The following is a 144,179-nucleotide window of genomic DNA, read 5'->3' as shown; positions in this document are numbered from 1 at the left end:
CATGGCTTGTATTCAGAATGAGTTCATTTTGGTGTGAGTACTTCAAAGGTTCCTCAGTTGTTGTTGGGGCGTTGGCGGTTAAGGCAACAGTGCTAATAGGGGTGTAAAACTAAACTTACTGACCCGTTAGTTGTTTGAGTCTCCAATTCCCCTTGCTTATATTCAGGGGTCTCGCGTATACAGTACCAGACCTTGAAAAGTCACTCGTAGCACTAAAAGTGTTATCCAGTGATTGGTATGACGCCTTTCATCTTCTAAGGGGGCGGTAGGGTAGCCTAATGGTTAGAGCGTCCGCTCGTCACACCTAAGTACTAAAGTTTGAAGTAAGGTACACACACATGTTCCTGTACACTCTCCTTCAAGAGATTATTTACAGACTCCTACCACACACCTGGAATACTGCATTACACGACCAACATACCAATCACTGAGCCTCATTAACCAATACACCTCTTACAAATATCGTTTGATTTTTCAGAGCAAGGGCCAGAGCGACTGATCATAATGTCCTGGGAAAACGCCTTACCTTCTTAAACTCGGAGACTTTGTTCAGTACAAAGTTTGAAAGTACGAAGGAATGTATACACACTTGTTCCTTTACTCTGTCGTCCTGTATTTGTATATCCATTATTTAACAGCGGAGACATAGTTGCTGACTGACTTACAGAAGTATCTGTAGAGAGTAAATTTGTTTTGACTTCGTTAAAAGTCCTATTTCTGTATTTGCTGATCCGCTCGGGGGTCTCAGGAACCTCCGCCACTAACAGTTTCTTGAGGAAAAGCTAATGACAATAAATCGACAAACATAGCCTTCAGTCCAAGCCAACGAATACAACACAACCTCGAATGACAGCGTTTGCTTTGTATGAATGGCTTTCCCCACCATGCTGCCGTCTAATATGATTAAAGTAGGTGGAAGCTATATCCCTGTGTAGTGAAGTTGGAGAAATATCATGTTTTCAGGACACTTGTCTTTAACTGTTATAGAGTTGCCGATGGTGAAGTTGTAAGGTGGCAAAGCGCCCGTCCACATGGCCGTTGGTACACATCAATTACGAACTGTTACGCACCCGCAACCGCAACCGCAAATGCAAACGCAAATGCAAACGCAACCGCAACCGCAACCGCAACCGCAACCGCACTGTATGATTCTTTGGAATGAATCTACACTTCCAAGATATGTTATTCTCGCTGCCATTGTTATTAGCGATGGTTTGTTTGGATATTGTGGAGTGTTTTGTGTCTTTAAGAGGCCTATCAAAGGTTTGTTCACATTCTGTTCTTAACTAACATTCATTGTAAGTATTTATCAACGGCGATATAACTCAGATCCAGCTGAGGGATAAGTCATATCAATGACCATGAAATCTTTAGTGCCTCAATGGCGATGGAGTAGCCTACTGGTTAAAGCGTTCGCTCATCACTCCCAGGTTCGATTCCCCACACGGATACAATGTGTGAAACCAATTTCAGCGATGTTACCGGAATATTGCTAAAAGCGGCGTAAAACCATACTCACACACTCACTCTAGCATCTCACACGCACCATGGATTATCTGGGATAATGAAGTCCATTATGTTATATGCACTCAAAGCATGTCTGTGGTCTTATCAATATCATCTACCCATCTGCAAAAAGCAAAACCTACAAAATTGCACCTACATGTGCATTCTTAGAGATCATGAGTGCACGATTACCAAACATCCCTTAAATATGTTTGTGAACTGACGTGTATTGAGACAGGTTCTACACAGGACAAGGCCTTGAGACGAGAGAGTGACTTAAAACTTGTTTTTGTTACATTATAGGATATTTATATAGCGCACATATCCATGCAACTAGTGCTTACTCAAGGCGCTGGTATTTGTTTCGCTACAAAATACGTACATCGTATCATCAATCTCAACTCCCTGGGGAGTATACAGCTCTTGCTGCCTGTAGGCGCACCAAGTTTATCGTGGCTCAGTCATCCTAATGAGGTGCCCAATTCACAGCTTGGTGGACTGGAACACACAGACACAGTACATTGTCCAAGTTTACTGCATCTTGGTGTATTCACATATTCATGTCGCCACCATCTGGTCATATGCCAACGGATTCGTGGGCTGTTTTAACCCTTATAACACCAAGTGGGACATTCGAGGCCCGGAGTGCACTTTGATGGTATATCAAAACGTTATTTCTTCATATAAATGTTCCATATTAATTGTATTCCTGAACATTGTAATACTGGTTGCTGTGAAAAAGTTTCAAGTTAATCATTTTGAAATAATTATCATTAAATTAAGAAAGCAAATATTTGTTCAGTGACTGCTATACCGGGCCTCTCAGGCCCGGTCAAACCCATCAGATTTCAGTCAACGCCACTTAATAAAGCTTCCTTATGAATACATTGCTGAGTAACTGCCAGTCAGAGGTGAATCATATAGCAAGTTTGAGAAGCAAGTTTTTGCTACAACCTTCTGCTGCACGATGATGATGATGAGGAGGAGGAGGAGGAGGAAGAGGAGGAGGAGGATGGTGCTGATGATGAAAGTGTTAGCGACGTTAGGGACTGTTCAGATAGTAAAGATGGAACAGTCTGGCATTCAATAACGCCACCCCAATAATGCATGTAAACACGTAGGAATAAGTCCTCTCAGGTTATGTTATGTTTGACAATGAATTTTGTATCACAATGGATGCAAAACGGAGGATATTAAAGTTTACGTTTCATATTTTATTCATGTAAATATCTGTTGTGACAACCTCGCGTGACGGGCGATCTACAGCTCGTGTTCTATAATGTATTGTCTGCTTTAATCACTAGAAAAAATGACCTTTCCATGCTAGTTTTATATCCATATCTGTGTTACCCTAGTACTTTTACTGTCCATCGTAGCAGGTTATATTCTTCAAATTGTTTTCATTTTCTCGCATAAATTGTTTTCGTCACGTTTTGTTTTCAGATACTGCCGATTTGACGTTAAATATGAACTCACTCACTCACTCACTCAATGAATCACTCACTCAATGAATCCCTCACTCAATGAATCACTCACTCAGTGAATCACTCACGCGCATGACCTCTTCAAAAGTGGGCTTGCAACCTAAGAAGGTAACCAATGGTTGGTTTAATGTCATGTAACCGTTCCATATTTTGCACTGAAGCACATATGTAGGGTCTATTGACAGGCGTATAAGAAATACTATCATGGCTGGGTAATCAATAGAGTACGATATTGTATTGGTCAGTAACAAGATCATTATTTAATTGTCTGTTAATCTATTTCAGCGGGCAAGGTCTAATGAAGGGTTAATAATCAGTATCTGGTATCAGAAGTGGTGTCGCCAATTTGTTGAAGACTGCCTTTGTTTCAGCATTAGCCATTGTGTTACTAGAAATTCCAAAATGACTGGGTCACCAACAGAAGACGATATCGAATTGCCAGGTATCATATACTTCTATTATTTCGAGTGAACGTGTATGTTTACATGACAATTTCTTAATATCTTCTTATTGCACGCTGAGCCGGGAGTTTTCACTGAACAACCTGTCACAAATCAGTTGTCCGTCTAATATGTTACATCGGATAATGACATTTTTATCTTTCATGCAGCATGATTAGTGGTTTGATCAAAAGTTGACCGCCGCCATATAGCTAGACTATTGCTGAGTGCGGCTTTAAACTAAACTTACTCACTCACTCAAAAGCTGATAAAGAACAGGAAACATCAGTAAGCCCATTGTTGAATAAAGTAGAAGTGACGAAATGCGTACAAGGTACGAGGTGTGACGTTCGTTTGAATTTCAAGCCATCTCTCCCTCGTATCAGTAATGCAAAGTTGACAATGAATCTCCAGTCCTTTAAACAATCTCATTCCGGAATTCTATGATTCAACAAACAGCTTCTACAAACTGGCAATGTAGGTGTTACAAATGATATTATAAACTATCCCGCTGGGCAAGAATGGTGTCTGGCAGGCATGACCGTGGCGACAAATGCAGACTCAGTAGGACATTTCCTTGATCCGATCATCGCTTGGAGAACATAACCACAGTAACGATCTACTTCTCAAGAAATTGCAAACCCTCTGAGGTGATGCTACAACTAAATGATACTTTCCACACTGATACACGTATATTACAAGCGGACAAATCAAAGTAGGAACATTGCCACGATCAATCCGGGGAATAAGGAATGTGGACTGGAGGCGTCCCTCTTTGACCTGATTGGAACGACTCGGGTTTCCCTATTACGGTAATCAAATACATAGAAGTTAGAGTTGTCTTTCACACAGACCTTCAAGCAAATTTATCCTAGAAAGCCCGGGCAACTCTGCAAAATGTTGCAAGTCTAGATTTCCACAGCTTCTGAAAATGAAGAAAGTCTCTTGTCTCCGTTTTATTGTCTATATAATTTGAATTTAAAAACTTATGTTTTGTTCAGACTAGCTGATAGTCATAAGTTAGATCGACACCTTTTCATGCAGCGTCTGGTGATGGTTACTGGGCTGTGACAGTTACATGCACTGTTATTTGCAGAGCTACATCCTGCAGGCGTGTCTTAGTCTGGTCATCATTTGTAAGCTAGTGATTGAGCTATCAGGGTAATAGTGTCCATGATGTTGTAAGCATGTAGAGCCGGTCCCTGCGGAGTGGAGTTCAGCGTTATATCAGTAGCCAGTTATTATTAATTTTTATTATTATTGACAAAATAGCGTTATTTTGCATGTGTAGCGGAAATGTTCGGCCCTTCGTATTCAGGGCCAGTCCATGCGGTGTGGAGTTCAGTGTTGTATCAGTAGCCAGTTATTATTAATTATTCTCTTTGACAAAATATCGTTATTTTGTATGTGGAACGGGAAATTTTCGGCCCTTCGTATTCAGGACATTTTTCTGCATTTGTCTATGTCTTTCCAAACACAAAAAGTCTGTCAGGGAGATGCAGAAACAACCGGCGCTGGGCCTCAGGGACGGTGGTTGTTTCGAACGCTGGTTTAAAGCTGTAAAACAGTATGTCCTCAAACCAGGTAAACAGTTGACTTGCCTCTGCATGTGTTTGTTACCTGTGCGGATGTCTCTTTTGAAGATGCTACCGCTATTTTTTTACATTTTTTTCCTGAACTGGTATGTAAGCTACATGCACATTATATAGCGGTACACAACGCTACTGAAGACAGGCTCTACTTTCAAAGGCGTTTTCAAGGGATAATGGATCTCTTCACCATCCCATTTATTCCCTTGTGTCTCACTTCTCAATAAAAACAGCACGAAATCGAGATAGATCGTATGAAATTGAATGTGTTATTGGTGTAATCAGGCTTTGAACAATATGTCGGTTACGCCATGATGTGAAAGCAAGCTGTTAAATTAAAATATTGCAAACACTGCTTTAAACCTCTTATCCCAGAACGTGCCGTTTTATTGACGCACGCTTGCTCTTCGAGTGAGTGTCTGAGTGAGTGAGTGAGAGAATATGACGTAACAATATTTAGCAATATTTCTGTATTATTATTGTGGGGGAAACCAGATGTGGGCTTCGCACATTGTACCCACATGGGGAATCGAACCAGGGTCTTCGGACGGGCGCTCTACGAGGCTACCCCACAGTCCATATTTACCTGGAAGTTATAATGGGGAATTCCATCTGATATAATTTCTGTCACTGATTTAGATTGTCCTCGATCCAAACAGTTTCTTGGAATAATAATCGAATATTAGCTACTTCTGTTTTGTGAGTGCAGCGGTTCTTGTTTTGTTGTCAAGCAGAAATGTAAACTTCTAAAACACCGCTCAAAGAAGTTCTCCGCTTTGAATTTTGTGACATAGAAATCAAACAGGTCTGTTTATGTTTTTGTTATCCTTGTAGAAGCAGAATGCTTCCTTTTTTGTCAAATGTTCAGAAACTAGACACCAAAGACAGTAATATTGTTCGATATAAATTTGACTGTTGGTAACTTGAAGCCATCCTACCTGTCATTCAGCTCCGGACTTGTATGACAAGACCTAAATGAAAACATGATACTGTGGGCAGTAACGCTTGGACTGTTCAGTTAACGGAACACATCAGAGAGCATTCCTTTTGTATACGGTTCAGTGCCAGTGCAAGGTGATGGTAAGTGTGCCGTGCCCCTTCCCAGGTTTGAGGACGAATTTGTTCCTTTCTTTGAAAATGGTAATGAGCGTCATTAAATAAGCGTTAACACAGCTATCATGACCTATCATGGCCTGTCATGCATCCATGTGTCTTGTCTCTTTGTGTGTGTGTCTGTTTGTGTGTGTGTGTGTGTCCGTCTGTCTGTCTGTCTGGCTGGTTGGTTCTCTCTCTCTCCCTCTCTCTCTCCCCCCCTCTCTCTCTCTCTCTGTGTGTGTGTGTGTGTGTGTGTGTGTGTGTGTGTGTGTGTGTGTGTGTGTGTGTGTGTGTGCCTGCCCTCCAAATAGTTGGGGAGTCACAATTCCAAAGTCCTGTAAGGAATTTGCTTCGTTCTGAAGGGCAACTGCGTCTGGTCTACTGAGCTGTTTGACTTTATGTGAAATATTACAAAACGGCCTTACTGCATGCGTGACTTGAAAGGTTCAACAGCCCTTTTACGCCGTTTAGGCTGAACAAATAACCAAATAATATGTATGCATGCAAGTCTCTGTCTCAAGTACAAGCAGGATAACTATTTGGCTGCATGCAACCTTCACGTGTTCCAGAAAACAGTCTCGCTGCATGCAACGTTTTCAAAGTGTTCCAGAGACTCATTTTGCTTTATTCAAGACTAGGGAGAGATAAAAATTAAGTTGTCCCAAGCTCCTCAAGCATTGACTGTTATTGTCGAGCATTCAAAAGTTGCATGAATTTTTAAACGTATTCGTGTCAGTCAAACGACAATTTTGGCTCTCCCATGTCATAAAGATGCACAATTATGCGTCTTACCGTAATGTAGTAGGACGATTCTGCCATAACTTTTTGAAAACTTGCTAAAGCGTTTTTGTTCAGAATTGTAAATTCATTTATGATACTATCCGGGGACTTATGAAACTTTTGAATTTCGTTCATTACCTTCACATGGCGGTCATGTTGATCTAGACGCCACAAATATCGCCTTGCGGATCGCATACAAACTTTGTTTTTTGCTTGTTTCTTTCTTCCTTTCTTTGATTATTTAACATCGCAGTCAGCAATACTAAAACTGTGAACGTTCGGTCTGCAAATAATCGGGTCAGAACCATACAATCGGGTGATCTACATTGTGAACATCAATCTACACATAGTCGCATTTGCACAGTCGACTACGCGTTAATAAAGTTGTGAGTTATCTTAGTTTTATGCTATATGACGGTCTGTAATTAATAGAATCCGGACCAGACAATCCTGTGACCAACAGCATGAAAATCGATCTACACAATATCTACACATTCGATGACATGTGTCAACCAAGTCATTGAGTCTGACCACCCAATCCCGTTAGTTGCCTCTTGCGACAAGCATGGGTTGATGAAGACCAATTGTAATGGCTGGTCAAAGGAGATTAGAATCCTGGTTAGCCCAACTGTATATCTAGACACACCGGAATAATCCTGGTGGTCGCTGATGTCACCGAACTGATTAACAAAGAAGGTCTGGATGAGTTTCTTCTGATACTATAAACTGACACGCAATGACATAAATAGAATACTGTTCACGGTGGTATTGAAGCAAACTCACCAATCGCTTCATAAATGCATGCATGACACACGTATACTAAAATGTATTGGTAGGTATGTAAGTATTTGACCTGTTTTGTCTGTTTCGTTCGAGTGTTCAAGGTGACGAATCATATGTTCAAGCTTGAATGGTTTTAGTTTATACGTATTAAGAAATGATATGTGTCTGAATTTCACACAGCAGCGCAAATCTAGCAGGTCACAAGTGTAGGAGTGCGAGACACATTCCATACATAAATTTCGAAATGGAACAATATCTTGTTCTGGGAAAAATACATATTGGTCACTTGTGCAAAAACAAAGACGAGTGAAAAAGCAATATCTGGCAGGTGTAACGGTTGATGTTTTGTTTTTTTTAGGATTCCGTGACAGCTGGTTCGAATCCCAGAGTCGACCTGAGTGTGATCATGGTTTGTCAGCACCAGCCTCATGATCGTGGGCATCAGTCTGCATCAACTGGTTTCTAACCTCGATATTTCTAAAATGCTCTTTGGGACAAAACCTCTCATTCACTCACACATCAAATGGGTTGAAAGATAATTCAACACCTGGCGGAAACTATATGCTAACACATGGCACTGAATCTCAATAATTTATTCCAACAAAATATAAATGTTTACACATTTTGCATAGTAAGCATGCTCTTGCTACAAGAGCTAATAACTGAACACTGCGTCATCATACAGTGTTATCACAGAGGATCTGATTACTTTACGTATTTCACTGATCGCCTGGGGCAGTGGGGTAGCCTAGTGGTCAAAGCGTTCGGTCGTGACGCCGAAGACACGGGTTCGATTCCCCACATGGGTACAAGCCCATTTTCTCGTGTCCCTCCGCCGTGACATTGCTGGAATATTGCTAAAAGCGGCATAAAACTAAACTCACTCACTCACTGATCGTCTGTACAGTGCATCTGCTTAAAGCAATTCGTGATTCAGTGACACACGTACCAAAATCTTGGACTAACGATATATTTTACGGAAGCTTCAACAACCCATTCTGTCGTACACGAGAACACCACCTCGCAATTCAACAAGACGCAAAACAACTTTCAATAACACAAGGCATGCATGTCTTCCGGTTTTCGACATGAAAACGGAACAATAGTGATAATCATGATCCATAATCATGCATGATCCTATGTGTTTGTGGATAACAATCAATGATTTATGGCACGAGGTGTTCGCTGAAAAAGGTGAGTTAATGATGCTACAAAACTGTCACACATGCAAAGGCAAGGCAAGTTTTCACTTGAACATACATGGAAACATATGACATTGGTTTGATCACTAATGGGTCAAATTGAGACTTGACTTTCGCGTGTCAACCTTAAAGGTGATTAGCCTTACAAGCAACTGACTCTTTAAAAAGCGGTATTAGCGGGCCGTGTGCAAACAGTCTGAGCCGGGTAATCCAATGATTGACAGCATGAGCATCGGAGGGACGTGAATACATGCCACGTTTTAATGGATAACAATTTGTTTTTTATTTGCTAGATGAAGGAGCAAGAATTAGTTCTGAAACGTTGGTTCAAGAATAACAAGTTGTTATCCAGGTGCTATGTGTTCATGGACATTTGCTGGTGAGTTTCGGTTGAAATATAAACATCTGCAAGTTACTATTATACTTATTACTAAAACGATGAAGCAACCCTATATTCTACTCCAATCAAAGATGAAGCTTTAGTACATAAAGATGTACTTTATAAGTACATTCATAAAAGAATGTTTGTAACGAGCCCGGAACGTAATTTCTGAATGGCCGCGAATATTATCACCTCCACAAACATTTCTACACGTGGAAGTATGGAATTGTCTTTTTCTGTTTCGTTGCTCTGGACTACGTCGGAATGTTTTGGCTGATAAACACACTACAGTCTCACGATGGTTGATCTAATACTAGTGATTTTAATTACTTTTAATTAATTACTTATATTTGATGATACTAATTTCCATGTTGTATTTGAGAAAAGTTTCCGAATAATAGCTTTTAGAATGATGAAATACATATCTATCTTCTATTTTATTTATGCACCATACAGAGCATATTAACAATTGAATGTTTGTTCTGTTGATACACAGAGTATATTTGTTTAAGGAGTTGACGCCCATAAGCTTTGGGCTCGAATCCCAAACTTGAAACATCAGCAGAAAAGTATGTCATTTAGGGAAAAACTGAATTTAGATTTGGCGATCATGAATCTGCCATCAACTCGGCTGTCGCAGGGCTCTTTCCGTCATCGTCATTAATGGGATCATGGGTCGCCCATCTGTGCTTTGGCTGGAAGGCGTGACATAATTTCTGGAAGAAAACAGAAAATTTACACTTTAAAGACTTAGCGGATTTCCCACGTCCAAAACCAACTACCTAGGAAGATAATGTAAATATGTAAGTGTAACATGTAAAAAGGAATTGCGATTCGTGATGCATTCGATGTACAGGGTGAATGGCTGTAAAAAGTATACGAAAAGGCCACTGGCGAATCAGTGTTGACACCCGGTGTTGGTCAAAGGATTAAACATGTCATGTATTGCCGGTCGCCCCCGCATGTGACGGATAGACCAGCAAATTCGTTTGTTAATTAACAAGGGAATTTTCGACGCCTCAATATTTTGTTCCTGACCACCCCCAGTCATTCATTATCAACGGTCCCTTACTGCAATGGAAGTTCACACCAACATTACTCTCAACAAATTACATCCACACCGCTGGAAACCAAGGGAGTCACATAACAATACAAGGATAGCACGTTGCCTAACACGCACACAATGGATGGAATTCGCTATTTGTGCACGGCATAAACTGAGTGAGTTTAGTTTTACGCCGAACTCAGCAATATTCCAGTATATGGCGGCGATCTGTAAAACGGCATAAATAGTTGTTTATGATTAATAATGCAGGGTTCTGATTGTGTCATGGGCATATTTATGAATCGCCTCTAAAGAATTATTAAGATTAGCTGAGACCCTGTCAATATAAACGGCGCGTTGTGGGGAAAAAAAGCTTTAAAGTCTCTATTTCAGACCACACGTCTCTAAAAGTAAAAAAGGCATTCATCTAACTATCACTATCAGCCCACAGGGAAACTTCCACATATATATCTTTAAAAACAAACACCCATTTAGATTACAATATTTCATTGGCAAGTTGTAATTAATTGACGAAACATTACATTAAATATACTTTCGCGCCCTCTACCGACCGAACATTTCAAGCGAACCCCACAGAGCGCTCATGCACATCCTGTTACTAACTTGTGGTTGAAACCAGTTCGGCGAATACACACAACACCGCGGACGACAATTGTCGATGTACGAGGCAACTGTTGCCATTCCATACATTTCAAGTATTCTCTGTTTGTAAGCTGTTCGCCTAAAAGTTTCAATTAACGAGTTCAAATGTAAGGGATACTAGATCTTTTAGTAGAATATATGTACTGGACAAAAATAGTTAGGAATTTGTAAATTTGGAAATCAAGAATAATGTATTTATTCAATGACATACTGATAAAATATCAGTCATAAAAATACCAACTTATTCCGTCCAGTATATATTATAGGTTAAAATATAAATATATATAAAATTTGTGACATTGTTCCTTAAAGGAGCGCATAATAGCGCACTGGGTTTAAGAGAAGGCAGTCAGTACGTACTTCGCGGAATGAATCTCCCGGGCTGGAGTGCAGGGACTGGATGAGAAGGAGGGGTGTCGGGAGGATGGTGGCGATGGAAATGATCCATCCAAACCATTTGGCCCATGGGGGAAAGTTGTAGTCTTCAAACTGGGGCGGTCGATAGGAGTACAGCGAGAAAACGAACATTGCCTGCAATACATACACACTGGGAATAACGAAGAGTAAATCAGTTGTTTGGTAAGAATACAGTATGTCATACAGACCCTGAGACAGACATACCCAATACAGCCCACGCATGATTCGAATATGTGGCAATCCTAAATAACTATGTGTTCAATGTTGTCGTCATGATATGGCTGAATTACTGCCGATGTGACGTTAAATATTAACCTACTCACTCACTCAACCCCCTTTGACGGTACAGGCATAATTGCATATTCATTCGAACAAAGCAACATTCGTTGTATATACTTAAACGATAGGATACAGCCAGGAAAATAAAACCTGAAATGTACCTTTATTTACACAGAGTGGGTGGGTTTTTGAATTTCGCCGCATTTAGAAAAAAATCCAACAATATTCCGGCTAGGGACACCAGAAAGGGATTAGGGCCTTGGCATATTGTACCCATATGGGCAATTAAACCCGGTTAGTCAGCATGACAAGCAAACGCTGTAACCACTAGGCTACCCGCTGATCGAAGATGAGATATCAGCTTAGAACAATGCCTTTATATTGAAGGAATTATGGATTTGTGGTAGTAGATGACAAACAACAAGGACATAAGACTGAACCCAGGCATACCCCTGTAACAAAGGGATAGTAGACTTCGGCTTGCGTTGACGTGTTGGAGTGAGTGAGTTTAGTTTTACGCCGAACTCAGCAATATCCCAGCCATATGATGGCGGTCAGTAAATAATCGTGTCCGGACCAGACAATCCTGTGATCAACAACATGAGCATCGATCTGCGCAATTAGGAACCGATGATATATGTCAATGTGTATCGCCTTCCAAAGGCACACGTAAGAAAATAATAACCTCGGGTACGTACTGCTAAGAGAAGCGGACAGGCAAATCTCCACTGAAATGAGATGATAGGGGAAAGATGTCTGCCCCAGAGTAACACCATCGCCTTGTCTATCCTCTTCACTCCTGAAATGTCGAAACAATCAGTAGACGACGTGATAATGATATTAATAGTTGGGAAATGTTATGTTGGTTTAAACTTTCAAACGTTACTGTGATTTCACAAATGTTTGTTTGCAGTTAGCATGTCTTCAGTTCCTCGGTGGTTCGTACTGACATCATGAACATCGAACGTATACGATGATATGTATTTCAAATAATGAGACCTGTTAGTCACCCGATGTAGCAAGTCTGGGTTCTTACATTTGGTGAGAACTTCAAGCCATAAAACCTAGGTTTTAAATAACACATCAAACGTGCCATCATGTAATGGGGCCTCAGCTGTTTCAGCTAATGATTATCGCTTCTATGTTTAAAGTTACCCGGCCGAAAAATGAATTTATTTATTTTTATTTTTTTTATTTCATGTATATCAATTTGTTGTTGTTGGTTCTTTTCCGGGGTTGTTTGTTGTTGTTGGTTTTTTTTGTTATTTTATTAAATCTTATTATTGTTTATTGTTTAAAGCAGCATTGGTCAGCTATATGACGACCGTCTACCAGTAACTGAGTCGGACAAACCAGTGATTGACATCAAGATTGACAGGCAAATGAGGTTCGATGACATGTCTGACCACCCGGTCCCTGCCATGGGTTGCTCAGTCGAATTCTAACCCGGATCTTCACGGGATGTTTTTTTATGTCATCATGTATGACTGGTGATGGGTGGTTACTGACTGGGCATTACTGATGGGAACTCACTATTGTATTCTTGTATACTCACCGTACACCCAGGCGACAACGACGCATTCCAACATGGCGAAAAGAATTATAGCAGGGAAGAAAGCGTACCACTCTACAAGAGTAAGAAAATATACACCACCCTGAAAAAGAAAACAAATAAGCCTTATTTCTTTGACGCTTTAGTTTTCATTACCATCTGTCATTTATTTTCTCGCGAACCAAGGCTCAGTGTGATTCTGAAATGCACTGGTCGGGTCCAAGGAACGCCCAAAGTAAATACAACGAACCTGTGTCATGTAAGGTAGTGCCAGCAGGAAGGAAGGGAACAATACGCATGCGTTGAGAAGCCATCGTCTTTTACCGAAATTCGGGAACCACTCACTGAACATGGCTGTCACAACTTCATAAGAAGGAACCTGGAACAGTACAGTATCATGATTTTGGTTGACGGTGCTGTTTATTTCTAGCATGTGCTGGTGTATTCTCCGTATCTTTGACTCTCCATCTTGACTGGTTGAACAAGCATAATCTTGACTGACCGATTTGTGTGTTTAATATGTGTAAAATGTTCCTGTGCAGTGCTGTACCAAATCTTTGACTCCGCACAATCACTGGCTCATGAACACATTAACCCTTTCAGGTGTTCAAAACCACTGACTCACAAAACACTTGAATACGCTGATGTTCCGAAATACTCACCAAACACTCTAAACCGTTTATGTTTAAAAACACTGACTTAAATCTCAACAGTCTAATCCTTTCAGATAGACCATAACGCTGACTCACAAATCACCCCAATCATTTTAGGTGTTCAAGCACATTGACTCACCAAACATTCGATTATGTTAGTGTTCTGAAATACTGGTTCACAAACACACTAATCCTTCTGGGTGTTCTGACACACTGACTCACCAAACACTCGATTATGATAGTGTTCCGAAATACTGGTTCACAAACACACTAATCCTTCTGGGTGTTCTGACACACCCACTCACCAAAATGCATATGTTGGTGTTCTGAAATACAAATACTTGTGGGTGTTCAGAGACACTGACTCACCCAACACTCGCATATATTGGTGTTCAGAAATGCCTACTCACTAAAATATCTAGTCCTACTTCAAATATACTGACTCACTAAACTATCTAATCGTTTCAGGTATGCCAATACTGACTCACCAAACTGTCTATTCCTAATGTATAGAGCATCACAAACAAAAACACAGACCACAGCTGCGGAAAGGGGAGATATGAGGCCGCCTCGGGATATGTAATAAAACCCAGTTTGAAACCTGCAAAGAGGAACAAATTCTTCATAAGAAAACATCATTGCAAATCATGGCCTTGATTTGATCAAGCTGGATGTTCGTGTTAACATTACAGAAGGGGTGGTGTGGTAACCTTGATCTTCCAAATCTTTAAGGGCTAAAGAAACTCTTGAAAATATTAGTTTTACCGAGAAGGGGAACCGTATAGTTTTGAGGTTTTGCACCGTACTTGGCCCTTCCAGCGAACGGTATATTGTGTTCATAATATAATAAAAGCAACCAAGTAAGATCAGATCAATAACACACAATCTGAGAGCGAATTTAAACGAATTGTTAACCACTTCAGTTTAATAACAAGTGCAGACTTAATAACTTAGTAAATTGATTGGACATTGTCATCACATCATGCTGTTTTCGCGGCTATTTCCCCTTCACGCTAAACGGAGTTCGGGTATTCATTCCCACAGATAATCTATATTTAAGAGGGTTAGATTCCCCACATGGCCCATAGCTGGTCTCCCCAGACGTGATATTTCTGGAATATTGCTAAAAGCGGTGTAAAAACATATTCACTCACTCACTTGCCATGACTGTAGATGCACGTTTAAAACAACTTCTACTGGTTGATCACCAGTAACAGAGGCAAGAGTCAAAGAACGGCCCTATATATAGAAGCACAATACAGGACAGGTTTATGTACGGTATGAATATTACGTATTCACACAATTATGACGGTTTGGGGGATATGCCTCTGTTCAAAACACAAGTCCGTCTTTGGGTCCACACGGTTTATTCTTTTGCTTGTTACAAGGTGGGTGGGTGGGTAGGTAGGTAGGTAGGTAGGTTCCATCAAGTAACAAAGATGACATTCCTGGCCCGTATCCGGCTTTCTGCTCATTCCTTATTTGGTGATTTGGTGATTCCATAATTAGTGCCTTATGTCTTCCCCCATCGGCCGCTTGACCGATGAGTATGGGAGGGGAGTCCCCAACTTGTTCTCTAATATAGGAAGACCGTTCTTTGACTCTTGCCTACGGTGTATGATTCAGCATCGAGCCTAGTCTGAGCGTCATAATTGTATGAATACATAATAGTCATATCATGTATAAACCTGTTCTCTAGTGTGCTTCTACATATTCGGCCGTTCTCTGACTCTTGTATCTGATACCAGCGCAAAAGAAGTTATTAAATTTACAAAATTGTAATATAAGTTTGCTACATAAAGTTACTTTCATTCGTAACGCGAAAAGCAGATTCGATTGCACCCGCAACTGCGGCATAAAACCAGACTCATTCCTCACTCACCTGATGTCTGAAAGTGCTCAATGGGGACGTCACGTTTATACGCCACGTGGCCGGTGATGCAGAACACCGCGAAGCCAAAGAAAATCTGGGACAGCAACGTAAGCATTGTGATGAACGTAGCATCTCTGGAAATGATTATGAAATATCATGAACTTCGTAGTGATTTCAAAAGATTTCAAGATTGCAAGTCTCGTGCATTTGAAAAGAACGAATGTTGTTTTACGCCTACAGATGAAATACGGCAGTAAACAATATTGTTGGAAAATATATAAATGTTTGTTAGACCAATTTTCAGTGAGTGTGCTTGGTTTTACGCCACTTTTTGCACTATTCCACTCGCAGCAAAATATCGCACCAGAATGGATTTTACACTTTGTAACCATCTAGGGAATCGTATCCGGGTCTTCACCGTTACCGTCGCAAACGCTTTAACTACCAGACTTCTACCAGGATCTGTTTCGTCAATTCTTTTTCCGTCGGTAAATTTGTCTATATCTAGTTAACATGTGTGTTCCTAACTATGCTTAAAAGAAATAAAATTAGTTGTCCCTTTGAGATTGACAAAACCGTAGTTGGCCGCAATTCCTTTACTCCAGTATAATGCCACACACACTGTGCTACAGTACGTCTAATAATCCCGAATAATCCCTATATGATTTTAGAGATATCTATGATGTGGGGAGAGTGCCTTCTCGTTTCTTATCTAAATGGACGAAAGGGACTCACTTTAAACAGTTGTTCGTGACTGGGTTGTGGGCTGCCATAGTTATTAAGAATCCATAGCTGATTCCCATCTGGTACAGACTCAAGCCAAGCGCCTCCATCCACACCTGAAGGTTAAAGAAATAATTATCGTAGTGCTGTGTGAATGAAATCCGCACAAAACGCAGACCTATCAAAATGAAGACCTGTTAAAACAACACTTCTTATGGTTGGTTGCGTCCGTATCCTGCCTGTTTACGAATCCGGTTCCACTTTTGGAAACAGATATGTTTAAAGCAAATGGAATCCATCTCGGTTGATCCACAGGTGTTAGACAAGGATGTACACATAGTCCCTTGTTGTTCTCCATGTTTATTAAAGTGTGGACCAGGTCATTAATCAGGGGTAACCAGCATGGCCACGTAATTAGTGTGCTACTTTTATCTACATTTTGGGAGGTCTGCGTTATGGGAGTGAACCATAGAGTGATGTGTGAGAGTGTGCGAGTGCGTGTCTGAGTGAATGGAATGAATTCAGCATTTTTCATACATTTTACGACGAGACCCAGTTCATACATTTGCAAACATTCACCGAAAATAGAATTCATATGCAAAAACAAACTTGTCATACATATTCGAACAAAGCATTGTTTACAACTGATTACCCACCAGCAACCAAATCTAGGCCACATCGCTGGGGATCTGTAGTATCGCGGCTTCCAACCCGGCAGGATTTAGTTACCACTTTAACTACTAGTCGCTGTACGCAATACAGGAGAATATTGAAAATGAGTTGCCATAAACATTGCTTAATTTGGGGTATCAAGTTTGGTTTCACTCCCCTCAACTTTAAGTCCGGGGGCTAAAGCGTTCACTCGTCACGCCGAAGACCCGGGTTCGATTCCCCACATGGGTACAATGTGTGAAGCCCATTTTCTGGTGTAACCCGCCGTGATATTGCTGGAATATTGCTAAAAACTAAGCTCACTCATAGATGCTTGGAAGTGAGGTTTGTGAAAGAGTCAATTTGAACAATATTTTACGCATATCGTAGTCTGTTCTCTTTGTCCTGCTTATCCTGACCCAGAACGTAACCACTTTCGCATATGGAACAAAAGGTGAGAGAGTGAGTTTCTTTTAACACCGCTTTTAGTAATATTCCAGCAAAATCACGGCTGGGGACACCAGAAGCACTCTTTACACATTGTACCCATGTGGGGGATCAATCGTTGGTCTTGGGTGTGACAAGCGAACGCGTTAACCACCGGACTACTCCACGCCCCTCATGTCAGTAGCATGCATATGGAGATGGTTAAGCATAAATATTATTAGGGTAGACTCGTCCCTGCCTAAGACGGCTAAACTCACATGCAAAAGAAATAACAACGTTGGTGTGTACTTTCCTACGTACGTCAGTATCGTTCACCTTTCCCCCGTTCTGAGACCTGTATGTCTATACCTAGATAAAGCTTCCAGCATTTAATTCTACATTACCTTTGGATCAGCAAGTTTAATAAAGTCTGGCATTATGTAGAACATGACACCGTCAACAGATCCGGGGAGTGTGGAACTACGGACCAGGAACACCAGGATTAGGATGTAAGGACAGGACACGGTTACGTACACGATCTGAAACAGACAACACATAGAGAGTGAGTTAAAAGCCCAATATAATGCAGGTCTGAGAAACCTACAAGTAGGGAAAGGACCTGATAAAAGTAGAAATGTATTTACGGCATTCGAACTCACGGTCATTGGCTTCCGGTATGCCTCAAGGACAAGTGTTGATTCGTATTACTAATCCTCCTCCGGCTCCGCCTCTTCTCTTCAACCTCCCCATCCTCCTCCTCCTGCTACCACCACTACTACTACTACTACTACTACTACTACTACTACTGCTGCTGCTGCTGCTGCTGCTGCTACTGCTACTGTTTCTACTACTGCTGTTGCAGATGATGATGATGATGATGATGATGATGATGATGTAACAATTTTTTAATACGAATTATGCTCTGTAACAGTAAACCCACTCACTCACACAGTTGGTTAGGAAGGCAAAGGAGTTCTTACAACATGTTATGAATATACATATGGTGTACGAGAATCATGCATCAAATTGCCGAAAAGCATCTGCAAATATCGTGCATCTGAACAGCTGCATTTTGATGTAAAGTCCTGTTAAGAATTGCCAATTTCCACTGATGTTTATTTAAGAATTGCCAATTTCCACTGATGTTTACCACTTACGATGACACTAATCGATTCAACTTTACGAATTTGTTTTCATGTGTAAACAGTACATTTAGACAGAACGGAATATTTTGCAAAATCTAGTTCCCAGCAGTTGAATGAAGTAGGTAGTCATATGTACAGTAATGATGGGAAGTACATATCGGCTTACCTTGCCAGACAATTTGACTCCATTGATGATGCACAAATAAACAGACAGGAAGGTCAAGGCCAGACAACCGACCAGTGGCCATCTCATCGCTCCCATGTTCTCCAGACCATCTGTCATTTCTAGAACTCGGTTTCTGAGTAACACAAGTATACGATTCAGGATATCAGGTTAATCTAAAAGTATTTGCCCAAATTGATGTAGTAAAATTATTCACTACCTTCTTGCACAGGCACAAATTTGGCACTGACAAGCCAATGTTCAGAGCATAAAATGTCACCTGGAGCGGGCGCAAGAGGTAGACCATAAACGTAGTGTTATACATTAATGAAGAAGTTGCCATCCATATAATCGCCTTATATATGGATCTTCGCACCAAAAGGATCTGCTTGCAAGAATGACAAAGACAAAGGGACAAATTGTTATTTTGGGACAAAAACGCAAATATACAAGACCAGGTGGGTACTTCGTCCACTGTTTCACTCGGACTTGTCTGTCAGCGATCTAATTAAAATGGTACATGATTCTATCCTGTAATGAGAAATCACATTTATATTTTCCCATATATTATTTTTACACGGCATACCGAAAGAACTCCTCGGAGGCCGATACTTCTAGATGACTGTCTTCTCCAGCCGACAGGTTCGTCAGTATACTGAGTGTGGTGTTCATCCCGTAATTTGAGAAGTTGCTGATTGATGTTGTCAAGTTGTAGGCTGCCAACGTGCTATTGTGACGTGACGTTTCGTCTACACAGTACAGGGAGTTCCACTCCTGGTGACACTGAGTCCATGGAAGAGTAGGGAAGAAGGAGAAGTAGAGGTAGTACAGGATCCAGGAGAAGAAGACTGGGTAGTAGATGGCGAACAGCCAGGAGATCAAGACTGAACCAAGGCCTACCCCTGCAATAAGAGAATGTGAGATTAAAATAATGCTTTTGTATTGAAGGAAGTATGGTTTAATGGTTGTTGATGGCGAACAGTCAGGAGTTCAGGACTGAACCCAGACCAACCCCTGCAATATGAGGATGTGAGATTAAAATAATGCTTTTGTATTGAAGGAAGTATGGTTTAATGGTTGTTGATGGCGAACAGCCAGGAGATCAAGACTGAGCCCAGGCCTACCCCTGCAATAAGAGAATGTGAGATTAAAATAATGCTTTTGTATTGAAGGAAGTATGGTTGAATGGTTGTTGATGGCGAACAGTCAGGAGATCAGGACTGAACCCAGGCCTACCCCTGCAATCAGAGGATGTGAGATTGGAATAATGCTTTTGTATTTAAGGATGTATGGCTTGGTGGTTGTGGAGGTTAAACCGCTTTAGCAATATTCCAGCAATATCACAACGGGACCAGAAATGAGCTAAACAGATCGCACCCAAATGGGAATAGATCCCGGCTTGACGATCGAACGCTATAACTACTTGACTACCCTAGCGCCCCACAAGGATGTGACGTGAGTGTAGAATGATGCCCTCATATTGGAGGAAGTATGGTTTTGTGGTAGTGGGTTGCAAACATTTAGGACGCCCTACCCCTGTAATAGTGTGAGATGTGAAATTAGAATAATGTCTTTGTGCTGAAGAAAGCCTAGCTTGTTGGTTGTGGAGGCTAGCAACCTAAACCCAAGCTTTCCCCTGTAAAACTGGGGTATAGTGTGAGATGACTGTATTGTGTAAAACCTGAAGGAAATCAGAGTTGTACGAATGTATTTACTGTAAATTATGAAATTTATGCGTCACGAATTTAATGTGAGTGAGAGGGTCAAGTGTAAAATGCGCCACAAAATAAATGCGAACTCAGGAATCTGTATTGATGATAAAATGTGACACCCTGAATCTTCGATGTTGTTCTTTTTCTTTTCATGCTTGTTATTTACCAAACAGCCTGAATCGAGCTTGTTAGGCAATGAATGGAAATGAGCTGACGATGTGTTGATTGATGCCATGTTTGATCACGTGCTTGCTTGCTACTACTTGTCTGAAATCAAGGAAAAGATAACTGACTACTGCAACAAGGGTATGTATAATGCACATATAATCATTTGTGAACAAGGTATCTTAAATTATCACGGTTGGCTGATAAAAATAATTAAATGAAAGAGTTTAAGGACATGCTATATGCTTGCTCCACGGTTTTCTACTGAACTGCTGACGCTGCCAATGTCCAACCTACCTCTTAATGGCGGACATATTTTCCAGGCGCTGATTGGTCCACCTCGGGAATATTGGCCCACGAACATCTCCAGATACGTTAGTGGTACAGAACAAAGCAGAGTGAAGGTGATAAACGGGATTAAGAAACTACCTGGAACGGAGCAATACAACGTTATTCAGAATGTGTTCTGTCATCTACATGTTTGAAAAGAAAGACTGGATTCCGGATGTTCCCGTGAAAATCAGGGTTAGAATTTATCTATGAGAAGTATCCCACGTTTTAAGAGATGAGGCTGAAGGGATCGCGTGGTCAGGCTCGCTGAGCTAGTTGACACATGTCATCGTATCCCAACTGCATAAATCGATGTTCATGATCACCAGTGAGTGAGTGAGTGTAGTTCAACGCCTCAGCAATATTCCAGCTACATGGCGGCAGTCTGTAAATAATCGGGTCTGGACTAGACAATCAATTGCCTTTTGTGGCAAGAATGAGTTGCTGAAGGCCTATTCTACCCCGGACCTTCAACTGTCAGCGAGCCTGACCACCAGATCCCGTTCGTCGCCTCTTACCACAAACATGGGTTACTGGAGATCAATTCTGACGGGATGAAGTGGTAAGAAAGAAAGAACTAAAGCAGCCTCAGACATGTTTACCCCTGTTGAGAAACTTACGGGTATACGGGTATGGTTGTCACAACTGGAAAGGTAAACCTTGGGATTCACACTCAAACACGAAATTCATAATTCCAGGTACCCAACTGACGTAGGCATAGCATGAGTTGCTGAAGACCTATGCTACTCCGGATCGTCACGGGTATGAAGCGTATTAGATCATGATGCGACAACAGTGACAACACCTTACCTCCTCCATTCCTGGCACACATGTAAGGGAACTTCCATATACTGCCCACTCCGACAGTGTAGCCCATCAATGTGAGGTAGTAGTCCAGTTGGTGTGACCATATTTCTCCGCCCATTCTGGATCCAACAATTACATAAATTCACAAACAGACGAAATGTGAGGCACTGGACATTAAACAAAGAAGCATAGTGTTATACGTATATATCATACGGGCTGAGGTCTGAACTGATCCAGGACAGTGGGGTACCCTAGAGGTTAAAGCGTTCGCTTATCATGCTGAAGACCCGGGTTCGATTCCCCGCAGGTGTACAATAAGTGAAGCCTGTTTGTGGTGTTACCCTCCGTGATGTTGCTGATATTGCTAAAAGCGGAGTAAAAACACATTCCCTCACTCACTCATTGATCTGATCCCGATGTCATCGCTTATACATCGGGACGATACAAAATCGCCTGAAATAGCATAGGTATAGAACCTGTGAACCATTGCCAAACAGTATTGACCATTAAGTGGTCACTGTCAACATTCATTCGTTGTTTGTTTGTTGGGGGGTTTTTAGTTTGCTAGTTTGTTGTGATGTTTAAAGTGAGTGAGTGATTTTAGTTTTTCGCCGTACTCAGCAATATACCAGCTATGTGACGGCGGTCTGTAAATAATCGAGACTGGACCAGACAATCCAGTGATCAACTGCATGAGCACCGATCCGACAATATGGGAACCGATGACATGTGTCAACCAAGTCAACGAGTCTGACCACCCGATCCCGTTAGTCTTCTCTTACGACAAGCGTAGTCGCCTTTTATGGCAAGCATGGATTATTGAAGGCCTATTCTACCCCGGGACCTTCACAGATGTTATGATGCGTATTACATCTGTTAACGTAATCGTTGTGATCGCACTCTTTCCGTATCGTCATCGTAGAATCTGCAGTGCTTGCACCCAGCAATATTCCAGTTATATGGCGGCGGCCTGGACCAGACAATCCACTGAAGGATAGCATGAGCATCGCTTGTCAAAACATTGATTACACAACAGTCTCCTTTTCTTATGCAGAACGTCCTATTGCGCCACCAAAGTGCAAATACTAGTCCAGAATTTTTAGACTAATTCATTTAAGTGGATACATAAATATTGATCAGTATGATTTTATACATCTAAGTACTTGTATATTGCAACACTAAGCTCCTTCTAATCCTTGCAAACACATCACCGCTCTGTCCTACAGGGAGCTCTGACAAAAGGAAACCTGGAAATCCTGGAAATATCAAAACGAGGCTCTGCCACTAGAACGGTTGGGCGGTCTTGTACGGAACTGACATTATATCAGTCTCATTGTGCGTCACAGAACTGTACTGAATAGGTGCAAAGAAAAAAAACACATGACAGGTGTAAACTGCATTGTGAATCATTTTACGACCTCATCAAGCAGGGACAGTCTGAGGCGTCTTAGTTAAGGCCTTGCTGTATTCACCTCGCCATAAAATGTAGAAATACGGTGCTCTTAAGGTTAAAAATAAAACATTCATTTGTATATACCATTTTCTTATGAAACTAGGAATCAGCATTCAGTGTAACCTGAGTTGTTTGTGACATGGGCATGGTGGCCAGCTGGCTAAGGCGCCAGGCTAGTGATCCAGTGAGGTTGAGGTTTCAGGATCCAGCCCACCTGTGACCGGGCGTAAAAACCTTGGAGTCAGCGTTGCGTGCAGACTCTTTCAGTGTTGTCACAACCCCTAGTGTACAGTACTCAACCCTGTGCACTTAAAAGAACCCACGAATCCGTTGGTGTATGACCAGATGGTGGCCACATGATCACGTGCATACACCTAGTTGCGGGTACAGCAACGTGCAGTAAACTTGGACAAAGTGCTGTGACTATGTGTCCAAGTCCACCCAGCTGTCAATTGGGTATCTCGTTAAGACGAGAGAGCCACAATAAACTCGGTGCGCCTAGTGGCAGCAAGAGTTCTATACTCCCCAGGGAGTTGAGATTGAAATACGATGTGCTGTTGAGATTGACATCCAGTAATCGAGGGGAAAATACCAGCGCCTTGAGCATGCAATAGTACGTGGATATGTGCGTTATATAGATATCATAAATCTATATCTATTTCTGTTTTCACTTTCACAGGAGAAAATTTGGATCGGCTGAAAAGTAGGTCAATATCTGAACAGGTTAATGCGACTCATGTTTCGGTATGTTTACGTAATTGGGATACAACAAAGTCTGCCAATCTGACCACCAGATCCCATTTGTCACCCCTTACCACAAACATGGATTACTGGAGATCAATTCTGACGGGATGAAGTGGTAAGAAAGAAAGATCTAAAGTAGTCTCAGACATGTTTACCCCTGTTGAGAAACTTACGGGTATGGTTGTCACAACTGGAAAGGTTAACCTTGGGATTCACACTCAAACTCGAAACTCAAAATTCCAGGTACCCAACTGACGAAGGCTTTTTGACACATAAGGCGGCTGGACCTCATACCAGTTGTGGACAATCAGTTTATCCATTTTTAACCCGTTTCATTATTTTTAGAATTGTGTTTACTCCTGCTGTGTCTTTCGCTGACAAATTTCACCATGACGCTTATGTGCCCTCACGGAATCAAACTCATTAAGGCAATCTTGAATTTTGGCCTTTTCCAGGTACAATAGTGTCAATATATGCATGCACATGCATATATTCTAAACGTCTTTTTCTCAACGTGACTGACAACCTATTTCAATCATAAAGGAAATAAGTCTTAGCGTGCAGGCATTAAACGACATTATACATGAACAGTTTTCCCCAAATTTACAGCGAAGATGTTGTTCCCTAATAGTGATTATCGAATTTTAAAAATAGGCGGTATATTATGTAGTAAGGTAAGCACAACGGCAGTCAACTCTTGATAAACGATGCACCAAGAGAAAGTAATTTACACTGCCATAGGGCTCACGAAAATCAAGACTAGGATGGTGTGTTCTTTTCTGAAAGTTAGGTATGGCTTCTCCCGAACTTTGTGAAAAACTGGACAAACGATTCCATGAAACCTACCTATAGTCCGCTTGGCTCAAAAGCGAGCCAATGAATTGCAATGTAACGCGAAAACTAACGAGCAATACATACTCAATGAAACCCTGATCGCAATCAAAACTTCATGCCAACTCTGTGAGGCTTTCGCAGAATTTGTGTTCTATTAATAAAAAAAAGTTGTTTAACAAAAGATCATTATGATATTGACACAGTTCACTGTTTATTACGGGGAACGAGTGCAGAGAAAGACAGCCAGGTGCTCGAGAAGCATGCGCACTAGTGCCGAGAAAGTTGTATTCATTAACCTGTGCTGTCTCCATGCTTTCTCGCAAACCTGGCTGTCCCTTTCTCTGCACTCCTCCCTCGTACCAAATAGCGAACTGAGTCAATATTTTTATGACAGTTTGTAACAACATTTTTATTTTAAGGAAAAATATTCAGCAAAAACCTCAGAGTTGGTATGATGTTCTGATTACTATGATCAGCGTTTCACTGGGTATGTCACATTTATTATTTTTCGAGCTTGACTGCAATTCATCGGTCCGCTTTTGAACCAAACAGACTATACCAACGCCCAGCAAATTTCACATTTGGGGTAGGATATTTTCATGTGGAGTGACGCCGTTGTGTACTTTTATTGGACATTTGACGACGGATCGACATGTTGATATCTTAAACTGCTCGAACACTGTATGGAGATAACTGGATTTCCCAGCATAACTACCCAAAACCACACTGCGGGCTACACAAAACAGTGGTTGTAAGTTTTCGACTGACCCAGCTACTGCCCAGGGTCTAGAGTTTCGAATCTCTCCTAGTATCATAAACATGGAATTATGATTATTGTTATAATATTTAGATCTACGAATAATATCATTAATAACAGGTGATTAAGGTGTAGTGAGATAAGAATAACGACAGGATTTAATAATATATTTTAAATAGGAAATGAACTAAGGCCTGTGAGGTAGGACACATAAACAAGGTAAGAGAAGTAGGTATTCGGTTGGGAAGGAAATAAGCGAGTGAGTGAGTGAGTTTAGTTTTACGCCGCACTCAGCAATATTCCAGCCATATGGCGGCGGTTTGTAAATAATCGAGGCTGGACCACACAATCCAGTGACCAACAACATGAGCTTAGATTAGGTAAAAGGAAACTGACTGTACTATCAAGATGGAGCAACTTGTCCGGGGACCTCGGCAGCAGTTCGTAGTGTTCCACGGGACATATATGGTTAGGAGATAGAAACTTTGAGTTTCTTGGAATCCACCTCACAGCCTGACAAATATGGTATTGGGGGATACGAAGTAGAAGTGGGGAGTGAAAAAAAGTTAGGCAGGGTTACGGGTTGGTGACCAATGGGCAGAAGGAAGAGGGTGTTGGCTGTGACGTAGGGACCCAGCTTTAAGCGGTAGCAAAGCCCAGGGTCGGGAGTCTGATGCGCTCCCACTCTTAATGTTTGGTCACAAGGAATCGTATGAAAAACTATCTCAAAAAGTACCAGCATTTAGCTTAAGACGGAAGTTTTGCGGCTGAAGTCTTATAGAGTGACCATCGAGTGGGTTGACCAGCAACACAGTCTTAATAAACTATTACACGAAGATCATCGTCTTGTGGTTGCTGGACGAACAACGTTATAGCTCCAAGGGCCCGCGGGTACTGATATTTTACTTCTCGCGCATCCCCTATCGTCATGACCGGAGTGCGGGGTATACCGTAGTTCGGGTAAGGACACGCCATCCCAGGTGTGGGATCCTGTCAGGTAAACGTCTCCTACCTGGCAGGTAACGGTTCTGTTACCATACCTTGGAGACTAGCGCTAAGATACTCGTAAGTTAATATTAATGTATGTCACTTGCGACTGTCGTGGCGCTAAGAGAGCTTCGAAAATCTGGGGCCTGATGTTAACCCTATTGATAATGTATGGGTCCTAATGAAGGGCAGAATCAAGGACTGGGAGAATGTTGAGGTTTTTAGGAAAGATGTGGTCGAATATTGGGATACGCTGTCGCACGATTTCCTACAAACAAACCGACGGAAAATCATATCTCACCACATTCATTTAGGTAAAACGTTTATAGTTTATATACATGTATTTGATATTTGCCAGTTTAGTAAACTGATCTGACATTGTCTTCACGTCTTACTGTTTCGCTGCTATTTCCCCCTCACGTTAAACGGAATTTGGGTATTCTTTCCCGTACCCAGTATTTATTCAAGAAGGGCGGTAGGGACCAATGGTTAGAGCGTTAAAGTACATGGGCGACCTGGGTTCGATTCCCGATATGGTGTCTCGCCGTTACATTGTTGGGAAATAGCTAAATGGGAGTAAAGCTACACAGACTATATTTAAGGACTCTACATACTGGGTTACATAGCATGTCAATGATGTGATATATTATCATGAAATACCTGTGAATGTTATCCTTTTTTATAATAATTATAAATTATAATAATGGTGCATTTGTTAAGCGGGGTAAAAGCCTGTCTACAGCGCTAGCTAACCGACCTTTGCAATGTCTCAATTTCTACCTCAGCTGGGGGGCCTCAAAGATGAAAGATCTGTCTGGCTATGGAGAATATATGTTTAGACATACTAGCCTGGCTTCCTAATATATGATACAAAGTTCAAACGACAAATCTTGGCGTGTGTCTAGAAACAAACTTACACCAGTGTCACATATATACTGTCATGGATGACGTATCCTAGTGCACGCGCACTGCACCTTTCGAATAAACTTAAGTACAAGTAGTGGATCAACTAACAAAATCTTCTGACACAAAGATTCCTGAAACCAAATATGTGACAGTAAAGTCTTTTAGTACACCTTCGATCCTTCAGTCATGGCACATGCCTCGCACGCAGTTTATTTTCCATTTCGCCTTCATCTAGTGGACACATTATCGGATAGGGTTCCAACCTGTTCCTGTGATTTCTTGAACTGTTACGTGGGTAATTATGTTGCTAAAATCAGTAATCAAACTCGATGCATGAATGAAAGCAGTTTCATTTGACATGCATGAAGCACTGAAGCATTCGTGTGGCATATGTGTAAAATCGCCCTTCGCAACCTGTCGCGCGCGCGCTCGCACGCACGCACGCACGCACGCACACACACATACATACATACAGTTTCCCTTGGATATAATTCTGTAAACAAAAGGAAAAGATTCATCATTGCTTCGCATTTGTCAGCACCAGTGCCTGTAAAATGTAACGCTTCCCGCAAAACTCAAAGTCCATAAGGAACATAGTTGCAAACCTTGAAATGTTTCTTTCAGCATTTCCTTGAAATCCAACATTTTGAAGTCCCGTGGTAACATTACTAATCAATATATTGTAAAATGAGTTCCATGTATGGAGAGGGTGAGTGAGTTTAGTTTCACGCCGCACTCAGCAATATTCCAGCTATATGGCGACGGTCTGTAAATAATCGAGCCTGGACCAGACAACCCAGTGACCAACAACATGAGCATCGATCTGCGCAAATGGGAACCGATGATATGTCTCAACCAAGTAAGCGAGCCTGACTACCCGGTCCCGTTAGTCGCCTCTTACGACAAGCATAGTCATCTTTTATGGCAATCATTGGTTGCTGAAGGCCTATTCCACCCGGGACCTTCACGGGTCGTATGGACAGAGAATGATAGATAGAACACTTTTTTAAAATGAATTTTGTTCTTACAATCCTATGACCCTAAATTGTGATCTAATTAGGCATTGTTAAACTTAGTAAACAGATTCGTATTCAGCACGAAAAGCTACCCTGCAATATGTGGCTTGCTTTCACTCCAACATGCTTCATACATCCTTAAAATCCACGTTTCTGAAAAATTTGACTTCTCTATGAAAGACAAAATCGCAAGTCTTAAGGATAGGCGAGTATTCGAGATGAAACGGGTGAGTCTTTAATGCGGTCTTGGAAGATGAAAAATCAAAGCACGTTTTTAGTTCTGAGGGCAGTTTGTTCTTATCATTTTTCTTCGTCACAGAATGCTTTTTCTCCAAAACGTGTCATTCTTTCAGGGGAAACAATCAGCAGATGACTGTCTTTTTAGATTCGGGTGTCGTTATCGGAATGCATGGTTTCTCGAGTTCACGTAAATAATCTGGAGCGCTGTTAGTTACTGTCTGACTCTAAAGCGGATCGTTGGATTGCAGTCTCGAAAAATAATAAACATAAAATACTCAACGAAACGCTAATCATAATGAAAACACCAGAACGACTCTGTGAGGCTTTTGTAGAATTTAAGCCCTAAAACCCTGACACGGTTCACGATTTGTTACGAGGGAGGAATGCCAAAAAAGGGACAGTCATGTGTAAAGCAACTTAATTCGTGAACCATTCAACTCCGGTATCCCATTCATTGTTTGCGGGAGTGCTCTATAGGCAAGGCTGTCGTGAATATAGGTTAGTCAGGTCCAGATGTGTCCATTTCCCCCTCAATCTGAGGTCCATTGTCAACCACACATTTGCCTATGGTAATAGAAGGATGTTTGTTCATTGTTTGTTTATTATTTATTTTGTCGCTATATTAGAGCGGTCTAGTGTTGAGAATTGGTTGAAATCTCACAGTTGTTTATAGCTTCCTTGCCAACGAACAATCTTCGAAACCAATTGGTTAGTTTCATTTTCAGATTTTCCTATGCAGGCTGTTATTGCAGATATGTATGGTATGATTGATATTCCATTAGTGTGCCAATCAGAAAATATCGTCATTCAGAATTTACATATATTCCTAGCCATTTCTGTCCGGTATATACAATCAGCAGCTCCGCCATCATCCCCTCTAAGGCTTAAGTATATTTTTAGGTTATTAAGTACAAAATGCTGACACACACCCCCCTCCCCCCCACCCCCTCACACACACACACAGAGAGAGAGAGAGAGAGAGAGAGAGAGAGAGAGCGAGAGAGAGAGAGAGAGCAAACTGTGATAACACATTACGGAACCCCTTACGAAAGGACAAATTTGAGGTTGGAATTTCCAATCACCGAAGAGACGCAAATCTGCAACTTCCTTTACCTGGTATAAGCAATCAAACGTGAAGTGACCCTGGAATAAAATTTATACGACTAAGAACACGAAGAAGTCAAATCTGAGGATTCAGTCTCACCTTACCTTTTTTCTGTGGACAAGCAGGGCAGTAACGCCAGGAGCGAGAGTCAGGTGCCGAAAACCCGAATCAGAAAATTCCGCCCAGTTCCGGAAACATTCTGCTCAGAAAAAGAATGAACCTAACTGAACCGGTTGCGATACGATACAAATAGTGTGTTCTCATTGTCCTCATACAATTATCGTTGAATGAATGCCATCAAGTCAAAACTGTGTATCGCGATTTATGCAACATGTTGCTGGCTTACTCTAGCTTTTATGCCGCAAATTTCTAAGCTTCATTATCAGCTTTTAATTACGACTCGTCTGTGTCAGTTCTAATCAGAAATCTGCAACTACTACCATCTGTGAACAAGCACCGACGGATTTCCAAATGCTAAGATTTTCATACACATGATCTGTGACGTCAACCCACTGGAGTACGACACAAGACGCGTGTGTGCATTAATTACACATCAATTCGACATCGCCATTTGTCACCGTGCGAGATAAGTATTTTCCCCTATGTAGCGCCACGGTCAGGTCGTGTTTCAAGCAATACGCCGTGATTTGTCACACGAATGACCATCATGCCACAGACCACTCGGCCTGGTCGGTCGCCATTATAGGTCGATTTATCCATGCATTTCGATTATCGTTGTTTAGTCGGTAATGAGCGCCAGTGAGACAGTGAGTGCGCAATATCCTGCCATGTGCCGAACTGTAGACAACATATATTAGTTCTGAATTTCCTTGAGAGTGCGTTAAATCTTAAACATCGCCGAACTGTAGACAAAATACGTCAGATCTAATCGCCATGACATAATCGCCAGTGCATAAATTCTTACCCATTGCCGAAATGTAGACACATATTTCAATTCCCGTTCTTGTTGACAGTATGTGCGTAAAGTCCTCCCAACTGCCGAACTGTGGATAACATATCTAAGTTTTAACTAGGTAGGTGTTATCCTACCAGTTACCGAACTGTAGATGACATATCTCGGTTATAACGCTACGTGTCTGTTATTCGACCTTTTTCCTGGTTGACATGTCTGTATATTATGATACGTCCCCGGTGCCTAACCGTGATCGCCAACAAGAAATTCCTTGGAAACCATATCGAACCTCCCAGGAATGTATACAGAACTATGACAGAAACCATTATGAACTTCCACGAAAACCATTGTGAATTCCCGAAGAATGTGTAAAGACCTCTACGAAAACTATATAGAACTTCCACGAAAACCATTCAGAACTTCCACGGAAACCATTACTATTTTCCAGGGGATGTATAAAGAACATCCACGGAAACCATTAAGAACTTCCACGGACACCATAAAGAATTTCCAAGCGATCTATACAAAACTTCCTATGAAGCCACAGAACTCTCTCGAAAATCAAAAACATCGTCCACTGATTTATTGCATTCACAAATTCTTCGCAAATTTCTATGCTTTTTCGGTGTGAACGGCGGCAACGAAACTCTCATCCCTATGGCTAAAAGTTCTCCACCGCGCTATAAAAAGTATTTATATATATACATCGAATTTTGCCATGCTTTACGAAAACAGCACAATCAACACGCACGATTTCCATGTATTTCGATTTTCGAGTGAAATAAAAAAATGATGTTTCCTACCTGTTTTCGCAAAATTTCTGTTGCCTTTAAGAGGTGTCGACCGCACCGTTACCCATAGGTTTACTCAAGCTATGGAAATTTCCACTGGGGTTTGAAGTATAGTCCGTATCAGAAATTGTTCAGTTTGCAGTGCATGGCCCAGTGGAGACAGGTCGAGATGACTAAGTTGTGTTAACCTGATATCAAGCTGACTAGTTTATGAGAAAAATACACATCACAGCTTAAAAGAAGCTGGGAATAAAATACGACAGGAATTTGTCAATAGTTCAAGGATAAGGTTCTCTATGTTATGTTACCTCCTGCTTATTTTGTTGGGGGTGATGGAGTTGAGTAATGGTCACTTGGTCACGGTGTTTGATTCCCTTGTGTGAAGCGACGGTTTGGTATTCTCCGTGGTCGGGAAGTTTTGAAAAAGTGGCGTTCAAAATATCCAGTGTTCCGATAAGGCTAAATAAAAAAGTGAAATGTTTTTCGGGCGTCGGCGCGTCATTTTTGTTTGTGCGCTTAACAATTTTTTATTGCCATATAAAAAAAATTAATTGTGACTTTGCCGCGTCCCGATCATTCGTTTGCCCAGTATAAGAAGGAGTGTTTGTAAGAACGAGTGTGACTGAATCTACAACTCATTAACACGTGCTAAACTTTCCAAGCTGTATTTTTTAGAGAAAAATAAAAATGTGTTCCGTGGCAGTATCTGGAGATTGTCGGCTTGAATCCCACATGGTTTCTGATTATGATTCTTGGACTCTTGGCACAGAAAGTGAGATACAGATAGACACATCCCTCCCTACCTCCACACCCCACACCCACCCCATTTCGCATTTGAAACATACCCATACTCCTTTACTAAAATGTACGAGACCAACTAATTTCACTAAATGATATTTTAACGACCATTTCACAAAGAATAACATTTGGGCGTTCAAAAGTTATAGAAAAAGTCCTTTTTGGATTGCACCGTGAAAGATAACAGCTCATGAAAACAAAATCTCAGGCGCCACGGCCTATCTATCACGTGAAAGAGCACATGTTACCGCCTGACACAGCGATGTAAAACAGTAATGGGAGAACATGTCATGACGTCAGACGAAGAACTATTCGTGACACTGAGTATTTTTATTGAACACAAAGAGAAAACAGAAGATAATGATAGTAGTCTTAGTTAAACCTCTGCAGGTTGCTGAACCTGTGGACATAGAGACAAATCAAGGTATGGTGTCTCCCTTGTCATCAACCTTAACTTGTAAATTGATATTTAAATAAACGTTTATTGTAATCGAAAAGCAGTCGTTCTTAAGTCAGTGTGTCAGATTATCCATTAAAGTTTCACAATTTGATCAGTTTGGTTCATTTGTCATTTCTACTGTCTTCTCTGTTGAAAGCACGACTGCTGTCAGTTTGAGAGATCTGGACGTCACCAAATAGTCTGTGACTAAGATACTGTAAATCACGAAATTTTTGCGTCACGATTTTTTTGCGACTTGCCTAATTCTCAAAACATAGTTTAGTTTGACAGTTTCAAAGCTTACTTGCATCTGAAGGTTCCAACTGAAGTAAATTCAATCCCATATTAAAGTTTGCTGCTAATCTTGAACTCAGTTCAGTGGAGTACTCCCGCGTACTCTGCATAGGCCATATAAGCTTAAAACAGTTCAAAGGGATTAAATTAAATGGCATGACTCTATTAAACTGGTGGACTCAAAAGCAAAGTATGAATAATGTGTCAAATTGCAAACAGACATACACTACACATGCTGAAGTTTGTTACTGTTACCAAGCACCAGCCGTTAGCTTTACCTGACCCGTCCAAGACCTCCAAATCTGAGAAAGCTGTTTTCATCTACTCGTGAATCTGTCGAGGAGTGCAACCTTGCGAGAACAAAAACTTGACAACGATGTGTCTAAATCTACTCCATCCATGGAATTACCCGGCAGTAGATTGAATAAAGGGAATAAATAGCGTTTGGTCCATACACTAGATACGGAATACAGATGCTGCCTTAAAATTTTCGCAATAATTTCTCAATAAATTCATGGCTTTAATTAGAAGATATATAAAGATCCTCACATACGTTTTCATGAAGGAATAAGAGTTTTAGTTTAGGGTCTAGACATATAAGTTGTCTCGTCAAATTATTTTTCTTGAAATATGTCACATTTTGGGGTCAAAAGTCACTGAGTGCAAAATTCATTTTTTAAAAGTGTCTCATTTGTCATTCTCTCTCCATACATGGAACTCATTTTACAATATATACTAATTACAAAATTCTGCCACATAATTTCAAAATTGTGACGTAAAATCTGTATTTTTGTAAATATCCTGCTTATGGGGCGACTAATAGTTTTGCGGAAAGGGTTACATTTTACAGGCATTTGCGCTCAAAAATGCAAAGCAAGGCTAAAACGTTTCCTTTTGTTGACAGAATTATAATCCAGGCAAACTGTTCAGATTAGAAAATGTACTGTATAAGGTGCATAATTACTTCAAAGGTCAATCAGTGCGACAGGATGCGATGGGCTATTTTACACATATGCCACACGAATGCTTCAATGCTTCATGCATGTCAAATGAAACTGCTTTCATTCATGCAGTGAGTTTGATTACTGATTACAGCAATATAACTATCCACGGAACAGTTCAAGAAACCACAGGAACAGGTTGAAACCCTATCCGATTATGTGTCAACAGATGACGGCGAAAGAGGAAAATAAACTGCGTGCGAGGCATGTGCCATGACTGAAGGATCGAAGGTGTACTAAAAGACTTTGCTGTCACATGATTGGTTTCAGGAATCTTTGTGCCAGAGGTTTTACTGGTGCACGTAGCTGGTGCACTGCTTGTATTTTCTTGTTCAAAACGTGCACCTTGTGTGTACCAGGGGAGATCATCAGTGACTGTGTATATATGAGTGAGTGAGTGAGTTTAGTTTTACGTCGCACTTAGCAATATTCCAGCTATATGGCGACGGTCTGTAAATAATAGAGTCTGGACCAGACAATCCAGTGATCAACAACATGAGCATCGATCTGCGCAATGGGGAACCGATGACATGTGTCAACCAAGTCAGCTAGTCTGACCACCCGATCCCGTAAGTTGCCTCTTACGACAAGCATAGTCACCTTTTATGGCAAGCATGGGTTGCTGAAGGCCTATTCTACCCCGGGACCTTCACGGGTACTGTGTATATGTAGCTCTGGTGTAAATCTAGTCACACGTCAAGATTTGTCATTCGAGCTTTGTATCACATACCGGGAAGTCTATCTAGTGTGTCAGCTAGAAAGAACTGGATATCTCTTTCATCATTGAGACCACCCACCTCAGTGAGAAATTGAGACATTCCGAAGCGCTGTAGACAGGCTTTCACCCCTCTTTGACGAACCTCCTGACACCTACCCTAAACTGAAAAGGCACAAACTCTGTTATTCATAACATACGGATTTGGTAAAAATAAATATAAGGAACAGTCCAATGCCTCATAAGGAAATGCACGGACGGATGTTTCAGCTGAAGGATACATCTTTTTACGCTGTGGTTGTTCCATTGTGGACTGGACGTTGAGTATTTTCTGTCAGACGGGCAGGGTAGTGTAAAAATATTCAGACTGGACCCTATTATCTAGTAATGAATGAGTTAATATTTAACGTCACATCGGCAGTATTTCAGCCAAATCGTGACGGGAACAAAACACTAAAATGGAATACATGTGTATTATAAAAACATGTCACCAAAGGACAGTAAAACAACTAGAATATCACAGAAAATAATGTAAAACTAGTAACAATATACCGAAAACAATATATCTATAGAGGACAATACAATATAAAAATGGGCTACAGATTGCTAACAACTGAAGGTAGATCACCATACTAGAGACCACGTTGACTTACAGTACCTTTGCTACCTGCATGGACTCTAGCTGGATTTACATCATCCCCTCAGCCGTCAGATTTGGGAAATCTAGCCATGCAATAAAAAGACACTTATTCTACAATTAAAAACCTGGAAATTTAGAATTTACATGGAAGGTTTGTGGACTTACGTACCCTCTCAGAAGGACAATAGTTCAACCCCCTTTGAGGATACAGCCACTAACAATTCTAGTTACTACTCTAAACTACCAATTATTAAAAATACATATATTTACAGAATCAGTGCTCACAATTCTACCATGAAATCAATTTCTTTTAAAAAACCAATGATGATTAAATGAGAATTAACATTTGTAAAAAGATCCTTAATAGTTTTGACATTGAAATACTTATCCCTTGTGATGGAGAATTCAACACAGTCATGCAGAATATGCTTGACCGTAACTATCACAAGGGATACAAAACGGAGGATCCTCACCTTTTAACAGGTACGTATGGGTATATCTTGTATGGCCAATACGACATCGGCGCATGATAACCTCTTCAAATCTGGATTGACAACCCAAGTAGGTATAACCAGTATACGGTTTTATTTCATGTAGTTTATTGGATGTAAGTTCTAATGCTAGCTTTGTAATCAGATTATGGAATAAGAAGTGGTGTCACAGATTTGTTGAGTGCTGCCTTGGCAGCAAGATCGGCCATCATGTTACCAGAAATGCCTACGTGGCAGGGTAACCAACAAAAGACGATGTCGTACTGGCCAGTAGCAAGATCATTATACAAATCAATAATTATACAATTCAATAAAAGTGGATGTTTACATGATAATTTTTTAATAGCCTGAAGACTAGAAAGTGAGTCTGAATAGATGATGCACTGTTTATATTTAGGGTGTCTTTGAATATATTTAAGAGCCGTTAATATGGCGTTAGCTTCCGCTGTGAAAATAGAGCTGCTATCCGGTAGTCTAGAAGATATTGTTCTGGATCCAATGACCGTGGCACAAGATACTGCACCACCGTTCCTGGACCCGTCTGCGCATTTGGATTTGTAATTGTTATATTTTTTTTAACTGATGATATTCTTGTTTATATTGTTAGTCATTTGTTTCTGAGTTTTTAAATGATGTTAATGTTAGGTCAACTTGTGGCCTAACCAATTGCCAAGGAGGAGAAGAAAGAAGACGGGAAGGCGATATACTTTCCAGCTGAATGCCGGCCGAAGAAATAAATGGTTTAATTCTGTGCCCTAGAGGCGGAACAAGAGAAGACTGTTTCTGATACAAATCCTGATAAAGCGGATTGAACACACAGTTATATGCAGGATTAGAATATAATTTAGTAATGTATTGTAAAGACAATTTTATACGACGTTGTGTAAAAGATGGTTCATCGACCTCAACGTAGAGACTTTCAATGGGTGAAGTTCTGAAAGACCCATGACAAAGTCTTAAGCCTTGATGGTGGACAGAATCAAGAAGTTTAAGGTTGCTTTTGCAGGCTCCACCATATACGATTGAGCCATAGTCGAGTTTCGAATGGACCAGTGATCGATATAGATGTAAAAGGGTAGTTTGATCCCCTCCCCACTTTGAGTTGGAAACAACTTGAAACAAATCGAGTGCCTTCAGACATTTAGCTTTAAGGGATTTAATGTGCGGTAAGAATGTGCGGTAAGAAGGTTAAGTGGGAATCGAAAATTAAACCCAAGAACTTGTCCTCCTTGACAACTTTGATGGGAGAGCCATTTAATGATAGTTCAGGGTCCTTATGCGGCTTATATTTTCTACAAAAGTGTATACAATGTGTTTTGGACTTTTAAAGAAAATTTAAAGCCGTTTTCAAGACACCATTTAAACACAACTGTAGTTGCTGTTCAATAGTATGCATATTTTTACCGCGACAAGAAATATTAAAATCATCCACAAAAAGTGATCCGTCAATGGAATCGTTTAAAACCTTGGATAAACTGTTGATCTTAATACTAAATAATGTGACAGACAAAATGCTGCCTTGTGGAACACCCTGATCCTGATTATATTGATCAGACAGGGTTGAACCTACTCGGACTTGAAATTGCCTGTCTTGTAAAAACTCATATAAAAAGAGGTAGACGGCCTCTCAAGCCAAAGTCATGTAAATCCTTCAAAATACCATGCTTCTAGGTCGTATCATAAGCTTTTTCGAGATCAAAGAAAATCGATACTGCATGTGGTTTATTGACCATAGCATTTTTCACGAAGAATTCTAAACGTACCAAATGATCAATGGTACTTCGATTTTTTCTGAAACCACATTGAATATTTGTGATCAGGTTATTGGTTTCAAGATACCAAGTTAGTCTATTATTCACCATACGTTCCATGGTTTTACAGACACAGCTGGTTAGAGATATCGGTCCATAATTCGATGGATCTGTATGATCCCTGCCAGGTTTTGGGATTTGGACTACAATGGTATTACGCCAAGAAGGAGGAAATTCCCCCGACGTCCATATTTGATCAAATATATCTAAAAGTGTTATCAATCATGGTTCAGGTAAGTGTTTCAGAAGCTGGTAATGGATATTATCATCACCAGTTGCAGTGTCATGAGCTTGCTCAAGAGCAGTATGTAGCTCATGTAATGAAAACACTTCATTATAATCTTCACCGTTATTTGATTCGAAATTAAGTTTTGTCTTTTCCTGTTGTTTATGATATCTCTGAAACTGAGGAACATAATTTGTCGATGATGAATTCTTGGCACGAGTTTCACCGATTTTATTTGCGATTTTAGACCTATCAGTAATTAAATTATCACCATCTTTGAGATGGTGCACGGCAGATTTGGAACCTTTGCCTTTAATTCTTTGAACCATATTCCATAACTTGGACATTGGTGTGCGTGAAGTAAGTTTGGAGACATATTTTATCCAAGATTGTCGTTTGGTTTGCTTGAAGGTACGACGCGTCTTTGCATTAAGTATCTTAAATTTATTTAAATTGTGGACAGCTGGATGAACTGACATTATGAACAGTCCAATCAAATTCATTGAGGAGGTTAGAATCTGCAAGAGACAAATCTAGAGAGGAATAAGTGCCAGTTGTAGGATGCAGATATGTGTTTGAATCATCATTACATATGCACAGATCATTATTTGAAATGAAATCTTCAAGTATTTTGCCTTTAGTATTAGTGTTAGTACTGCCCCAGAGTGGGTTGTGACCGTTTAGGTCACCCATAATAACACATGGCTTCGGGAGTTGGTCATAGAGTGATTGGAGATCAGTCTGCTGAAGTGTTAAAGAAGGTGGAATATACAGAGAGCATAATGTAAATGCTACTCCCAGAGTCAGTCGCACTGCAACAGCTTGGTGACTATTTTTAAGTGTAATAGGGCTGTGAACAACATCCCGTCGTATAAGGATAGTAGAACCTCCAGTAGCCCTATCACCTGGAGGGGTAAAATAGTGATACGCTTCTAACTGACGTAAATTGAAATTATCTGTCTGTTTTAGATATGTTTCTTGCAGACAGAATGCCGATGGTGTTAAATCCTGGACCAATAGCTGTAATTCATTATAATTGGTTCTGAGACCTCTACCATTCCACTGCACGATATTACTAAAATGACCTGTCTTTAAGGTGGTTTGATAGGGGATCTGCCCCTCACTTTCTTCGAGGGCGACAAGCTATGTGTCCTGAGATTGATGTTTCCAGATACGTCCATATCCTCGAGTGAACCATATTTGTTAAATATCTGTATTTGATTTTCTGAACCCTTAGAGGCTCTGCCACCTTTTTTCACGTTCTCCGCCCTTGGTTTGGCTGTATTATTTGCTACTGTCTTTGAAACTGTTTCTGAACGAGTCTTCTGAGTGGACTGTGACAACAATTGCACTTCACCCTGAACTTTGGCTAACATCTGACAGTTTACACATGACTCTGAAGTCTGACTAGACTGTTCTTCTGGTATAAGAAGTTGAGGGGTATCGTTTGTAACCCATGTCAAATCTGTTTGACATTCAGTGGAACAACGGGATACTGGTAAATTTACTTTTGGCAAGCTTTCGGAGGGTGTCCTGATGACTGATGCATAGAAATCATTTCGTACTGTAGATTCAACAAGCTTTTTTAGCATCAGCGAAGCTAATATTTTGAGTAAATTTGATTTTGTTAATTTCCATTTGTTTTTTCCAAATTGTACGGTCTTTAGAAAAGGATGAATGAATACCTGAACAGTTTGTGCATTTGTAACGGTACTTTCACAACCCTCAGTTACATGTGAAGTCTCGCTACAGTGAGCACACGTTATTGGCTGTGTGCAGGTGTTGACACCGTGACCATATTTTTGGCATCTGAAACATCGCAAGGGATTTGGGATGTAAACATTGACTGAAATATTACAATAACCAACCTTGAGAGATTTAGGAAGAACTGGCGAAGAGAATGAAAAGAGGTAAGTGTTTGTGGAATGATGTCCTTATTTCTGCGGGTGGTAAATCTCTTTACATATGTGACACCCTGATCTTTCATTTCGGAAGCGATGTCCAGTTCTGACATTTCTCCCAACAAACGATCTCTATCCCTTATAATACCTTTGCTGTTGTTCAGTGTGCTTTAACTGAAACGTTGATACCAGCTAAACTTTCGGTATTCAACAGGTTGGTGGCTTGTTGCTTCCTACTGCATTCGATCAACAAAGATCCAGAACGCAAGCGTTTTATGTTCTTCACTTCGCCTGCGATGCCATATATACCCTTAGATATTACAAAAGGGTTGAGCTTCAGTGGTGTCTCATCTATGGTGTGTCGATAACTAGGAAACGTGGCCAATTGTCTGTTACTTTGGACGGTGTTTGTTCATTATCGTTGTCGAGCTGACGTTTGTTTGTGTTTTGATGGGAGTTTGGTAGTCCATATTGAGTTTGTTTTGATTCATCATCCAAGCTCCCCACCCACCACGGAGTATCACTTGTAGAAATATAGAAATAAATATGGTCTTACAATTCTCATTACGTATTTAGTACAGAACAAAGCGATCACACATGTTGTTGGAAAAACGAATGATCCCAGCATACAGGGGCGGTGGAGCAGCCTAGTGGTTAAACTGTTCGCCCGTCTTCTCGAAGACTCGGGTTCTATTCTCCAAATGTGTACAATGTGTGAAGCCCACTTCTGGTGTCCCTCGCCGCTGGAATATTACTAAAAGTGGTGTAAAACTAAACTCACTCCCAGCAAATAGACTACATATATATTCTGTAGGGCACATGAATGCTCCGGTTTAATAACCAATGAGCAAATTTGCCAATGGGTAAATAATTAATTCTTGCGCGTTTACTTAGGCTGTAGATGAGTTTATAATAAATGGGCAGATCCAGTAAGTATATTGTTATTAAATAGGTGGATGCAGTAAATGAGTTGTTATTAGATGGGCTGATTCAATGGACGGGGGCTCAACTTAAAGCCCATTAATTCTAAATAACACCATTCCTTTATACACAGACACACAATTAACACTACTTTCACATGTATTTCAATGGTTCTGTAACATAAGTGTCACATCGGGTTCGCGTCCAACTATTCTATAATGTACTGAGATCATTAGAAACACATGACGAACTGACACCTATGATTGATCACCACTATTAACGTGCGTGATTTCTTGACATATACATGATGGACGGTAGGTCCATCGAACGAATCCGAACGAATCCGAACGAACGCATCACTTGAACACGGTGGTTAGCCGTTCGAAACATGTGCATCATGCGGAAACGCCTGCATCAGTGTACACGGCCACTGAACAAGGTAAAGTTTAGTTAATGTTTTCATTAGGGCAGTCACGTTGTCGGTGACTGTCTCGCATATAGTGCCAAATCAGGGCACAGTTGTTACAAGTTAAATAATGACTTCCATTTAACACCACATGATGGTTCAGTGGTCACATAAGGACCAATTAGGACATCCTGGGTGGACATTGTGACTTTGAAATGTTTCGTTGATTCATACTTCTGTAGTATCACGATAAACAGTTTATCCAAGATTTTGAATGAATCAATCGATGGATCACTTTTTGTGGATGATTTTAATATTTCTTATATGCATACTATTAAACGGCAACTGCAACTGTGCTTAAACAAAATAAATGGTGTCTTGAAAACGGCTTTAAAGTTTCTAAGTGGAAAACCAATTGTATACATTTCTGTAGAAAATACAAACCGCATAAAGACCCGGAATTGTTTTTAAATGGCAAAGTTGTTAAGGAGGCCAAGTTCTTGGGTCTGATCTTCGAATCACATTTAACTTTTCTCCCCCATATTAAATCTCTGAAAACTAAGTGCCCGAAGGCGCTGAATTTCTTAAAAGTCGTTTATAATTCAAAGTGGAGAGGGGATCATGCTGCCCTCCACTTATATAGATCATTCGTGGTCTGGTCTTGCTGCCAAGGCAGCACTCAACAAATCTGTGACGCCACTTCTTATTCCATGCTCAGATTACAAAGCTAGCATTCGATCTTTTGCATAAGATCACGGATGTAAGAAGTGGGACACCCAAGTTGGTATCAATACAAGTTGAAACAAAACGCTATATTGATTACACCTACTTGGGTTTTCAGTCCAGATTTGAAGAGGATACTTTAAGACGATGTCGTATTGGCCATACAAGGTATACTCATGCATAAAAGGTGATAATCCACCGTTTTGTATCCCTGATGAGATAGTCACGGTGAAGCATATCCTGCTTCACTGTGCTGAATTCTTCATCACAAGATAAACATTTCAATGTCAACACTGTTAAGGATCTTTTTACCACTGTTAATACTCATTGAATTATTGGATGAATTTTGATTAATATGTTCTGTAGATAGATGTGTTTTCATAATTGGTGGTTTAGACTTTCGAAGTCAATGTAAAATTACCAGGATTTCTAAACGCAGTATTTTTGTTATTTAAATTTTGGCTAAAATTTCTTACAATCGCGGCGGCTGAGGGGATGGTGTAAATCCAGCTAGGGTCCATGCAGGTAGCAAAGGCCCTGTAAGTCCCTATGGTCCCTAGTATGGTGATCTACCTTCAGTTGTTGGCGATCTATAGCCTACTTTTACTTTGTGTTGTCCCTTATAGCTAAACTGTTTTAGATTTAATAGCTAGTTTAACATGTATATCTGTGATAATCTAGTTATTTTACTTTACTTTTATTTTCTAGTCATTTGTCGACAGATCTCTAAAATATGCATACATTCCATTTAAATGTTAAATGTTATAGCTGAGATATTGACAATGTGACGTTATATATGAACTCACTCACCTCATCACTCTTTATTTGTTAATGATGTATAGGGCAACTGAACAAAAGAGTACTCCCAATTGCTTCCCAAATCTTATTTTGGGTAGGGGAATGAGTTTGCCTATAGATCTCATGGTTGGTGATCCACCTGGTTCAGTAGTTCAGGAATGTCCTGTTGCGTATGTCAGTTGGTTGAAGAACACAATGCAGACGATAGTTCTGTTTGCCAATAAACAACTTGGGGCAGCAGCAGAACTACACAGACGCAGTTAAGAGCAAAAGCTAAAATGTAGGTTGTTTGGAGAAGGAAGTTAGTGTGGAGCTGATATCCCCCAAGGGACAGGCAGAAGCTAGGTCTAGGGTGGGACGGGCAATATTTGGTGAAAGGAAGGTTGTCAGACTGGACCTATCGGTTACAGAGACGGGAAGGTAGTCCAATCATCACTTGAAACCATATGCGGGCTCCTCTGCTTCAGTAAACTGGACTACCCAGTTTTCTTCGGATGGACAGGACTCTAGTTGTGATGAAGTGGATGGGGATGATCTTTCAGGCAGCACTCCACCTGTAGTAACAACGCGTACAGAGATGGTGGTCCGACCAAGACCTCATTACTCATCGTAGCATAATATTTGACTAGTTTTCATTTTGAATTTTGGTTTTATCTGTATATTTCGTGCATAAATCTCTCTTTTGGCTTATTTTTTCGCATTGTTTTTAGCTTATCGTCTTGGAAATCCACGCGGAAGAGCAGGAATTAGCGGAGTTTCTTGAAGGGGAACGGCCAGTAAGGCGTCCAGCTGGCTTTACCGGTTGTCCGGTTCAGGGATGTATGGGAAAGTTCCTGGATCATTGGATCCATGTTCACAAGGAGACAGATCGTTTATTTCAGTGTTCACGTTATGGAAAGACGTTTGACAAGAAGAATCAAGCTCTTGGATATGGGAGGACGCACCTCGAACCGGTCGACATACTGGAGGATATCCAACCTAATCGGCGTTACCGGGATCCTGGAACGGTGCTGTTGTGTCGACGAACCGTCGATGGGTTATTCGGATTGCCTTCTCATCGTCAGGCTGCCAGGGACGAGGCAGCACGACAGTGAGCCAGACAACCTGGAGACATAGCCGAGAGGAACACGAACGGGAGGACCAGGAGACTACGGACAATTCCTTTCAGATTAATTGTGACCTACAATAATAAAAGTTTGTATTATAATTCTTCCTCTTATCTAAGAAAGATTGGTTGCATGTTGAATATAAAATGAAGAAAAATTATTTGGGGAAATGATATTTTTTAGGGGGGAAGGAATGTGATAGAACATGCATAATGTAACAGTTAACAGAGGAGTAATTTGGGGAGGAGAGCTTGGGAAATTAACCGTAATAAATTTATCTGTACCTGATAGTCTTGTGCCCATTATTTCACTTGTGCGGGTGGGCTCTTGCAGCCGATTTGTTTGGAATTATAGAGTGTCTGACCTACTCCACGCGACGAGGGCTTGTGCGGCCATATTGGTGGTCAGGTATGTGACACGTCAGTGACTTGACGACTGCCTTGGCTGGTCCAGCTGCACGTGCCTTTCTTGATGTGTTTCATCGTTTCACGGTCAGAGGTCAATTCCCCACACAACTATATAAGTGACCTGACTTTCGGTGTCAGTTGTCTTGTTGCGGTCATCCGAACAGGTACCATTCTAGGGTCCCTCCTTGATGGTTATGTTTACTTGTAGCGAGTATGTTAGGGGAATATGTACAGTGTTTATGATGATTTCGTGTTAGGTTGGGAAGGGGGACAAGTAGTGTAGGACTAAATAGGATAGGTGTTAGGGATTAAATGGGGCTGATTAGGATTTTACAACACGATAATTTTAGCATAAAAAGAGCTAAACTAATTGTTGAAGTTACTTCCAATTGCATTTTTATGTTTTTAGTGTTGTTAGTTTTCCTCTTTGAAGACCTCAAAGTGAACATATTTTGCAATATCCTCTAGAAACCTACATTTTCTGATTTTCAGAGTGATAGAAAAGTGTGAGCAAAAGGTGACCCATCCCAATTTTTTCAACACATATGAAGCGAGTAAATTATAATGTACACCTAAAAAGTTGTGGTGGGTCACACTTTTGCTCACATCAAAATCTTTAAAAAAGTACATTTTTTCGGTTTATGAAATTGCCCCATACAACATCTCAAAAAATAAACACTGACATAAACTAACATCTTCAAACACAATCCATCACATTTACACATCTGTGCCATGATATATTATATTTTGAATGGTTTTGTGCTCAAAAATACACATATCAAACATCGTTATTAAAATTTTCAATATCATAATGCACTTGCTAGGCAGATTTATGAGAGGTAAACATTGGTGTTTGGTTGTTGGTCTCTGCTAGAAAAGTAAGAAGATGTCTGAAGATTTTCAAACTATGATCAAGCAGTACTGTAAAGGTGAAAATCTCTGTTATTATGTAAGAATTTGATCATAGTTTTTCTATCATCTGTGTATCAAACACCTTTGAGTCACCTGTCACTGTTAAAATAACGCTGTCATTCAACAGGATTGCCATGTATAAACATATGCATTTTCCAAGAACTTATGTACCTCGATGTTTTCCAATGACATTAGATTTCATTTAACCAAAATGACTACACTTAACTGTATGAAAAGGATGTTTTAGCTAGAATAAGAACATTTTATCAAGGTCTAGCAGGTGATGAACACAAGCAGACGTCAAGTTATACATAATTGTAAAGTGTAATATATAAGCTTAAATTCACACTGGGAGGCAAAGGAATATGTAGCCTAATGGTTGCAATAGTGGACTGGAAGTTTCTTTTGTTATCAGACATGCAGGTTCAAATCCATGTGACTTTTTTTTCTTTTTTTCAAAGTTTGTTTATCAAGTCTACAATGTTTAACTAAACTGTTTCACATCAAATAAAAATATTGTAACTTTTTCTTAAGTTTGGTAATCTATGTTACAACACTGAGCATTCACCTTTTCAAGTCGGTCTAGTTGCCTTTGTTCCCAATATTTTAAATTAATATTTTATACATTTTAATCTACTTTAGGTTTATACACTTTTGAATAATGCAGTTCTTGATAGTGAATCAGATACTGATATTGATGACCGTGTGAATGAAGAGTAATAGTGGATGTTTTATATCTTTAAAGTGGATAAGTTGTGAATAATTACTCTGTGAAGTCTTTTGAATACTGACTTTAGCATGTGCATGGTGTTAATATGAACCTGCACTGACAATGAAATTTCACCCGAAATGGGCCCCTTTGAGGTCAAGACCTGTGATTTTTTAGTGCAACATGGTTGGCTATTGTAATAACATATGATGATTGAGATGTTAACTGTATATTTGCTAAAACTGGTTGTAAATGCTGACTTGTAACACTTACTAGTTAGAATGAAGCTGTGCCCAAACTGAAGCTTCACCCAAAACAGGCCCCTGTGATTCTTAGTGCAACATGATTGTTATCATGCTTACATGTTGTACAATGGACCCATGGATTACATTTGCAAAGAATGCTGTGAATAATGACTGAGTTTTGGGGACACAATTGGCAAGTAATTGAATTAACAATGTTTTGCAACCCTAATTGGGCCCCTTGAAGTTAAAACATTATTACTGACATTGACATGTTTTTCAGCATGACTACCTGTCGTAAAACTGCTGTAATTTGTACGTAAATACAATAACAGTTGTAAATACGTCATTATGGCACGCTGATATTTCATACTTCTTGTTATTTTTCATGGGAACTGATAAAACCCATTTTGGGTCCCTCTGCAGAAAAATTACACCTCAGAACATATAAAATATAGCATTTTTATGCAAAGCTAAACTTGTCTCTAAACAAATAACATGTTTTCAGCCAATTCTGTAAGTGGGCCAAAAAAACACCCTTATCATACCTTGTCCTTTCGGTTACACAACGGTATACACTGTACACCTATTTTTGTTCCATTTCTTGGGTATATTATTGAAAATGTCAAGTATTTCTAGTGATTGCAAACAGTTCATTAACAGTTTCGATAATTCTTGAAAGTTTACTACATCACCATTTCTGATGATCTTGAGTTTTCATATCTACTTTAACTGCCTGAATTGTTATACATTATACAATTATGTTAACCATTTTGGCATCCCATTATCATGGAATACAATGTGTACCAGAGTATATAATATACATCAGAATACCGAAACGTGTTGTCTGTGTGCGTTGCTGATATTTGGTAAAACTGTTAACTGTACCTTCGTACAGAAATTCGTTGCTTGGCATTCCAGAAGTTGGGTAGATGAGGATGAGGACTATTATATGGATATACAACTTCTTTGTTTTGTATTGGCGAAGCTGCGACATAGATTCTAATGTCGTTGTTGATACTGACATTAGAACCTGTGTAGAAGGGTAAAGAACTTAATTTCAATTTTAAAAAAGATACACAGACTAACAACATCTATATCGGGTTTCAGCTGCAGGAATCATCTTCAATCACATTCCACAAACATCAGATAAAGATTTAAATGACAAGCATATTAACTGGTATCTCGCCAAGTTCTGTCCTCTCTCTAAACGCTGTGTAACCAAAATGCTGCCGTCACTACCAACTTCAGCCATCCCATTTCTTTACAGTATTTTCAAATAGGCATATACAGAAAATTGATTTTACGGGTGTGGAAAGAGTGGGGGAAAAACACGAGCCAAGTGTCTGGGATAGTTGTGGCTCATGGGCCAATCTGGTGAAATAATGAAAGTATTAATTTATCTGCTGGAGTATATTATCCGGATATCCTTGGTGCTGCAGGCTGGAAATCCATTTATTTCTAGCATTGCCCTTGTGATACTCCGTGGTGGGTGGGCAGCTCGGATGATGAAAAATTATTCATTCAACATGGCTTATGAGACTCCCTCCAAAAAACTAAACGTCCACTTGACAACGATGATGAACAACTACTTTCACAATCTATTGATTACTGGCCACGGTTTCTAGTGATTGAGACTATTGATACAACAGCTCTGAAATTAAGTCCATTTGAGGACTCTAAAGGCATTGCATATGTGGAAAACATTATAAACGCATGCTTTCAGGTGCTTTGCTAATCGTATGTAGCAAATGACAGTAAGCACCTCAACCTCCTTTCCATTGAATCATTTGTTGGTATACCCGTTTCCGTATTTTGTTTTGTTAGGGATCGGGATCGATTCTTCTCTGACATGACAAAACTCGATATAGTCTCAGAATTGAAAGACCAAGGGGTCACATTTGTCTCGCGATTTACCAAACGTAAAAACTCAGTAACCCATCAAACAAACACCTGCGTCTTTTCATTTTCCTTTCCAACTGCTCCTCAATCAATAAAGGCAGTTACTTCAATATCAGGGTTGAAACATACATTCCAACCCTCGAGATGTTTCAAAATGTCAGAAGTTTGGCCACGTTATGAACACCTGCACATTATCTATTTCATGCGCTCACTGAAGAAGACGGAAGATTGTGATAGCAACTTCAAAATGTAAGCCAACTCATCTTCACCAACTTCCTCCAAGGACTGCCAGATGTGGAAAAAGCAGATGGAGATTGAGCTTAATAGAATTAAATTTTATTAGAAACATCAGTTTTGCAGACGCTAAAAACTTGTACAATCTCCAGAAGTAACCGAAACGTATACATCAGTGACTAGACCGCAATCAGATACAGCCCCAAAACAGTCCAAAGTCATAACTTTGTCAATAACCTGTCAAACAGATTTGGCATGGGTGAAAGCTAATACTTCCGAGATGTTTTCCCCAGAACAATCCACTCAAACAAGAGCTTCAGCCCAAATCCAGTCTGAGTCTTTGAGTAATCGTGACCCATCTACATCACAGGAGATGGCGCCATCTCAGTCGGCTGCAAATGTCAAACACTGAGTTTTGTCTTTGACAGTGACTTGGGTGAAATAGGGGATTCGTTTCCACTCTGATTTTGCAGGGTTTTTTCGTCACGTTATTTTTCAACTTGAGTTGAATTTGCATTTTTGATAATTTGTTTGCAGATTCTGATACCTTTCAGTATGTAAAGTTGTATTTTGCGTTGCATTCAACCCTTAAAGAATTGTTACATTGTTGGTTTTCATGTATTTAATTTTAACAGAAACTCTAACAAGAAGAAGGTAGTATTCTCACTTTGACCCAGTACACCTCAGACATCTTTACTGCTGACTGTTTGCTATGAAATGGATAATAGTAATGTAAGACTATAAAGACTGATTGTTGCATTTATTTTTTGAAAAAAAGTATATGTGTTGCAAATTATCTGTGTATTGAGGTAGTCAAAGCACTTAACATTATTACAAAATGAGACTGCACGATTTACAAGCACTCGCAAGAGTGCAACTAGGCTTGCATTGTGAAATGTCACTGATTCTAAAACATAACATAAATACTTGACAATCACCTGATTTAAGTGCACCCCTTGACAATAATAGACCCAACCAGTTGTGACACTGTCACACAATGCATTAGTATTCACTTGATCAGGTCAAGCTGAAAAACCTGTACCTCGTTGTATTTGTTGGTGTGTTGATTCTTGCTGTGGTCATTTCTTAGTCAAACGACGTATTCTTGAAAATTTTGATTTTTTTTTCAATGTATTTCTGTTGCCCGATGTTTCTTCCGTCTTCTGAAGCTAAACTTCTATGTTGTGTCATCGAAGCTAAATATTATACAAATATTTGCTTAAAACAAAAATAACCTTAATTACTCATCTCTTAAACAAATGACCTATGGATTTTATCACAGCTAGTCACTTAGTTCTTATTTAAAATCACGTAGGAGTCTTGTGAGATAGATAGTGGTTCTCAAGATCACAGGATTTCTCTTATACATATTCATGTCTCAGAAAAGGGCAAAATCCAAATTATGAAAGGATATCTGTGATGGTCAAACCAGTCCTGAAATTGTGTCGTCAGTCTTTTAATGATGGTGCGATCTGACTACAACAAGTGAGTTTTTATATTTAACACAATAAAGCAATTCATGGACCAAGGCTATGAAATTCAGTACCCATTCAAAATCAGCAAGCAAGTATTGTGATACACTGAACATTTGAAGTGGTCCTTCCCTGTGAGGGTAGGTGAGTCCCAAAAAGTCACATTTAAACTTACCAATATCTTAAACGCTAATTTTTTTTGTCATTTTAAATTTCGGCTACATTTTCCTACAATCGCCAGCTGCTGAGGGGATGGTGTAAATCAATCTAGCGTCCATGCAGGTAGGAAAAGTAATGTAAGTCCCCTTGGTCCCTAGTATGGTGATCTACCTTCAGTTGTTGGTGATCTGTAGCCTCTTTGTATATTATGCATTGTCCAAATTGTGCTGTTACTTTTAATTTCATATGCTGCTTTGCTAAATGCTTCATATGCTAAATTCGAATTGTGATACTCTAGTTACTTTACCGTACATTGATTACGGTCTCATAATCTATACATATGCTTTATAACCATATTTGTTCTCGTCACGATAGGGCTGAAATATTGCCGATGTGACGTTACATTATAACTCACTCACTGAAGTAATCCTTCGGTTCTACCGCGTGGCAGGCACAAACGTACACTGGAAACAATAACCCCTTTGAAGTGGAATTGATGCTGAATGTCACAATATTGCAGGCATGTATATCAAAGCTCAGACGTTTGTTGAAGCAATGGTTTATAAAGTCATATTACCAAAATAACACAAACAAAATAAAGCATAGTTTTTATTTCAGACAGTTATATTCGTTTAAAGTTCATAATTGAACATCATCTGTAGGGTCGCTACTGAAGTTAGTAGTTGGCAAGGTGATACCACAACAGCATACTTTTTACAATATGTCATAGAAGCTATTTGTAAATAAATGAGATATTGTAATATTACCTATCAGAAATTACAGTAATGTATCTTTATAACGAACTCCAAGGGACCACTGAAATTAGTTCGTTATATCCGTAGTTCGTTACACACTAAAGAACCATAAAAACACACCATGTACTGTACGATACATTCCCACTCAATTCATTCATTCATTCATTCATACATTCATACGACAGTTACATTCGTTTCACTATAAAGTCAGTAATCCTACTTTGTCGACGCTTGGCCGACTGCCACAGCCACATTCAAATCGGCAAGCGAATCAAAAGAAAAGATGTTTGTTGTCGTCTGTGAAACTAGAAAGTTCTTCAATGTTTGAAGCGCATATAGTGATCAGCAAACGAAGGAGGGGCCTAGTCTGTTTCATCACTGTCCATGTCGTCATCGTCACATTGCGATTCAGCTTGGGACATTCTGTCGCGCTGATCGGAAACGGCCTTCCCATTGTCGTCATCAGAGAGGTGTTCTGTAATGAGAATGCTATTGTCTGCTGAGATGAAGTCTTCAAGGATGACATCGCTGGACATGTTAGACACTTTTTTCAATTTACTCCATATATTTCTTAAATATCAGACAATGGCTCATCACTCTTATCACCAGTGTCGTCAGCCACATGTACATCGGCAACGAGAAAGCCACCTTTCTGAAAACAGTTTCGAATACACGATGATGTATCTTGACGCCATGCTTTGAGGATCATCTCGTTCGCTGTCAGGATGGTGATCTCGTTGTTTGGTGTCGAATGCTGTCAGCATGCCTTTCATGACTTGGCATTAGTAGAACGTTTTAGGTTAGCAATGATACCCTGGTCCATAGGTTGAGTCATTGATGTCGTGAAGAAACACAAGCTCAACTTTCGTTAGCTTCGACACGGGTGGGGGCGGTGGTGTAGCCTAGTTGTTAAAGCGTTCGCTCGTCACGCCGAAGACCCGGGTTCGATTCCCCACATGGGTACAATGTGTGAGGCCCATTTTCTGCCCCGCCGTGATATCGCTGGAATATTATTAAAAGCGGCGTAAAACTAAACTCACTCACTCACTCACTCGACACGGGTTGGTGCGCAGTCATCCATGCCTTTTTGTTAGCTTGGTACCTTACATTCTTGAAACCGCGTGGCTTTTCTGATTTACCAATCACAAGTAATTTCTGTTTTTCAGTTCCTGCAACTAACTAAGTTAAATGATCTTTTGACTTCTTGCCACCACTGCATTCTCCGATATTAAAAAACATGGGCTTCACACATTGTAACCATCTGAGGAATCAAACTTGGTGAGACTAGCGAACGCTTTAACCAACAACAGACACAGAAGGCATTTTATTGATAGGTTATATATGCCACCTTTCCCCAGAGCGAAATACATCGCTTTAGTAGCAGATTCGCAAAGGGCTTTTATAACGGTTTCAAAATAATCGATTCCAAGAGACCTACCTAATCTTTGACATATTCGATGAGTGTACCATTTATAAGTATCTGTTTACTCATATCTCTTTTTCTACTGCAGAAAGCGACTTGATTGCTATTCTCCGTGTTTTACAATAAATGATAAATGCTTCAAACATCTTTTGCAAATTATGGTGGTTGAATTCTACTAATACTATGTCGTCGGCATAAGGAAGCGCATAAAGAAGTTTATATATATATACCTCTGATGGCTTTACCCTCAAGGGGGGTTGCAGTATTGTACAAAATATTGTCCTCCTGAGAGGGTACATAGGTCCCGAAACATTCAAAGTAAATTTAAACTTCCCATGGTTTTTTAAACGTAGTATTCTTGTTATTTTAATTTTGGCTAACATTTCCCACAATCGTCAGCAGCTGAAGTGATGGTGTAAATCCGGCTAGGGTCCATGCAGGTAGCAAAGATACTGTAGGTCCCCATGGTCCCTAGTATGGTGATCTGCCTTCAGTTGCTGGCGATGTATGGCCCGTTTTCTATGTTTTATACCCCACTTCCGGTCTCGTTGACATTGTTTCCTTGGTTAAAACTATAGGTGTATTGGCCGACACACCTGTCAAAACTATAGGTGTATTGACCGACACACCTGTCAAAAGTGTAGGTGTATTGACCGACACACCTGTCAAAAGTGTAGGTGTATTGACCGACACACCTGTCAAAAGTGTAGGTGTATTGACCGACACACCTGTCAAAACTATAGGTGTATTGACCGACACACCTGTCAAAAGTGTAGGTGTATTGACCGACACACCTGTCATAAGTGTAGATGTATTGACCGACACACCTGTCAAAACTATAGGTGTATTGACCGACACACCTGTCAAAACTATAGGTGTATTGACCGACACACCTGTCAAAAGTGTAGGTGTATTGACCGACACACCTGTCAAAACTATAGGTGTATTGACCGACACACCTGTCAAAAGTGTAGGTGTATTGACCGACACACCTGTCAAAAGTGTAGGTGTATCATTAATACACATACACTTTTTCTCTCGGGTATACTTAAGCAATTAAGAGACAACAAACAGCGAAATTTAATTTAATGGTCTTACACTGAGATTTCGCTCGTTACACCACTTTCATTTCTATACTTTATGACACCCCGTTTCTTTAAAGGCGAGCAGTGTAGAGTCTAGGTTAACTGTTGAACCTGTCCCCGTCTTCGTGATTTTTGGCTTTGGGGAGTTATCATTCTTTTCCTGCGGCATGGGTGGTAGCAATACATCAGAAATGTCTTGTTGTAGCTCTGACTGTGCCCTCTTGTAGGCGCGAACAGCGGTACTCCGGTGACCGCTCCTCGCCATCACAAGTTGTTCATCCACCTTCTCGTTGAAGAGTCTAGTAGCCATGGTCACCTAAACGAAAATAAGGAATAGCTTGTAGTGATACACGTTTCTTCCTTTTCAGGAGGACACCGTCTGCTATATGTTTACAGGTATGAGACATGAAACACCAATGACAGGACAGGTGAATATTATACGAATATAATCAAATGTTTGCACAACACAGACATAGTACCTTTCCGGAATGGCCGGTATGTCTCCCATCTAAACCAGCTGAACAGTGGAGATACACTAAGAGATGAGGGTGGTGAGTTCATGAGATCGAATCTCGTACCCCGTACGTATACACATAGTTTTTTCCGTGACCGTGATGACAAATGCAGGTAATGCTGGCGTAACAACTAATTATGTTAAAAGAATTGTGTTGTCGTACTCTGTTGGTGGGTGCGGAATTTGAATGAGATGTCACCTGGTGTGCTTTTCCCGTGCATATGATGATTTTGGTACGAGTTGCTTGTATCTAATGACGTCACATGATTTAATGCTTTCTGAATATAACATACACGCTGTCGTCATTCTCATGTTAGACCCCATCTGACTGAGTGTGCTACACATTGCCGGTGTCACAGAACAGCCATGTCGACATCCTGTGGTTCCGACATTCCCACTAATGAAATGTGTGATGTGTGACCGTGAGCCCTCAATTTCTCCAGATCCATTTATGGGGAAGGGGGGGGGGGGGGGGGTCTTCTTTATCTAATGGGGACATCGACCCAGGTCAGAGACCGATTGACGACTTGGACGTGGACTCACCGGGGTTATGTAGCGTTAGTGACCGATCGACTGTGCAACGAACGAGTGACAGTCAGCCGGCAATTCTTCAGTATCAAGCGCAAGTTTATTTTTTCTCTGACTCAAAATATTAACGCCAGTAGTAATAGTACTAACACTGCTCCCGTCCCGCCTGTTGCACACCCTAGTACGTCGTCTCCTCCCGTTCCAGCACGTCCTAAACACATTATTAAACGCACCGTTCGCTTTGTAACTTCTTCACCCGAAAACCCTGCTAAACCATCTGAAACAAGCCGCCCCCGTAAGTGTAAAAAAAGGAAAGTGGTGGGGGTGGGGTAGTCATATAGGTACGGACTGTTGGAAGGCTTACGACGGGCTGTCTGACCTGGGTTATACCCATAGTGCAGTCAACCTTTCAGAGAACTTTCAAGGTAAGTGTATGCAGTTCAGTATATGCGTGCAAATGATTTGCTAATAGTGCGCCACTCCCAGTAACTGTTATTTGTATTCATTACCAGATCCCACCACTGGTGCCTGCACCAACCTGATCGAAAACCGGTGGTGGTGCATCAAACGACAGCTACCCGCCACACACTCGGCGTAGTGATTTTGCGCTACATCTAGCGGAGTATATGTATCGTTCAAGTGTGACGACGGACATATTCATACAGATCCGATAGGATATTGGCTCCATTTACTGTGGAGGCCAGTAGAGGTACGTTATACTTTTCTTGAGTATTGATTAGTTGTATGGAATATAGCTTACAAATGGCGATGTTGTTATGGTGATCTCACCCTATCTGGACACCCGTTCGATTCCCGAGGCTGAATACGGGAACGGCAGTTATTGCAGGTCATATATTGTTTCTCGTGCCTCACACACATTATTGGTGGTATAACTAGTGATTAATTTGAGTGACCGTTCATAAATTAATGTTTTCTGGGGGGGGGGGGGGGGGGGGTTGTTGTTGTTGTGTTGTTTGTTTTTGTTGGGGTTTTTTTGTTGTTGTTTTTGTTGTTGTTTTTTTTGTTTTTTTTGTTTTTTTTTTATTGCGACCGGAAAGTTTATCGATGAAACATGGTTGCATGTACACCACATTGTCCCAAAGTGTTGGCAACTTGATGGTGAAGTCGTAATAAATGGGGTTCAACCTCCGTCTGGCACCGGACCTCAGGCAGGGCGTGAAAACGGTTTTGTTCCAAATGCTTTGCTTGTTTTTGATTCCAAATTCAAATCAGCAGACTATCACGACGCGATGAACTTTGATGATTTTTCCAAATGGCTCCAGGAAAAGTTGATCCCAAACCTTCCACTGCACTCTGTCATCGTTATGGATAATGCACCATATCATAGCAAGCAAGTGGACAAATGTCCGACAACCGCCAACAGAAGAGATGACATAAAAGCGTGGCTACAACGGCACAATATCTCATTTGATGAGAAAATGCTTAAAGCCGAACTATTGTTCCTTGCAAAATCCAACAAATCGGACCCTGTCTGCAGAGTAGACACGATGTTGAAGTAACATGGTCATGATGTACTACGTCTCCCTCCATACCACGCAGAACTAAACCCAATTGAGTTAATTTGGGCAAATGTGAAAAAACATACGTCTCTTCACAAAACTTGCAGTTCACAAAAAGTCCCTTAAGAGTTGCCATAAATGAATTTATGTCTGCAATCGGTGCAAAAGAATGGTCGGAATGTTGTAAACATGTTAAAACAATTGAAGATGGTTACTGGCAACGCGAAATCGCAGTAGAAAGGGAAATTGACAGACTAGTGATTGACTTAGGACTTGCAAGTGATTCAGACACCGAGACTGATTCAGAGAGTGATAATTAAAACATAAATCAGTAAGTCCGACTAATTTTCCAGCATTGTTGTGTCTTGTATAATAAATGACACATACTATATCAGGTTTTTACTGTTCCCATACTTTGTCATAAAAACAGAGTAATCTTTGGTGAGTTGTCTGTATTTTATATTTTATTAGTCACTGATAAATCTACTGAATCTGGTACTGAGTAATCCCCAAACCGACAAATTTGTGTACAAAGATGTTTCTCACTGACTTATCAATGTCAAAAGGTAATTTCGGTTTTCTGTATACAATTTTGGTGACCATAATAAAAATATGACAGAAATTTTGAAATATTGTTTGAATACTAACCATTTCTCTGGAACCGGTTATATAAATTTCCAAGACATGTATTCCCGGTCGATCACCAGCGGAATTATGGACGAAAATCAGCCCGTACAGAGAAATAGGAACAAAATTATGGGATAAAAATATTTCCCCCTTGCTACTCTGATTTAGCCACCACCATTCAGTAACAGATAACTTTTAACATATTAAAAAGTTAAATGAAACACAATTAACTATATGTAGTTATTATCTATTTAATATTTAGCAGACGAAATGTATAATATTAATGGTTTTCGTTACGATATGGCTGAAATATGGCCGGTATGACGATAAATATTAACTCATTCACTTTTTATGGGGACCATAAATTTAAAGTGTGGCGTTATTACAGCAAAGACTGAGTGGATGGAGAATTAACACTATGAGAGGGAAAATCACATGCAGTGCGACAATGTTCCAATTATGTGCTGTCAAAAAAAGTTGATGCACCAGCGAGAAATTACGAGTTGGTTCCTGTGGTCTGTTTAGCTGTGCTCCAAAGGAGATAAAGCGCTTTTCTGTTGGGACGCTGGGGACACAAGCGACGATAAAGGGACGCCTACCATTGTTTAGACCTGAACCTTTTAATTTCACGAACCATGCACCTCACAAGATTTGCCAACACCACAGACAAGGCGTAACTGATACTGGTAGCAAGGGCGAGTGCAGCTATATAACACGTGTTAATATAATGTTGCTTTCTTTGTTAGTCCATGTTGGTGATAAGAATAATGAGGTTCAGACGCACCGAAATGCGTGAAAATGAAGTTACACGAACCAAGTAATTTACATGATGGAAACATGTGGTCATCTTGCTTGAGCACAGGTAACATGAACCGTTACACACACCCTTGAAATCAGGTATGATGCATAAATATCTATGTTGTGTAAACATTAGCAACTTTGAAAATTTGCATGTCTTTCCCCATCTAAGTAAATTCAAACGTTTCCAACCCGCATAAACGTAGAAGAACGAAATCAGGAAATTTCGGCACCCATTGAAATTCCAAGCAGACTTTGGAAATACTGAATGATCATGTATTTACTGGGGTATCTGCTGCTTTGCAGTTCATGTTTAATTGGCAGGGTATATATGAACGAGGTGCTTGTGCATAAAATGTATGATGAGCATATGTTTCAAAGGTATGGATTTGTATGACATGTACCCTAAGTAATATCTGCAAACATACGCAAACCCGGTCATTGCGAGTATTTCCTACTGTGGCACCAATGAAGAGCCACCTCCTCGTGGTGGGTGGTGGGTGCTGGGTAACGTTAAAGGGGCACTGATGCGGAGCGAATAATGCTTCTCGCCAACGGTCTAATTACGAAAGCAGACCGCAAATAGGTCAGTGCCCACTCCTTCGACCGTGACGGACAAAGGAACTGGGCTCCTGTCCATATTAGCAAAATTTCTTCACTTAAACAGTCAGGAGGCCGGATGCCCATCACATGCCATTTGTTTAAATATATCCATGGTATTCCTTGTCTGATCGTAACCATATATCCCAGCAGTGTAGTTCTTTTCGGATGCTTGGATGGTATACTTACTGATCCAATTTGATCCTATTTCTGTGTTTTTAACCTCGATATTTAATCATGTTACATGAAAATATGATGTCTACAGGCACGTAGCAAGCCATTTGTTTCAGTACGGAAGATTGCAAAGCTGTATATTTAGGTAGTTTTGAGTGTTGGTTGAGCTGTGATAGCAAATAGCATACGTAAATTTTGGTAGCTATGGTAGCTACAATGGTTTATTATTTAAGATAATAAAACACACAGTTGATTTATTTGAATTCGTAAACAAAAAAACGATGACCTTGGCTTTGGTAGAGAAATCTGAAAATTGTCTTACGTACAAAAAAACTTATTTCACTTATTTACCAAAGTACACAGCAAATGCCTGTGTGTATTCCTTATGTAACGAAATTCCGTTGGTATCCTCAAAACAGTTTCGGCCCATAAGTGTTTTCAGGCTGCATGCGACACAGAGATTACATCTTCCTTGCTGTAACTCGCGTTTGATGGTGTAAACCTACACGTGTTATTTGTCATCATTCTCTTGATGGTCAATTCATGAATTTATAACAGGTATAATTAGTAGCAACACCACTTCGGTTACTCAACAAAGGTTCCCATTTGGCATTTCTCCTGTCTGGAGTAAATACTCAACATTATAAATTAAGGTCTGTAATGGCAAATGTATTGTATGTTATGTAATATGTGCATATAAGTGATGCAAGAGGGTTTATCACCTGAGTTACAAAAACAAACATCGATCAAAGGATTATCCGATAACACACTGATTGATTAATTACTTTTGTTCTTCTAGCGGATTTGTCAAAAGGCAGTGTGTGTAGATGACTACACCCTGTCGTAAAGTGTGAGTGCAAAAACAACATCCTCCCTTCAAAGAATTAACCACCCTTGCGTTGATTGATTGATTGCTCAATATTGGTCAACTAAATTACTTAGAATAGTGGACATCATACAATTAGTTGCCAGGTGTGCTATCTTGGGAGACCAATGAGAGGTTTATCTAGTTTTCACCAACGAAAGACGTGAAACGATGTGTTACTTTTTCGCAAATGAGACAGTTGTAAGACACGCGACACAGAGCAGGATTATTTACCAGCTGCAGATGAATGGAATACGATTTCTTTTACGTGGATATTGATGGATACATTCCTGAACAAGGTAGTAGCCTGACACTGTTGCTGTAAAATTAGTCTGTTTTACGTTCATTATTTGCATTTTGTTTTAATTTATTTGTTGTAGCATTCAGCAGAATCTGTATGACAGAAAACACACACTAGATCGCTTATGTGTGTGAAATAGGATCCACATTGGCAATCTATACAATGTATAAATGTTGCTGTTATGTTAGAAATTTACTATGAGTATAAGCAAATCGTGTGTTCTTTTATTAATTTTCAGAATCATACAAATATGACAATAAACTAATTAGGGTTATGAGACAAAATATAGAGACGTACATTGGCTTCGTTACTTTTTCCGTCCTAATAGTTTTTTACCATTTCTACCACTGGCAGATGATTAACCTTCAAAGTGTTTCATTTGTTTTCATAATACATTTGTAATGAAGTACAATTGACTTCACCTCAGTTGATCTGTCTATAATTAAACTATCAATTGCGCTTACGGACTGCGCAGCAGAGGTCACGAACCAGTCACGAATTCTGGGATATCATCCGGGTACTCACGGGAGAAAAACAATAACAAACGTTTACACCAGTCCACGGAAAATGCTCCGCATCAGTGCCCCTTTAAGTGCTCTTCTCCCGTGTGGACCCGGGACAGAATGTGTCCACAGCACCCCATTGCTGGTCGTAAGAGGCGACCCAATGGGCAACCTGTTCGCCGTGGGTTGCGTCCCGTGTCGGTGGAGGACGGTAGTCTGGTGGTTGAGGGCACTGGAAGCCTGACTCGTGTTCCTTTTGCTCAACACACCACTTCGGCTCTTACTTCACCTAGACGGGTGGTAGAATCGGCCTGACTCTATCAATCGGCTGGTCACGCCAAACCCTGTGCTACAACTCTGTAGTGTTGCACAAAAATTTGAAAATTGTATGTTTATATTTTTTAGCCTGGCGAATTTTGAAACAGAATTTGAAAAAGTTACTGTCTATTAATGCCTAAAGTCATATGCCAGAAGGCGGTGGCTGATGGGCCAATCTGGTAGAATCATTTATCTTTTAATTTTTCTGCTGGAGTATATCATCCGAGTATCCTTGGTGCTGCAAGTTGGAGACCCGCTTGTTTTTAGCATGGTCCTTGTGATACTCCGTGGTGGGTGGGGAGCTCGGATGATGAACTATTCAACCATAACCATGGCTTCTCAAATCCCATTACCAAGAAAAAACGTCCACTTGACAATGATCCAGATGATAACGACCAAGGACTGTCCACTTCTATTGATTACTGGCCACGGTTTGTCGTGATTGAGACTAAAGATAACAGCAGACTTAAGTTGAACCCTTTTGCGATACAGAAAGGGATACAAGGAATTGCTGGTGACGTTAAAAATATCAGACTTTTGCGTTCAGGTGCACTGCTCGTCGAGTGCAACAGAAAACAACAGACAACTAACCTGATGTCTACCACCACATTCGTTGTCATTCCAGTATCGGTATCTCCGCATATGACACTTAACACAAGCAAAGGAATCATCAGGGATAGAGATGGATTATTCGCCGACATGTCTGAATTTGATATTGTTTCAGAAATGAAAGATCAAGGGGTCACATATGTTAAGCGTTTTACAACACGGAAAAATCAGGAGACCATTCAGACAAATACGTACCTGTTTTCATTTTCCTCTCCAACAGCTCCCAGATCAGTAAAGGCAGGCTATTGTCACATTAGTGTAGACACCCATATACCCAATCCTTTAAGGTGTTTTAAATGCCAGAAGTTTGGTCATGGTGTTAGTACTTGCACATTGTCTGTTGTGTGTGCTCATTGTGGTGAGAAGACACACACAACAGAAGATTGTGACAATGAATTTAAAAAATGCACCAACTGTTCAGGCGACCATTCTTCATTTTCAAAACAGTGTCCAATTTGGAAAGAACAAATGGAGATCAATAAAATAAAATTTACTCAAAATATCTCTTTCTCTGAGACAAAAAAAAACTGGTAAAGAGATCTGATCTTCCAGAAAGTTATGCTACAATAGCAAAAACATCATCGGGTTCTAGCTCTAAAACATCAACCACAGGCTGCCAAACTACCTTGACTGGGGTAAATATTGATTCTCCACAGCTTTTGTACCCTGCTATATCATCACAGACTGAGGACTCTCTTCCTAGTGCCTCAAAGTCTTCTCCTGATCACAAGTTATCATCTCAGTCACACTCAAAGTCTCAATCGACAGCTGATAATCAACAAATGGTGAAAGTAAACCGAAGCCAAAGCCTGATGCTTCGAAACAACACAAGTGGCAGAGCTCCTAAAGGATCACAGAACAAAATTCAACTGTTCAATAAATACGGGTCTCTTGAAGACATGGACGTTTCTGAAAACGTCCATTCTAGGGCACATAGCTTGTCGCCCTCCAAAAGAGTGCGGGGTAGATCCCCCATAAATCCCCCCAAAAGATAGTTTATTCCAATAATATTGTACAGTGGAACTGCAGAGGATTGATGACTAATTTACATGAATTACAGCTATTAGTCCAGGATTTTACACCTTCAGCGTTATGTCTCCAAGAGACATATTTAAAACAAACAGATACATTTGACCTTCGTCAGTTTAATGCATATCATTGTTTTTCACCTCCGGGTGATAGGGCCACTGGCGGGTCATCCGTTCTAGTCAGACAAAACGTTATTCAAAGCCCTGTATCACTTAATACTAATATGCAGGCTGTTGCTGTGAGAATTACTTTACATGTAGCGTTTACGCTATGCTCGCTCTATATTTCGCCGTCTTCGACGTTTGCCAAAACTGATCTTCAAGCTCTCTATGATCAGCTCCCGAAGCCCTGTATTATAATGGGAGATTTAAATGGGCACAACCCACTCTGGGGTAGTGTAAATATAAACACTAAGGGTAATTATAAGTTGTTAGAGGACTTCTGTTCTGACAGTGATTTATGTATATATAATGATGGCTCCAACACATATTTACACCCTGGAACAGGGACCTATTCTGCTCTTGACTTGTCATTGACAAACTATTAAATGAATTCGAATGGTCAGTCCACGATGACCTCTGTGGAAGTGACCATTTTCCTACTGTATTAAAATCTGTAACTCCATCCGATGTTCCTCCATCATCAAGAAGGAATTTTAAAAAGGCTAACTGGGCTTTATATGAAACACTGTGTGCTGAAAAACTTAAACCTTAACGTTTTATTGACGTTCCTGATGCTATTAAATGTTTTTCTGATGAACTGAATTCCATAGCTGATGAGTGTATACCAAAGTCCTCTGTAGTTCCACACATAAGAAAACCATGGTTCAACGATGACTGCAAACAAGCTAGAAAGGCAAGGAAAAAAGCAGAACATTATTTCCGTCGCCATCCTATGGTGCATAATTTAAATAAATTTAAGATTTTAAATGCTAAAGCACGGCGTACTTTTAAACAGAACAAACGCCAATCTTGGCAAAATTATGTCTCCAAAATAAATTCTCGGACACCTATGTCCAAGGTATGGAACATGGTCCAGAAAATTAAAGGTAAAGGTACTAAATCTACTGTCCATCATCTTAAACATGGAGATCATTTGATTACTGATAAATCAGATATTGCTAATAAACTGGGTGAAACCCTTGCTAAACATTCTTCCTCTTCAAATTATGTACCAAAATTCCAGCAGTATCAAAAACAACAAGAAAAGAAAACTATTAATTTCAATTCCGATAATGGGGAAGATTATAATGAAACGTTTTCTATTCATGAACACCATACTGCACTTGATCAAGCTCATGATACTGCTACAGGAGCTGATAACATACATTATCAACTCCTGAAGCACTTACCAGAATCCTGTCTGGAAACTCTCCTAAATATTTTTGATGGTATTTGGACATCGGGTAACTTTCCTCCTTCATGACGTGACGCCATAGTAGTACCAATACCTAAACCTGGACGTGATCATACCGATCCATCCAATTATCGTCCTATTTCATTAACAAGCTGTGTTTGCAAGACCATGGAACGCATGATAAATAATCGACTAGTTTGGTACTTGGAAACAAATAACCTTATAACTGATATACAGTGTGGTTCCCGCACAAACAGAAGTACTGTCGATCACTTAGTGCGTTTAGAATCATTTGTTAAACATGCACTAATTAATAAACAACATGCTGTGTCTATCTTTTTTGATCTAGAAAAAGCATATGACACAACCTGGAAATATGGTATTTTAAGAGATTTACATGACTTTGGCTTGCGAGGTCGTTTACCTCAATTTATAGCCAACTTTTTAAATGATAGACAGTTTCAAGTTCGAGTGGGTTCTACCCTGTCTGATCATTACAATCAGGATCAGGGTGTTCCACAAGGCAGTATTTTGTCTGTTACACTTTTTAGCATAAAGATAAATAGTTTATCAAAAATATTCAATTGATGGATCCTTATTTGTGGATGATTTTAATATTTCTTGTCGTTCGAAAAACATGCATACTATTGAACGGCAACTGCAGTTGTGTTTAAACAAAATAAATAAATGGAAAACGGCTTTAAATTTTCTAAATCCAAAACTAATTGTATACATTTTTGCAGAAAATATAAGCCACATAAAGACCCTGAACTATCTCTAGATGGCACTCCCATCAAAGTTGTAAAGGAGGCCAAGTTCTTGGGCCTAATCTTTGCCTCGCATTTAACATTTCTGCCTCATATCAAATCCCTTAAAAATAAATGCCTGAAGGCTCTTGACTTGTTGAAAGTTGTTTCCAACTCAAAGTGGGGAGGGGATCAAGCAACCCTGTTACACCTATATCGATCACTGGTCCGTTCGAAACTTGATTATGGCTCCATCGTATATGGTGGAGACTGCAAAAGCAACCTTAAACTTCTTGATTCTGGCCACCATCAAGGCTTAAGACTTTGTCTTGGGTCTTTCAGAACGTCACCTATTGATAGTCTCTACGTTGAGGCCGATGAACCATCTCTTACTTAACGTCGTATAAAATTGTCTTTACAATACATTAATAAATTATATTCTAATGAATCTAACCCTGCCTACAACTGCATGTTCAATCCCCTTTATGAGGATTTGTATAACAAAAAGTCTTCTCTTGTTCCACCTCTTGGGCACAGAATTAAACCATTTATATATCTGCTGCCGGTATTGAGCTGGAAAGTATATCGCCTTCCCGTCTTCTTTCTTCTCCTCCTTGGCAATTGGTTAGGCCACAGGTTGACCTAACATTAACTGCATTTAAGAAATCAGAAACAAATGACTTACAATACAAACAAGAATATCATCAATTAAAACATAAATATAGCAATTACAAGCCCTTATTTACAGATGGATCCAAGGACGGTGGCGCTGTGGCTTGTGCCACTGTCATTGGATCCAGAACAATATCTTCTAGATTACCAGATAATAGTTCTATTTTTACAGCAGAAGCTAACGCCATATTAACAGCTCTTAAATATATTCAAAGACACCCTAAACGTAAACAATATATAATCTATTCCGATTCTCTTTCTTGCCTTCAGGCTATTAAAAATATTTCTTGCAAACATCCACTTTTAATAAAAATTATTGAATTGTATAATGATCTTGCAACTGGCCAATACGACATCGTCTTCTGTTGGTTACCCAGCCATGTAGGGATCTCTGGTAACACACTGGCTGACCTTGCTGCTGAGGCAGCACTCAACAAATCTGTGACAGCATTGCTTATTCCTTACAATGATTACAAAGCGAGCATTAGATCTTATATCCGTGATTTGATGCAGAAGAAGTGGGACACCCAAGTGGGTATAAATAAATTACATGAGATAAAACCTTACATTGGTTATACCCACTTGGGTTGTCAGTCCAGATTTGAAGAGGTTATTTTACGACGATGTCGTATTGGTCACACTAGATATACTCATTCATACCTGTTAAAAGGTGAGGATCCTCCATTTTGTATCCCTTGTGATGAGAGAGTCACAGTCAAGCATATCCTGCTTGACTGTGTTGAACTCTCCATCACAAGGGATCAATATTTCAATGTCAAAACCGTTAAGGATCTTTTTACAAACGTCAGTTCTCATTTAATTATTGGTTTTTAAAAAGAAATTGATTTTTTTGTTGAGTTTTGAATGATGTGTTCTATAGATAGATGTATTTTAATTATTGGAAGTTTAATTTCGTAACTGCTTGTTAGTGACTGTATCCTCGAAGGGGGTTGAAGTGCCGTAAAATTATTGTCCTCCTGAGAGGGTACATAAGTCCATAAACATTACAGTAAATTTAGTCTTTCCACTGTTTTAGTCGTAGCATATGTGTATTTTTAATTTGTGGCTAGATGTGTCTAAATTGCTGACAGCTGAGGGGACGATGTAAATCCAACTAGGGTCCATGCAGGTAGCAAAGGCACTGTAAGTCCCCATGGCCCCTAGTATGGTGATCTACCTTCAGTTGTTGGCAATCTGTAGCCTGATTTTATATTGTATTGTCCGAATAGTGATATAAGTTTTAACTTTTCACGCTAGTTTTAATCCCATTTGTGATATTCTAGTAGTTTTACTGTCCGTCGTTGACAGGTTTTACTATACATATATTTCATTTCAGTATTAAATGTTCTCGTCACAATATGGCTGAGATATTGCCAATCTGACGTTAAATATTAACTCACTCACTCACTATTTCCTACTGTACTTACATATAATTCAGTGGTGTACTATCCGGCTTTTGGTCCTGTGATATAAACTAAGCCTTAGTTTTTATTGTACACCTGAAGAGCCTCATCTTTTACATCATTATTACTTATATACTTTCGAAGGTCACTTATGTACGCACGCACGCTCATACACACGCGCACGGGTTGCCTAGTGGTTAAATTGTCTGCTCTTCCCACCGAAGACACGGATTCGTTTCCCCACATGCGTACAATGTCCGGGGCCCATTTCTGGTGTCTCCAACCGTGGTATCGCTGGAATATTGTAACTGTTAGTTTCCGTAGAATACCCCATACCTGTCAACTCTCACTCATGTTGTGTGAGTCTCACGCATTTGAGCCTCATGTCACGCACTCGCGCGCAGGTACCAAAATCTCACGCATTGAGAAATTTGACCCACCAAAATATCATTACAATGTATAATATCATTAAACCGAAGTAAATATGCGATTAATATCATGCATGTTTTTGAAAATAATGCTACCAGAAGCCTTGAAAATGCATCTCAAAATGCCAAAAACCCGAGAACGGTCGCCGAGCGTACAATACGGCAGTCATGGCATCCAGAAATGCAGAAATGGCAGTCATAGCATCCTGAAACAGCAGTCATGGCATCCCTAAACGGCAGTCATAGCATCCCGAAACGGCAGTTGTAGAGCGCTCAGTTCGAAACGGCATTAAAATCGTCAAAGATGGCGGCGGGTGACAAGGACAGGCTTTGCTCAATAATGGTATTCGTCACTATGAGTTTTATCTTGACAGTTTGATATCGGGATGTAGCGCATCAACCCCTTATTGTAGTGTACAACAGACCTATCGTCATTCGTCTCAATGTCAGGGTTGCGATTCTTCACAATGTGGTTCCTCGTTCGACCGAAGAGGGTTTGTACTCCGTTGTCGACATATCTCGATCTGTGTCTATTCAGTTTAGCTGATTTTTGTTCTGTTTTAAATTTGGTGTATATGAGTTCAATTCTGAGGATTTGTACACTGCTTTTATTGAAGACCTTCTAAGAATACAACTGCAGGCAGATGGGCGAGAGAGATGATGATGATGATGATGATGATGATGATGATGAAATCTGTATGTGTTACATTATAATATAAGTGTGTTATATACCGGAAATGTACAATATAGCCAAAAAATTAGCTAAACTCGTTATTGTCAGTAGTCACATATGATACTTTTTTGGGTATTCTTGCAAGTGACTGTAAAGAAATACTATATTTCCTCATATATATAGCGAAAGGACAGGTCATCAAATGTATACTTGATATTACCATGTAATAGTCAAGCTTATGGGATTTCGTGAAAGATTTCGTGAAACAAATCATCCCACCACAACATAAATCACGTTTCACCTGAAATACCGCTCTGAAGGCAATACGTGTTAAATTATCCTTTGTTGAAAATAAACATAACGTGCCTTCCATTACTAAAATTTTGAGTGACCCAAGTTATGAGGCAGAAGCTGAACAACTTATTCTTGAATCCTTTAGAACAGTATGCAAATTAGTTTAATAGTCATTTCTCCCCTCCCCTTCACTCCCCTCCGCTCCCCCGAAAGACGCAAAACATCCGTGGACACGGTGTGGTATTTCTGTGGTTAAAGTTCTCTAGTCACTTCGATTCATGTGGGTTTTTTTCTATAATTAATCGTTCTCGTCACGATGTAACGTTAAACATAAACTCACTCACTCACTCTGGTCACTTCGATTCATGTGTTTTTTGGGTTTTTTTTATAATTAATCGTTCTCGTCACGATATGACTGCAATATTGCCGATGTGACGTTAAACGTTAACTCACTCACTCACTAACTCTAGTCACTTCGATTCATGTGGGTTTTTTTCTATAATTAAGCGTTCTCGTCACGATATGACTGCAATATTGCCGATGCGACGTTAAACGTTAACTCACTCACTCACTCACTCACGTCACTTCGATTCATGTGGGTTTTTTCTATAATTAAGCGTTCTCGTCTCGATATGGCTGCAATATTGCCGATGCAACGTTAAACGTTAACTCACTCACTCACTCACTTACTCACTCACTGTAGTGACTTCGAAAGCCACTGTTGAATTACCACATGGATACAATGTGTAAAGATCATTTCTGGTGTCCTCTGTGTAATCTTCCTGGAATATTAAATCTGTCCCCATCTTTTGCAGCGTTCAAATCACATCTCAACGCATCAAATGAAATCAACGCATCTCTTTCCACGGCACTATTAACTCTGCTCAGGCATTAAGAGTTTGTAACGCTTTGAGCACCCACTTGATGGTTAGGTTTAGCGCTATAATTATATGCCTCCTTTCAGTATTATCATTATCGTTATAGTATTGCTAAAAATAAAATGAACCAAACTCACTCATCCATTCCAAAGCAGTTTCACATGGCTTTTTTTATGTTCACAGCTTTCATTGTCTCCAGCTATCTTTAAAACATACAGTCAAACCGATATTAGAGATACATCAACCTGGCTCTGATTGGGTTTATCTCTGATGCTTACGTAAAATGTCTTTATCAGGATGGTCGTAGCAAGTCTCAATGGGCAAACATTAATTGAAAGTTATCAAATTTCTAAAATATATTTTTCTATAGCATTTTCTATATTTGACCGTATTTATACATTGTGCTAGATGGATATTTAAGATTTGCATGAATTTCCAATTTTCGGATTGTATGCATTCTTTTGCAAATAAACAATTATGACAAAACTTACCGCATAATTGTTTTCATTTTGCGACTCATTTTGATTATGTTTCTTTCAAGGAAAGAACGTGTATCCGTCGTGATGATAAGATTCTGTCTTCAAGGCCGTTGTAAGAAAAGTATACCTGGCACATTCACCTAGAATCCGTGACATCTGCAGTTCACTGAACTTTTCAGAACTTTCAAGATGTCAGATATACATTTCTTAGCAAACAAGATTTAAACCACAAACAATTTCTTTACTGAGGGCTGGGTGGTGGGGTAGCTTAGTGGTTAGAGCGTTCGTTCGACACAGGTTCGATTTTTCAAAGGTCGTGATGTGTGAAACCTATGAATGCGTCTTGTCCACGCCGTGATATTACTAAAGCGGCGTAAAACTGAACTCACTTACTCGCTCTTCTGAAAGCAGAGTCCGTTGTAAGACTACATTTATACAGATGCCCATGAATACCGGGTGTCCGCTGAAAGGTGAGCGTATCCCGCCTTGTCGGGGGCATCTGTTATAAATACTGACATGTACGTGGAGATCCGCGACCAAGCTCAGGACTTCATCTCTTGCCAGAAGTATACCACGTCTGATCTTGCCCCGGCGCTTCTCCTTGATTGACTGTCGCACTTGCCTCAATAAGTTAGCTTAATATTCCCCATTCATTGTTCTTCCTTTTGGTAAGTAATCTATGTGGATGACGCATTTGCTATCCAGAAGACTGTCGCCATTACCTTCTGCACTGATCTGGAGGCTTTGAACTCTTTGGTCCTGGGAGAAGTGACATGTTTCCATTCCATGGATTCTTGTTTGCCCCCAGGATCATAGTGGTGGATCCAGGTTTCATCATAGGTTACTAGCCTAAAGTGAAAATCTTCTGGATTCTTGATGTATCTGGTTAGCATGGAGTTGTTTATGGTGACCCTTGTGTGCTTCATTTCATCTGTAAGCATTCTTGGCACCCATCTTGCGCACACCTTCCCATAAACTGCTGAAAGCCTTTCTTCAATGTTCTTCGCCGAGTTTCCTTCAAGAACTAGAAACTTAATTACTGCTCTACACTCAATTTTATTCATTTTCACTGCCGTGAGGCGGTTCTCTTTCTGTCAATGTGAGCTGTTCAATAACTTCTGAGTAGGATACCAAAATGTATATATATCACATCAGCTACGCCCCGAGGTTCAATGTCGTTTCATAGGCTGTGACACCTGGATTTGGAAAATGCTCAAGGCTCAAAACTTATTGACATCCCCTCGTACATTATACTTTTTGCAGTAGCTACACGGCCTTAGATGTCTATCAGTATTAGTGTATCTTCCCGTTCCTATGGCAATTTTAAAGTTTGAAGATCTAAATCTGGAAATAGCATTTCTGACATGAAGAGGTAAATCACAACATTAATACTTTTGAACATCCAACAAAGATTTGTACGATTTGTAGAGATAACAGTTAGGTGTAGACTCCAGAGAGGAGTACCATGCCTGCTGTAAATTATCACATAACCGCTGTTTGAAGCCTTTGAATCTCCAACACTGTGGGACCCGTGAAGGTCCCGGGGTAAAATAGGCCTTCAGCAACCCATGCTTGCCATAAAAGGCGACTCAGCTTGTCGTAAGAGGCGACTAACGGGATCGGGTGGTCAGACTATGACTTGGTTGACACATGTCATCGGTTCCCCATTGCGCAGATCGATGCTCATGTTGTTGATCACTGGATTGTCTGGTCCAGACTCGATTATTTACAGACCGTCGCCATATAGCTGGAATATTGCTAAGTGCGACGTAAAACTAAACTCACCCATCCAACACTGTGGCTTAACCAGGCTTATACAAAAAAACGTGAAATAGTAAATGTTTAACCTTACTAACCCATGTAGTTCTCCCACACTCATCAAGTGCCTTAAGCATCATGTAGGACTGATATGGTCATCTGTCTTTGGGTAGCTGCAATAAGTGACATCAGTACGTAATAACTTTTGTTGTGTACACACGCTGTAGTGGATACCTACCACATTCTCCTAAAACCATATTTGATGAAGTAGATTTGTTGACTTTACGAAACTATTTGCAGAAAGCAAGACGAACAGATTCGATACTTTTACAATAAGGTAATCCTCAGACTTCTGATCCATAACATAAAATAGGAGTAACCATTGAATCTAATATCTTAAAGAGGTCTGAACAGGAAATATTACCAACTCTGCTCTGGAAACATTAATTTCTAGTATTGCTTTGTTTGTCTGAGATGCTAGTACTGGTTGCGCCTTACTCCAGGCAAGTTTCGGAGTAAATGTTAAACCTAAGTAACGATAGGATGAAACTACTGATAGTCATTTCATTCACCCAAGTATAGTAATTGCAGATTACTCGCGACCCATGGAGATCCAGGTTAGAATTATTACAATAAGGAGATTCCTGAAAGCCTGAAATTCTGGTAATTACCCACTTCCATATTTTCAGGTAATGCACAGAGAACGTTTAATAAGGCTATATAACAAAAGTGAAATGTTGCTCAGGCATCGGCACGTCACTTTTATTCGTGCGCATAACAGTATTTTTTTACTGCCATTTAAAAAAAATTGATTTTGACTTTGAAGCGTCCCGATCGTGCATTTGTCCACCAGAAGAAAGGTGTCTGTAAGAAAGAGAGCGACTGAATCTACAACTCATTAACCAGTGCCAAACTTTCCATGCTGTATTTCTGTGAGAGAGAAAAAATAATAATGTGTTCCTCCCTTGTTACCGTTTTGCTATTAAACGTTTAAAAAAACGTCCTACCGCCCTCGTCACCTTTGAAAAAAGATGTGCCCGAGAAACATTAAACTTTTTTATGCAGATTAATAGACAAGTGATGAGATCGATACCGGTGAAGATCTGGGTCAGAATTTTTCAGTAACCCATGCTTGTCATTAGAGGCGACTAACGGGATCAAGTGGTCAGGCTCGCTGACTTGGCTGATACATTCCATCGCATCCCAACGGCGTCGATAGATGCTCTCGCTGTTGATCACTGGATTACCTGGACCTGAATCCATTATTTACAGACCGCTGACATATATAGCTGGAATAGTGCTGAGTGCAAAATAAGAAACAAACAAACGAACATGATATGTCAAATATGATCATTCTGTTTTAACACCTACAAAAATGCAGGAACATATTTGTTTGATAGTTCACTAAGATTTTGAATTTTATCACCGTCATCATAAGTTAGATTGGAGGAAGAATCTGAAATTATTCGTAGCTGAAAGGTTGTTAAACGTTGACGCCAAAGACTAGTATTTGACAAGACATAATTCTTTTTGTCTTTTTAATAGTGGTGTGGTGTTTCATCGATATGCATCGGTGCACCAATCCATGGACCGTCCATACGGCGAAGTGATAGAACAACGCTGGCTTCAGTGCACAATCCTTCGTCATGACTAAATTTTTAGTATCGTGATATATCATATCGCACACTGTATGCCAATACCAACACTACTTTTTTGTAGCTGTAGTGCCAATCTGATCTTTATGTATAGATTTTTTTGTTGTATGTACCCTGATGTTTCGGTTGTTTGGGCTATGTGTGTGTGTGTGTGTGTGTGTGTGTGTGTGTGTGTGCTTTCGTGCGCGCGCGCGTGTGTGTGTGTTGGGGGGTTGTTCATTTGGGTTTTCTTGCGTTGTGGGGGGAGAGGTTGGGGGTGCATAATAGACACCATATGGAATTATGAATTCAACACGATAATCATTCACAGCTTGATGGCCAGATGCAATTGTTATACTTTGATGCGCACGTAAAATCGCTATGTTTTGTCTGTCCGACTAACCGAAATTTCTTATTTGGATATCAAATAATTTTACAGGCTTACAGGTCTTTATTAACCAAGGCTACGGCGTGAAGTTTTACTAAACGATTTAATAACAAATACACACTATAAAGAGAAGAAAATATTAGTTATGGATTCTTTGCACTACGTGACTGTGTATGTTTAGTTTTACGCCGCTAGCAATATTCACGCAATATCACTGCAAGGGACACCGGTAATGGGCTTCCCGCATTGTACCCATGTAGGAAATCGACCCTGGGCGTGACGAGCGAACGCTTTAACGTTTCATATAATTACATTTTACAATGATCTCACAGTACTTCAAATGGATGAAGCCGTATTGAATAAATTCATGAAACAAAGAGTAAGTGAGTGAGTATGCTGATCACTGAATTGGCTGGTCCAGAAACGTTTATTTGCAGGCCGCTGTATTAAGGCTGGAATACGGCTGAGTGCAACGTGAAAATCACGGTTCTAAAGGTTCTAAAGGTTCTGAAAACTTCAGTGACCTGCAAGTGTCACAGATCTTGGTGATTGTGCCAGATATCCTTTTCTTGCAACATCCTTGAAGATAGAATCGCATCTCCACTATGGATGCACGTTTTGTCTTCAAACGCATCAACATTATCAAAGTAGTCACCAGATAAAATCAGTCTTGTATGACGAAACTTTAAGCTATGATCCCACTTACATGAGGCAGCTTAATAACCCTGAACGCTGGATACCTTTTAGTTCACGGTCGAAGTAAACTCAGTAAATTAGTTCAATGAATAACACTGAACCTATGTTTTACTCAGACTCTACTAGTCCATCGAATCGAGTTACCTCCTCAAAAATATGTATCTACGCAACTAACAGCAAAATCCAAAAAGGAGCCCAGCAATTCTGTGTTTTAGAGTTGTGGCAATTTAGATTTTTTTATTCATTCTAGCATGGTGTAAGACTCTTTTTACTGTTTTCTAAATTGTCAGGGTGAGAGACCTTGATAACGTTCACGCATGAGTGTAACCAGTCACGATCTTTTTCGTTACTCGAATTTCTGGGGCTGATTACTACGAACTATCGGACTGATTACAACGAACTACAGGACTGATTACAACGAACTACAGGACTGATTACCACGAACTATCGTACTGATTACAACGAACTACATGACTGATTACAACGAATGAAATCATTGATTGCAACGAATTGCAAGGCGGATTACAACGAAAATACGGGACTGATAACAACGAATTACGGGACTGATTACAACTAACTACGGGGCTGATTACAACGAACTATATGTCACTATTGACACAGTCACATACGAGACATGCATTTGGCGTTTGGCGTTGTAAGTCAACAAATGAAGCGGAGAAAAGAGATGCGTTCAAGTAAACGAATGGTAGTTGATTTTAATGTAACGAAAACGGAAACGAGTGGGAACACACCCTAGCATCTCAAACAGTGATAAACATAATACTTGATAAGCGACGATTCCGAGAAGTTCAGAGATTCGTTTGATCATGGGGATGATTTTGTCGTTCCGTTTACTAAATGCGTCACACGATGATCTGTTGATTCGAACCCGTAAAGATCCGGGCTAGAGTTGATCCTCATTAACCCACCCTTGTCGTAACAGGCGGCTAATGGCGTCGAGTGATCAGACTCACTGATGTAGCTGACATGTCATCGTATCCAAATGTGCGTAGATCGATGCTCATGCTGTTGACCACTGGCTTGCCTTGCTCCAGACTGGATTATTTGCAGACCGCCGCCATATGGCTGGATAATTACACTCACTGTTGATTTAATTGTTCTGGGCAGGTCGAAACAGTTGATATAAATACAAACATCTTGCTCGCAATCTTCAACAGTAGCATCTATATATCATTATATTGATACAGTGTTGTTAGTCAAATATGACAACAGACCACTGTGACAAATAACATTGTGACAGAACATATAGACATGACATCAGGCCGAAAATGGTGACGTGTACGATGACGAAAGAGGCAGGACGTGGTACTCGGTGGCGAAAACTAGACGGATAAGACATCAAAACGCTGTGACAAAATATGTGAACAGAAGGACAGTCCATTATACATACCAACATATGGACAGTCCATTATACCGAAGATGGTACACATGATACAACACTGTGACATCTACGATAACACTATACTGTGACAGCACATGTACTTTGGGACACAAATTAAGGGATCACATGGAAGCACAAGTGTTCCTTTACTTGTTTCCAGGCTTTTTCACAAGCTTTGCAACACACTACTTTCACGTGATCCCTTTTTCCCCCGAGTATATATATTCACGGTTTGACACGATATCAAATAGTCTATTGTGGCACAGAGCATGGTGATGAATAGTGGTGACGGATAAGACAACGAAATAATGTGACACAACATATTAACAGTTGGATAAAATATCAGCCCATAATGGCGGAACACATTGTGTAGACAGATTATTAAAAGTAATGACGGATAACATAGCAAAACATTGTGACAGACCCTATACTAATATGGACAGGTTATAGCAGTCCACTGTGGCAGAGCACAGAGATAAATAGTGTAGATAGACATGTTGATGGCGGAACATTTAGATAATACAGCGACAAATTTAATCAGATGACAGAGAGTAGTAAAAGATGCATATAATATGAGTACATGGAGACAGGCCCATAACAAGAAGTGACAAGTCTTGATAATGAAACACATCCCACAACTTATGACGTCGCATAATGACAGAACACAGTGACAAGAAGTGACGAGCCTGGATAACGGAACACATCCCAGAACAAAACGACAATGCAGAGGGACAAAACACTATGACAAGAAGTGACAAACCTGCAAAAACGGGACACACCCCAGCACAAAACGACGACACAGTGACAAGAAGTGACAAGTCTCGATAACCGAACACATCCCAGAACTTAAGACATTGCATGGTGACATCACACAGTGACAAGAAGTGACAGTCTGGAAAACGGGACACAACATGTACGAGGTGACGAGATGAAGCGACCTGACTCAGAGATGTTGTCTTGAGTCAGGCAGTAGGTGCACGGCTGCCAGCTCATCACAGATCACAGGTAAGTATAAGACTCTGACGTCAGTGTTAGCAAGAGAGGGGGAAATCCTAGGTTAACATGGGTATGGCACATCGCTAAGGGCTGTTATGTGACGAGTAACGACTACTTTGTGTGAATTCTTGGCAGTTTGGAGTCACTTGACATCACGTCTGCGGCTTTACACTCAGCTGACAACGCTTGACCCAGGTTAATTACATTCGGTTCTACTTGTTTAATGTGACAAGAATTGTACGTAGGTAGAGGGCGTTTAAATAGCCTGAAAAATGCTGTTTCGTTGTTATAACTGTTGCCCTCGATGCAAAGCTTTCTATCAACGCACGCACGTACGTATATCTTACGGCGTTATTTAACGTATTAAACGAGGGAATAAGTTTAGTTTTACGCAGCATTTTAGCAATATTCCAGCAGTATCAAGGGGGGGGAGGGGGGGCACTAAAAAATGGGCTTCACACATTGTATCCATGTAGGGAATCGAACCCGGGTCTTCGGCGTGACGAGCGAACGCTGTAACCACAAGGCTAACCCACTGCCCACTTATTAAACGACCCGTGAAGATGCAGGTTATAATTGGTGTCCATGAACCCATGTTTGTCGTAATAGGCGACTTACCTGTCCAGGTAATCAGGCTCGATAATTTGGTTTAACACGTCCTCGTATCCCATCTGCATAGTTCTATGCTCATGATGTTGATCACTGGAATGTACAGGATTCCGACATTCAGCTGTGATTTTGAGGAGCGCAAAGAAATCTTAGACTCGGCGTGGTGAGCTACGTCAATCCATTTCACATTATTGCTGTGACAAGTATGCATTGCTGAAGACCAATTCTACCCGGATGTTAACGAGTGATTAACTAAGACTCGATTAGTATTCAAACACGCTTGGGACGGTGGGGTAGCCTAGTGGTTACAGCGTTCGCTCGTCATGCCGAAGACCCGGGTTCCATTTCCCACAAGGGTACAATATGTGAAGCCCATTTTCTGGTGTCCCCTGCAGTGATATTGCTGGAATATTGCTAAAAAGAGGCGTGAAACTAAACTTACTCACTCAAAAAACTCTTTTGATGAATTGTCAATTAATGGATACATACATAAGGATGTTGTACATACTATATGCATTTATAGCGGAAAGCTAACAAAAAGCAAACACTTGACACATCATTTCGGGTCAAGGTCCTGCCTCATTGTCTTCGTCCTTTTAATAAAATTAATTTTTCAAAAAAGTCTATTTCATTTTTAAAATATCAGGATTTTCAACATATTTCAGCATTATTTTACAGCTAAAGTCTGATGTGTGTTCTTTTCTATCTACTGTGGCTCACAGTGCCTGCACCGCATTATTTTCCCATCGGCCATATCCCACTGTCACTGAACCGCAAATTTTCGCCTCTGCCTGGTCTGTCTCACAGTCACTGAACTGCATTATTTTCCCTTCTGCCAGCTTGTCTCACAGTCACTGAACTGTATTATTTTCCCTTCTGCCAACTTGTCTTAGGGTCATTCAACCGCATTCATTTCACTTCATCGTACGCTTTCTCGTGGTCCCTGAAGCGGATTATTTTCTCTTCTGCCAAGTCTGTCTCACAGTCACTGAACTGCATTATTTTCCCTTCTGCCAGCTTGTCTCACAGTCACTGAACTGCATTATTTTCCCTTCTGCCAACTTGTCTTAGGGTCACTCAACCGCATTGTTTTCACTTCATCGTACGCTGTCTCATGATCCCTGACCCGCATTATTTCCCTCCTGTCTAGTCTGACTCGCGGTCACTCAACCGCATTATTCTCTGTCTATTGTACATGTGGCACACAGTGCCTGAACCGCATTTTTCCCCCTTCTGTCTGGTCTGTCTCACGGTCACTGAACTGCATCATTTTCCCTTCTGCCAACTTGTTTCACGGTCACTGAGCCTATGCCACCTCCAATAGACAGAACATACGTTTTAAAACACATCGAAAAGACCCGGGTTAGAACACTGAACATTTGACATGTGGGCAGGTGAAGTGATTTGGTTCAAGGGTGCTTTCCAATAGTTTTTCACTTGTTAAACTGGTACATAGAATTGTGTATGATTTCACGCCATTTACGACTTGTAACGCCATGGGATTTAGTCACCCCAAAGTGAAATCCATTCATTTCATGAGCAAGATGTTACAACGGTTGATAAACAAGCATGCACCACCTACTATTAAAGTATTTTAAATAATTAAAACATTAGTCCGTCAGTAATTTCAGTTTGAGAAATACCGATATTTTGAATGTTTTACTGGCAGTAAAAAGGACAATACTGTTTGTATTTTCAAAGCCTTACTAGAGTTGTTTAGTACCCGTGAAGAGACGCGTAAGAATTGATCTTCAGTAACTTGGTTGACACGTGTCGTCGTATCAAAACTGCGTAGTTCGATGCTCATGATGCTGATCACTGGATTGTCTGGTAGAGACTCGATTATTTACAGACCGCCGCCATTTTGGTGGAATGCACACTGGAGCACTCATGGGTATATTGTATTAAGTGTGGATGGGTGTGTTTTTTCTGTTTTTATCAAACCACCAGTAAGATCAAGGTTGGGAAACCAGAGACACAGTTTAACCTTTCGAGAAATCGAACCCAGACCTCCGAAGTGACTAGCGTACGCTTTAACGCCTATATAATCCAGCGTCCACATGGCATGGACATAAAGCTGACCCGTCAACTGCAAAAATTGTTGATGTCCGTTTATCAAACATTCTTTGGATAAGTAAATAAATATTGTTTACGTTGGTGTAAAAATACCATTAGTCATATCTGAATAAGTACGAAATATTATTTTACGTTTGTGAAAAAAATTCCATTAGTCATAGCTGAATAAAAACGTTGAATTACCTTAGTTTTATAATTTGTTTTCATTGTTTCAATTGTTCAAACGTTTTTCTTTTTATACTAGTGTAGTTTTCTCCATACAACTACGATATAACCAATTAATCTCAACGAAAACGTCTTCTGCAGTTTTGTATGAGATGTCTGCTCGTGGCATCCTTGTCCTGTCTCTCCCGTCCCTGTGTTGCTCTTATCTCGTTTCCGTACATCCTAGGGTGCATTTTTTCAGAAAGAATCATAAATAATTATAAATTAAAATGATATGAGTGTCTTAGTCACGTGTAATTAGCATCAACAAACATCACTGCTGAATCCGTTTCCGCATTAATGTCAGGTTTCGCAAACACAATGTCATTTGTTTCACATGCTCATCCATCTTTTAACGACATTTGGACTGGTATCCTTTATACGTTTACTCGCCGCTTCGAAATCACTGTAGACTGTTACCCAGTACTCCAGCCTCGTTTTTAATACCGGAAGCTGGAATACACCAGTGGCCGGAGTGCGAAAGCCTAGCGGGTGAGACGCAAAGGCATTATTAGTGATTTAAATGAAATTTAGACTGAAAACAAGAAGATCAAGAAGTTTGGAGTAAACCAGAAAGAAACACTCACCACACTGGTCGAATCGGGATATACATTTGCAGTATTGAAAAGTTTAGCGAGGACAGGTGCTTGTTGCACCTCTGACCGTCCGATTGTGTGTTACCGATCGTTCACCGAGTGTATTCCTTTGTGAATTTGCATTGATTTCACACATAATCGCCTTGAACGGGGCGGTATACATGTTCTGGATTGGATTATCAGGGCTGATGTGGTGCAATGTAATTCACTTGTGAGGGAGTAGAAACGGAACATGCTAAGTATGAACGGGCTGAAAGTGTCTAACTACGTACCCAATAGTACGATCAAGACTGAGCCCTTGACAAGCAAGTACACCATCCAAGGCAGCATAGGCCGGTAGGTTCATTGTCAGTCTGTACGATCATTTATGTTAATTGTTGTCGTTTTCCTTTCAGGAGACAACAGTATCTATTTATGAAACTCGATGAACTAATGGTCATGTGGAGTTGTTTTCGTTGATGATCTCGTCAGGTGATTTCGAGTGTACTGCGGGTTTTATCTTATTGTTTCTTGCTGATTCACTCACTCTTGCTTATGTCGTTAATGTGTCGTGATGGCGTTAATTGTTGTGTGTGATGGCAGCTGTGTTAATCTATCAACACTAATTAGACCACATGCAGAGGTGATTTATCCTGCTGATTGGTTCATGACACTTGGTGGGAAAAATCACTGTCAGTGATATTTACCAGAATAAATAGTGTTTTCTTTATTCTACAGTTACTACATGTGAAGAGATTTTAGAACAAGGTGTTGGTGAATGTAGATATTAAGGTGAACCTATAAACTATAGTAGTTAAATTAATAATTCTTAAAGTTATAATTTTTGAAGATTTATGTCCACAATATCTCGGTAAGGTAACTTGAGTTTGTGATAATCATCAGTTAGGAATATTCAGTTTTATTAGTAGAATTTAAGTAGCAGTAGCTTTGATTCTCATTATTTTGCAAAAACATCAGGGGTGGTGGTGTAGGCTTTTGGTTAAAGCATTCCCTCATCAAACTGAAGACCCAGGTTTGATACCCAGCATGGTTTTGATGCTTGAAGCTCATTTCTGGTGTCCACCACCATGATATTGCTGAATATTGTTCAAAGCAGCATCAAAACCTTACTCTGTCTAAGTAAACTTATCCTCAGTACTTTTCGTTACACTCCACTACTGCGTCTAACAAAACCTTATGGGAGGTCGTGTCAGGTAACCTTTGAGATTGACCCCTAAATCGTAGCCGTTGTCTGATTGGTTAAATCTATTTAGCGGTCTCGCGTTTGATTGGACGGTCATTGGTCACCCAAAGGTTACCTGACGCGACCTTCTACTAGGTTTTGTTAGACTCAGAGTGGTGGAGTGTAGCGAAATACACTGAGACTAAGTTTACTTTGACTGAACCTTACTCAGTCACTCACTAACCGCAAATACATCATTGACATCTACTACCACAGATTACTTACTGACATGGCCTATATTCATGTTGATAGTTAAGGTGACTTATGATTATCTGCTTGACCTTTCAAGCCATTTGATTACCACTATGTATGCCATTGTTTGGCAGGGCAGACTGATGTCTGACTGGGATGACATGATGTTCAGTATTTACCCCTCTGTCTGTCAGATAGTTCACCAGAAGACAGGGGGGTAAAGTGAAAAATGATGTTGAACTTTAAGCTGTGACAGACCCGTGAAGGTCCCGGGGTAGAATAGGCCTTCAGCAACCCATGCTTGCCATAAAAGGCGACTGTGCTTGTTGTAAGAGGCGACTAACAGGATCAGGTGGTCAGACTCGCTGACTTGCTTGACACATGTCATCGGTTCCCAATTGCGCAGATCGATGCTCATGTTGTTTATCATTGGATTGTCTGGTCCAGACTGGATTATTTACAGACCGCTGCCATATAGCTGGAATATTGCTGAGTATGGCGTAAAACTATACTCACTCACTCAAGTGAACTTCCTGGCTGTGAAACTGTGCTGAAAGTTAATAATGTAATTCCGGGACTGTGAACCAGACTAAATGAATGACATCAGGGGTGTTCAAATAACAAAATATTCATACTTTCATTTCTGTTATTGTTTACCACATTCTTTAGTACTAATCGTGATGAAATGTCCCTTTTAACCTTTAATTTAGTAAATTGGGATAATGAAATAGACCCTCTCCACATTCTGTCTTTACATCAGTCACTATAGGGTTAAAATGTTGCTGATACAAGGTTATACCTGAACTCTTTTATTGAAATCCTGGAAATTTTGTTATTTTTACTCTTATAACTGTGTGACATGCTAAGACTTTCACAAGTGAGTTAGACCACACAAAGTTGATAAACAGTTGCCAGGAAAGTAGTTTATATGTGATAAACATGCCCCAGTCACAACAAATATCATCGTCAATCTGAAGACTGAGAGTAGGTATTTGGACTTATAAAAGCAACCTATTCACCAAGATGAATGTTTGCAGTCAGAATTGTTGACTTCACTCCAACAGTCATTGAACAACACACTCCCAAAGGTTTATGTATTCAAAATAATAATGCATTTGTTGTACAATACTGCAAGTGTTCAAGTGCACCAACTATATTTTCCAGTGAACCCACTATCCTGATATGAATGTTTTATGTAGATATGTTGATAATGAAAAAATACTGTTACTTCCTACTTTCTTTCGAGTCTTTAGAAATATTCATATTTAAGAGCCATTGGGCCATAGGCTTGTTTAATGTTTTGAATCTGATGTCAGTTATCCTGCAGGCGAATTTTTAAACCAGTTCTCCAGTTAAGACATGAAAAGTGTTTCTTTGATGGCTGCTTACAAGGAAGATTGCTCCATGTCAGCTTGTAGAGTATTATCCCCCTGAATAGGCCTCAGCGTCATGTTCCAGTTGACTGGCAATAAATGGTGGCCTTCATTGAGGTTATAGAAACTGTCAGATAGAATGAATTACTTGTACTTGTATGGTATATACCCAAGTTTGACTGTGATGTGTCAAACATCAAGATGTTTGATCAAGAAAACATAGGTTCTGCTATGAACTTTGACAGATTGGTTTAAGAAGCATATGTCATAAATCAGCAGTTTAATGGAACATTCTGAATAAATTTACATTTTCAATGAAGGCTATTTTTGGTATTTTTCATTTCTAAGAAAATGTGGATTTTTTTATGTGTGAAAAAAGTTTTTCTTGGTGCATTGTTAATTGTAAATCATGGAAAAATGTATGTTTTCCTGTTGGATAATACCAGATAGGAAAGTTTGAAATAGGATTATATAAATGATAGTTCTTGCTGTTTTGTTAGTCCATTAGCAAAGTAATTTATGATTTGTTTGTAATGGAATTGGGGCCTTCAGTGATGTCATTTAGGGTTTTGTGAACAAAAAGTACTGGTGGGTATTGCGCAGAGTTTCATATGACATTGTATGACAATAATGATTCACCCACATGAACGACAATCTGGCATGTACTTCCCAGTCGTTGTTTAGGCAACTTTGTATTTAGTGAGATGTTGTTTTGGTCACCACGAATAAGTAAGTGAGTTCGGTTTATGCTGCAGTATTCATGCTATATGGTGGCCTTCTTTGAGTAATTGAGTCTTGACCTGACAATCCTATGATCAACAGCATGAGCATCGATATACGCAATTCGGATATGATCACCTTGAGGAATGAGGCGTAGCACTTTATCAGAATCGAATCTCCAAGGTCAGTTTGTCAGTCCCAAGGCGGTTCTTGTGGTGACTGTTCGGGCTACAAGGCAAAGATCTGTTACAATAGAGTTCCTGTGAACATTTGTTGACACCTCTGTGAGTCAGCTATGACTGAAACAAGTGTCTTCTGAAAAGTCTAACTCTTTTTATGAAAAACTCCTTGTACAAAATTACTTCACTTATAAACTGTATAAACACGATGTCGGAATATGAAGTTACTCTATGTATGAGCAGTACAAGTACGATGCCCTCGTGTAAAGTTACTTCACATTTGATAATCTGCTTGTGAAGTTTCTGTGTAACATGATCTATAATGACCCATGGTTTGGTTGGATTTTGTCATTTTTTCTACCTCACTGTGCTTGAAAAGAGATCCTTTCAGTCAAGGGATTTGATATGTCTTGAAGATTTCATGTTGGGACAGTGACAAAAAAAAAACTAGCTTTGGTTGTTGGATCCTTTCAAAATATGCAAAGTTATTTTTTTGGAGTACAAAAAATGTTGATCTTTACTTTATTATCATTCGGTAGCTTCAAAAGTATGATTTATTCTCATGGTTCCTATACTAATTTTACATGGTTGTTCATTTATTTGCACAAATCATTGTTGTGGTAGATTGTCTTGTATGTGTTGACTAGTCAGATTTACTTTCAACATGAATGAGCATGTCATTGGCACATTTCTGAATTATTACTATTTCCTACCAAGTTAGGTATTAAAAATGGGTGGATTTAGCATTCTGTCTAGACAAAGCATCAAAGCAGTACAATGATACCTTGATTACAATCGTAACAATCACCAGCATGAACATCACAAAGCTATCACATCAACCCATTCAGAAGGGTATGATCAAAAAGTGATCTCGGCTCCAGGTATGTCAGAAAGTTGTCTCAGAAACACAAAAGTGGAAACCATCTATCTGCTGAATCTTCCACACAATAGAGTCATAAGACTTCAATAAACCAAACACACTCCCAATTGCCCACTACAGTGAAATGTGAGTGAACTCAAGTCAAAGCAACAGGCAATTTTACACTTGGCCTCATCTGTGGAATGCTTGTGTCAAGTAGACAACCACAGCACAAAGGACCAGCTTTGTCAGTCGTCTGGGTAGAATTTTTGTGTCATTGTCATCGTAGACTGCTTTATGAATAAATCTTAAAATATCCCTTCCGTCATTGCAGACTCAGTGTGAATTCCTACTCTTCTGATATTACATTTTCGTTATGTCTTTGGTAATGAGATATGGCGGGTTAGAAGATAAATGTTTTTCATTCTTAGTGGAATTTCATACACTGTTGATAAACTTTTGTTATTTGAGCTGCATGTGTCTGAAAAGTCTGTTTGAGCTGTGCAATTTAGATTTTTTTAGGTTTTAGCTTTGTCGTTTAATCTGTATGTCATCCAAATGGCCATGAAATGTTCTGTGTGTTGACGCTAGTGATTGTAAAATTCAGAAGATGACAACATCAAAGCTATCATTTTGATGACTGCTTGGAATCAGAAATTGTCTACTAAAGATGTTGCGTGAATGCCTGATGAACATGGAATTTTGTGTTTTTGATAAATACTTGAAGGGAAAGAAGCTGAGAATATTGATCAAGTGAATAATCTTTCTGGATCTCACCCATCATCAGTAACCTAAGTGATCTCAAGTTTTTTGTTTTTTTTAATCACAGATATATTATCAGCTTTTTGTCAATTGGAACTTAGTATAACATGAAAGAATTGGAGAGAATTGGAATTATTAGTCCAAAGAGTAGCTCAAAATTTGGATTGACTTCTTCGCAACCCTGATCTATTTCAGATGTCGTCTCATCTTTGTTAGGTACATTTAAATTAAGATGTCTGCCACACATGACATTAGTTAATGCAAGTGCCCTTTATTCCAGACAAGTAATGTGTTCAGATAAAGCAAAATGAATACTTTTTATCCCCAATGAATCGCCTTAGTAACTGATATCACCAGACAATTAAGAATTAGATTTACATTTTCCTATTACTGGAGTGATTGCTTTGAACAACGTATGAAGCTTGGTATCTCACAACTGCTAATAAATATTGTATTTTGTACCATTCTCAGTGTCTTCTCATTTAAAATAAAAAGTAATGTGTTTATGATTTATCTTATCCTTGACAGTTTCTTAAGTATATTGTTAAAATTTCCAAATGCAAGTGATGCTTATTTATCAACTAAATGCATCAGTAATATAAACTTATTATCATGTTATTAGAATGGTAATTGTACATTAAGTTTTGATGATTGGTTGTACACAATTTCGCTGAAGAAATTTGATACATCTTTGGAAGCAACACACACATTGTCAGGTCTTGAAACATGCTTTTTATTATTTTTTAATAGAATGAACTGTTTATGAAGAACATGCTCAACAAATTGACAGATGTGTTTGACTGTTTATTGGTTTGCAGTGTATTTTATCAGATAAAATTGATGGATAAAATAATTAGATGACATTGTGAACACACTTTGTGGCTTTCATTGAGGTATAATTTGTTTGAAAAGAATAAACATTGTATATATGATACCACATAATTTCTTCTTATATCGAGTCACATGACATAGTCACATGACTTGACCAAAGATGTCAGACAGTTGTATAACAAGGTTCTGTTATAATATTAATAAGCTGAAATTTATGATTATTTTAAGTACTTATCAACTTAAGGTTCCCTTTAACAAACAATTCAGATCTGAGTAATCCTCCTTCAGAACTTAAAAACTGTGTTGTAAGTGTCTTCCTGTTTTCTAGACATTGTTATCTGTGGGTCACCTCATTGATAGCAGTCCTGTCAGAGCAGGTCCTTGTTTTGATCAGTATCGAGACAAACTAGTCACTGAAAATGTATAATTTATATCAAAATTCTTCTTCTTGAAATGAAAATAGCCCAACTTAGATATGAGCCTGTTTCACAGTCCTTGAACCAAGTTATTTTTTCCCCATTGCCTAGCCTCCCCTGCAATGCTGAAACCCTAAATGAAGCAAGTCTTTATTCCCTCATGTTGAATTTCCCACCTCGTTGGGCATTTTTCTCATTTAAAATGGGAATTTTTCTTACTGTCAAAATTGTATCTACTTTGCCAATCCCACACCCCTTCTAGATATGCTCCTGGAATCAGAACTTGAGGAACGTCTAGATTTCATTTGCGCTTTTGCACTACAGATAGGTTGGGCAGAAGGGAAAATAATATGGCTCAGAGACCATGAGATAGAGTATCAATTGTTCTACATAAGCTGATTCTTGCTGAACTCCTGTCTGGCCACAAGGTGCCCTGTGGGGTCCTAATTGCTGGAATTCCTGCTGAGATAATCCTTCTAAAGAGCTGGCAATCTCTTGACTGAAGTAGGGGTTGTATCATAACAGCTGTTTGGCCCTTGGTCAGATGTGTTGAGTGGCTAGCAGCAGTGCAACAATTCAGTGTAATGGTGTGTGCTTCCTTGGGTATAGGAGTGTAGTAAATGGAACTATATGTGTTCCCTGATGTCAAAGAAGTGTAACAAATGTAAACAATACTGTGTGTAGTCTTTGGTTATTGGAGAGTTTAGCATGTAATTATTCACTGTTTGTTTGTTCAAGACAGTAGGAAATAGTGTTCAGAATTGGAAACGAAATTCATTATCGATTATTGAAGGACAGGTGGTGGCCGATTATTGATTATAATCAAAACATATACATTTTTGATGTAATCACCAATTATGAAGTTTTTTCTCCAGATTTTTCTAATTGATGTCATGCAATGAAATGCATTCATGCAAGAAAGACTTAAGTTGTAATCAAACAATGAAAGTGGTTAAAATGTTACAATGCGAAATGTTATTTAAGCTGTTGAGCGCATGTTTGTTTGTGAATATTCATCAAGTTTAATGGTTAGTTTGTCATTCAAGTGGGTTATATTAAAACAGCAAAATTCTGATTATTTGAAAAGATGTTTTTAACAATTGATAATTCTTTTTTATCCTTCTTTCCATCAATCTTTCTATCATTTTCGATCATCGGAACACGACTAGTAGGAAAATATTATGACCATCAATACTGTGAAAATGGTACAGATGCAGGACCAGGAAGAGCAGAACGATGCAGTATTTGTATTGTGGATTTAGACCCATGAAGTTACGGCCTTCAGCAACCCATGTTTGCCCTAAGAGACAAGTAACAGAATTGGGTGGCAAGGCTCTCTGACATGGCTGACACATGTCATCATATCTCAAATGTGTAGATTGAGGGTCATGATGTTAATCACTGGTTTGTCTGGTCCAGACTATGTTATCTACAGGCTGCAATCATATAGCTAGAATATTGCTGAGTGCCATGATATAACAAACAAAGCATTCTATCTTTATTTCTTGATTTATTCAGCAATGTTCCTGCTGTGTCATTACCGTCTGTTTAGTCTGATGTTGATATCATGAGCACCAATCTGTTCAGTTGGATATTGATATGAAGACAGACTTTCATGAAGCCATAATGACTGAGCACCCAACCTGTTTATTGTCTTCCCACAACAAGCATGGTTTGTGGAAAACATTTATAAACAGCCTCAAAACCCTTGACAACTATCACTGTGGATCTATTCTGCCATAATCTCCTAGGTAATACAGTAACATCGCTGTGATTGTTTTATGGACTGTTTGGGTATAACAATTCTATTTTGTTGATGATATTGCCATTAATCATTCTTTATCAACCCTGTGCTGAGCTGATTAACATTTTCAGGTTTGGGCTAATCAGCTCTACTTTGTTGTCCTGGAGGATACTGAAAATTATTTGAATTCCACATGAGATAATCCCTCTGAAGGACTTGATTGTCAGCTCAAGTGGGGAAATCGTCACCAAGATATGATAGACAGCCTTATATCGGGCCCAAGATAACACAAAGCACTGCCATATTTAATAATATGTCTCACGAAAGATGACATTGGAACGTCTAGCATGATATGCTATCTCAAAAGTTACTGAGAGTTGCAATATGGCAGAAATATTGCTGATTTATCTCACTCAAAAGTATTAGGATAGAAAGATATATACATATTAATTGGTATTTTGTTTGGCTTTGGATAGCAGTTATGTATACATGTAATTGATCAATTTGCTGTTCAACTTAAAATAGGCTAAACCATTTCATTTTTAAACTTGAATGTTCTTCTTGTCCATTTTTAACGTGGTAATCTAAACAGATGTGATTGCTTCTTGGTGGCAGTTGACTTCTGAAAAGTGACAAGGTGACAAGTGACTGCCTGGCGAGTGACTGGGACCAGCAACAAAATGGCCAGTGAGGGGATAGGTGCATTGAGTACGAGGTTTTTTCATTCAGTTTTTGTGAGAATTGCTGAGGTCAGTTTTCACAGGTATCTCTGGGAAATGCTTTTAGGGTTGGTTTACTGTTATGATAGAGTGTCATTATCCAATAGCCTGAGGCCTGGCCCTACTAAATTTACTGTCAGTCTAACAAGTAGACATGCATAATTCACCAACCTCCTTATGATGTGATACTGGGAAACTTGTGTAGTTTCAGGAAACTTGTGTAGTTTCAGCGGGACCAAGATCCAAAAGCCACCTGCCTAGGCAAGGACAGACCTTTTTCCAACTAGCAGGCATGAACAATTCACCAAACACCTTATGATGTGATACTCACAGGGAAAACTTGTGTAGGTTCATTGAGGTTAAGATTAACTGGACCTCTTGTCTGTGTAATGGCAAATCTTTTTCCAGAACAAAAATAGTTGTGTAGTTTCACAAAGACTAAGATCTACTGGACCTTTTGGCTTTGCAGCAACAAATCTTTTTCCATCATAGAAGAAGAAAAAAAATAATTGCGTAGTTTCATAGAGCTTAAGATTCTCTGTAACTCCTGTCTGCATAATAGCAAATCTTATCCTTGAAGAAAAACTAAAATGATTGCTCACACAGAGACTGAGATATGCTGGACCTCTTGTCTGTGCAATGGCAAATCTTTTCAAATCATGGAAGAACTAAAACAATGGCATAAGATCCTCTGCACAATGATAAATCGTTTCCGTCACAGAAGAAGAAGGGTTCTTGTTCCACAGGAGGCAGGGTACAAACTTTAGTCTGTCTAACTTTAAGTTTAAAGAAAGGTTATAAAGTGCGACATTTCAAGTAAAGGAACAATCTGAGTTTATTTCAACTTTATTTTTTTACAAGGAGATGCAAGGATTATATTTCTTCTCTAGCATTTTGTAAATACAATACCAGATAATTGTTACAGAGGATGCTGGTGGATTAAGAACTATTTTAAGTGAAGTGAGAGTGGGTGTATAGCAAATGTGGGTGATGGCATTAACTTCTCTCTCAGATGTTTGAAGAGTGGGTATTTCAACATTAAGTACTTTAAATCTTCTATTTCACCAGTATTGCAGATAGAACATACTGTCATGAAGCAGCAATTAGCCACCTCACAGATATTACTTCATTGCACCAAATTACTTCATTGCATCAGATATGGGTTTCTTTTTATAATGTGTGGAAATAAACCGACTTTCACAAAATAACACCAACATCAAGGTGGAAAATTACCAGAGTTGGAGTTAAATGAATTGGATAACAGTCTGATTAGCTGTCATCCATCACTGTCTTTGATGTCCAGCCATCAGTAACAGTATCTGCAACACAGAAGGGAATTAGATAAAATGACACTTTCCAGTTTTAATTTTGTCTTGTCTGAATAATGACGCACAGGTATTAAAATAAATGGTAGCTGTTAAATGTCCCTTTAAACTAAATATTCTGTAACATACACTGTTCAAAAGATGTTAAGCAAACCTAATCTTTTTGCTTGGCTACAGTCAAACTTTCATGTCTTGCCACGAACAGTGGTATGAAAAATTAGGTGACTTTAATTTGTTTTGAGTAGCATGTATCAAACCATGATGTTTGTCATACCTCTGTGAATTATCACATTCATTGGTTAGAATACAGGAATTGTGCAATAAATGATATAATGAAACCTTACGGTAAACACACCATTTGTCAATGTTTTCATGTAAAATGGTTTACAAAATGGAGTGTTTATGGTTTTACATCACTCTCAGCAATATTCAAGAAATGTTATATCATGGACTCCAGGAAGGGACTGAACACATAGTACCCATGTGGGAATTGAACCCAAGTCTTTGGCATGTTGAGCAGTACCCCTGACTTGGTTATTTACAAACTGCTGTCATTTGCAGAATTGCTGAGTGTGGCATTATTAAAACAGCAAACAAACAACTAGGTTACTCCAAACAGGGAATTTTTGAGCCTGAACTGAACATTTGTAATTAGGTTCGTACATGTGACTTTACTATGCCACTTACACTACGTATGTTATATAAATTTAAAAATAGCTAGATTTTCAAGCCCTCAAGGATTTCACTTCTGCTGTACTGGCTTGTGGCCATGTCTACCCCACTACAGCTGATAGATGAAAACCGTCAAAACCTTGCCTTTGGCAATCGGTCAGGAGGATGATCATAAACAAGTGTAGGTCTGACACACAATGTTCAAGGTGTGCGCTATGATAGGATTCATGTGTCAGTACAGAGACCCATCATACCTGTCGGCATCAGATTCAATTAACTCATTGATCACACTGATTGAGTATTGTTTATTGTGGTACAGGTGTTGCCCTGGCCTTGGGGGGAAGTGAACTTGTCAGTACACATGTGATGTATATGTATGTGATTTTGTAATGAGGAAAGGATGACTTTTGTATGAAAATATATCAGTGTTACTGTCACCTGATAGTCATTGTGTAAAACATGGGAAGATTTGGGTTAGAATTGATCTTCAAGTAACCTATGCCTGTTATAGCAGGCGATTAACAGGATAGGATGGTCAGACTCACTGACCTAGCTGATGTTGACACACGTTAGCATATTCCTGTTGCATAGGTTGATGTTCATGTTGTTGATCCCTGTATTGTCTGGTCCAGATCTGATTATTAACAGACCACTGCCATATACCTGGAACATTGCTGAATGCGGAGTAAAACTAAACTCACTTTTTCCTGTGACAAGAAGCAACTGACTTTCATTCTTAATTTCAGTGCTGAAAGTGCAATATCATCCACACCTTCACTGAAGTTCTTTGTTTCAATAAACACTGCTTATGGCAGTTCATGATATGAAAATCACCTCAGCATGTTGAAAAAAGCTTTATTGTTTGTCAGTCCTGAACTGTAGTCTAATTCATGAATGCAGTCCCAAGTTTAGGGGTTGGAATGTCAGCTGGTGAAGTGATGGAATAACACTCACATGACTAAGCTGCAACACGTGAGCTGGAATCTGAGAGAAATGTTGAAGGTGAAGTGTCAGTGTCTCAGCCTGCCTGATACCCGGGGTTTGACTCTGCACAAGCTAATTAGGGGCGCAAGTCAGGTTTGTACATACAGTTTGTGTTTAACTGACCTGGCTTTGAATGTTGAATTACTTCAGGGTTGTTACTCGTGGGGAAAGTAGAGTAAGGTCAGCTGGCTGTAGATAACTCCCAACAGGTCGGTATAGTAAAGGTTTAGCTGGGGGTAGGACAAGGTTGTCCTTTCACACCTGACTTGTTTAGCTCCAGAGAGCAGATTAAGGCTAGATAACTTCTAACATTCTAGTACAGAAGTGGTTTATCTAGGGGTAAGGCAAGGTTGTCTCTTTACACCTGACCTGTTATGCTAAGGAAAGTAAATGAAGGTCAGAGTTGAAGGAAACTCTTTATGGCTCAGACAAGATTTGGTAGGTGTGAGATAAGGTATCCATTTCACTTTGTCTGTTTTAGAAACAAAACCTGTGTGAAAGACGTCCTTGTAGATGAGTTATCTCTAGGTCTTGTTATGTATGGCGTGTTAAGGTTCAGTATGGGAATTTTGCATCTTTGAATGGATAAAAATAATGCACAGAGAAAGGAGTTTTGTTTGTATCTGAAGGGTATGTAATCATAGTCAAACTCAAACATCAAAGTGCATATATATGTAAATGTGCACTAGAATTATTTAACGAAGATGAGAAGTCCCTGGTGGACTTGCTCTACTGTACAACATGATGCTTGTTGCAATCCTCTTCCAGATGTTATAATGAGTGCTGACTATATATATCTCTGAGACTTTATCTCAGTGTAGGTCAGCTATCCATTTATTGCTAGATTAGTGTCAGGAATTAAAATATACTTGCCGCAGTCAGTTCATCTAATGAGCAGATGAGGACAGTTTTTTAGAGTATGTCTTCACATGTTGCCACTAACATTCAGACCAGTAAGTATTGCAGCTGTCTGTATGTTGGCTTTTATTAAACACACAGGTTCCCAATATAAGAATGAGGACAAGCTGAACATGGTTTTAAAAATAAAATCAGTAATATCTAGGCTCAAATGCTACATTAATGTCAGTTTCTCTCACACTCTCTGAACAACATCATTTTCCCTTCGAACCAGCCTTTTCTGGAAATTTGAAGCCTTTAATGAAGCAAGATATCCTCAGGTTCGGAAATTGAATCTGCTATCTCACTTGTGCTTTTTTTCAATTTAAACGTAATTATTTGTTGGTATCAAAATTATATACTCATAAGGAAAGTGAAATCTAGTATTTCAAATTAACTTTCACTGCAGAACAGTTCTTGTAGTGAACAGTGTTTTGGGGATGTTTGTCAAATTTGAAAAGAATGAAAGTTTCCTGAAAAATTGACCTAGTTTAGCATTAATTTCTGCTAATATTTGACTACACAAAATATTTGTATTCAGTCACAATGACTTTACTGGACTTATTAAGAATCATACAGCTGTAGGTCTATCCCAGAGGCCGTCTGCTAACTGAATCAGTACAGGTAGTGGAAATGGACCTACATGAAGGCAGGCACACTGTGTTTACACTCTCAGCAGCTCTGGGTTGATCCTGCACTGTTCTGCTCCATTGCTAATGGACTTTAGAGATTTGGACTAATCACTCTAATGTTATCATGAAATACCTTGAAATGAAGTATAACTGCAGTCATGTGTTACAGCTGGTTTCTGCTTCACTGACAGTAATTGATATGAATTTAAGATAATGTTTTATTTTGGGTATGCAACCAGTGAATGCATTTTTCATGCTGCTGTTGAAACGTCTGCTGACTGTGAAGTTGCTTCAACAATGGGTAAAGGATAGGTAATTTGCCCTCCTCAACCCTAGGCCTGGACTGGACCCGATGGTCCAGAGCTAGAGGGTGACCTTGAATGCTTCATTAAGATGCGATTGCCCAGGTTGAAAAGGACATGTGAATATTGATGTGGTTGGAGGGTCACTGTGACCTGACAAATTGATGAATAACTGAGTTCAAGGCTCTTTTGTCAGCAGTGCATTTAAGATTATCAGTGCCGTGCTGGATTGTAGGAAATTGTGAGTGAATTGTGATTCTAGACCTTTAGGCACCATACTGAAGACTATAAACTATATTTAAGCAAATGATAATTATATTGATGATGATGATGATGATGATGATGATGATGATGATGATGATATACAGATGCAGAAATAGAACAATGCGATCAGTGGGATACCCATGATCTTATCCAGCATCAAGTCAATTTGAAATGATTGGTGCTTGACGTGTTGCTTTACAGGTTCCTGTTTTTGGATAATACACACATTTTATCCAGTTAATTTTGCACTCAGTCCAAACTGTCATTTGCCATTAGGGGAATTCTAAAATTCATGGCCATTGTAGAAAATAACACACACTACATAATTAAATAGTTGCTGTGAAATTTCAGCGATATTTAATTTGTTGTGACATGTGAGTAACAGCAGACATGCCCGTCTTGGTATTTTTAGATATGTTAGTGTTTAAAAATATCACGTCATTTTCTATAGTATTTAAATCTGACAACCTCCAGATGTTATCAGTTATATTTTCAGACAATTACAAGGACATCTTGCCCTCATCCTAAGATTGGGAAGCAGTCTGTATCATAGTACCTGAACCACATTGGTTTCCTCTCCTCCCAACCTTCTCTACAATGCTAAAGTCCTTAATGAAGAGACAAATGAATGAAGATCAGTATTTGAGTTGATCGACAGTAACCCATGCTTGTTGTATGAAGTGACTGGCAGCATCAGGTGGTCAGGCTCGCTGACTGGGTGGACACGTCACCATATGATCTATTTCATAGTCTTTGAACTACATTGTTTTCTCTTCCATCAAGCCCTCTCTGCAAGACCTAAATGAAGCAGGTCGAGATATCCTCAGGGTCCTGAATCACCCAGCTCACAGAGGCTCCTTTTCAGTTTAAATGGAATGATTTTTTTTCAATCAAAATTATATATGTTCAGCGACTAAGTGTTAGTCTATGTTAGGGTTGCAAGGAATACACTATGGGGCGAATATGATATGTATCATGAATGTTAGGTAATGAATATGAATAATTATTCATGAATACAATACTATAGTTGAGTAATTGATGTACGTTATGGAAGGTCCATGTTAACAGTGTTCAGTTATCCCACACAATAACCATTTGGTTATAGTTGTCAGTACCATGGGCAGCCTTGGCAAACAAACATGACTTGTGCTACTGCAAAACCATTCTTGGGTATCTCACTTTGGAAAAGGACATCAGGGTTCAAGTAAAACACACACCCTAAAAAAATCATGAATATCCGTTAATATTCGATGCTATTTACCACAAATAACAAATTGAATTCATGAAGGGCTACTGGTTAATTCAGTGAATATGCGAGTCAGTCATAACAGCTTTAGTGTATGTGACATTATAAAGTCAAAATATATAGTGTATATTCAGCTTGGAGTATTTGTAAGAAATTATTGAGGTTTGGATCCTTGTTCTCTGTGAATCAGCACCAGACACACTGCACAACCTGAATACCACATATATATCCATGTGTGACCCAATATTAAGTCAAACATATTTGTTGGTGTAACTGTGTCATTTAGCCCCTATATCCTTTGATGTGTTGCTATGTTCAGTGTTGCCGAGGAGGACAGATGACATACTTCCTCTTGTCTTTGGAAGTTAGTAACACAGTGCATGAACTTTCCGCCAACCATTTCTGTAATACAAATACCTAAATAAAGCAGGTGTAAGTTGTCCCAAGAGTCATCTCCTATAAGCTCACTGGTCTTCCTTCTCAATGATAATTGAATTATTTGTTTATATTAAGTTGAAATGTTTCAGAGACTAAGTGTCTATAAAGCATGTCTTAACGTCCTCACATTCTAAATCTCCCATGTCACTGGGGCTGCTTGTCAGTTGAAATAGAATCGTTTGTTTCTGTCCAAATAATTTATATTAAGAGACTATACATTGATAAGTGAAAAATTTAGTTGTTTTCAGAGCATATCAACATCTCAATTTCTGGTGTCACAACTTAGAGTCAACGCAGCAGAATAAAACTAAGCATGTTTCTTACTGAAGAAATATAATACTCTCTTAGAACCTTGTCAATACGTCTGAGTCATCGACTACTTACATCTCAAATCCCACTTGACATGCTCTCATTCGACTTATGTATCAGAGTATTTTTGATGAACAACTACCACATCTAGGTGGACTTTATCAGCCCATCTCTCTGCAGGGGGTGTTTGTCATTTCTCTGGGGGCAATCTTAGACGATCTGACTACAGGTCTTGCTTTCTTTGTACTTGTACTTGATTGTAATCTGCTAATAAGCCTTAGTAGGTTGTGGAGATACATTTGTGGTGAGTGTTGGTTGATTTATGAGAACTGTTCCTTTGGCCACATGGGGTCACTGTTGTTCAATGTGTCCAGAATGATAGGATATTAGATGTGATTCATGAACTTGGTGTATACTTTCAAAGGTGGATATTGCTTAGTGTAGTGACTGGTACTGTGCCATGACTGTGAAATGTATACTCCTGAAAAGAATTTGAACATGTGATTATATTTGTACATTATGCCATTTGTGCCTTGATTAATTAGCCGTAGCCATATGTAAGAAATGTGTGTTCTAGTTTAGGGGCAGTGGGGTAGCCTGCTGGTTAAAGTGTTTGCTTGTCACACTGAAGACCCGGGTTCCATTCCCCGGTACAGTGTGAAAAGCCCATTTGTGTTGTCCCCTGTTGTGAGAACCTGTGATGTAATAATGTGGGATTGATCAGCAACGCTGAAACTTGCGCGGTTTTTTGCCCCCCAAAATAATAATACCATGCAAAAAATATTTTGCATGCATGTTTTGGACGCATAAATTCCAATCTAAGTAATTTCAGTGAGTACCTTAAAAGCACAACATATAGACAAACAATAAAATTTAACAATATTCAGGATTGTACTGAAAATTTCATGCGCAAATGATTGGGACTACATATTTATGATTATATTTCTACATGCACTCATACAGAACCTACCACAATCACTGATCAATACAATTAATCGGACTACCACTACTGATCACCTGATGATTTTACTCCATACCTCTTCAGATTGATTTGATTAAATGAGTTAAGTGCCTGTCACCTTTGACCTGTTGAAATGGTGTGAGGTATGTTCTTCCTTGAAATTTGTCAGCTGAGAACATTTGTATCCCAGATCCATGTATTATACATAGACTGTCAGTCTAGAGGACATGGTATTTGTTGATATTAGAGATTGTGATATTTGTAGCAGATAACAATTCAGTTAAGCCAATCTTTTCCTGCTTCTTGTCTTGGTGGTGAAAACTTCTTGTCTTCAGTGGCCAGATCTTGGGTCAATAACATGGTAGATTATGAAGAATTTCTGTTTAAATAACTGTGAAGGGTTAGACATGATTTATGGCAAGCAAATAGTTTAAATTTGTAATTTGTATAAGTTTTTCAGATGACAGTTTGCCCAAAAGAGGACAGGGATTTCTTAAAACTTTGAATATTTTCAGGAGGTTCAATAAAGGACTGTTTTTTCTGACAACTAACCAATTGCTCATGTATTGATATATTGTTGGGTTACTTGATTTGGGTCATTGCATTTCCAAACATCTCCAGTGTTAACTAGGGTTGTAGGGTAGTCCGATGGTTGAAGTATTCGCTTTTCATGCTGAAGGCCTGGTTTCAATTCCTCATATGTGTACAATGTGTAAAGCCCATTTCTGGTGTCACCAGCTATGATATCGGTAGAATATTGCTAAAAGTGGTTTGAAAACTTATTTACCCATACCAGTTAAACAGTGTGTTCATAATGAAACCAAATAAAAAAATAAAAATATTGTAGGTACTGGCAAGAATCATCCATTATCTGTAAGGAGTTGGCTTTAGGGGTTGTTTCCTGACTGTCAGTGATGAATGAGTGACTCATTTGTGTAAGGTGTTGAAAGGCATCCATGCAGAGTTGCATCCCTTGATTATGCAGGATCTGCAGATATTGTGTTCAGGACTCAGAATGCCATCTTTGAATGTGACACTTTCTGCTTTCCTCCAAATTGGAACAGACTCTCTTACTCACTCACTACTATATGAACTTTTTTTTTGTTTGAAGTCTCAGTTTATGTTTAGTTCATGAAACTTATTTAAAATCAAGTGATGATGGTCATCATTGACTAGTGGAATGTTTGGTGTATATTGTTCAAATAGTTCTAAATCCTTCAGTTTTGTTATGAATTGGAACTGAATAAAACTGACAGAAGATAAACACAGTAAACACCTCCATCTCATAAACACCGTTCACACTTGTCAAAAGAACGAATTCCTGAAGCTACATTTATTGTGTACTTCTCATTATCAGGTATACCAAGATTGTCAACTTTTGACCCATCTAAGGAATGGCTCATTACTTGTTCACACTGCAATAAAGCAATGTCATTCACTGATTGAGATCTCATATTGGCCAAGACAAGAGGACACCATTTCAAGCAATTGCCGGTCTCAGATTGACTTGAGCAATATATTAGCATGGCAAGGAGAGTCTTGGGGCATACAAGTCGCTGGGGGGCGTGTCAAAAGTTCACTTCCTAACTTCCTGTACTGAGGATGTTACGCATGACAATTGTTTCCTGGTGGGTCGGGCATTGAGGGTCATCAAAGGTATGGACAGTAAATCTGAAGGGATAATTGCGGTTGGGATATTGTTACACCTGGAAGTTGCTGGAGAATGTATAGAATGTCTTTGTTGTGTTATTTTGATATGGTTGAATTTAAATAGAAGAATTGGAGCCCTTTGATCATGTGCATGATGTTGAGATTTGATTAGAGGTAGTTTTATGGCCCATCAGAACTGTATACATTTTGAACAAGTGGTTCCAGCACGGCTCCATCAACCAACCCTCCATATAAGAATTACATTTTCAAGTGTTCTTTAGTACTGAAGTTAGAGGCCATATTGTCATGAATATAACAAGGAAGCTATTCTGGATTATTTTCATTCCCAAATAGAGGTAAAACGAAACCGCTGTAGTACTGTAGTAGAGGTGAAACACAAAGCCACTGTAGTAGAGGTGAAACTCAAAGCCGCTGTAGTACTGTAGTAGAGGTGAAACACAAAGCCGCTGTAGTACTGTAGTAGAGGTGAAACACAAAGCCGCTGTAGTACTGTAGTAGAGGTGAAACACAAAGCCGCTGTAGTACTGTAGTAGAGATGAAACACAAAGCCGCTGTAGTACTGTAGTAGGGGTGAAAGAGTATGCTGCTGCACTAGTATACTGACTGAAAAAGTTTTGGTTTGCAGACCATCATTGTATTTGCATTTCAGGACCTTTTTTAAACTCAAGAAATTGAATCATTTTAACAAAATCTGTCCACGTTTGGTTCTTGTCAGTTTTATGCATAATGATCATATCACATGTACTGGACTGAAGGCTTTGTACCACATTATGTACCATACCGCCTAAGAACGTAATGTTTCACCCATACCTAATCATGCTAATAGTGTGAACATCCTAAGAATTAGGTGTAACACACAGAAACCCTCACCCATTGAGGATACAGGTGACAATAGGTTGAAAGTCACTTTTTGCTGGTTGTGACAGGCATGGATCATGTGATCAGACGCCATGACTTCATCTGCTGACATACCTTTGTACCCAGACAGTATGGATTGTTCTTCATACTAGTCACTTCATTGTTGGGACCAGTTCGCTAGATTTGGTAGATCCAAATTTTGCTTCTGTTCGCTGTGTCCATATTTTTTTTTTGGGGGGGGGGGGTGTGTGTGTGTGGTTGAGGAGCAAATAACTCAAAGGACTCATCATCTGATTGGTCAATTGTTAATAATACTAAGACTGTTTACATGTGTGCTAAAAACCTTTGTAGTTTGATATGCTCTTAGCATCACTATCAGCAGAATTAGTGTTTGTGTGTTGGCTGACCTAACAAGACGAAACAATCTTGACTATACTCAGGCATTGGACAATGGGCTAAAGTCAATGAGAGCCTTTCCATAGTCTTGATATAGTACCCAACACAATAGTAGCGTAGTATATTCATTTTAGAGGATAATAAACCCTGATTATGACTGTGAGAGTCCATCACTGGCTTTGATCTGTGACATGTGGAAAGTGTTGTCAACCAGATCGAGTCTCCCCACGGAGATTTACTGCCTCAGACGTACATGCCACTCAATGGAATCCTAATGTAAGGGAGATTGAAGACTTGTTCCACAGGCGCTCCAATTGTCCATGGGTTAATGTTACAAGATCAGTGGAGTCCTGGAACCTTTGATTGCCTATTTTGTGAAACATCAATCAGTTCACATGTGATAGTGACTGTAGCTTTGTGTACAGTGACACCCCAAGCTTAGAAGCAGGGTTTTATCCATATGTGAATGTGCAAGCAGTCCGCACAAACCAATGTAGAGATTGGATGCAGAAAACGTATGTATGATGACACCCAAAGGGTAGTCAGCTGAAAACATGGATTTAGAAAAGCATGAAGTATATCATATCATTTTTGTTTTAAACCCTGACCCCCCTCTGCACACACATGTGAAAAAGAACCTTACTCAACATGCTGATGACCATGGTTTCATTCGTCACATAGGTACATTGTATGAAGCCCATTTCAGATGTACCTGCCGTGATAGTGCTGAAATATTGTTGAAGGTGGCACTCACTCATTCACTCACTCACTCACTCTCTCACTCACGAACAAAAAGAACAAAAATGTAGCCGGAAAAGGTTATTTGGTTGTGTTAAATATTTGTCAAATACTAAGCACTGGTTTGCAGTATGTCGATCTATAATTGGAGCTAAGTAATCAATAGATAGTCAACTGAAATCTTAAACCCCCAACACAAAACTCATGTGGGCAATAACTGGACACAACTGTGCAAATGTAACAGGCACCTATTAATACAAGGATCAAAATGAACGAGGATACCTCATATTGACACACACATGTACATTGCTGTTTTTCAGGACAGGAACTGTATCAGTTGTTACGTGTTGATTTAACAAACGTAATGAGAAAGATGTTTTTTAAATTTTAGTTTGATGTTTCAGTTTTTAAGACTATCAGTTAACCTCCCGAACCCATTGCTAGCACTTGACCATCAGTCAATCACTGAGGCACTATTTGTCAATAACAACAGACTGCCAGATGAAGCCAAACAATGGAAACTTTTGGTCCAGGTCTTTATGGTAAATTGAATTGTCCTGGACTTCATTGAAATGTGCTGTGGACTGTTTGAAAATAAGTTCAGTTAATAAGGCCTTGCAGGTTTGGCTATTAATACAAAAAGTCTGTAAATGACATTTAGAGGAGATATATAGACATTAAAAAGGGACATAATGGATACCAGCTTCTGCGATGCATGTCAGTCATAGAAGTTGACATCCATAAATGTCCATCTTTTTCTTTGCACAAGTCTGTCTGTTGGAAACAGAAACTTGAAATAGGGAGTGAGTAAATGTTTGTTTCATATTACATGCGGCCACTTTAACTATGTGATTTTGTTCCGTAAAGTATTCAGTCTGTATCCAACAAAGCAAAAACTGAAACCATGAGCAACATTCCATGCTAAGCAAGTTCAGTGACAAACAACTGGCCAAGTAACAGAGCCACAAATGTAATAAACTCTTTTCAGTCAAAATGTCTGCCAAACCTGAGTTGCAGAGTTGTCTTTTGAGCTAATGAATGATACATATCTGCAAGGATCTGGGTTAATATGTTTGTTTTCATTATTCACCAGTGCTCATGGTTACATAGAAGAAGCCCAGGAAGATCTGGGTACAAACCGGTCTTCACGCGTGTCATCAGGCTCGGCTAACGGGATCTGATGGTCAGGCTTCCTGACTTGGTTGACATGTGTCCTCATATAAACTGCAGTCTATGATGTGATTGCAGAATTGTCAGATTTACAGAGCACTGCTAAGTAGCTGGAATACAAGGGCAGCATTAAACAAACGAGACATATATGATCATAGGATGACTTGAGGACTCTTCTCTGTATGACTGCTACAATATTTGTACTTTTTAAATTGTAGTGTAACGTTTAAACTTACTAAGAAATCTGTATCTTTTGAACATGTGACTTCAAACCCTAAGTGAACTGTTTTAGGTGGTAATCATGAGTGAAGGTGTTAGAATCAAATTTCTGGCTCAAATTTGGTTTGATGAATAATACTTACTACTCTCCCCCTTTCGTTCAGCAAGCACCTGTCATGGCTGGCAATCAGCACTCATGGCGCTAAACTAATAATGCTTGTCAGGTCCAATCTACAGCTATCAGACCAGGTTTTCCACAGTTAGGCACTTCAGACAGGCAGTCACCTCTCCAATATCTTAAGGAATGTGGTGCTGAATTATTATCTGTTCACCTTTATATCAAGGATTGATCAGATAACCTCCACTGTGGCAATTTGGAGACCTCTTTTATCGCCATTTATGCTCGTGTTAAGGTGTTAAATATGTCACGACATTCCATGGAGTGTTAAATCTTAAGGAGCGTTGTATTTGTTACTGTTGAATTCATTGCATTTGAGGTGGTCAGGTTTCTTAAGATACTGAATTATCATAGTGATCTGCTTTGATACATTATCCTGAGTTATCTCCCTTGGCTGTAGGAAGAAGCTTGTGAGGGTTCCATGGCAAAATTTCCCAGATTTTTCCTGTTTGAAACTATTTATGGACTGATGTGGAAAAGTGGTATATGTCGAATCAAATCATGTTGTGCAGTGACAGACTACTCATGAAGGCAAACCCTCACTTAACAATGTCTCTAAAATACTGTCCAAAGCAGCAACAAGCTGGATCAGTTGTCAGTTAGAGTGATACAAGTTTCAATCAAAGTTTGACAATCTGCATCAACTTAGGATAATTTACAATTATTTAAACTTATCTATAAATTGTTTTGCACTTCAATAACACTTTCGTATGTTTAGGCATAGGTTGTTCAAGATGCTGCAAATGGCTTGTTGGACTTGCCATTTCAGAAACATTTAATTGTGCATTTCAATCCAAAGATCTTCAAATAATTTTTCAACACGAGGAGTACATATGAATTATTTTTTCGATGTAAGTGTACTGGGAAAAGTTAGAGTACTGAAAGGAATTTAATGGTGTGTAAGTGATCTTGTGTTTCGTTTCATATGTGCACCACAATATTGCTACTCTTGTGTCAATAAGCAACAAGGCAAAACCTTTTCAAATAAATACATCCACAAATGATTCTAAGACTCTACAACATTGCTATGCGTATCTGGTACATTTTCTGATTTTTTCCCTACCATATCGTGCATATATTTTATCCGTAGGTACGGCAATATGGCCCTTATCTGGAGCCCTGAATTCCATTTCACCCTGTTTATATTTCTTGTCAATGCCATACTCATTCTTCTTTATTTGCATTTCCTTTCATATGAATTTGATGATGTTGTGATATAAGGTGAATATGATACAAGCCTGAAAGATTAAGCCAGTCTCACTCCAGGACTCTCTCATTCACTTTCCTACATACTAAGTATATATGTTCTGGATTTTGAATAGTGTTTCATATGATATACTGCCATCTCCTATTCTCGCAGTACTTAAGGATATCGGCTGAAAAAATAATACAAACAGTTCTTTTCGTATGTATGCTTGTTGTTTTTAAATGAAGAGATTCTCCCTCAAACATCTGCATCTATCAGCTGCTTGATCTATCTGGTGTATTATCGAACATGAGCATGAAAAACATGGTTGTCCGCCACTGACTTTTTGAGGTGTCTCCCATTCTTGCGGCATAACGAGAAAGTAACGTTATTAGGTGTAAGGAAGGCGACTCTTATCGGCAAGGGGGGGAAAAGTTACGATTTTTCGAAACTGGTTTCAACTCACAAATATTCGTTACAGTGCAAAATTTTGATAATTCACAGACTTGGGCCATTTCCTAGTTACAGGTCAATGATGTAAACAACCGCTAAGTATCACGCATCGGCGATCTCGGCAGAAAATGCATTTACCGTGAGAATAGGAAACATGCAAGAATAGGAGACGGCCCTATATGCCAGCCAAAAGGGACAGCAGTTTTAGTATCCAGGTATCTCCAGCCTGTGAAAATTTGGGTTAGACTTGGTCTTCTGCAACCCATGCTTGTTATAAGACGTAACTAACAGGATCGGGTGTGGAGTTAAACAATAAACAAAACAAGCAAATCAAAGAGACAGCATTTTTAATTGTATCCTGTCCTATAATGTTCAATTTCTAGTTCAGCTATATTCAGTAGAGTTGTTTTTGATGAAGGTATTTCATGCTCCTAATAATTAAACCACATGTGATACCTCAGCCAATTGGAAACAGAAATCAACCTTGACATTGTGATATTTGACCACAGACACACCTATGTGTCTGAAGCCATTCATTGTCAGTGATTAATTTGTTTGGTTGATGTATGAGGGATTAGTCAAGGTGGTACAGGAATATTGGCCGGAGATTAACATCAGGGGATCGGAAGCTGGGACTGCGATTACATTGTGGGTAGACTACAGTGATAGTGACAGATAATCACTTCTGGCCATCTATAGGTGACAGTAATATTGATGTGTGTTGTACTGACTGTCATTGTTGAGGTGTCTCATATGTCCTTGGTGGGGGTGGGGTGGTAGCCTAGTGGTTAAAGCGTCTGCTCATCATGCTGAACACCTGGGATTGATTCCTCACATGGATACAGTGTGTGAAACCCATTTCTTGTGTCTCCTGCAGTGATATTGGAATATTGCTCAAAACAGTGTAGAACCATACCCACTCACTCATTCACTTTGTTGAGGTGTCTTATTAATGACCTATGGTTGGCTAAAAATAGTAATAGTTGGAGATATCATCGATAGCTTGGGCGAAATGATATGCTCATACCATGGCATGGTATGGTAGGCAGTACAACCTTTCGCTTCTGTATGTTTCGCTGTAGACAATTTGAGAAAAGGTTTAGGAAAGTTAATGAAATAAATGTAGTTTTAGTCCCCATTACAGTGTACCAAACCAAAGGCAAAATACTGCGGTTCTACTAATACCAAAGTATACTGCTTCACCCCTAATCAGTGGATGGAATTATCAATGATTTTCAATATGAAATTTGCATCATTTGTAACATCTTACATAAACTGTTGCCATAAATTATTGTTTATATACACACACTTATACACAGACTTTTGTCTTCATTCATGGGCTGGATCTATAATGTGTTCACAACATTGATTTCGCCAGTAGTCCATAAGTAAATGAGTCACCACTCACCAGTTGCGCGCAATATGTTGATATAATTTTAACCCCTTTTTTTCCCATTTTTCGTCAATATTACCTTGATATTTCTCAATACTAGATCGATGTTTGGTTACGGGTATCGTTCTATATGACCCATATCCATAGCTTGCCCTAATAATAATAGGACATTATTTGGATATTGTGATGACATTATTAAGATTAGCTATATGGCAGTGTACGTTTTGTGTCAGAGGCTTTCTTGTTTGAATTGATCTTTTTGCGGCTTGATTTGAAGACAGCTGTTGCTTGATACCTTTTACAAAAACAGTCTCAGACCTGTGCCAGTTATATTTGGCTACTTGACGTAATTTCTATAGACTTACATGGTAATTTAGTGTAGCATAAATAATTTTCATGAATTAGATTGTGGTAAGATCCAAGTCAAATTTTGCACTTTTGTGACGAATCATCTTACCCAGAATGACATAATTTCTGTTTAATTTTCCATTGTTTATCATCAACTGGCAACATGTTAATCAACATGTGCACTGTGCTGAGAACTCCTTTATCATGGCAGCCTGTGGGATTGTGCATTGTGGAACCCTACGTAAATTGATAAATGTGATGTCATTAGTTAAATAGTTGTCGGAAAACTGAACTGAAATTATGGGCGCAGAGCAGAGATAATTTCACATTTGCCTGTCAAATTTGACAAAGGTCCATATTAAACTTTATAAAAATTATTTATGTGACACCGAAATAACATGTAAGCCTATGGAAATTGCATCAAGTCTCCAAATATATCAGGCACAGGTCTGTAAATAATGCAAGTGAGTTGGGGTTTAGCAATATTCCAGCAATATCATGGCAGGGAACACCAGAAATGGGCTTCACACTTTGTACCCATGTGGGAATCAAACCTGGGTCTGATGAGTGGACGCTTTAAGCGCTAGGCTAAACCACTGCTCCAGGCATCAAAATAATTCCTGGTCCAATATCTGTTTGCATCATGTCACTGTCTCATCAAAGAAATTGAAAATATTCTGTCATCATATTATTTTAATGAATATTTGATCAATTATTTTGTTACCATGGGTTTGAGGTTTATATTTGGCGTCTCAGCAGTGCTACAGCAGGAATAGTGCTCAAAAGCTGTATAAAAACAATCACTTACCCAGTTAAGTAACTACCCCAATTTTAGTATAGTATGACTATAATTCATTTTAGGAAGAATTTTTTGTTTCGTGTAGCATGACCTTGACAGTCCTCAGTTTTGTTTTCCTGCCAATTTGTAAACAACTTTCACTTTCTGTATTTATGTATTTAGCATCAATCATGCACTCTAATTTTGTACTTACGAGGTATTTATGTTTTTGTGTACATTCATGAGCACAACAATGATCGTTTCACTTTCACATCTATGGGTTGTGAATTAAGTTTCCTGTTGATGACAAGCTTTCATCATCATGGCACCAGAAAATACGGAAATATTTAATTTGAAGATGATTTCAAATAATTTCTGTCCAGATCTGGAAAACAACTTTTTTTCTTGTGAGTTGTTATCAATAAAGTCTGTATTGTGCTTTCCAGCTTCTAATGTGAAATACCACTCAAAGAAATAAAAATATGTAATTTGGTTATACAATAGAGCAAACAAGTCATGACAAATCTCACACCTCACATTTCTCTGTAATGAAAGTTGATTTAGTAAAAGTAGATTTCTTTGGGTTTTATTTATTAGTGGTATTAAAGAAATGGAATAGCTAAAAAGAGTTCACTTTAGTCATTAATATCATTGACAGATCCATAACAAAGCAATAAAACTAGTATGACCTTAGTGTGGGTATTTTTAAGTAATGAGTAAACTGGTTGACCTTCAACATATTTAGAATATTCAGAGAATCAGAAAAGAGTTAAAGGTTGTGTTCTCAAAATTTGATACATAAGAACATGATGACTGACATGTTTTGAGTATTTGTGTGCAACCTTTTGAAACACTACCATCACAAAGAAAATGTGATGCATTATTTATCCCCAGCAGGACAAGCTTGGAGGAGTATCTGGAACAACCTTGTTGTCAGGTTCTGTTTCAACATCTGGAAATGTTTTAATTATTTAACTTGAAATAATCATGGATTCCAGATTACGTTACAGTTGCTTCGGGAACATTTGCATGCTCTTTGTTTGAAACTGCATATCAAGGTTAGCCTGGATAGTGACCTTGTGTCTGCTGTTTTAATTTAACTCAAAATAATCTGTTTACATTTTAGATAACGACAATGTACGGAGTGTAGTAAATTTTCTTTTGATCAAGTAATCACTATTTATGATAGCAGACTAAGGATTATCACCAGGTCTATGCTGAAAAAGAGATAGAAACCAAATTCAGGCTTGTGGATTTGTAATGTTTTAGTGGAGACATTACCAAGTCATCTATTATTTATCTTTCCTTTTGGGGCAGTGAAGTGGCCTATGGTTAAAGCGTTCGTTTGTCAGACCACAGACCTGGGTTTGATTCTTCATGTCAGTACTATGTGGGAAGCATATATCAGGTGTCATCAATTCTAACATGGGATCTCTTGGACTGGTCGAAATGGCTTGCCATACCTTACTGACCGCCAGCAGTGACCTAATATTCCTGAGGTGGTGGGGTAGCCTGTTGTTCACTTATCTCACCCATTGCAATTGCCCACATGGTTACAGTGTTATTTCAAAGCCCATTTCTGGTAATCCCGGCCATGATATTGCTGGAATATTGCTTAAATCTAAACTCTCTCACACTGTTATTTGATAGCGTTTTGAAAATTGTTTGTTAGTCTAGAGTTGTAGTCAGATTCATGAATGTAGTCTCAAGTTAAGGGGTTGGAATGTCAGTTGGTGAAGCTAGCTCACTCACTCACTCTCACTCGCTCGCTCGCTCGCTCGCTCCCTCACAAAAAACATTTTGGACATGAACACTAAACCAATCTGTCGTACAGACCCTGAAGCAAATATATCCAAGAAATCCCATGCAAGCAAGGCTAGAAAATGTGGCAAGTCTAGGTTCCCTTAGCTTCTGTAAATGAAGAAAGTCTTTTTAACTATGAACTTTTTTCAGTGAAATATGTTTATTTCAGAGACTACTTGTTAATCTAACACTGTACAAAAATGTCACCATTTAAATATGGACGCTTTAAACTCCTTTTCACTGTTGCCACTAAACCAAAATATTGGCAGGTCTTGTCAAGAAGGACATCTGTTGTTAACAGGTCTTCCTGGTGTTTCTGTTGATAAGACTGAGTAAGTGAAGAGGTGAATTTGTCCTCTCTTTCCATTTATCATATGATGTAAGTAGCTAGAAACACTATGGCTGTGTAAATAACACTTAGCGTTTCTTAGCATTTTGAAGAAGCTTCACTGGAAGGTTTACTGTCAACAATAGTCATCTCATAACGTTAGGCTGCATATTTCTTTTAAATTTCAACATTCTTTTTTCATTTCTCTCAGATTCAGGTTTTAAGAATGTTCATTGGAGCTGTCTTTTTTCGCAGAGTTGATATTTGTATTTGTGGTGGTCAAAACTTTTTCAGATCAGAAAGGAAACATGTCTACATTTTGACCCTTTGTTTTTCATCAGAAATTATTATACTGTTTTCTGAATAGATTCTGTTTTCTGAAGAGATTTATTGATACATAACAATGTTGTCTTATGCATCAGTAAATCAGATTTGGTTAGAGTTGTGATATGTCAAACCTATTGATGTCATTTACAATTATATCAAACCTGTTGATGTCCATAAGACGTGTGTATGGATGGCAACGTTGTCTTTGTTGTGTAACACAACATTTCTGGGCCACTGCTTGCCCCCTCTTCAGGTGATTAAAGACAGATGTCCAAAACAAACTTATATGCCAGATTTGCAGGGAGACAGACATATACATGTATACACAATCAGTCACAGAGCACTGATAGAAGAAACAGTTATAGAAACGTTGCGTTATACAATAAGAAGAAGTTGCCATCCAGATCCTCGTCCTCTATATTCGCCAACTTCTAAATGCCTCTCAAGAATCCTAATTGATTATCATTTACAAATATATGAAGCTTATTGATGTCATATGTTAGGGAATTAAGACATATTTTCTGTGATAATTAGACTGTCAGTGAATGTTTTTTCACTGAATGTCAATATTTTCAGCCATGGCATAGCAGACAGGGGTTACGTGGTTAGCATAGCTTGATGATGTTTGTTGATGCAGGGTGTCCCTTCTGTGTCAGTGTAAACAAGCAACACTTGTAATTCCACATATCAAAGTGCTATTACATGTAAAAATGAAATATGTACACATGGAATAAATGCAGAGAATGTGTCCTTTATCATGCCTGAACAAGTGTTTTGCCCACTTGTGAAAATATGTATGCACATTCCAAACAGAATTCAAATGGTGATACGTTCTTTGCAGATCAAGTAGCCAAGATGTATGAATGGGTTCTTTGACGTTTTTGTTCAGCTATGAGATGAAAGTTTTCTCTTGAGGTGGTGTTTGATTTATAACTGTTCCAGATCAGAATAGATCTGCAGTACCTCGTGCTTGCCTCCCCTTTTGGAATTACAGGGCAAAATAGTGTCCAAGACCTCATGCTTGTGTCTCTGTAGAGATTCCACCTCACAGTGGTTCCCCAATGTCCTCGGCTTGTCTTGATCTGGACTTGCTTTCATTGTAGAAATAATGGGGTGGGGAAAACAATGAGTAGGCAGAAATGGAATTATGTGGTTCAGGGACATTGAGACAGAGTAGGCAGAAATGAAATAATGTGGTTCAGGGACATGGAGACAGTGTACTGAGAAATGAAATAATGTGGTTCTGGAACCGCCAGGCAATAACGAAATTGTTTCACTAGCGATGTTGTGTAACATGAGTTGTAGCTATTGTGACTGGCCAGCAATGTGTGTGGAGTTGACATGTGTGGAGTTGACACTGACACAAGCATGTGGATGACTGGAGGTGTTCATCTTGTTGACAGTTGGTTGTAGTAACAGCTGATGTACCAGGTAAACAGTGCGGCATGGTCCACTCAAATCTGTCACAGCTACAGATGATCTGTGTTTGTGTGGAGTATGACCAAAACATTACCTATTACTCAGTTCATTGTTGAGTTTTTTCTTTTCTAATATGCAAGTTCATTTTCAGTTAAGTCTCTGTTGATCTGACCCATGAAGGTCTGGGGTACAATAGGCCTTCAGCAGCCCATGCATGCCATAAAAGGCGACTATGCTTGTCGTAACAAGTGACTAACGAGATTGGGTGGTCATTCTCTCTGACTTTGTTGACACATGTCATCAGTTCCCATTTGCGTAGATTGATGCTCATGCTGTTGATCCCAGGATTTTATGGTCCAGACTTTATTCTTTACAGACAGCCGGCATATAGCTGGAATATTGTTGAATGTGGCGTAAAACTTAACTCACTCATTCTGTTGATCTTGTGTACCTGTGTTTGCTAGGGCAGTATATAAAGAGAAAGGTGGTATCGTAGTCTAGTGGTTAAATTTGTTCGTCATGCAGAATACCCCAGATGTGTACTACTGACTCACAGGCACCTTGGGATAATCCTGCCCAGGGAATTGAGAAGGAAACTTTAGTGCACTCTTGTTTATCTATTGTCGGAGTGATAATAATATAGCCCTTTAAACACACCCTGCGTGCTGCACAAGTACAGCTCAAAATATATGACCTTATTTTTAATATTTATCAATCCAAAACATTAGTCATCCTTAAGGGACTCTTGACTTAGTTCAGACAACTGTTAAACTGCCATGTTTTCTCTAATAAGTGCCCAAGTGCTTGTGTTTTCAAAGATCTTCAAACCCTTGCGCTTATTGGAGGCCCACATTTGTTGCTTATTTTGTAGATACTGGGTATAATTACTGTGATTGTGAGCTGCTTTTTCCTAGTGCTTATTAAAGGCCTGGTGCTTATTAGAGAAGAGACATTTATTAGAGGAAGTACGGTAGTTACAGTATCATATAACTAGAAACTGCAAAGTTTGGCTAGAACAGTGACACAAACAAATGAGATTCTATTGTTGAAGTATTTGGGTCATTGGAAGAGTTGACCATAGCATTTTGGTGGACAACAACAGGCAGGTTTTTGTCAACTGGTCTCGTCAACACGTGACTGTTAGTAACAATTAACAATTTGAATTAAGCTTCCACAGTGGGGAGAACGTGTATTTGATATCCAACATCTGACACAAATATTATTCTCTGCTGTGTGGAAGATTTTGTCAACAGGTGACGGAGTTGGATGACACAAGCTAGCGCTTGTTTTGAGGGGGACTTTGAGTTGGGTTCGGTGAAAATGGTGGTAATGTTTTGACTATTTTGTTATTTCAACTTCATGTCATGCATGATGTGTCATGAATACTGATTAAGCCATCTGGATATAATTTTTGCAGATTTGTGCAACTTGAGTGTGGAAAATTAAAAATTGTTGTGAATGTTGTAATGTTAAAAAGACTTAAAATTTACAGGCAACCTAGAAAGATCTATGTACCTAATGATCTCTGAAGGACTTCAGGACTTTCTCGAGGAAACTGACTCACGAAGTACCCTGATACCTGTTATGGTAATTCCTGACATCAGATTTGTAAGAAATGGCAATGTATTCTTCATCTCAGAGGCGGAAATTGTTTATATCTTTTTCAGTGTTAGATTTGGGTGAAATTTTGAGTGGGTCCAAATTGATGAAAATAATGTTCCTGGACCCCCTCCAATGTGAAATAGATAGGCAGATGTAAAATAGAGGGGGTCCTCACTGAATTTGATGAGTCAAAACACTCCAAAACCCTTTCTTGAGCCAACACTGCTTTTTGTAAGATCATATTGTTTGAATATATACTGAGGGGAAAAACTAAGTGATCACAAGAAAATCTTTCTGTCTTTTACCGCATAGCATGTGAAGAAACTTAGGAAAAACGGGAACACTTGTGCTTTCAAGTCATCTCTAGTTTGTTTCCCCTCAGTATATTTGATGATTTTTCCTGCTGAAGGAAGCATGCAAGAAAATATTAGCTTTATTTTGTGTATGTTGTACGACTAGAATTTGGGCACTACTGACTTGGGGCCATGTTTAACCCTAGGGGTAAAGATAAGGATATTATTTTCATTATTCATTGTGTTTGTGTCTGTAGGACCCATGAAGATACGGGTTATATAGAACTGATCCTCAGCAACCATACTTGTCACAAGAGACGAGTAACTGGATTGGGTGGTCATGCTCCCAGACTTGGTTGACATATATCATTGTATCCCAATTGCGTAGATTGATGCTCATGCTGTCGATCAGTGGCTTGTCAGTTCCAGACACCCAATCATTTATAAACCACTGGTAATGTAGCTGGAATATTGCTGAAAGCGGTGTTAAACAACAAACAAACAAACAAAAAGAAAGAAAGAAACATGGGATGATCTACCTGAGACACGACATGCAGTGCATAGGAAGCATTATGAACACTACCAATGATGTAAGTCGAGGAATATGTTTGTGGCTGGTTATTTCACAATCTGCCAAAGACAAGGAATATGTAGTATACAAGTACCAAGAGTTTTACAATGATGTGACTCAAGTCTGTGTTCAGGGATGCAGATAAAGATGGCCAGGATGTTATTGATTACCAACATGGAGCCTACGACAAGGATCGTGACTGTCGTGCTTCAGCTGGTTTGCCAAGTAGAGCTGAAGGTGTTGATTAATGGCTATCTTACAAAGGATGTTTGTTGGAAGTAAATTGTAGACCCCATCATTGAATGTTAGAAATGTTTTACTGATGTGTTTTTTATCGGGTTGGTTGTGATTATATTTATATAGGGGTAATTGTGAGATGTGTATCATATATGGGTAGGTGAAAGATGTTTAAAAGAGTCAGGTGGCAGTTATGTATATTTGGGTTTGTGTGAGGCATGTGATGTTACAACTGTGTTAATTTGAGATTATAAGACATAGACCTGTGAAGATCTGGGTTAGAATTTCTTTTCACATGTTTGTCTTAAGAGCTGACGAATGGAATTTGGTTGTCTGTCATGGTTGACTCATGTCATTGGGTCCCAGTAGCTCATGCTCTTGCTGTTGATCACTGGATTGTCTGTAAGTTCCAACACTGTACAATAACGGAAACAGCCATGAATAATATTAGATGCAACAGTGCAATATACACTCCTCAAAAGAATGTAACAACACAATCTTTCATAGTACTATGGTATACATATCATTGCATGTATATTGTAATAATTGTCCCTATCTTCTTTTGAGTAGTATACAATGCAATTCCAGCACTTGCCACTTGAATTCATTTGGGACATATATGTTAAGTGATTCAAAAGTTTGTAGCAAATCAGATCTCGTATCTGAAATGAATACCACTTCCTCATCGGGGCCAGCATCTGAAAATAGACAATTGGTACATCGATGTGGTCTCATCGTAACAGTGCTTCCCTCTTTCAGTTACTGAACTAGTCTCACACCCAGCCAATCACTTTGAGCGCAATGAAAGAGATTTCAGTTACTATCAGAATTGTGGCAGGAAAAATTTGGCATTGTTGCGATGATGTCTACTTTGCGTATCATACATGATTTAAACAGTTGCTTATCTGTTACTCTGCCATTGTCTGTCTGTGGACAGAATGTTTGACATGACTAGCTGTTTTGTAAGTGTTCACTTTTGTAAGTGTTTTTTGTTAAAATGACAATTATAAGCAGTATTGACCAACCTGACTGTCTCTAGCCTTGATCGTTCACAATTGTAAGAGTCTTCACACATTAATGAAAATGAACCTTTGTATTTTGGTTTCTTCGTTGAATTATTTAGTGTTTAATGTCACACTCAAGAGTATTCCACCTATCTGTTATATATCTGTATGTAATGGAGATCATATATACAAAAAAGATGTCATGGATGTCAACTTCTTCTTTATTGTTTTCACATTTTTTCGTATATTAGAATACTGACTTGAAAATGCCTCTTCAGAACCTAATGGAGATCAGTCCAGTGGCTGACAACTGGAGCATCAGTCTACACATTTGGGATAGAACTACATACATCAACTTTGATAGCAAGGCTAGCCTACGGTTCTGTTAGTTGTCCTCTTGACGAGCGTAGGTTGGTGAAGACCCAACTTTAACGCAAATCTTTATTCTTTCTTTTTCTTTTTATGTTGAATCTGTCCATATGTAAAACTGTTTTGACTTCAAACATTGCTTTAAGTACCCAAAATACAGTGTGCCTGAAAGTAACAAAACATCTTGCATAGATGTATCATCATATTTGTGATTGCGGAATGAGCAGAGAATTAAGTGAAATGGCTGCAGCCATAGGCTTGTAAAGAAGGAGTCCTTGGAGAAGCTTGAAACGTGTAATAAAATATACGAGAATATTATGTTGTCTGATTTTTGACGTCATATCCTTTTACAAGTTCTGTTGACTTTGATAGATTCGTGATCCTTGATACAAGTGGAGGTGGGGTATCTACGTCGGTTCATCTGCGTTCTTGTACAGTTAAGAAAAGCATGACATCGTGTGCATGACAATCTTCAGGTTACGTCATTCAGTGTGACCTTAGGTATGGGAACGTCTCAAGGAGTGGTGTCATTTATCAGGGTCAGATGAAGTTTTTCTGTCCCTCTTTGTATTACATGTACACGATGTTCTGGCATGTTTACATCAGTGAAGAAAGAATAAGTGAATGAGTTTTGTTTTATGTCACATTAAACAATATTCAGCTTTATGGTAACACTCTGTAAATAATTGAGTCTTAACCAGACAATTCAGTGATCAACAGCATGAGCATCTATGAGTCTTAACTAGACAAGTCAGTCATCAACAGCATGAAGATCTATCCAACTGGGATATGAATCGACAGGTGTTAACAAACTCAGTGAGCCTGACCACCCACTCCTGTTTGTTGCCTCTTACAACAAGCATGTTGTGATGCAGATGTTGTTTGCATGTCAAGTGTTCCTACAGGAATATCATAGAGGTCTAAAATATTAATTTGAACCAGTGTTTGAAGGCATTAGAACCAGCCCACATTAACAGCCACACCTTTCCTTACAAGGACCTTTTCTCTCAGGGAAACCCCAGGTAGATCACATTCTCATATACCCACAGATCTTTCAACAAAAACTATTCATACTATAGACACTGAAAAGTGTTGAGAGGGCAAACTTGACATGTGAGTTTCAAAACCTTAGAGGAATTTATTCCACATAGTTTTCAGGTTTTTGAAGGCAACGTAGTGACACCAATCTTGTCAAACGTATTTCCTTGTAGAAGGCTGAAGCTGCAGCTACAGTAACACCTGAAACAATAAATCACAAAGAATGTGAAAGAAAAATGGTGTGAGTCATGTGAATGATGTCATGTTCTTTCTGTCAGCAACAGGAGAAAGGTGAGGATGTCACAGAGTTGATGACCTGCTGAGTGGGTCCTGATGAAGTTCTCATATTTTATTTAGTATAAAGATTGTTCCTTATACTGGAACTGTGCTCTTGTCTCGAACTGTCTGGTCATTGTTGTCCGTGAGGTTCAGGCCTACTGAAGAAACCTTTCCTACTGTACAGAAAACTGTAGAAAACAGTACATTAATCATAGAATAGCGATTAAATATATTCCCTTGCTACTGAAACACTGGAAATGACAACTTTAAATTGCTAAAACTGGCTTCAGTTTAAGCACAGCTGGTGTAGTATCCTTGATCCAGGGTTATAGGATGGACCTCTGAGTGTGCTGTATTATGGGATGGTGGGGTAGAGGAATGGTCAAAGTGTTTGCTTGTCATAACGAAGACCCAGGTCTTCAAATACCATCAGGGGTACAATGTATGAAGCCTAGTTCTGGTGTCTCCAGTCGTGATATTGCTGGAATAATGCTAATAGTACACTCATTCACTCACTCACTCACAAACAAAATAACAAACAAAATAACAAACAAACAAACAAACACAGCCACCCACTCATGAGTTAACATCAGTCAAGATCTAGGGGTCCGGGATGGACCTATTGTTGGGTTTTGTTATGCATCTGTCTGGTGATTAGGTCAGTCATGGCAGTTGGATCCTCTGGTCATGGTCCAGAGTTACAGGATGGATCAGTGTTGTATCATGTTGCATGCATTTGTCTGGTGATTAGGTCAGTCATGGTTTTTGGATCCACTGGCCATGGTCCAGAGTTACAGGATGGACCTGTGTTTTATCATGTTGCATGCATCTGTCTGATGATTAGGTCAGTCATGGGTTTTTGATCCACTGACCATGGTTCAGTGTTTCAGGATGGACCAGTGTTTTATCATGTTGCATGCATCTGTCTGATGATTAGGTCAGTCATGTTTTTTTGATCCACTGACCATGGTTCAGTGTTACAGGATGGACCAGTGTTTTATCATGTTGCATGCATCTGTCTGATGATTAGGTCAGTCATGGGTTTTTGATCCACTGACCATGGTCCAGAGTTACAGGATGGACCAGTGTTTTATCATGTTGCATGCATCTGTCTGATGATTAGGTCAGTCATGGGTTTTTGATCCACTGACCATGGTTCAGTGTTATAAGATGGACCAGTGTTTTATCATGTTGCATGCATCTGTCTGATGATTAGGTCGGTCATGGGTTTTTGATCCACTGACCATGGTCCAGAGTTACAGGATGGACCAGTGTTTTATCATGTTGCATGCATCTGTCTGATGATTAGGTCAGTCATGGGTTTTTGATCCACTGACCATGGTTCAGTGTTACAGGATGGACCAGTGTTTTATCATGTTGCATTCATCTGTCAGGTGATTAGGTCAGCGGATGACAAGTTGGGAGGTCGACCTTCTGGCATTACGTGCAGTACAGTGTCAGGAGACGCTTGTATCGACACCGGCATACAGGAAGCTTAATCATAGAGGATATCCGTACACGGTCTATTAAAAGTTTCAAATGCTAGTGTCGAGTGGAAACTGGACATTGCTGGGCTTCATGATGCAATATTTACTCTGAAAGTTAGGGCAAGGAGAAAAGTTGAAATATAGATACATGGAAATCTTAAAGTTTGGAAATAACAAGCAGTGATGAATTTAACTTATGAGATATTGCTTGTGGTATGTAGATCTTTAGTGGTGATTTTGTCAGGTGGTATATAATGCTTATTGTGGCGGCTTGATTCCCACATGGGTATCGGGTGTACCCCACTTTCTGCTGGTGTTTTATTAAAAGTGGCTCAAAACTATACTCACTTTCGTAGTTTTCTTTTGTTTGGCATAATGACCTGCAAATTATCATGTGTCCGTGCTTTTCTTGATACAGACTTGATTACTTACCATGTGTACTGATGCAAGATTAGAATATTCACTTTCATAAATCCCGAATTTGGTTATGTAAGGTTCAAAGTAGTAAACAGTATATTTCTGAGGCAAAGTTCAGCCAGTTCATTATTGATCATTGTCCAAGTTAAAAAACAATATCATTGTCCAAGTTAAAAAACAATCAACTTAGTTGGTATGTCAATCTTTCCTTCTTGATTTAAATAAACTAATCGACAACACATTTCTAGTAAGTGCAGAAACAAATTCAGGAGAGTGATCGCTCCTATCTGCTACATGGTTGAACAAATCGTCATTAAGGCGCACTTTGAATACAGCAAGATAAATCGCTGATTCATGAGTTTAGTGTTGAATGTCATTACAACCATTGCATCATAATGTCTCTTGTCATCTTTGATCGACTGAAGCTTGTCAAGTCGTCCATCATCAGCTTATTGGAACTGTCCAATATGGCCGCCAGGCTAGTGGTTGCAGTTACATAAGGTTACAATCACCAACCTGTGTAGGACCTGGTCAACAGGTTGGATTGTTCAGCGTGCTTCGAGGTGCTTAGTTAAACACCTGGCTATAATCCTGCCAAGTATTATTGATATTTAATGATGTATGAAAATAGCCTACAGCACATAGCTGTATTATCCTATGTATGATTTATACACCTGGCTTCAGCAGTGGAAATGTTGTAAACAGACTTAGATATATCCGTGTCTGAAGTGGTTGTAGCTGTGTGTCCGTATGATGACCTTTAATTTAATTGCGAAGGTTGCACTTGGACTTAGTCTGAAAGTGAGAGTGAGTGAATATCCAAGTGTTTTTGTCAAGGATTGTAGCTACTGCATTTGAATAATTGTTTGATAGATATTTGACTTTCACACTCGCTGTCAAACCATGCTTACAGTTGATTCATGCACAAGTGTTAGTATAGTGTATATGTAGAAAATTTGCATATTCATGACAAAATAATTTGCATATTATCAAACCCTCAGTAGGAAACATAAGGCACTTCATCATAGACTCTTTCTTGTATGATAGATTTTTGTGGGAACATGTATTTGTGTAAAATATCTTCATTTGAGAAATGAGGTGTTAGTATAAGCATTGCTCTTCCAGTAATGATTGCCATTGTAAAGAGATAAGAAGCAGATAGCAATAAATATGGGTCACATTATGTCTGGCCTCAGGTTACGTACAACCTTTGCCATGAATGAGTCACTCAGTTCCACAGTAGCCTCCGGATGCGTCTGTGTGATGGACGACTCAAGGAGTGTAACTCTACCGTTATGTCGAGTACATGAACCACTGTATCATGTGCCTGGTGTAATTTTAGAGTTTATTTCATCTAATTATATATCCACTGGCCTTTATGATTTTATATGTGATATATAATACACATGTTATCGTTATGTGATATGGTTTATCATATCTGAATAAACTGATCTTCAGGTGATTATTTACTGATGCTGGGAATTGGTGCCTTCCTTCAGATGGGATGGGATTGAAGTATGGATTTTATGTTATGAAGGGGTTATGGAGTTATTTAACATTAATCCAAACAGATAACTGCAGAAATAGACTTACACTTGCGCCCATAAGAGGAAGAAAAACCTGGGCCTTAAACCTCATGGGCAAGCACTTACACTGCTATGCCACCACACTGCCACCTCACTGCCATATTTTGGGGTGATGGGGTAGACTAGTGGTGAAAGCATTCGTTCATCACACTGAAAACCCAAGTTCGATTCCCCACATGGGTACAATGTGTGAAGCCCATTTCTGATTCCCCTGCTGTGATATTGCTGGAAGAAGGCATAAATCAATACTCACTCACTGTCACGCTTTGTCTTCTGATGTGTGTTTCAAGATGTATCATGACTGTGATTATAATTGTTGTTGATATTGACAGTTTTCTACAGTTATATCCTGGCAGGTCCACTTCATCATATTAAGTATGCACATCCTTTAGAAATTGAGACAGCTGTGAGTAGTGGTGGTCCACATTGACTCAGTAGCATTTGAGGGGTGTAATTACAAACCTCTACAAATTTGGACTGAATTTTATCAGTATGGCAGCAGTCTGCAAATAATCAAATCTGGACTAAACCATCCAGTGGTCAAAATGAGCATTGATCTACTGAATTTGCATATGATGACATTTGTCAACCAAGTCAGCAAGTGTGACCATCTGATTCCATAGGTTGCCTCTTACAAAAAGCACTGGTTGCTGAAGACCCATTCTAACCTGAATGTTCTCCGGTTTGATGTATGTAACCATGAGCAGTGGTGAATGGTAATAATTTTTTTCTTTTTTTTTCATATTTCAGAGGAAAATTCGCCGTGGTAAAAAAATGTGTGAACAACGAAACTGGGGATACTGTGGCTGCCAAGTTTATTCGAAAACGGCGGAAGGGCAAGAGCTGTCGGGAAGAAATATTACGTGAAGTGGTGATGCTTGAACTTGCCCTGGCTCATCCCCGATTGGTAGATCTCCTCGAGGTGTATGAAACACCGTCGGAACTCATCCTGGTCACAGAATAGTAAGTACTTGCAGATCTCTGCTCTTCTGGGTTAGACAGATCTTAATGTGTGAGAGGCATCTTAACATCTTCCATCATCCTGGTCATGGAACAATACGTACAATGAGACTACTGCTGATCAACTTAATATAGATATCTTTATAGCTCATTTCACGACCTCCACCATTTTCTTCCCTCATAGGTTACTCCTGTCATATCTTCCTATGTAACCTCTAGTGCGAATGCTCTGGATTCTTTAAAGGTTGCATTCCAGTTTAGTTGTGCAGTCAGTGACTTTGTGTCAAAAATGACCAATCACAAAGCCTTGGCAAACTGAAAACCTCTTACTCAGCACAATGTGCAAACGTATCGTCGAGACAGAACCCAGTCATGTAATGGCAGATCAAAGGCATCTCCATCTCCCTCATTGACAAAGGCAGAGCTGGCCATTAAATGTCTTAAGTGTCACATCAACAAAAACATTTGTTTCTGCATATCAGTTGAACATGAAATATTAAATCTACTAACTCTGTGCCGGCATATTGGATCAAAGTCGATGAAACTCGCTATTGGATTGGATAGAAGGAAGGGTTTGCAATTTTGTGTGGCGTTGGATTTTATGAGAACTAGAAAATACGGCCGTATTAGAACAGAGGATATGTAGACATGGTAGGAGTAACCTCTGTGGGAAGAAAATGGACCTCCTCATGGTATTGGAAGATATCATTTTTTTCTCCTTAAGGTTTTGTATATACTGTCAGATCTGCTTAAGATACCTCCTCAAGGTGTTTGTAGATACTTTCAGGTCCCATGAACGTGTTGAAGCTACCATTATATCTCGACAAGGTGTTCACATACTACCCCTATTTGTGATGGTATACTCACACCATCCTTTCTTACTAAGATGTACTCACACCCTCTTTTATCCTTTCTGTGTTCACACACCATCCTTTCTTATTAAAGTATTTAGACACCATCCTTCCTTAGGAAGATGTTCTGAGATACCATCCTTTTGTATCAAGGTGTTCAAAAACCATCCTACTTGTTATGGTGTTCACACACATCCTTCCTTTATCAGTTGTTTAGACACCATCCTTTCATACTTTGGTGTTCACACACATCCTTTCTTATAAAGGTGTTTAGACACTATTGCATCTCCTCTTAGTGTGGAAACACCTGTATGTTACTTCAAGTAAAAGCACGTCATCACATTTGGAGGAGCTGTTTATACATCAAGATGTGATGAAATAGCCTAAAACTGCCCTCAAGTTTTTAAACTAGATCCTGAAAAGGGTTATGAAGTATTTTCCTAAAAGCCTCAGGTATCAGCTAGATGTAAAAACTGCCATTAGAGGAAGATCTGAAATAAATATAAAACACCCTTCGATCTATACCGCTATCCTGTGAGAACTCCACCATGTGTCAGGTAAATAGATCCACCTACACCCAACAGGACCAAGAGGCAGTCTCCCATGACCAGAATGATCGATTCCACTGCCTACTTCCGTAATACACAAGGACCCACAGCCACAAGCTGCTTAATTCTATCAGATCAATTTCCTAAATCAACAGCACTCTTTAGGAACATAGTATGTCCATGTTTACCTAGAACACCATGGCTACAGCAAGATCACAGCCATTACGAAACTGTCTTCTTCAGGAAGAATGGCAAATTACAAGGTCATTAATGATGGTCTGGTGCAATTAATTGATGAAGTTATCATTATCAAGCATTGTTATTGTCATTTAGGAAAATCAGTGAATCATGACATCATTTGGATGCAGACTGTTCAGAATTATTAGAAACTAATTTGTATGTGTTCACTAATTGTTCACTAATTGATGTGTCCTAAGGACATCCTGTAGGAAGTCTCCATTGGTATTTCCTTTCAAGCAATGGGTTTTCATGATGCTAGAAAATAGCTTCAGCATTTCTTCCTCTTATAGGTTGTTCTGAAAGACGTTTTGGAGTTGGGGTGGGGTGATTCCTGACTTGGTTACAGTGTGTGAAATCCATTTCTGATGTTACCCACCAAGATATTTCTGGAATATTGCTAAGAGATGGCACAAAACCTAACTCACTCACTCACTCACTCACTCACGGTTTTGGAAGGTAGATGGACGATTCTTGACAAGCATTTATAAGTTGGACATACATGAATACATGACACGTTTTGTGGATGACATAAGGTGTTATCCATAAAACCTTTGATGTTTTTCATGCATTCATGGATGACAGTGTTTCATGGGGATGAATATTATTATAATGCTGACATCCATCAAAATAATTTGGAAAGTTGCCATTAAACAAATATAAAGATGATATTTTCAAGTTTTCAAATTCTACACAGTGACACCATAATTTTTACTTTTCACCCAGAAGAAATATTCTGGTATGATGAAACTTCTTTAATGACATAAAATGTAGAAGCAGCTACGTGTCTTTTTCGATTAACCAATATTTTGAAAGGTTTATGATGACTGTGATAGTCAGGCTATGCCTTGGAATAGGAGAACCTGCTTTTTTTCTCATTAAACATGTATTGAACAGCCATCTGAGACTCTCCTTGTGGATTCAGAAAAACAGCTTCCTTCGTTGATGAAGTCTCATTCAATCAGCATCAACATTACTTTCATAAATTCAGAATTCTGTCTGTTTGAAGAGTTATCGTGGGATGGTAGTTCATTTTTGCTGCAGATGTAACGTTCATTATCAGATTAATTGCTTCCATTAGATGGGGAAGTGTGGTCGATCAGGCGACATGTTTACCATGGTAACTTGTTACCATGACAACATGTATTGTTTGGTATAATTTTTTTGTGATTGATAATTTGTGGAGGATTTAGAGATGGAAAAATGTTTTGTAAAACATTATGTTATCTATTTATCTGGTCATTCTATCACTAGTGATCTCTCACTAGAACAAGCCACCTGCGAGGTGTTCAGCTCTGGAAAAATCAGAAGTAGAAAGTAAAGAAACAGTGCTAATGTGATGAACTAAATTATTGCTGTGTCTCTGAAAATATATAATTTGGATACTGGCAAATAAACCCATTTAGATTGAAAAGGAGAAACCAGGGAGACAAAAGACTCGGAACCTGGAGAAATCCAGACTTGCTTCATTAAAAGCTTAAGCTTTGCAGGGAGTGCTTGACAGTACGGAAAATAATGTGGTTCAGGGACTGTGAGACACATTAGTGAAGAACATTCAATTCTGTTATCTCGTCTAACGTGGTTGTTTCCATGGATGTCAGATCTTGCCATTATTGTTGTATCAACTTACAGCCTTATCAGACACAGATTGAAAAATGGCATCCTTAATGAAATCACCTCAGCTTTCCTAAGTCTGATATGGTGTGTGATAAATTCCTGTTATCTTGAACAGTGACATCTCGCAACCCATCAGTTCTGCCATTATAGTATCTGTTTCTACTTCTTCAATATCACCTGCAAACATATCTACCCAGTACTATTGATCTGGCCAGAATTAAAGGCGGTGTATGTCTGTAGTGGTTGTCAGGAAGGTGATACATGATGGCTACTTTGTAGTCAGGGATACCTGTTGTTGGGACGTGGGGAAGGGAGGGTGGGAGGGGGTGGTAGGTAATGGAGGCTTTGTGACACTGGATATTTGTACACTTGGGGGAGGGGAGGAGGAGGTGTGACATGATTGCTACTTCATGGCTAGTGATGCCTGTATGGTTGAGAAGGGGATAGTGTGGTATATGATGGCTGCATCGTGGCTAAGGATGTATGTATGGTGGCAAGGGGGTGGTGTGGTATGTGATATTGACTTAGTGACACTGGTTGTCCATGTGTGGGGGTGGGAAAGAGACAGGGAGTGGGAAGTCCAATTTATCATTGAGGCTAGGTGTTTCTGGGCAGGAGGACAAGACAGTTGGAAGAGGGTTGTGGTACAAAGATAGAAGCTTTGTTTGGAATGGCTGTGTGTAAAGTGAGCATCGTGGTTGGGGAGGGATTATACTCATTGTCAAAAATAACTGATCATGGTCATGATACACAAAGTGTCAGTAACCTTACGACTTATGGTTTATCTAACTGCTTATGCTGTTTATCACTGGATTGTCTGGTCTAGACTCAATTATTAATAGACCGACATAGTGCTGGAATATTGCTGAGAGTGGTGTTATACTAAACTCACTTATTCACTCACTTTAACAAACAGAATAACAGAAGTTTATTGTATTTCAAAGCCAGGAAGCCTAGAGTACAGTTTAAAATGTTTCTTAAGTTGTTACATATTTTTTCAAAGTGTTCTGATGTTATGGTAATACCATATGCAATATACTACACAGTGCCATTTAGAATATGGTCAAATACAACACATTCTGTTTTGGACCCTGCCTTCCCAGCCCTACAGAGTACACTCCTGCACCCCCAGTTGGGCCGAGTCCCCACCACCTAACAGCCAGGCACCCTTATACTTTATCAATACTTTATCACAGGCATAGTGCTAAGAATCGAGTGAATCGAGCCTTGTGTCTTTAAGGAATAGAAGACCAGCCATTTAATAATTTGATGAAAGGCCAGGGTTAAGTGAGAACATATTATATTTGTCAGGACATCAAATTATTTCTTGCTGTTCCTGATGCACAATTATTTTTTCCCTGTGTTATCTGAGTCATTTCAAAAGCTCTTCCCCTCATCCCACCAAAACATTATCCCCAGCCCATGTTGTGGAGAAAAAGATCCATCTCTGCAAGGTCTCCCATATGGCATCACCCTGAGATTATGTGAGATTCCTGCATGTGTCTGATCAGTCGGCCCACATCTGTAGCAGCAACATTCATCAGATGCTCCTTCCTGCCCTTCATAACTCACCATCAATAGCTTGTAGGTGACGGACATAGTCGTGGCAGGTATGGAGACTCCACCTATACATGGACAGATGTAGACCCTGGATAGTTATAACTGTAGCATGCCATCCCTGTGAAAATAACTTATCACCAAAAGTTTACTTGCTTGCTTGCTTATGACCAAGCAATCCATCACATTTTCTCATCGAACACAAACCATTTTGGAACTGCTGTTTTAGTTTTTGAAACACTTAAGGATGGAACATATCTTCGAAGTCGTCAGGGCCTGAAAATGTTTTTAATTCTTCAAAAAATCGCTTCAGTTACTGAAAAGTCATGACTGAAGTTTATGTTGGCAATACGTAAGTCATTACTTTGAAGTAGAAGTTGCATTTTTACTCTAGATGTGAAATTTGCCAATGCAATATGCACAGTAAGACGAAACAAAACAGGAAAGTACATGTTTTTTTCCTTTATACTTCTATGCGATAACAACCTGAAAAGGAAAATCTGAAAAAAAGCGACCCTTTTTTTTAAATGATTTGTTAGTTGGTAATGATCCAGTCATCATTTGTGTGATTTGAACTTATTCCCAACACTCACTCACTCACTCAATTTTTTCATCAACCTTAATACATGTTGTGAGAAATGAGTGAGTTTAATTTTATGCCACTTCGAGTAACATTCCTGCAATGTCATAGCTGATACACCAGAAACGTGCTTCACAGAGTCTGCTTATGTGGGGAATTGACTAAAATAATCGATAATCGGAAATATCAATGATGCGAAAAATGATTTGTAATTATTATGTTATCAATAATATTATGCATTAGCTTTTGTTACAGAAACAAGTATTCATTTTCTCAAATACCACAAATTTAGGACTTAATTCATGGTCAGCTTCTGCTGATTTGTTCATAGTCCATGTCAGGAATCAAACCCAGACTTTCTGTATGGCATGCAGACACTTTAACCATTAGGCTACCCCTCCATGCACAATGATAAAGAAACACTGCTCTACCATTAATATTTCGACAAACTTGACTTTCACAAAAAACTAGCACAAAATAATGCCAATTCTAGGTAGTTATTTTACATTCAATAAATTCAACATTCAATATACCATGCTTGAAATGTATTGTTTGCCAATAGTTCCTTTGATATGTAACCATGATGCTAGTGCTTTTGTTGTATTAAGTTTTTGTGTTCTTGGCAGAAAACTTGTTACATGCTTCAGTAACCATTAATAGTTTTATGCTAACAAGGAAAAACAACTCACTATTAATATCCTGACAACTTTGACATTCACAATCTAATGCATATTATACTGGTCGATATCAGAAATTATTGATACCCTTGAAAAATACCATATAAGGAAATTCCAAAAGTTTGCAGGATTATAGGAAACATTTTGTTATTTCCTTTCCTTGACGTTTGATCTTTTGAAGTTACTCTCCTACCCAGGGCTCCAGCATAGTGCCTCTGCCACAGGCCCAAAACAAGTAACGATTTGTCACATGTTCTTTCAATATTATGTGCATTTTGTCTTGACTCTTTTATTTTATGCAAGTCTTCACATGTAATTAAACATCAACCTTTGATAGTAAGGTTTAGTTTCACCGATAAAATTTCCTAAAACAAGCATCACTATTTTGATCTAGTGATCCTTTGTTTACATAGATTGTGTAGTTCCGTGTGCTGTCATTGAAATGATATAGAGAACAAGCAATCACTTTGATGTATCAGTATGTATTGTCATAACCTGTGGCAGATGTAGAAAAATATCTACATAACAATCAAAGTAAAACAATGTGAAAAGTCCACCAAAAAGCTTTCATTAAACCAGTCTGGTCTGATTTACGAATATGTGTGTTTGTTTACTAACATGAGAAAAGTCTGGTCATGTTGTATGCAAATTAGTCAGTGGCAGCTTTTGAAGTATGTGACTTCGGGCATGGAGAAAACAGTCAGCCATTGATTGAAACAGACACTTGTGTTGGGTACTTCGGTAATGTCTAACACTTGGAGGCCTGTTACATTAACAGGAGTAATTTTCTCACAAATCTCATCGGCACCACGACCCATCTGGTTGACAGATTCTAAGCTGCGTTTCTGGTTTTCTGAGATCATGTGGATGTTTTTGTTTACATTCTTCATAAAACTGGTTTTCCATTGTATTATTTTCTTTCGCCTCCATCAGGAGGGCAGCAGAGTTTGAAGAACCTTTGAGACACCGTCATGTGTGAAACAGGGGAAAAGCTTCCTTTGCCTGTAGACTGTCACTGCCAATTGATTGAATGCTCAAAAACATGACAGTAGCTTTGCCCTAGGTACTCAAAGGTTGGATTGTTACGATGAAGCTGTTGATTAGATTGGAACTCTGTGATGGGTATGGCTGGCTTTGCTCATCCATCCATTGTCAAAATGAAGGGCTCCTTTTACACTAATGCTTTGTCTCTGGATGCATATAATTTTGAAACAAAGAAATAATTCTGGGTATTAAACATTAGACTTTGGAGATGGGAAGTTTGAACCTGAAGAAATCTGGTCTTGCTTTATGTAGGGTATTCACATCACAGAAGGTGTGTCGAATGAGTGGTTATGAATTACTTTTAGCTTAATCACATCACGTTGGGGGACACTTGGACTGGGCTTCACAGTTTTTGCCCATGTGGGAATTGAACCTGGGTCCTTAAGTTTTGTTAATGGTAGTGGCCCCTGCACTATTTAATTTGTGGAAGGATCCTTTGATATGCATTCTTAAGTAAGAAAAAGTGCAGTTGCACTCTGTTGCTTTGTGCTAAGTGCAGTGGTATGTGTAATACTTACTCAATGCATCATACACACCTCATTAATGGGATGGGTGGGTCCAGAGAGTGTGTCGTTGTTTCACTTGCACTAAGTGATACTGCTCAACTATCAATGCAATTTTGTTCTGAATAATGACAAGGTCTTAACATTGCTTTGTGTTCCTAGGCCATGCAATGCAAAATAGCTGTTGACATTAGCCACCACTTTGAATGTAGAAGCGATTTAGATCATCCCGGGCAGATAAGTCTTCATTTGGTGGGTGGATGAAGTGATTTTCAAACAAGTTTGTGGAAGACAAAGAGTTGATAACGTCAGCCATCAATTGCATTGTAGTTTTGTTGTTTAACACAGCACTCACCAGTGTTTCAGCTGTTAGTTGGCAATCTAAATAATTGAGCCTCATCCCTGTCGACAAGATCAAGAATTCATGAACATTAAATGAGACATCTCCTTCATGAAGAGTTCATGAAGATACTTCATGAAAAGTTCATGAAGAATTCAAGAATATACTTCATGAAAAGTTCATGAAGATACTTCATGGAGAGTTCATGAAGAATTCATGAATTTTCTTCACGAAGAGTTCATGAAGAATTCATGAAGAATTCATGAACATTAAATGAGACATATACTTCATGAAGACTCCCTGGTGAGATCATGAAGATACTTCCTGAAGAGTTCATGAAGACCCCCAGGACCAGACAATCCTGTGACCAACATCATAAACATCATTCTACAGAGTTGAAATACGATGACGTGTCAACCAAGTCAGCAAGCCTGACCACTTGATTCTGTTGGTCACTTCTACGACAAGCATGGATTGTTGAAGAGCAACTATGAACCAGATCTTTACAGGTTAGGTACATTTTACTGCAGAAGCCTATGCATCTGTGAAGATCTATTAAGAAGTTATCTTCAGCAACTCATGCTTGTTGCCAGAAGTGTCCCTCAGGATGACATCCTAACAGAATGTTAGTGTGTCAGTGGAGTAAGTGTTGGTGCAAATTTCATATGCGGGACTAAAAGCTGTCTTTGATTATGAAGAAGACCTGGGTTTGATTCCCCACATGTGTACAGATGTACAGATATGGAAATATGGAAACCCATTTCTAGTGGTTTCTAGTCCCCTGATGTGGTCCCTGAGAACAGATAGGTCAAAGCAATTCTCACTCACTCACTCACTCACTCACTTTAGTATCTAGGTTGCAGTTAGGTGTGCTTGAATCTCGATTCACCATGAAAACACATATCATTACTATTATTTTTTTATACAGAACCCATTATATTAACTCTCAATTTCAAATTAGACTTCAACCAATGAATACTGAAGAGCCACATTAATTTGCAAGGTAATAAGTGCACTAACATATGTGCTACAAATTCTGTGTGTCTTATATTAGATGCATGTTTGAACTGTGATATGTCTTCTCCATCTGTGATGGCATAATGTTGTGATATTGCATACTGCAGCTGTTGCTGTTGTTTAAATACTGCTTTCTTTAACACCATTTACATCACAGCATGTCTGTGGGCCTCAATTGGCCCAGACACAGCATGCATATTGTTTGTAGAAATTCAATATGTGTAATGTCATATTGTGGTTAACGGAATACGCAAAATGATATTTATTTAAAAAGTAGCTGTTTTTTTTTTATCATTATTTCAAAATTAATTCTCTGGGCATTTGATCAAATGTTTGTGTGAAATGAAAATGGAAAGTGTTTGATTACCTTGGAGAGGATGCCAAAACGTTGTCCTTAGGTTGAATACACTTTTTGACTCTAAAACATGAACATTGGGTTCCAAGTGGGCCACGTATGCAAACCTTCACCATTTTCACTACATTTTTAACAGTGTTACATTTCCAATGTCAGGTTTAAGTTTATTACATTGTACTTGGGGAATTTATGAGTTAGGTTCAAGATAGACAGCTCTAATTACAAGAATAGAATAGCTCTTATATATAAAGTGGAGTCTACAATTATGATTAGTTATGAGTGTCCCAGCCATGATATTGCTGGAATATTACTAAAAGCGGCATGAAACTAAACTCACTCTGTCACACACCCATTACACCACTCACTCAATCAGTCACTCTTACTCCCCATTACTCTATAGTCATCTCAATCATCCCTTTCTCACAGACCCATCCACCGACTCACCAAACTCACCTTTGAATTTTTATATTAGATTGAATCAGGCAGCAGGGATGACGTATCCATCCTGTTTGTTTTCAGGAGCTTTGTCAGTAACAGCCAGTACCACTGAATTTATTAGGCAACATCTATAATTACTCTCGGTTGAGTAGTCAGAACATTTTTGCCAAGGCCTTAGTCAGCATAAATTTGAAGCTCTGAGTCATGCTAGTCTTTTTTTATCTGGCCAATTATCAAAAATTGAATGATCATGTAAACAGATCCCGAACAGGAAGTTTCATGTGCCCATATATAATGTGCACGAGGTTCAGGAGTATGATTTGTCAACAACAATGCATGTAATCATTTTTAGGAGGCTTTGTGAGTCAAAATGTAGTAAATTTTCCAAATATATCTCCTGAAATGGTTTCAGGGAAATTTTTATTTGTGAAAGACAGTGGAGTTCGTGGGTAATTAGCATTGGTTCTTCACTTCAAATGCCTAGGTGAAGGTCCGGAGTAGAGTAGGCCTTCAGCAACACAGACTCACAGACTTTTTTGACACGTCATTGGTTCCCATTTGTGCAGATCGATGCTCACACTGGATTGTCTGGTCGAGACGGATGCCATATAGCTGGAATATGCTGAGTGCAGCTTGAAACTAAACTCACTCACTCACTCACTCACTCCCCAAAGTCCTGGGTTTGATTAACCCACATGGGTACAATTTGTGAAACGCATTTTGGTATTTCTTTTGGTATTCCCTGCCGTCTGGAACTGTGTGGAATCTCCGATGGTGGCATGGGTTAGACATCTGACTCTGTGTTCAAGTCTGAAGATGTGGGTTTGTATCCTGAAGGGGACTCAACCGAACAAAAGTACTAGAATCTGTACTTTAGAAAGTGTAATCTGAATGTAACTCGTGTTATTTTTTAACTGCTTTAGAAATGTCATTGTGCATTTCATATGTATTTGTCCCCCAATTTTCCTGCCAAGGTAACTTAGTTGAAATCCAGGAAAACAATTGGTAGTAAACAATCACCTTGTCAAATCCCATCATTTTGTATATGTGATATGTAGACATACCATCATCATAATACTATGTTTAGTAATACTGTTTAATGCAGACCTGCTGATCAATATGCTATATCTCACCAAGGGACATATCAATGCGATGATTCATACAAGCATATACATGAGATCACGTTACAATGCAACAGTCTGGCCAAAAACACGTCATTTCTATCATTCTCAGTGACTCTGTCAGGGATTAAACATTTTGATATTTAATGTCATGCACAGGAGGGATAGGAATGTCTAGAATTAATTATATTTGACGATGATATCACTGCAAGAATATTTTGATTGTCTGAAACAGCTCTCAGGTTTTTATCGCAGTCAGTGACATTTCATATATGTGAATAGATTGTGGTTGTAGTATTAAATGCATGTGGAGGACAGAACTGAAAGACAAATTGTTATATTTCCAGAAAATATTAGATGAAGTTTTAAAGTTTGTATAAATTATTCCCAATAATACATGATCAGAGAATAGACAGGTTTTAGTACAATGTATCTGTGTTATATTTAGCATTGAAATATGAGTGAGTGAGTTGGAATTTATGATGCTTTTAACATATTCCTTAAATCTGAAATTGATGGACAGTTGAAAGTTACAAATTCAGTCCTACATAAAAATGAATAGTAATAATATTATTTTCAGTCCATTAGTGAATGAGAGAGAATACCTTCACACTACCCTTAATCTGTCAGTATCTGCTATAACAGCCTACAATAACAGTGAGTGAGTGAGTAAGTGAGTTAGTATGACTTTACACTGCTTTTAGCAATATTCCAACAATATCATGGTAGGGGACCCCAGTAATGGCTTTTACTGGAATACGAACTCGGACCTCTAGCATGACAGGTGAATGCTTTAACCACTGGGCTATCCAGCAACCCCTATTGAAATATGAATCTCATATTATCTCAGATAATAATATTCTAATAATATGAGGACAAATACCCTTGCTTTGAAAAAAATGTTATTCAAATATTTCTATGTCATTGACACAAAGGTTGTTTTCTAATTATTCTAGGTTGATAACAAGCTAATTGTAACATTTTCCTGACTTTGCAAACTTTGAGGCCTCTGGCTGTCACAGCAGAGATGAAGTACATTTTTATGCTCCATTTATAAAATGTCATCCAAAGCCATTACTACATAAGTGGCCAAGTTTGGCCTGCATCCATCAATCCAAGGTGCAGTGATAAGGACAAGATGGCTGCCACAGTTGCCATCTGCTCCTTCCAAATGTCATCTGTTCATGTGTGCCACTCCCCTGAGTTGAATGAGAACCAAGAGCAACAATGTCTTATTTGCTAACAATCAGATCACTGTAATAATGTGTGATTCATTGATTCAACTCCCAGATGAAATGCTTCCTTGACATTTCCAAGTATACATAATGGATAGCATTTGTTGTGTTTGAACTCTTTCAGATGATAATGTGTGGATGTGGTCTTCACTACAGATTGAAGCAGTTAGTCCTGTTTCCGAATATATACCAGTAAATGTAGGACAGCTTCATTGTTAATTTATTTTGAAAAAAAAATAGGTGACATAACAATGTTGATATGATGATAATGATTGTTTTGAGAGTGCATCACCACTTGTACTTCTTTTAGACAATTGTTTGTACGGTAATCGCTCTTGAAAGATGATTGGTGTATAATGTGAAACATGCATGTGAAGAGTTTTCATTTTAAAAAAAACGGTGAGAAACAAACACTAACAGCTGAGTGATGATTTTCAAAATTAATGGTCAACAGTGATTTATCAACCTCCATGAAAAACTGCGCTACTGCGTTGTGCATGTGCATCACATATGTTGTGTCTAGGGGTGGTGAGAAAGGGAAATGGTGGTGCAATCGTAAGACGCCTGTCTTTAAAAAGTTTTTTACACTTATATTTTCTTTCCAAATTGATAGTTCAGGTTCGATATTTCTTTAAAGTATATTCAGTATTGATAGTAACAAATTATCCCATGTTATTGAAAATAAGTTCCATTGAGGGAGGAGATGCAGAACCTGAGGAAATCTCAACTCATCAGTTTGGGCTTTAACATTGCTTAAGTAGAACTAGGCATTAGAGAAAATAGTGTAGTTTTGGGACAGATTAAACGTGTTGAAGTTTCAAATGAATGAGGATTGTGTTTTTATAGGTTTTAAAATTAAGTTTAGAATTGCAAATGGATTTTAACAATAAATTACTGATACTGAGGTGTTTAATTTGTTGCTAAATCTTCAAATTTCAATTATTTCAATCCCCAGACTTTGTGAATGATTTAATTAACGTCATGATTACAAAATGGAATCATGTGCAACCATTTGTCAGACTTTTGAAAAGGATGGACATCTAATTTGAAGCTTAACAGAACTAATTTCATTGTTGTATAATAAATGTCAACTTTGTCAACAGGCTTGTAAGATGACATCCAATCAGTTCAAATTGAGAAAGTAAATTAAGGCAATTCAAAGTGTGTAGTAAATAATTATTGTGTGTCGGGTGCATCAAATATGCTGAAGATCTAAAGTGTGGGTTAGGCGTGTACGGAGTTACATTGTCTGTGATGAGGTGATCCTGACATTTACTGGAAGAATAGGATAAGCAGTGATTGATCGATGTTTTTAGTGTCTGTAGTATCTCAGCAACTGTCTACGTGATTAGGTTTCATTACTGAACAAACGTTATGGATAACGACTATTTTATTTTGTGAAAATCTCAAAGTTTCGATACAGATTCTTGTACTGGTGTCAAGCGGGAATGAATCTGTATCAAAACATTATACCAACAAAATGTAGGTAGTTGTTATTCATAAAGCGTGTTGTATGGCGGATAGATTTCCGCCATTCTGATTGGCTCACTTGATCACATGACAGCTTTGACGCTAAGCGATATGTTGCAAGAGGTTGATACAACAATCGAAGCACCTCCTATGACTAAAAATAGATTTGGGCTATTCCAGTTGTGAGCTCCGTGCTATGTGCGTCACGCTAGATAAAGAAGCGATTGGCATCGCTTCGTCCATGTGACTTTGTTGGTTTAGAGTTACATCCCATCTGTATCAAAACGGCAGATGACATGACACCATGAAGATTCATGACTGTGTCAGTACTTTTGTCATATAATAAAATAGTTATTGACTTCAGTTCGGTTGATCCAGTGATTTATTGACCTTAGACATGACCTTGGTGAATATCACATGTCCAAGGTCAATAAATCACTAGAAGTCATTAATTGTTTACTGCTATGCTGCTTGTGATTGGCACCCTCTTACACATTATTGTAACAAGAGTTTAAGAAAGACTTAAAATAAACACCTATAGCTAGACATGCAATGGAAGCTCAAGTACCAAATATTGACAGTTGAAGAGTTGGATGTCTTGCAGTTAACATCTGTCTCATCGTTTGATTTTAAATCCTCAATGTCTCATTGTCTGATGTTAACTTCTCGGTCTCAGTGTCTTATTTGTATTAGTGTCTGAATGAAACCGATCTCCACTTTTTTACCTGTTAACTGATTAATGTCTCAGTATCTGGTGTTGACCCATGTTTCAATGTTTGCTGTTAACTTAGAGTATGTCGCACTGTTTGTTGTAAACTGATCTGTGTCTCACTCTTTGATGTTAACTTTACCTTGTTTTTCAGTGTCTGATGTTATCTGATCTGTGTGTCACTGTCTAATGTTAACCTGTTTCAGTTGTGCTGGAGGGGAGCTGTTCCATGAATGTGTTATAGAGGAATCTTTCAAGGAGGCTGATGTTGTCCGTCTCATGATCCAGATTCTGGAGGGGCTCACGTACCTACATGAACGCAACATTGTACATCTAGATCTGAAGGTAACTAAACAATGCCAGGGATAGACGATTGCTTAGTCTCTGAATATATGTAATATTGTGAGTAACAAATAAACCCATTCTAATTGGAAAGGACAAGTGAGCTTGTAGATTCAGAACCTGGACCTAAAGAAATCTTGCTTCTTTTAATTTTAAAGGCATGCCTTGGAAATAATGTGTTTCAGAGATTGTGAGGCAGACTATGTCAGTGATTGTACTTTTCCCTACATATTTTGAGTGAGTGAGTGAGTTTGGTTTTACGCCGCTTTTAGCAATATCACAGCAATATCACGGCGGGGGACACCAGAAAATGGGCCTCACACATTGTACCCATGTGGGGAATCGAACCCGGGTCTTCGGCATGACGAGTGAACGCTTTAACCACTAGGCTACCCCACCGCCCACTACATATTTTGTGTGCTAATGATTAGATGTGGTCATTGCAGATTTTACAAATGACCTATGTCCGAGCTGAATTGTAGTAACCCAAAATGTGTTTGCATTTATGAGGTTTTGAACCTGTAAATGGCATTGATCCATTATTTGCATGCTGCTTTACACTTTCTTTAAAGGAAAACAAATATTTGAAACCCATTGTTAAATTACTTTGTGTTTGGTTTAGTTATTGTCAAAAGATATGCTAAAGGGAGGCAAGTGCTGGCAATATTGGGAATATGATGGACGCCCATAAAGAAAAAGTTCAGAGAAAACTTTTTCACATTTGGTTAAAACTTACACACTTGCTCATTAACAGAGCCATAATCGAACAGGCTGTCCCCATCTGCTAATGTCTGTCTGTGTCTGTTTCTGTCTGCTGGCTCCACACCCAGACAACAGACACACACTAGGTAGGCATTTGTTCTGGTCAAGCTCAACATGCAGTTTGTTGGGAAACTACATGTCATGGGTTGTGCCAGTAATTAAATACAAACTGGAATATGGCTCATTCTTTGATCGTACATGCTAGACTTTTTGATGTGATTATTTTCAAGCATTTCAGTTATTCACAAAGATGTTATGGTGGGGCACACCTCTAATGGACTTTACACATTATACTTATGTTGGGAATCAAACATGGGTCTTTGGTGTAACCAGTGAAAGCTTTAACCACAAGGCTACTGCTCCACCCTTAAGGGATTGAGTTAGACTTGATGGTCACATTGTCAGTATTTCTGCCATACATGTCGAAATAAGTTTTCCACAAATAATAAGAACATGCTCTTCTTATGACATCCAGTCATCTGATGAGTGTAAAATAATTAGTCTAACGCATAAGTTTTTTTAAGACTAGTATGACTTATGCATAACCAAAATAATATGTGATCATATTTAACAAATAATATAAAATCAGGCTATAGATAACCAGCCGCTGAAGAAAGTATTTTTAGGGAGTTACATTACCTTTGCATGGACTCCAGCAGAATTGACATCATCTGACAATTTTCAGCAAATTTAGCCAAACTAAGAGAGACAAATTAAAATTCTACAATTAAGAACATGGCAGTGATAAAATTAACATACCTACCCCAAATATTCTTAATACAATCTTTTACTGACAAAGATCTTTTATGGATAAATCTTCTTTTAATTCTTTGACACACAACATTTCGGGCTCATTTCCGACCCCTTCATCAGGTGAACTTAAAAAAAGAGCTGATTGTTCATTTCCTTTTTGCTTAATGTATCTGAGTACATGTGTTGTCATCAGACATAAATTGTTCAACCTATGTCATGGATGTTTGGTAGCCTAGTGGTTAAAGCTTTGACCCGTGACATAGACCCAGGTTCAATTCCCAACAAGGGTGCAATTAGACTAACAGCTAGTCTCTGAAATGAACATATTTTACTGATAAAATGTTCATAGTGAAAAAAAATAATATTATGAAATGGAGCCTTGAGACTCTCTTCATTCCTGAAGCTAAGGAAATCTAGACTTGCAACTTTTTCTAGACTTGCGTGGGCTTTCTTGGATATGTATACTTCAGGGTCTGTACAGCAGACTAGGGAGCAATGTGTAAAGCCCATTCTGGTATCCCTTGATGTGATATTGCTGGAATATTGCTAAAAATGGTGTAAAGCTAAACTTATTTACTCAACATATATCAAAAATATAAAAATAAATAATATATAACAAAACATATTAAAAATAATGCCAGAGAGATTCACATTTTCAATTTGTTTTTGATGAAAAACAAACAATATATCTATTGTCACTTGAGTGAACTCCAGGTGATATCCGGTGGAGATATCGGAGAAGATCACTTGCCACTTAATATTTAAGTAACAACAGTCCTCTGTTGTACAACTAGTCGAACCGTGGACAGGGCACGTGGCAGCAGACCTAATATCTGTGTTGTGTGTGACAGTGCCTCACTCTTTAGTGTAGGGATTTATACACCATAGAGATTCAAGAGTTTTAATCTGATGTGGACTTTGAAAGTCTGTAGTGTGTATGAACAAACAGACTATAGTGTGGGGTTTTAGATGGTAATGGTATGTGGAGGCTGTTGGATGACATTGTGGGGTTGGACTGCAAATATAAATTTAGGAAGGTAGTGCAAAAAGGAGCATGATATGTTTATTTAGTTATTTTCGTGTATGACTGATGAATATTATTGTCTCTTTACATTGGTAATGTAATATAAGATATAATTTATATTATGCAATGTTCAAGCATTTATGTTGCATAGATAACAACATGAAGGTTGTCAGTGGATCACTCTCTCTCTCTCTCTCTCTTTCTCTCTCTCTCTCTCTCTTTCTCTCTCTCTGTCCTGTGTTAACAGTCAACAAAATAGTTGTAGCTTTGCCTGGTAATTCTCAATCAGTTCTCAATCACATCAGTAATCTTATAGAACAAAAGTAACTATTGTGCTCAAACTAAAAAGGCGACCATGTTATGACTTGGTTGACACATGTCATCGATTCCAAGTTGTGCAGATCAATTCTCATGCTGTTGATCACTGGATTGTCTGGTCCAGACTCCATTATTTACAGATCGCCGCCATGTAGCTGGAATATTGCCGAGTGTGTTGTAAAACTCACTCACTCACTCACTCACTCACTCACTCACTCACCCACCCAAACTATTTTTAAGGTCCATAATTTAAACAAATGTTCTAAATTTCTTCTTCAAGAAAGGTCTTCAGTAAAATCCTTTCTTTATCTGAAATCTCCATGAAAAGAAAATTGCTGATAACGCAGAAAGAAATAGCTGTTATTTTCATTTGTATTGATTTTTGTGCTGCCTTAGGTTTGGATGTGGACCGTTGTTGCATGGTTTCCAGGTAGTATCCATGGCTCTACATGTCAAGCTCAACTCACACTTGCGTAAACCTTTCATGTGGGTCTATACATCTCAGTTATCAGCTTCCCATGTCTGAGTGAATCTTGTTATGCCGCACTGCCATCTCCAGAGTAGTGATTTGCTCAATACATCTCATGAGCTGTAATTAGCTGGGTTAGAATTGGTCTTCAACAACACATGCTTAATCTACTTGCTTGTCATAAGAGGCGACTAACACGATTGGTTGGTCACGCTCAGCAACTTGGTTTTCACATGTCATCGTATCCCTAATGTGTAGACTGATGCTCATGATATTGATCATTGGTTTGTCTGGTCCACACTCAATTATTTCAAGGCTGCCGTCCTACAGCTGGAATATTGCTGAGTGAAAAAGCAAAGAAGCAATACACCTTGTTCTTTTAGTTGAAAGTATGGATGCTTGATACACCAGTTCTTGTGAATTGATTTAACCTTTGTCCAAAGTAGAATATGGAGGCCATTCATATGTGAGATGTGATAGTAGAGTGGACAGAATGAGTGAGTACATTGGACTTGCTTTGAACAGTACTCCAATCAAGACTCTATTGTATACAGACTTCTGCCATATGGCTGGAACACACAGCGGCATTAAACAACAGCCTACAGTTGGAGTAACAAGTTTGAGCAAGTGGATTCCACAGTCTTTCACTGACTATCATTATATTACTTTAGCCAGTATGTTTGAATATTGAAACATCTTCATTTCTATTTGCAGCCCCAGAATATTCTCTTCACAAAACCATATCCAGAAGGGGACATCAAGATATGTGATCTTGGCTTTGCCTGTCTCGTGAACACTGGAGAAGATATTCGTGATATCATCGGGACTCCAGATTATGTTGGTAAGAATGATGGGCTTTACAAAAAGTTTGTACTTACAGTGCTTGAGGTAGGGAATGAATGAGTTTTATGTTGCGATATCACGAGACTTGGGCTTCACACATAGGGAACTGAACTTGTGATAGTAACAGAAAGTAAAGATAATACATTGCAAATGTAGACAATGTTTATATTCACAGAACCAGAATGAAAAGATCAAAATAGATTTTTCAGGGTATAGGAGAAAACACACCTCTGAGCTTTTGGTAGACAATGTAAAATCTGAGGGGGAGGGATTTCCCGACCCTGATGGTTTTACATTGTCTACCAAAACTGAGAAGTGTTTTCTCTAGCTTATATATACTGTCAGTGATGGATAATTACAATGTAGATGATCATTTAATGAAGGTTAGGAACAAATCAATAACTGAAGCACTCGTAAAATCAATTTAATGACAGTGACTATAAGTAGATAATTCAACTCCTACACTTTTTTCGGACTTGTGGCCGTGTGGTATAGCATCTGCATACGAATCTGAGACTTGCGGTTCCAATCTTGCTAGGGAAAACATTTGTACTGAGAGCTTAATCTTGAACGATATTTTTCAGTTGATTTCAAACACTCGTGTATCATTTGAATGTTGATGTTCATATAAAGGAAAAAGTAAAACCTGAGAAGAGGTCTATCTAGAGATAAGTAAAACCTGGGAAGAGGTCTATCTAGAGGTCTATCTAGTGAAAAGTAAAACCTGGAAAGAGGTCTGTCTAGAGAAAAGTAAAACCTGGGAAGAGGTCTGTCTAGAGAAAAGTAAAACCTGGGAAGAGGTCTGTCTAGAGATACGTAAAACCCATGCCTACAAAACAAAATCCTCAAATGCATTTACTCTGGGAAAACAAGAGATGACCTGATATATAGTGAGAAGCACACTTCAGGTTTATATGTTAATAGAAGTCCTGAAAATCACAATTCTGGCTCCTGTGAATGTTATCTTGGTATGACTTGAATTAACAACTTGCAGCTGGCAACACAGTTGCATCATCAGAACACACTTTGAAATCTCATACAACTAGTTGCAGCAGAGAATGATATAGGATTTGTTCTAATTCCTACTGCAGACTTCAAGCTCTCAAATTGTTTAGGTCTGTGGCCCCTTCAGAGTGACATCCGTTTTTGTTTATGTTGAGACTCAGCTGAAACAAAATGTCAAAATTTGTCTCATTGCTGCTCATTATTTCAACCACTTGTCCACCACTTATTCAGACAATTCTGTTGTTACAGCTCCGGAAGTCCTGGACTATGAACCACTCAACACCATGACGGACATGTGGTAAGGTTATAGTACCCATCTATGTCGTATTATTAGGTATATACCTTGGTATTTTCATTGTTATAGCACAACAATAAAGAGAGTCAGGTAAAGTGTGAAAATAAGACAATTTCTTTCTTCCATTGTTTTCAGGTAATGTACAGGGAACGTTTTTGTCATGGAAATGTGTTACCAGTTTTCATGAGATGGATACTCATGAAGATCCCAGTCTAAACTTTCCAAGGGGGAATCTGGCCTCGTCTAGAATTTCCCCGGTGAATTTTTGGTCCAGGTTATCGAAAGTTTGGCGTAGGACAAAGTTTCCCCAAACAAGGTTTGGCCAAGGGGAAAGTTTGGCCTGTTACACCATGTTAGAATTGGCCTTCAGTAAGCCATGCGTGTTGTAAGAGGTGACTATTGGTTGACACAAGTCATCATATCCAAACTGCGTAGATCAGTGCTCATACTGTTGATCACTGGATTGTCTGGTCTAGATTATTTACAGAGCTGAGTAATGCACGTTCATGAATCTATAATCTGTTACAGGAGTATGGGTGTTCTGGCGTACGTCATGTTGACGGCATGTGCTCCGTTCGCCGGGGAAAACAACCAGGAAACGTTTTGTAACATCTCCCAGGTGAAGCTGGACTTCCCTCCCGAACTGTTCAGTGAGATCAGCGACCAAGCGCAGGACTTCATCTCCTGCCTGCTGGTCAAGAACCCAAGGTAGGTGGGGACAGAAATAGTGGTTCCACTTACTCATAGTATTTCCTGCTCATTAGAGATTGGAAATGTGTTAACACTTCTCCTGAGGTGGATACTGTGAATATCCTGGCTAGAATTGATCTTCAGTAACCCATGCTTGTTTTAAGAGGTCACTTGGTTGACACATGTCATAGGATCCCTATTGCAGAGAATGATGCTCATGCTGTTCATCACTGGATTGTCTAGTCCACACTTGATTATTCACAGACAGCCACCGTATATCCGTAATATTTGCATAAAACTAAGCTCACTCAATGTATCTGCAGTTAGAGTTGATTCAGTAGATAACTTAGGACACTTGATTCCATTGTCTCATTTTCCCATTTCAGAAAACGATTGACAGCTCGGCAGTGTCTGGACCACCAATGGCTCAAAACCTCTGTTGACAACGCAGGGGTGCCGTTACTGCCGTCCCCATCGGACGCAGCTTTCGGCCTGTCTCAGGACCTTGGATCTACAGTCAACTACCACTCACAGTCTCGCGAAAATCAGGAAAACCTCATTAACGGCAAACAGTTGAAGTCCGCGTCAACCAGCATGTTGATGGAACTGAAGGAAAAAGATGCAAATTCTTGCCTCAATCATCAGAAGAGTTCAATGTCTAATGCAGACAAGCGGAGATCTATGGAAATTCCGCTGAAAAAATTACGTAGTGACGATAATGGCGAGCAGACGCATAACCTGATGTGTGAAATATCTGCCAAGGCTGTCAAAGACAGTGTGAATATGTTCGAGAGCACGAGAACTTACAGTGTCCAAAAGGAAGTGGACTTAGTATGTAGCGAGCACCAGAGAACGGACATGACGTCAATAAGCACCGATAATGACATAGACAGTAACATACTGCATGTATCGCCCTTGGAGCAGGATATATGCATCAAGTCAAGTCCGGATTAATGCTAGTTTGGTTTAAACAACATTAGTGTGTTATGTACATGGGCGGTCACATACCTAATACTCACTTACTCAAGGGTGATGGGTTAATATTGTACATGAGTCAGTGCCCCCCTTAGATTACATCAGTTTTATGGTGTAGGCATCTAGAAAAATGCCTGTGTTTATCACAATGAAACAAAAGATCGGAGAACACTTTTAAACACATTTTGTTGTTCAGCAACTGAATCGGCTTTTGAATGAAATAGGTGTACAAATTATGATGGAAAATGGAAAAACATTTAAGGGATCATCTCAGATCTTTGCAGTAAAATAATTTTTCAGTGAAAACAGTGTATTAAGGGATGGTCTCAAAGTAAATTTATGGTTAATTATGTAATGTGAGGTTTAATTCAAAGTTATTGATTCAACATCCATCTCTCATATATTTAAATTTTGTGATATTTTGCAGATTAAGGAATTGTTAATTGATATAACATGATAAAGGCTCAGATAACCCATGGCAGTAATGAAGAATGCCATCAGGAAAGCATGTACCTGTGTTTTAGACTTATGCCTGGCAATTCAATAGAGTGTCTGCTACACTGAAAATACAGTGTTTGTCAGATTGAGAGCAATGGTCCAACAGGTACCCTGACTGACTTCTAGTCTGTAATGTCCACATTAGTCTAATTTACATGGCATGCAGATTTTCAAGTGTTTATTGTTTAATTTTCACAGAAAATAGCAACATATATGTATGAATTTTTTAAAAAGTTTTTTCCAGCACAACCTTTCATGCATGTTATAATTTATTATGAATCACACCCTGGATATCTGTTCAGTGAGGTCCTGGAACTCTTATTATGGTAAATACGGTATGTGGACAGGGTGAGCCTTAGCAGTGAAGCTTAGTGTTGTGTTTTATGACATGAAGTAACAAAGATTTCAGTGTGTCTTGCTCTATATCCAGTCTGAAACATTTTGTGTTGAATCATAAGGGGGGCATTGTTTTCATTACTGTCTTCTACTGTAAAGAAACAAGTAGTATTGTATGTAGTATAGGACAGAAATATATGCTGTCAAATAACTGATCATTTGTAAAGAAACAAAACATTGTTTTGAAGTATGTGCCATCAAATGGTTGAACTTCTTTACCCAAATAGTATTAGGGATGTAGCCTACTGTCAAACTCCTTGAAGCACATGTAAAATATATTTTAAAAATTTGGATAATTTTATTGTGAGTGAAGGGTTGACTGCACTTTACGGGTCCCTGGCAATTAGTGTTAGGATTAGGTCAGGGTTAGGGTTAGGGTTAGGGTTAGGGTTAGGGTTAGGATTAAATTGCCGAAGGCAGGGCCTGTAAAATGCAGGTGTCCCTGAGTGAATGGCTTCAGTGAATTTTTAGACATAACAACGAACAGATTTCTACATGTTGGAGGGCCTTGTGTGATTGGTTTAGATAATATTTATGTGAACTGGATTTAACCATTGACTATATTCCATCAATATTTTTTACAAAAATTCAATCAAAGGAGTCCTTTAGGTGTTCATCATCATGATTGTTTCTTTTGTTACTTGTCATTGACTTGCCATGTCTATTTGTGGAGTTTTTTCTCAGATTACCTCAGCCCGTTTTCCCTTAGTACCTCAAGCATTGAGAAATCGTTGTTGAAACAAACACTTTCATCATCATTTGTCAATCTACAGGGAAAGGTCAAATCTACAAGGGTGGAAAAATGTCTACAGCAGAAGAAAGGATACGTTTAGGCCATGAGAAGTAGTAAAATACTTTCTATTTGTTATGCATTTCAGTTAAAATGTGCTTCATTGTAAATACCAGTTGCTCAAAATCTGGTTTTTGCCTGGTAAAACTTCAGTTTCAAAGGATGTCTGGATTGCCCGGATTTTAACAGCATGAGAGATATCTTCCTTTAAAACTATGCAGGTGTATTCATTGAGACCATTTGCAAGGATACTGGACAAAATAATTTAGGGATATTGGTATGTTTATGATTGATATTTCATCAGATTGTCAGTGAATAAATCGATCATTATTCATAATTTCAAAATTGACATATGTCCCTAACTATTTTTGTCCAGTAAATATGGTGGTTGGTGATTAGTTTCCGGTCTTTTGGGGAACTATACAGAAAAAGTGTTAGCTTATTATATTTCACGATCTTCAATAAATGACTTTCCAGGATGACAATTAACGTTATCCATGAGATATATCTGCAACAAACTCACAAGATTCTAGTTGTTACATTGTTATTGTGAAAACAGGAATTATGAAATATATGTGCACTTTTTAACTTCATAAATGAAGGTCAGATTAGAATTGTGTTTAAGGTGGCGTAAATCCATACTCACTCAATGTTCCTAGGAATACTGAATAGGTATGACGGCTGTCACTTTTACTGGTTAGTATTATCACATGATATCAGGACAGTTCTGGCAAACCATGTGACAAGGTATCTACATCGTGTATTGTTCCATCCCAAGTCATGACCTCATATGTTATGGATTATGAGGTATTTTGTTCTATGTATTCATAGAACATATCGCAATAAAAAAAAAATCACATTTTTGTCATAGAACATTGGACCAAAATAAGGTGGCATCAGTTTGTTGATGATCACGTATACACAAGCTTTGTGGTTGTAATCGTGTCATGTTGAATATTATATTAATCTTGATCTCCTTGGAAATGTATTTATTACTGATATCAGGAATTTGATGTTAACGAAACTTCTTGTCCTGAGACAGATTTGGATGTGTATAGCTCTGTTTCAACAATTCTTCATCTCGTATGTAGTTTGAACCATGACAGTTTGAGAAGAAATTCAACAGAAATGAATTGGTTTGATATTGTATTTATTCCTTGCAATAGAACGTCAATATTATTCATTGGCATACAAAATTTTAGTTTTGTATGTAGACCACAGAATCAAGGCCTGTGAAAGTTGATTTGTTAGTACAGTCACCATTCCAAGCAATTTACATAATGATCTCCCAACTTGTATTTCACATACATGAACATCTGCTTCAATTTTTTTTTGATCATGAAAAATAACATCAAAGTACTCATTTCATGAAGCGATTGTAGAGCTAAGATGATCCTTGTTATGACATGGACTCCAACGGTCATAAAGTTACAATCGTTTCTTGAAACAGTTCCCAGGATCACTCTCAGTGCATCTCCTTGACTTTCCCTCTCAAGGTCATATTCCCTCCCCAATCCCATTATAGGATAGATCAATGCTCTTGCTGTTGACCATTTGATTGTCACATGCAGACTCAATTAGTTTCAGATACCCCCAATATAGCTAGGATATTGCTGAGTGTGGCGTTAAAAGTGAAGCAAAGAGAATTACAGTAAGTGATTATTTTTTCGGAAGTTTTCTAAGAAAGTAGATCTTCCAGTACTCCACCTT

The 144,179-nt window shown here is 39.1% G+C and overlaps 2 protein-coding genes across 2 annotated transcripts; one reads left to right on the top strand and one right to left on the bottom strand.

Annotated features, from left to right (window-relative positions):
- Positions 1-9,869: 9,869 nt before the first annotated feature.
- LOC137255649 (sodium- and chloride-dependent glycine transporter 2-like) lies at positions 9,870-21,983 on the bottom strand. The gene is made up of 13 exons (XM_067793120.1): positions 21,869-21,983; positions 21,026-21,157; positions 19,438-19,753; positions 18,855-18,987; positions 17,948-18,082; positions 16,479-16,582; positions 15,753-15,877; positions 14,359-14,471; positions 13,468-13,596; positions 13,221-13,320; positions 12,364-12,464; positions 11,330-11,500; positions 9,870-9,977 (listed from the first exon to the last, which is right to left on the bottom strand). Exons 1-13 carry the CDS (start codon positions 21,981-21,983, stop codon positions 9,870-9,872), a joined length of 1,782 nt encoding a protein of 593 aa, XP_067649221.1.
- A 56,706-nt stretch (positions 21,984-78,689) lies between these two features.
- LOC137256246 (serine/threonine-protein kinase 17B-like) lies at positions 78,690-143,323 on the top strand. Its single transcript, XM_067793975.1, has 7 exons — positions 78,690-79,191; positions 118,801-119,013; positions 133,516-133,654; positions 137,692-137,818; positions 139,075-139,123; positions 139,649-139,828; positions 140,197-143,323. Exons 1-7 carry the CDS (start codon positions 79,088-79,090, stop codon positions 140,762-140,764), a joined length of 1,380 nt encoding a protein of 459 aa, XP_067650076.1. The 5' UTR covers positions 78,690-79,087; the 3' UTR covers positions 140,765-143,323.
- The last annotated feature ends 856 nt before the right edge of the window (positions 143,324-144,179 follow it).

This window comes from Haliotis asinina, chromosome 11 (genome assembly GCF_037392515.1).
Source record: "Haliotis asinina isolate JCU_RB_2024 chromosome 11, JCU_Hal_asi_v2, whole genome shotgun sequence".
Classification (NCBI taxonomy): domain Eukaryota; kingdom Metazoa; phylum Mollusca; class Gastropoda; order Lepetellida; family Haliotidae; genus Haliotis; species Haliotis asinina.
This window is presented reverse-complemented; position numbering and strand designations above follow the sequence as displayed.

What these genes read in the sequence shown, in the direction of transcription:
- LOC137255649 (XM_067793120.1), bottom strand. Translation starts at nt 21,983, where the DNA reads ATGGGCGGAGAAATATGGTCACACCAACTGGACTACTACCTCACATTG. An exon ending in GTGTGCCAGGAATGGAGGAG is followed by an intron (nt 21,158 to 21,868) that starts GTAAGGTGTTGT and finishes GCTCCGTTCCAG; the next exon opens with GTAGTTTCTTAATCCCGTTT. An exon ending in AATATGTCCGCCATTAAGAG is followed by an intron (nt 19,754 to 21,025) that starts GTAGGTTGGACA and finishes CTCTTATTGCAG; the next exon opens with GGGTAGGCCTTGGTTCAGTC.
- LOC137256246 (XM_067793975.1), top strand. Translation starts at nt 79,088, where the DNA reads ATGCTAAGTATGAACGGGCTGAAAGTGTCTAACTACGTACCCAATAGT. An exon ending in TTGTACATCTAGATCTGAAG is followed by an intron (nt 133,655 to 137,691) that starts GTAACTAAACAA and finishes TTCTATTTGCAG; the next exon opens with CCCCAGAATATTCTCTTCAC. An exon ending in CTGCTGGTCAAGAACCCAAG is followed by an intron (nt 139,829 to 140,196) that starts GTAGGTGGGGAC and finishes TTCCCATTTCAG; the next exon opens with AAAACGATTGACAGCTCGGC.